The following is a 143,648-nucleotide window of genomic DNA, read 5'->3' as shown; positions in this document are numbered from 1 at the left end:
GCAGAAGAAGGACATTATAATGTCCAGCCTATCATTACCTGCTGATTGCTTTTTCTCCACAGAGAGGAAGATTTTTAAACTGTCAGCTTCAGGCTATCTCAGCAGGAATTAGGGACCGTAATTAGACACAGCCATGTGTTTTCAATTTAAAGAATTCAATATTTCAAAATGTAGGATCAGAAAATGACATAAAGGCAAGCATTTCTAAAAATGTAATGTCTTGCAGAGAAAGGAGGTCACAGCTGTTACCAAGTCCAGCCATGAAGCCCTGGAGAAGTAATGTTTTGTGGAAGCTGTGTGAGCAGGACCTGCTGAATACATAATTTCCACCGAGGTAATGCTGTTCTCTTGCGTTTTGCATTGTCATTTTCTGGGCCACAATTTTATTGCACTTGGAAATGGACCTTGGCTTTGGTGGAGGACACATCTCCTGAGGTGCAAGACCAACACATGGAGACCAGGGCAAGCAAAGACAACAGGAGCCACTCATCTTTGGCAGAAAGGAGGAGCAGGCACCAGGTAGAGGATTTGCCAATCAACAGAAAATAGGAAATAGAAATCAACAGAAAATAGGTATAGCTATTGCATCTCAGTCTCTTCCATATGGTGTTAGAAGGGCTACAGTCCTGACACATTTCTGTGGCTATTGGTAAAAGATTTAAATCAGTTTGTCATTTGTATTCCCTCATATGAAAAATGGGAAGAGCCCTGGTGGTGGAAGGATTTCAAAGGCATGTTAGGATTTTTTTTTCTTTCCTTTGTGTACCAATGCCCCTGCAGAGAAAAGTAGTATTAGGTGTTCAGTACAAGACAGAAAACCACCATCCAGGTGGGCTCACACAAATCTTGAAATGCTGGAGATTTCCAATGCACGTGGAGGGCAACCTGCAAAGAGAAAACTTGTCCTTGGTCTTGCTTGATATCTCCCTCATGGTGTCTCTTAAACTACAGCAAACAAAGCATTTATGTGACAGGGTGTAAATTTCTGTGTTCTTCAGCAGCTGGCGTTACTGTTCCCAGCACAAGTTTGGTTACTTCAGCATATTTCTCTGGGCAAACTATAACAACAAAATGAATGTACATGTATTTCTGCAAACAGACACACACATGCATGAATCTATTCATATTAGCCATTGAGTAGGAATGTCTTTCTCTCCATTAGCCTTTAACTATGCTGGGGATGAAGTGATGGATCTGACAGGAGTCCCCTGTGTGTGGTTTAGCTGTTCCTGTTGCTGTTCCTCAGCTTGTGGAATATCTCCAGAGCAAACATTGCCAGTGAAATTGTTCCTTTGCATCCTCCTGAGAAGAAAAGATGAGGAAAGGTGTTGGTTACTTGTTAAATATCAAGCAGACAAAAACAACTATTTTTTTCCTCCTCCTGTCTCTTCTTACTGAGGAGAGAAAAGCCTCCTTCACTGAGTGCTTCAGTCCTCTGTTTGCTAGATCATGTTGCATTGGATCATAGTGCATTAATCTCCAGGATTTAATGACAAGGTTTCCTTTCAGCATAGGTGGTAGCTCCTGCCCATTTGGATAATTCCTCATTTATTTCCATTTCACATTTTTTTCTTCCTGCATTACACAGCACACCTGTTTCTTTGTACCTGAAGGAAGGAGCTATTTCTCTCTCTGCTTTCACAGACAGAATGCTGCTGAGCATTAGAAATTGGGGAGGTTGGCTGGAGGTGCCACATCAACATGGGACATGGTCATAACTCAAAGTGACGAAGTTGAAGGCTGCTTTGCTTCACCTCGAGGAAGGAATGAAACAGTTTGGAGGCACAAGATTTGGGAAGACAAGGCATTCCTACACTGATGTTCCACAACTAGGTCTACTTTGTTCACAAAAGGCATTTTTCCTTAATGCCACTACAAAGTGAAGGGGCAGAGGAAAGATCCAACCCCTCAGATATTTAAAGCTCAGCATTTATTGCTCAGACACTCCTACTGCCTTCTGAGTCAGCCTTACACCCATTTTGCCATGCAGGACTGACCATTACGCAGAAATTACCAGGTTCTTCAGCCTCAGGAGACTGGGAACAATTTAGCTACATTAGCACGTTGTTTTCCCTTCTGTAATTAATTCTGCTGTGCTGACACTGAAGATTGTTCACTCGCCAAGGAAGAACAGTTCTCTAAAAATATTTGCAGGGAACTTGTTCCTCTGCTGCTCTGTAGTGAAGTTTGGTATTTTTTTTTTTTTTTTTTTGCGCTACTTTTCTTCTGAACACTTCCACCCTCAAGACAGAAGACAAGGAGAAATCATATCTCCTAATTACAGGCTTTCTGTGGAGCCTCAAAGCATCGTGTCATCCTTCCTGCTGGTACATACCGTGCTAAAACAAACAACATTATTTTGTTAGCAGAAGAATTTGAGCCATTAACCACCTCACTCTGTAATCTGGGAGGGGGGGGGGGTATAAATTTGCAAAGCAGGCTGAGGGCAGACTGAATTTGCAACGAGCTCTGATGGTGCCAGTGGAAAACCTGTTTCCCTAGAAATTAATTGTGAAAAATGCTGGCTTTCCATCCAATTGCCCATGCAGTACTGCCATCTCGTGGTCCCCTCTGCTGCAGCTCTGCTTTGACAGCAAAAAGCAGGTGGGGAGAGCCTGCTAATCCCAGCAAAAATAGTTGATGCTGTTGGACTGCTATCCTGCCAAATGCCTCCCTGGGTGCATGAGCAGTCTGTGCTTAGGTCATCTGCCAAAGCCTGTGGGCATCTGCCAAAGCCTGTGAGAAGAAGATTTAGGGCAAAAAAGAGTCCTCCAAACACATGGACTTAGGGAACTTCCAAAAGGAAGTTTACCCTGCAAAGGCAGCAGTCCAGCTGTATTTTCAAACAGAAAACGAACAACAGTGAATTACTATCTTCACCTTAAAAACAAGCAACATCCAAACACAAAATACAAAAGCAAAAATAAAGTGATAATTGAAGAGTGGTGGGATTAGGGAGGGGGTATAAAAGCAACTAAAAAACTGTTGGGGTAAGTGCTTTGTGAACAGTGTAACTTTCAGTTTAGCATTCTCCTCCTTCCCCAAAGGACCACAAGCTGTAAATGCTTGGTCCCCAAAGGTTTCACTGCTCAGAATTTCAAAAGCATAGAATACTCGCAGTGAGCTGATGGGGGTGCAATGGGGTTTGAACTGCGTGGGATCCTTCCCTGGCAAACACCAACAGAGTCAGACTACAGCTGTAATTCCACAGGTTTATGAATCACCTGTTGAAATCAATGGGACAACGAACCTGCTCAAGATCACACACGTGCTGACGTCTCTCCCTGAGTCAAGGCTGCATGGTGGAGAATAAATTACCCAGCCAGATGCAACTGACGTATCAAGGAAGATGTAAGCTTGAGATTAGGGCATCTTGATTGCCCTGAGATGCTGAAGGTGCTGTTGGGATAATACACAAATAATCCATTAAAAATCTTTTCATCTCCCAGGCTGGTCTGTGAGTTGTTGACATCGGAGTGTTGCTGCACAAATATTGTTTAAGGCTGAGACGTCATTCTGTTAACAGATTTCTGGGATAAACTTCTGCCCATACCTGACTGGTGACCCCAAATCATGTTCAAGTAGTGCTGGTGTTTTCATTTTGTATGGGCTGAATTTTGTTTGCTGTCATCAAAATATTTGGGAGTACATTTGCCATGCTTCCACCAAAGCTGACTTTTCAGTATGCATTCCTCTGAGCAAAAAACTTAGATGATTTTTATTAATGACCATTATTATTGGCAATATAAAACTTATAGTTTTGCAATTTGTGGACATTTTTAGGAAGAAAATCTTCCTCCAGCTCATGTTTCACTCTTCAGTTAGCTGAGAAGCCCTTGAAGTTTAATAGCTATGCAATGGCAAAAAAAAAAAGTGCATGATCTCTGGACTTGAAACAGTATTTTGACCTGAAGGATTGGATCTCCTTTTTGTTTGTTGGCCAAGTGACAGGCCATTCACTGCCTTCCATGTAGCAAAAGCTGTTTTCTGAACCACATAGCCATCACTGCACTGAACACTTATTTTGCTGCAGGTAGAAAGCCAAATGTAAGAACTTAATATCTTACAACAAGTGCTCTGTGGTCCCATGAAGAGGTTTGTTTTTTTTTTCAGTTTCTTAACATAATGTAATATTTCACTTGACAATTTGTAGATTAAGTACACATTTTCCTCTAGCTCTGGAGCAGAGAATATGCAGTGAAGAAAAGGAAAGTCTGTAATTTCACGTGGAAATGTCAAGCTACTCTGGAGCTAGGCATTTTTTCTTGTGTTCTGTTCTCACTTTATATCTTTTTTTTTTAAATTTTTTTCTAATTCATTTCACATTGGTCCTTCTTAAGAACTAGGTGAGTCCCCAGAAGTGTGTGTACTTTTTAGTTCAATTGCAGACAACTGGAGACACTTGAAACATCAAATGAACCCTCTCCTTCAACCAGAAGCCAAATGTCAGCTATAATAAATAAGAAATAGTAACCCTGGAGACCAGAAAAATACTGCATCATGTCTTTTTTAGGTTTAATTATTTCTTAGTTTTTTCTCAAAGAAAAAATCTTTGGGGTACAAACCAAGAAATTAGTTCAACATATGCTGAGCTCCAAAGTGCCATCAGAAAGTCTCAACCTCTGTCTCAAGAAGTCTGCCTGTGAAAGCAAAGGCTGGGGAAACAAAAAGTCTCCCCAGAAATGTAGAGAGATATTCTGTAGCTCATGGCTGCTTCATCATGACCAAATTGAGCTGATCCTGCAGAAACTTCAGCCCGAGTGACTCCTGTGCTCACGACATCCTTCAGAGGACAGCTTTTTTCCAGTAACAATTACCTAACACAGAAGCCAGGCATCTTCGGTTTTTAGGAGTGGCACTTCTCAGAGCATTCGCATTGATGCTTTTAAAAGCACTTTAGCACATCAAAATTGTACCAGGAGTGTTCCTCATGAGTGGAACCCTTGTGAAAGAGTGTCACATTTTCCTCTTGCTGTTAATCACAATGGTCCCTTCCCCTGGCAGGCAGGTGATGCCACATCATTTTACAGAGCTGTACAGCCTCAGATTGCAGAAGAGCTGATCCTATTAAAAAACAAACAAAACAAAACAAAACAAAACAAAACAAAAAAAACACACCCAGGGAGTGGCTGGGGAAGAGTTGAAATGAGTCACGGACCGCAGCGAGGTACTTCCTGCCATTCAAGCCTGATGGGTCAAATACAGGAGATAAAAAATTTGAGGAGGAAATGAAAACATATTGTCATAAGGAAAAAACACACTGATCATTATGATTTTATTCTAGTGATAATAACAGGTATTGGCATTTATGATGAAATAAATTTATAGTGACTACTGCATTTGGGTATACTTAAATAAAATTAATATCTACAATTTCTTTCCATGTCATGTGTTGAAAAGAGAGTGCTTTGTTATCACCTGATTTTTATATGTTCCACAGTTTTTGCCTTATGCTTTGTTGGAGGAGATGAAGAGATTGATTTACAAGACATAACTTGCCAAGATTTGCAGAGACAAAAGAAACTGAGCTAATTATAAGGGCTTTGAAGATAATTCAAATAATTCATCAAACCATATGCTGGGATATCAGGGAGTAATGGCAAGATGGAAATATCCAGCAAAATCCTGTGGCTGTTAGAAATGTGATACCACACTCTGAATTGTGCTAGTGGCCTCATTTGAAGGTAATTTTGAGCACCATTGAAACACTCCAGGTTTCACCACGTCCTTAGAGCCAGGATGGAAACCCAGCTTGTCACGTTTTTGAATCTGTCTGCAATCCAGCCTTTCATTCCTCTTTCAGCTCCAGCAAATATCATCATTGTGCAAGGGATTTATCTAATCAAACCTGTTCAGCACATGCTTTTGATGTATTTATGCAGGAGGGTGCCAAGTGATCTCACCAAGTTCTGCGCATGTTGGGGTGAACACCCCGACTCACATCTTATAAATTACATTTTTTTGTGCCTTCAGCTCACTGGGAGCACAACCTCCTGGGTAAGTTTAGCCAAAGTTTGTCAAGTGTGGCTACTGGAAGTGGAGCTGCCTTAGGAGAAGGGGTGTGATTTCAGAGAAAGTTACACAGCTCCTGATCACAGCACAGGTGGTAGGAGAAGCACTGGCTTGTTGCTTCTGGAAAAGAGTGAAATCACCATTCCAGGACCGATGAGAAAGGGCTGGTTTAGTTGGATAAAAGAGTTACGGGAAGGAAATCCACAGATTATGTGCCATTAGACAGACTGGTGTCTGTTGTGTGGAAATTCTGACTGTAAACTACTCTCATCATCAAGGAGAAAAATGCATAGGTTTTATTCACTTCTAAAACTTGGGAAGATATCCAGAAAATGACTGTTGCAAATTTCATCTTTTATAAAAGATTGTGTGTAAAATGTATACTGTTTAAATTAGAGGACTTTAAATCAATTTATATACTCTTTTCTCAAGCAGCAAGTAATAGGACAAGAGGAAATAACCCCAAACTGACTGGAAGGTTTGGATTAAACATCAGGAAAAGATTCTTCCCTGAAAGGATGGTCAAGTATTGGATCAGGCTGCCCAGGGAAGTGGTTTGGTCACTATTCCTGGAGGGATTTAAAAGATGTGTAGATGGGGAACTTGGGGACATGGGTTACTGGTGACCTTGGCAGTGCTGGGTTAATGATTGGACCTGATGATCCCAAGGGCTTTTTCCAACCTAAATAATTTTATGGCTCCATGATTCTAGACACAGGTTGATAGATACTTAAAAAGTTATAATTTTTTTTTACTGCATCTCTGAAACAGCAATTGTAAAATTATGAAATAACATAATATTTAGGTACAAAGTACCTAAACTTTAAAAGCTGATATGGATGTGATGAATTAATCTGTTCACTGTAAATAAATGAGTAGGCATGACAGTACTGTACCCAGCTTTAGAACATTACAAGAAGAAAATTGCTCAGAGAAATACATAAGGATATGTGTGATAAAAAAAAATAGAGATGAAGTGACTAATAAAAATAACTCCAGAAATTTCCTTGGATACTCTCTTTTTATCTTTATCAGAGAGGATATGAGGAAGCACAGCTTTAAGATGCTTAAAAGGCTTCTGAGGAAATCTTGGAATACAGAAGTTTAACTGAGACCATTCTTTCCTGGAAAAGAGTGTCTCATCAGAGAAGAGAGTATCCTGGGAAAAGCAGGTTTGGACCACCTGGTGAACCTAAATACACATAAGTCCATAGTACCCTGTAGTTGTCACTCCACTCTGTCCTATTTGCAAAGTTATGTCATCAAACAAAGAGACCAGTGGCTGGGGGAAAGGGAACATTACACTCATTTTTGTAAAAGAGTAGAAAGGACACAAAATTCTTGCCTGTGCTTTGGAGAGACACAGATTGGATAGACAGATGGATGGACAGATGGATGGACAATGGATGGATGATGGATGGATGGATGGATGGATGGATGGATGGATGGATGGATGGACAGATGGATGATGGATGGATGATGGATGGATGATGGATGGATGAGGAACTGGCTGGATGGCCACATCCTGACAGTGGCAGCTTGTGTGTCAATGTCCAAGTGGAGGCCAGCAATGAGTGGTGTTACTGAAGAACCCACACTGGGACCAACACTGTTCAGTATCTCCACTGAGGACCACAGAAGAGCCACCAAAATGATCGGAAGGCTGCAATCCTTCTCCAGTGAAGGCAGGCTGAGAGAATTGTTCATCCTGAGCACAAGAGGAGTTTGGGAAGAACATGCTCCAGCCTTTCAATATATAGAGGGAAAGAAAGAAATATTGAGAAATATTTTTTGCAGTGCATGTAGTGATAGGACAAGGTGATTTTAAAGTGAAAGAGGATAGATTTAGGCTGGATATAAGCCAGAAATTTTTTGAAGTGAGAGTGGTGAGGGCACTGGAAGATAGTGTCCAGGGAAATCTTGGGTTCACTACCACTGGAAATATTCAAGGCCAGTTTGGATGGGCCTTGAGCAACACAATCTAGGGAAAGACAGCCCTTCCCATGGCAGGGTGTTTGGGTTAGCTGATCTTTAAAGGTTTCTTCTAACCCAAACCAGGCTATGGTTCTATGATTCTGTGTGGCTTTTTCAGATAGCGTGTGTCTTTAATAGTATTCAAGCATTGTCTTAATGTTTATTACAAAATTGTAGTAGTGCTCTGTGGTCAGCCAGTCAACTACATTAAAAATATTTTCTCTATGTCTCCCAAGCTTAATAGATATTATATCCAGCAGATGCATGAATGCAAATAATTATATTAGCCAAAGAAGTATTTGTAAACTACATTGTTTTTTTTCAGTCTTTCTGAATTTCCTAGAGTGCTAAATGGACAGATTTTAAAAGCTTCATTATATTAGGTTCTGTGTAATTTAATGGCACTTCAATAGGGGTAAGGCAGAAATCACAAACAAATGAAGAATAGTGATTAAAACCTATTTATGTGTTGCATGTATGTATACACACACATGCATTTGTGAAGCATATTATATGGAAGTTTATACACTCATGCATATTCTTAAACTGCAACATTTTCTAAGAAAAATAGATCACTATGTGCTTCAATTTTCAGGAGAAGCTGGTTCTTTCTGCCTTTGAAAATTCCAATCATTCCAATCTGTTACTCAGATGTTCACTTTTTCTGGCATGTTTCTCAGGAGATGTACAGGGAAGACCTGAGGGTCTGCTGGCCTTCCCACAGCACATCTCTTCATTGGAATTCAATATTTCTGCTGGAAATTAAGGTGAGTAGAAGAAATGTATTGAGTGGAACAGTTTTTACTGCTTTTGCTACCTCTGGAGAATTCTGAATTTTCTTTTGCACCAGCATTTTTCAAGGGAGACCTCACGTGCCTTTCTTTGTTTACTTACAGTGGAATTATGGTTTACTTTCAGGTTTATGTGAGGAAGGAGCGAAACACTAAACTAATTACATTAGTCATATATTGAAATAAACACATTGCTCAATGATGCTGGAGGGATAAGGAAGAAGGAAGGAGGAATTTTGTAGAGCTGAGAAAGTCAGGAACCTGCTTTCAGTAAGGACTTCCTAGCAGCTCTGTACCTCTACTTTCTCCTTGATCACACCAGGAACCTCCTTCCTAAACCTGAGTTTTTATTTGGAAACTTGTGTTTTAAAACTCCAGCTCAACATGTATTTGAAATTATTTTCATCTATGATGAGACTCCAGGGTAGAGGACACTTTTCCTTTCATATAAGAAAGTGTTGACATAACAGCATGGATGTTTGGGAAGCTCTGACTCACTCTGCAGAGGATAATGGGTGGGACTTGGATTGAGACCAGAATCCTTTCATTGGAGAGGGTTTTCACTCAGTTTGCAGTCTTGGACAGCATGGTGAAAAGCTATTGATACCTCACTGTTCCAAAAGCCAATTTGCCTCTGGATGAAAGGCGACCTATCATATTAATGTATTCTCCCCATGTTCTCAAATGAGATCAAATCTAGCTTGGTCATAGGAGATATTTATTTCTAAATAATTTTTTGTATTTTGGATGTTTAGACCACTGTTGTCTTGAAAGTAGTGTGGTGTTTCTAAGCTGTCTTCACAAGGATTTTCTATTCCCTACATGCTGTTTCTAAGCTGTCTTCACAAGGATTTTCCATTCCCTACTCTCCCCCCACAGAAATCACTTCCTGATCTAAGTCCTCCTGTTGATAGTGTCCCTCCTTCATTTGCATTGACCTGGGGCAACAATTCTAGTGGTTTCATTACATGTGAGTAAGTGTGGCTGACAATTTGAATAAGCTCCCTGCACAGCAAACAGCCAGGGACACCAAAACCCTAGTTAAGGTTTTGTTAATTAAAAGTTTGGGCCTAAGGTTGGGTTCTGCTCCGAGCAGAATGATGGAGCAGATCCCATCTCTCTCTGTCTCTTTGGTCCATCACCAGTATCTACATTGCTGGAACCACTCAGAGTCAAGAAGTCTGACAGAAATGAGCTTCACCTGCTGTCAGGGTTGCAGCCAGTTGGCACAGCACTATCAGCTGCCCTTGGGTGAAAAACAACCAGCTCCAACCTGTTCTGGAAGGTTGCTCCCCCACTCCACTTCTGGCAGGTTGTTCTCTTCCTTTCTCTCTCTCTAAAAATGTCTTTTTCCTTTCAGTTACCTCTACTGATTTTAGGAGAACCTAGGCTTTTCACCTTTTCACAGCACATGTATTCTACAGAATAAGTAGCCTGACATCTCTAAATTCAGTTTTATCTCCATGCTGCTCTTGCAAGTTGCAGGTAAATTCAGCACAGGGATGCTGACAAGTGTTGCACTGATGAATGCTTATAACAGAAGAAGCAATAAATACTGGAGGAGGTACACAAGGAGTTGTATACCTTGCAGAAATTGTTTTACAAACATGAGCAGCCTCCATCTAACCACACAAAGAGAAGGACAAAACTGCCAGGAAAATTGTTTGTGTGCTAAACTGACTTCCACAAGCAACATATTCTAGGCAGGAGAACCTTGGTGAAACAATACATGAAGGAAGGGAAGTAAGCTGCAATTTATTCCATTAACAAAATGAGGGAGAAGTGGAGGTAGAAGATGCAAAAAGGTAATTTCAAGAGGAGAGTCTGCAAGGGAACTTAGTAAGGAAGGCTGTGAAAAGGGAACTTGGAAATAACTGATGAGATGCAAGTCCAACCTCCAGAGAAAAAAGGAAAGAGGTTTTGCTTATGGTCTTTGGAAATCAGGGCAGGTCAGAAGATTCTTTCAGGTGAAACAATAAATCTTGTGTGAATTAGGAGGATTGAAAACTGAAACTGGAAGGACTAATACATAGTAAAGTGTGATAGGGAAGGGAAAATGTGTTTGTACAATGAAGAAAAATTAAGAACAAATGGAAAGGACACAATATTTATTTAATATTTATACATAATATTTATTTGATTAATGCTCAATATTTATTCATTACTTTCTCACCTGACAAGCTGTAACAACTTCCCACCAGCTGGAAATCAAGAACTTAAATAAAAATGTAAAACAGTCTATGTAGAACTGTTTTTTCACACACAAAAACTCCAAAAACCTGTAATGGCATGGACCTTTAGATTTTTTTCTCTCTTTGGCACAAGTATCTCTTTGTAGCTGTGAACTAGTGAAAGATAAAAATAATATACTGCATAAAAAGCAACAGGTTCACTAAAATCACACCTAAGCTGCTGCAACTACTTTGGCTGGCAAACAGAATTCTCATTCAAATGGAAAAGCTATGATAGTTCCTTCTATTTAAAAATTAATTAGAAGTGTGCTTGGACAATCACAGCCTGTTGAGCTGGCATGTTTAATGAAATTGCAATACTTGATCTGTGTGCTACCACCTCTAAGCAGAAACAGAGTAAAAAGATTATTTATCTCCTGTGTGGATGTTTCACATGAAATAAATTTCTTCATACTGTGAAATCAGTAATATTTCAAACATTAGCTTTTGTTGTTCTGTCTGAAAAAAGAAAATCATTTTGGAGAATATTTCCCTAGAAAAATAGAGACAATTGGGAAGGAAAAACAAACAAATCAAGTCTGACACGTTATGCAATACAGATTCCCTTGGGTGTCAATAAACATGGCAAAGCCAGGGAGCTTTTTATGGATCAGAAGTCTAAAGAACAAAGTACAACACTGCACCTTGACAAAAAATGTCTCATAATGAAGAAACTAAATTAAATGTTTCCTCCAATGAGCCCCAGTAACCAAAGCAAACAAGGGAATAATAATGAGCCTTGGAAACATTACCCATGAAAGAAGATCATGTAGTTTCTTTGATGAAAATTGAAAATCACCCCAAATCAAACAAGCCTCTGCACATCGTCACACTGAGTTCTCACATTTTTGGCTGCAGGCACATTTCATATGTAACCTGGTTTGACAAGTTGTACTGGAAGAATGCCAGGGCTAGAAAATCTACCTCTTTCAAACTACACAACTGCTGTAAAGATTAACTTTTTTCTTTTTTCTTTTTTTTTTTTTTAAATACTGAATGTTGAGGTCCTTCCTTTCCTGGACCATGCTTGAACACCCATCTCCAAAACTCTTTGTCCCAGAGGTGAACAGAGAATGATGAATGCTAAACTGTACATAAAACAAAACTTGACCTGGGCATCAAACTCCAAAACTTACTTTGAAGACTGTGTTTTAGTTAAGGGCTGTCAGAATAAATTCTGCCTCTGCCATACTTTGTGCAGTCAGGTGAGTTCAGCAAAATTGTACAGGATGTATATAAGAGTTTGGTCTATTAGAGTTTTCTATTATCTAATCCCCTTCAGTTTTGGGTGTGATCAGTTTAGAGCAGATTAAATCCTGTGCCAGAAGATCCACAGAATCTCTGAATTCCTCAGGACAGGTTTTTTATTCCAGGTTACAAATATACCCTGTGCAGTAGGGAATAAACACCTGATTTCCTAGGAGAGGTTTTCCAAGAAGTTATAGTTCATGGAACATTTTGATTATTTGAATAATGATAATTATACAAATAAGCAATGCTGATGAGTGAGTGATGGACAGAGCAACACAGACTTTTAAACTACACTTAGTTTACTTTAACTGCCACCTCTGTTTTAATGAGTGTAATTTTGCTAAGGTTTGGCACATAGATAGTATTTCCCCCTTATTTTACTCTCAAGATTTTTATTTTGGGCTGCTTCTGATTACCCTTGAAATCACAGGACAAGGGGAAACGGCCTCAAGTTGTGCTAGAGTAGATGTAGTTTGGATATTAATAAAAATGTCTTCTCTGAAAGGGTGGTCAAGCATTGAAAGAGGCTGCTCAGGGAAGTAGATTATTGACCATACCTGAAGGGAGTTAGAAGATGTGGATGTGGCACCTGGGGCCATGGTTTAGTGCTGGGCTTCGTTAATGGTTGGATTCACTGATCTTAAAGGTCTTTTCCAATTTAACCAATGTTTTTATTCCATTTTCTGATAGCTGCTGAAGTTTGAAAGGAAGCAAGGAGATGTACACTAGAAAAGAGACCGTACTGAACTTGATTTTTCAGTGTTGTGGGGGACTTCAATAGAGACAAGAGGTGGCCAAAATTGAATAAAAAATTCTGTGTAAAATGTTGATGTCTGGGAATGGTAAAGTCTCAGACAGACCCCTAGTTTCCACAGTTGATGTCAGATTTTGGTTTTGCCCACGATTGTGTCTCCTCCTTTAGAAGCCATTACCCTTCCCAAACAGCTTATAGGAAGACTGGATACCTCACACAGTCCTCTGTACTCCTGTCATGAACCTGACACATTAGAGATCAGGTACTTTGACACCTAAATTTTGGATCATTAAACCTTTTAGCAAGAAATTTTTAAACTTTGTTCTCCAGTTGTGGGACTGGGGAGCAGAGCTGTTTCTCAAGTCTCTGTGTCTGCAAGTCAAAACCATGTGAAAAATGCTGTTTTACAGCACACTGCACTTGAGGAAATGAGCATGAACATTGTATTTTACTTACATGTTCAGAGGAAGCTCTTCAGAGGTCTATGACTCTATCATAGGTAATTTCACCAAAACATTTCAGATTTCTTCAAGTCCAGCAGAATGTCTTCTCAATGAATGTGGAAAATTTAAGTGGATTCTGCATAGATGGTCTAGTACCAGAAATCTTGAAGAAGAGAGATTTTATCTGCTGGAGGAGACTAAGCAAGCAAAATAGCCCAGAAGCGCTCAGGAAAATATAGTGCTTAGAGAAAATTGTTTTGAAAGGGAGCACAGAAAAAATGAGACTAGAAATCATTCTGCAATGTCAGCTCCATGACTTTTCTGTGCCTTCTGCTTAACAATGTTCACTTGTAGAGTAGTAGATGTAGGGTGAGAAAAATGGGTTTCTTTGGAGAAATAGACAATGGTAACTGAATTGCTACCAAAAAAAAAAAAAAAAAAAAAAATGAAAGGGGAAACAAGGAAGGAAAGAGAAGAGATTCTTTAGTGCCTGAGATTTGTGTAACATACACTTTTGTGAGGTTGGCAAGACTTGTGGGTGCCTGATTATAATTGCTAGGGGCCCTACAGGCACAAGCTCAAGCCAGGACTTACCCCTGTTAATCACAAAAGAGGTAAAAGGACAAACGTGGCACACAATTAAGGCAGGCTATTGGAGAAAATAAAACAGACAATAGGAAAATGCTCCTTTCCTCTTCATACCTCTTGGCAATGCATGGCACCACAGCAGGCAACAGTGAAAGATGTCCTAGAAAGGTTGCACCAGGTCAGCACGCACAAAAATGGGGCTGAGTTAAGAAATTATGGATGCGGGAGTCAAAAAATCCCATGCCAGAATGAGTATTAATCACAGGATTGAAGGTATTCAAACAGTTTTGGGAGATTGAAACAAGAGATTCATCTTCTAGGAATAGAGCTGACAGATGTGTCTGAAGGTTGGAGTACTCATAAAATCTAATAAATTATACGGGAAATGTAGGAAATCTGTCAGAACAAAACCCACAGAATAAGTAGGAATAGTGCAATATAAAAATGACTCAATGCAAATTCCCAATCACCCAGTGCAAAACAACAACTAAGCAAGTTTAGTGCATCACAACAAAGTGTCTCTCCTGAAATGCCATGGTAAGGTTTACAGAATTAGCTTTTCAGCACATTAACTTGCATTCAAAGAGGGCCTGAATTTAGAGTACCAAGAGCTGTGAATCCAACGAAAACTTCACCACTGACTTTAGGGATGGCAGTGAGAGTTTTTCTCAGAAAGAAGAAATGGATCATGTGTCTTCCTTTAAAGCTGTAATCATCCCATCTCTGAATCGGCTGGCTGGAATCTGCTTCCAGTAAAGTCAGCAATGGAAGCCAAAATATCTAAGGAAAGATGAAGTCACCTACAAGTGAACAAAAACAGTGTCCTTAAAAAATAGTGCAGGATGAAGGATTTTTATTTTTCTGGCCAAGATGCTCTTATTGACACAAAGGAAAAAGAATTTTAGCCAGGAAGATATAGGAGCTGTCCTGAAGTTATCAGAACCTAGAGTGCCCCATCTGGAGATGGGTGAGACCTTAGAAAGGTCCCCAGACTTGTAAATGGCATTAAAACTGGAGATCTAAACTCTCACAAGTGCTTGTAGGACTGTAAGCACTGTCAAAAGTGTACCCAAACCTTCAGTCTTCCAAACAAGCTAAATTGGTCTTGCAGATAAACATTACTGGTCAGCCTAAGTCTCAGGAAAGACAACTGGTTTTGTACATAAAATATATAAAAATAAAAGTACAGTGGTAAAATGGATCTGAAGCAGAGGAAAAACTTGAAAGGTTGCATCCAAAATCTAAGGCATTGCTCCTATTCCATCAACTCTGAAGAAAAGCTCAAATTACTAAATAGGATGCAACACTGGGAATTGGCTAGACCCAGATTCTACACACAAGTTTGCATAAACACAAGGAATTATGCTGAAATTTAGACTTCAGCATAAGTTTTTCTGAAAGAACTCTGGATTTGTGTAATAAGCCAGTTGTGTTCACAGAGGACATCTGGTATAATTTCATGTTTGGTATCTCAGTCTGTCTTTTCATATAAAAGTTCAATATTTATCATAGCTCATGCCACAATTTGTTTTTGAAGGAGAGGAAACTTCTCAATTCACTAGTGAGAAATAAAAAACTCGATTTCTAGGTGTAATAATTTAATTAGTGTGCAAGATTGGGAGAAAATCTAACATTTGCATGTTCTGATTTTGCAGTTCTGAAGCACCATGATCAAATTTTTTAAGAGATCAGTTCCAATGTTTTTTTTTCTGGGAAAAAAAACCAGCAATCGGTTCAAGAATTAATGACATTTCTATGGAGGAAACATTCAATGTTAGGGAGGTTTGGTTTAACGGTTCCTGAATAACTTGTGAAGGAAATGTTTATACAGGATTTTAGAAGAAAAGTAAAAGTGCAATGAAGGAAGATGGTTCACGGGAGAGAAGTGTTTGCCTATTAGAAGGCAAATCTGGAATAAATTCAGAGTCAAGAGAATCTGGCAGTGAGGACAGCAAGGAAACAAGGTATCTGCAAAGAGGAACTTTAATCTCTACAGGCTCTGGATCAAAATTAGCTGTAGCAATACATTTAGGAGTGGAAGACTTCACAGTGAGTTAATCCCAAAGTGTATAAAGTGTCTGTAAGACACAAAATAACACTAAAAGGATGAAAATATGAAGTGAGGAGAAGGTGACTCAAAAAGGGCAGGTCCCAATACTAAATAAATCATGGAAAGGTGCATGCAAAATGCAGATAAGCAGCAAGCCAGCAGGAATTTACCCCTTTTGAGAGGTGGATGAGCTATTTTGATAGCATTATCCCCAGAGAGGTTTCAAGTTTTAAAAGATCTGATTGCGGAGTCAGAACATTGTAAATAGAGTTTATTTAGATATCTTGGAGCATGATGTGTTTTCCTATGCCTGTTAGCACAATACAGAGGATTAGCCCAATTACATCTCCTCTCACCTTTTTGCCCACAGGCAAGGGCAAAGAGAGAACATATGAAAGATAACTTAATATGTAAAAAACCAGAGTGCCTTTTTGTCAGTTCCATCTGGGTCCATTGTACCTGTATCAAATTTATATACACAAGGTGATACCTTGAGCTTTATCTCTGCAAATTATTATAAAATTCACACATAAACCTACTATATTCTGGTGCTGTTCTTGCTTTGTGCTGACCCAAGACTGGTTCAGCTTGAAGACAAGTAGAATAAAAAAAAACACTTTCTGTGAGATTTTGATGAAATTTATAGCCAGAGAAAATTGTGTTACTAGGTAAAGAGATACAGTTCAAACTAAGAGTTGGGATTATGACACCACTAAAGGCAAAAATACAGAGGAAGAAAAACCATGGCAAACAGAGAAAATAGGAAAGATATATAAATAAACAATGCAGATGGTGCTGTGTCCTCCACAGAGGCAGAGAAGAGCTCATGAAATGGAGTGAGGCATCTGCCTATCTATGCATGGATGAAATAAATGGTCTGGAAAAGAAGTATCCAGACCAGATGTTAAATTCCTGAGAGAATAATTTGTCCATTGCTCCCTTCATGATGGGGAAAGGTTCTGTTTGGACTTGGGATTTTCATCACTGGTGTCTTCCACCTCTGTAGCAGTATCACCAGTGGTTTGCCAAGGACCAGGTTTTGGCAGTTTGTCGGGTTTGCTTTGAGGTATGATTTGGAAAGAAAGTGAAATTGTCACTCATGGCAAGTTCTACTAATGCCACACAAATGGTTTTCCTTTTTTGTCCCCTGGGCTTTTAGAGAAGGGAAAGTGAGGATGAGCACAATAAAATCAATTTGAACTCTGCCTTTAATTAAAGATTACAGATTAATGTTGACAAACCCATCCCTTGAATTATTTCAGAAGAGTTACCAGAGGTCAAAACAGTAATAGTCTCTGTATCACACCATGTCTTATCAGGGATTAATGTGCTCTCAAAGAAAAGTTCATAAAAGTCTCCTTTCATCCTGAGATTTGCTTCCTAATCAGTTTTAATCAGATGAACTTTCATAATTAGTGCCCTTAGCAGTTAGACATTTTCCCAAACAACATTGGGTCATTTGGCCTAATGTAGGATTTCCCTTGGTGCATGAAAAAAAGAAGCTTGCCACAGCAAAAATAGAATTTTACTTAGCAATTCAGAGGGAAGTTTTGTTCTGTAAAAGTAAAAACAGTGTCTGGGTAGTACCGGAAGATAATGTTGCATATTTAATATAAAAGTCATCTATTCGGTGCTCTCAGGACTCTTTCAGAATAGATTTTGAAAATTTATCTATGTCCTAGGTAGGTCTTAAGGAATGACCTGTAAACGTAGATGTGACTCCACAGGATAAATAAAAAACACCAAGAGTTTTTGCATAGCATTCAGCCCAGGATTCCTGTGACCCACAAATAGGCATGATTAAGGGAGAAACATACATACACTGTGACTCAGAACTCAAGGTGGATTTCAGGAGCCACATGTAGCCACATGGAGCAGGCAGAGCCCTTCCAGACTCTCTGTATGCCACAAAATGCACCTACAAGAGCATTGCTCTGGAAATTATGAAGAGGCACCAATTTTATGTGAATCCAGTGAAGGTAAGCCTTTGAGAACACAATTTAAAGAATGAAGGTGGCTAATCCAGACACAGAATGTGCAGTGTCCAGCCAGATGCCTCTGTACCAAGAGATGCATTGCCAACACCGTGGGGTTAAACTCCCTTTTCATCTGCTGTATAACAGACTGGTGTTAGGGAGAGGGGCAGGCAACTCCATGCCCTGGGGAGAGTAATTTCATCTCTTCCCATCTCTGACATGCTCCTCAGTGTTGCTCACATCTATTTTCACAGGAAGTGGTTGGACAAAGGATGTGTCATTCCAGATGCATTTGCACATGAGTAACTGAACCCTGTGACCTTGACTGGCATCCTTAGAATTACTACTAATAAATAAGCCTGCATGTATTGCAAGACACAGTTTTTTACCCAAGCAAGCACATTTTTTTTGAGAAGCATGGGCTTTTCAGCATCTACTCCACAGTCTATTGCATGAGCAGCAGTCAGATAATTGAAAAATATGTATTGCACTGTCATCAAAGTGCAAAATAACTTCCCTTTAATAGGTTTTAGAGTCTTTTGTAAAGTATTATCAACTCAAGGTAAGCCACAGTGACTGCAGCATGTGACTGACTCAAGTCTTTACAGCATGCCCTGTGTCTCATTCCACTTAACTCCTCTGATTCATTGCAATTTAGATCCTATTAGAACCAAAAAAAAAAAAAAAAAAAAACCAAAAAAAAAAACAGGCTCTGAGTCAGCCTGCCTGAACAGAACCATTTCCTCACTGCTGCTTCCCAAGAACTAGGAGGGTTTGATTCTAGAACAAAACCATAACCCAGTACCCAGAAAGGGAATGATCTTCACACTCAGCTTCCCCCAAAAAAAGTGGTTTTTAAGTGTGTATGTGCACACAGCACATATCCACATCCAAAAATGTACTCACAGATCAGAAATTAATCTGATATTAAAGCCAAAAGTAGTAGTTGCAATGTAAAAATGAGAGGTCCTTGAATGTTGCAAGTGTCCATGGTCATCTGCCATGCTTCATGCTGGGTTAATGGTCCCTTCCTTCCTTCCTTCCTTCCTTCCTTCCTTCCTTCCTTCCTTCCTTCCTTCCTTCCTTCCTTCCTTCCTTCCTTCCTTCCTTCCTTCCTTCCTTCCTTCCTTCCCTCCCTCTCCTCCCTCCCTCCCTCTCCTCCCAAAAATACTTATCCCCAAACAGAAAAAGATCGAATGCTGAGAAAGTGGTTTTGCTGTGCTGCACAGTCCACAGTACACAAGTTTCTGTGATGAGAAATGCTCATTTTAGTACTGCAGTGTGGCACATAGGGTCAGTAAGAAACATCTAGAATTTCCCAAATATATATATTTTTATATTGCTGTAATGATCCATGTTTTTAATAGCCCCCAAATGCTAATAGAAATGTCATTGCCTTACAACCCCTTCCAAAACTGTTATGAGATTGTATCTGATAGATTAATCCCCCCCTTCTAAGAATTTAAATAGAAATAAAACCTTTTCTTTTTATCTTTGTACCACCAAAGGGAACAGGACCACCAACATTTTTTTTGCCTTCTGGTCATCTGGAACCAGTGCAATTTGGTTTTTTTCCTTAATTTATTTCTCTTTCTCTTTTGTTGAAAACTGTTGGAGTATTACCACCAGCTTTTAAAAACTAATTTCACAATACAGGAAAGATAAAAATGCAAGATAAAAAATAATTTTAGAAAATTAACCCTACAAAACCCATAAAGTTCACAGCACAGGAACCCTCTTCATAATTACTTTCAGTGTATTTGAAAAAAATGTGTATTAAATTGTTTTAGTTTCTATCAAAATTTTGAAAACATCTATATAGTGACAGCAGCTCTTTGACCCAATAGTTAGGAATGTGCTGAAAGAGTCTTTAAAGGCAGCCAAATGGGAAAGTTTTCACAAAATGAGTTCCTAGTGAATTAACCAGGGAAGACCACATTTGCTTTAATAATCTGCAACACAGAGCTTGAAACCATCCTGCCAACAGAAAAAGGTCTTTGTGAAAAATATAAGTATGAATATATTATGAGAGAATACCTTAAAATTTTTAATTAATTTTTTTTAAACTATAAATGAATAGGAAATCTGGTGGCATGCTGACTTTAGGAACCCTAAAGATTTAAAACAGCAGAGAGCATCAATCTGGTTTTCTGTAGCTAGTAGTTTAAATATTGGTTGTCACTGCTGATTAACACATTATATTTTTAAAAATAGGTAAAAAATCCTACTGTGACCTGACTTGTACTCTCCACAAAATCAGTGGGTTTCGTGCTTTGAGATGTTATTGGTTGGAAAACACAAGTCTTCTGCAGTGCTTTGTGGTGTAACTATCCATCAAAAAAAAAAAAAAAAATCAAAAAAAAAAAAAAGAACAAAGAAAGCTGCATTTTCTTGTTTGTTAGTCCTATCCAAGGCACTTTTCTCACCTCTGTCCTATGCTGGAAATAATGACAGCTCATTCTGCCTTTGATGAGTGGAGAAAAGTGAATTGACACAGAGTGGTTTCACGGCTCTGATGAAACTTGTGTAACATGAGCAAATACCTGCAGCTTTTACAATGGAGTGCTGTGATTAAACCTATTGTTAGCAGTGGGTTTGTCTCCTCTGAGAAGCCAACCCTGCAGACTGTAACCCCTCGCTGGGTCTGGTGGCACACGGGCGTGCAGAGCCTTTGGTTATTGGCGCACTGATCCTGCGTTAACCAGGCCGGGAAATCCGCGTCACCCCAGGGCCATCACCTCCCAAGGGAGCACGGCTCCGGCCTCGCCAGCACCTGGAAATGAGGATCTGATGATTGGGAAGCTCCTCTGACCTAGGAGAGCACCTTCTCAGAGTGTCTGAACAGAGCGCGTTTGGATTTGTGGGGCACAATTTCACATGAAAACTTGAAGTTCTGGAAAGACTTTCTGTCAAATGCCCATTTCCTCTGTGGAGCACAGTGATTTTTGACATTGTTGATTCAGAAGGCTGTTTGCTATCACACTGGAAATCCAGGTTTTGTGTTTCTTCCCCTACCAAGGACATGTTATCTCTTTTCCTGATTCCTAGATTCATGATCCCTTTTTTTTCTTCCAAATGCCTGCTGTTTACAAGAGCTGAAGGGGAACGGAATGGCATCTAATCTTAACCCTGCATGTCCAATTTTCATTTATATTGTGGAAAAGGACTGTGACTTTGGCAAATGCAAACCATTGTCACAGGAACACAAAGCAGACATTGATTTCCAATGCCTGGTGTAAACCTGGAATAAGTTCACTCAAATGGAACGTTGTTAGGACAAGAACACTGGCACCTCAGTAAAAGTTTGCTGCAGGTTATACCCTAAAACACAGCCAGAAAAATGTTCTCATTACCTCTTGAGCTCTTAAGTAATCCAGAGGATACATAGGTAGAAATACTATTTAATTTATTTCCTATGCACACTGACAAATGCTGAGAACACCAAATTGTGTTTTTAAGCTTGGATCAATTTTTTTTGCAGTTTAAAACACTTTAGTCTATAAAATTAAACTTGAGACACTTTTCTGCAGGAAAATTTTCTTTCCTATAAAGTCTTTGTTTCTATACTCTCAAACTTAAAGAGGAGCAAGTGGATCAAAAGTTTTAAAAATCCAACTATAAGATGAATAATTTTGTTTCAGGTCAAGCAAACTGTATGGGTTAATCAGAAGCATTTTTCTCTTGTTGCCATTAAGAAAAACAATAAAGTTTAGAGATATCCTCTTGCTGAATTCTAATTCAATGAGAAGGAGAGTGCTTTTTCCATGAAGTGCCAGGATGGTTCATAAAATTCAAAGAGGCATCCAAAATTCTCTCAATCCTTCTCCCAGAAACGGTCAAGGGGCATCTAGGCTGAGAAAAACTGAAAAAAAAAAAAAAAAAAAGAAGAAGAAAGAAAAAAAATTGGTGAGAGGATCTTCAGAGGGGGAATACAATCTTTACCACGGCAGATTTGTGATTGTTGGGTGCTGTTGAAAGGGGTCACTTTGAAATCAGGCCAATGGGTGACTCAGACCCCCTTGGTGGGCATCACCATGGTAATTTAGTGGGTTTAGACACACTAATTATTCACTTTGAAAGGAATTTATTTGCAGGTTGGGACAGGACAGCTTCCAGTGTCAGTCCTGTTCTTAAAACCCAAAACAAAGCAATAACCAAGGTTTGCAAACAAGCTGTCTCTGGGGCTTTTTTCAACACGTACTTGTAAAAAGCAGCATTCCAAGGGCATCTCATTTTGACGTGGGGACCATGTTATATTTCTGAGTAAGGGGGGATGCCAAGGCTTTCTCAGAAGCTCTGGCAGGAGATAGAAGAAAAGCAGCATTTGTTATCTGTGCAGAAGGATTTCCACCACGTGGGAGGAACAAAGCTGCCATTGTCCTCCAGGCAGGAGGAGCATGCTGGACTGGCAGCAGAGTGTATCCAAAATGCAAGCCAACAGGAATGCCACCTTCCTTTGGCACCTGCCTCTGCAGGATGCTGCTGCTGCTGCCACATGGCCAAACACACACCTGTGTGTGTCCATCCAGCCTCCTCTGCTCTCCAGGCAGAGGGTGGGAAGGGAAACCTTGCGTGCCAGGCGGGTCGGAGCAGCCAGGCAGGCTGGCAGTGCCCCTCAGAGGGCTTCTCTCACCTGCCTGCCAGGCACCATAGCAACTTCCAGCCACAGCCTGCAAACAGCCACCCAGAACAGCCCTGTTTGTGCCCTGTTGCCATGGGCTGGGAGCTCCTGCGTGGTCGGAAGAGAGCGTGCGGCTGCACGCTGCCAGCCTCGGCTGCTGGGCACCACCGAGGGCACACACAGCCAGGGGCTGTCCCCACCCAGGGCATGGAGCCTGCACTGGAAAACCAACCCAGATCCTGAGGAAACCAACCAAATTTTGTTGCATTAGTCACCATAATGCAATTTATTATGCTAGCAAGTGAACAGTGTGCTTTTGGCTGTGTGAAATCTGGGTGTAAGAGGAGCACATTTAGGATTGGATTTTACCTTCAGAGCAGACCCACAGATGGTTTTGGCTGCAAGGTGCTCATGTGGGAGCAGTGATGCCTGCAAGATCCTGCTGCCTTCTCCACTCAGGCAAAACTTAAGAGTCATCTTTGCCTTTGTGTCTCATGAGGTCACTCACCTGTTGCTAACACCTGAGCACAATGCTGCCTTTTTAGGGACTAAGGGAACACACAGAGAGGTGTTACTAGCAGTCAGGTCAAGCATATCTGGTTCATCAGACTGAAGAGGAGAGAAAATATTTTTTAAGAATAAAATAAATCCATAAAAATAGCAGAGAGCATTTTAAAAACAGTGGCTCTAGTCTTTTGAGACAAGGTGTATGGGTCTGGGATTCTGGTTCTTCTCTGTGGTGCTCAGGCAAGTGGCAAAGATGAAAATGTAAAAAGCAACACATTTTGGTTTTAGGAACGAACCCTGGGAATGAATGTTACAGAAAGTTTTACTCCTCTTTACACTTCATAAGAAATCCCTGACCTAAGATTTCTGCATGTACTGACAATTACATCTTCAGTGAAAAGAACAGTTCATGAGGCTGTGATTAAATCCAGAACATCTTCCTGTCCATGCTGACATTTTAGGCCAGTACCAACTTGGAAGAAGGAGAACTTTCTGTTGAACCGCAATGGGTAAATGTAACCCATGTTTCTTTTTTTTTTTCTTTCTTTTTTAAATAAACCTGTGGTAAATGGGCAATGCTTTCCCTCAGGGAAATGTTCTCATCAGTTTGATTCATGGAAAGTTACTCATCTCTCTACCTCAAGGAAAGAATGTGTATTTAATTCCTGAGAATAGACTATTACATCACATGAGCAAAGATGGCTTAACAGGAGGCAAAGCTGTGAGAACTTCCAAAGGCACCAAAGTTTGCTATGCAATGAGATGCTCTTCAGATGAGTTTGTGTAACACCTATAGGAAACACTTCTCAATTAGTGTATTACAAACATTCTTGTCCCATGAGATGACCTAATACCACTGGCCTTTTCCACTTCATATCTTGCTTGAAGTGCAAGTTACAGCAGATATTCTTGTGTTACTTAATTGTCATCACTTGCTTGAGTCATTCTATTATATTATTTGTGGTGTCCCATGAAAGTCCTGTAAAATGTGCTTGCACATCATTATTATGGGGACTGATCCTAAACTGGGAAAATGCCATGAGGCAAATGCTTACTAAATCATTGACCTCTGAGAAAAGCATGTTACAAATAGGCTAAGTGTACTTGGAAATATAACACAGATGAAGAAGAGCCACCTGAGCTTGTGTGCTCTGGTTATTGACAGAAAAAAATAGTATGACAGTAACTTTTCTGAGGTACAGGACAAATTATTTTGGTGAACAAAATTCACTGTGACTGAAGCCTTTTGATGTGGCTGAACTTTGTATTCACCTGACACTGCCTGCCCTTGCCTGATCTCAAATATGGATCAGAAAATCTTGCTGAAGAGTTGCCTGTAGTAGCAAGATAATTTCAAAATAATATAGTTTAAACATAAAGTGCGGTTTAGTTGTCTTCAAAGTGCATGGTTCCCTTTCTGAAAAAGAAAAAAAAGCTTAAACTGGATTTGCAGAAACCATATTTTCCCCTGACTCTCTGCAGCTTAGGAAAACTAAAACTACAGCTGTAAAGGCTAAAAGAATAATTAAAGTGTGGGATTAAGACTAGGAAATTGTTTGCCTTCCATTTTGCCTTATGCAGGGCAGTTTCTTAGTCTGAAGAATGAGAATAAATCTCTGCTGTGGCAGCAGCTCTCCTCTGTGGCTTCTAGGAAGTCATTTAGACACAAGCAGATCCAATAATTTAGTCTGCTGCTCTTGGAGAAGGCAGGATGTTACTGGGAAGGTGGAGCCCTGTGGTAACAGGGTGCTGTGCTTGGCCTACGCAGCCTCGTGCTCACAGGCTGGGTTTGTGAGACTGAAAATAAAGTCATGGCAACACAGCCACTGGCACCTCTCCAACTCGCGGCTCACAGGAGCTCGAGTCTGTCCACACACGTCTGTGTTTTTTAGCAAGACCTTGCTTTTTCTGGACTGAGTGCTCATGGTGAACATCTGTGTTCCAGGTCCATAACTGACACATTTTAGTGCCATAAATCCAAATGTGATTTTCTTAAACTCCTTCTCCAGCTGTGGTCTCACCCTGGAGATGAGAGCCATAAAATCTCCTGGCTCCTAAAGATCTTCTTGGTGTGCTTCACACTTGAAAATACTGAGTTAAAAATTTCCTTTTCCATCCAAGTTGTAGAGCTGGACAAGTGGGTGCTCTCAGCACATTCCTACCCAAACAGCCCCTGCTCAGAGCAGTGCTTGTAACATCTTTTTCCTCCAGAGCTTCAATGGTTCATGGACTGGTTAGACAAACAGACTGCACACTTGATTAAAGACACAATGGTAACCAGAAAAGCAGCTTTCCTGTCCCTGTTTCATCTCATGGTTTGTCTTTTATAGCATTTATTGCAGTGGGGATGGATATGGAAAGGGGTTGATCAGGCAATGCAGAGGCAGCAGGAAGAGCATGGTATTGAACACGAGGTTTTCTTATCTTAGCTCAAAGTAAATAAAAAAAAAAAAGTGTCATAATATGATTTTTTAAAAAATAAAAATAATAAAAACAATTAAAAATATTTGACCTGAAGGGGAAAAAAAATATATGCTTAACTCAAAAAGCCCTTTAGATTCTCCACAGGAGGAGGGAAGACTTCCTCTGTAAAGCAGACTAATGGGGATTTAGTTGTGGCTGATGTGGATTCGGGAAACATCTCTTCTCTTCTCTTCTCTTCTCTTCTCTTCTCTTCTCTTCTCTTCTCTTCTCTTCTCTTCTCTTCTCTTCTCTTCTCTTCTCTTCTCTTCTCTTCTCTTCTCTTCTCTTCTCTTCTCTTCTCTTCTCTTCTCTTCTCTTCCCTCCCCTCCCCTCCCCTCCCCTCCCCTCCCCTCCCCTCCCCTCCCCTCCCCTCCCCTCCCCTCCCCTCCCCTCCCCTCCCCTCCCCTTCCCTTCCCTTCCCTTCCCTTCCCTTCCCTTCCCTTCCCTTCCCTTCCCTTCCCTTCCCTTCCCTTCCCTTCCCTTCCCTTCCCTTCCCTTCCCTTCCCTTCCCTTCCCTTCCCTTCCCTTCCCTTCCCTTCCCTTCCCTTCCCTTCCCTTCCCTTCCCTTCCCTTCCCTTCCCTTCCCTGTATACTTTTCACTCATCTTAAGAAATTTCCAGCACAGTTAATCACCTCCTACCAATCTGCACTGCAGTGGAAGAGTGGCCCTTATCTTGGAAGGCAAGACAATAAGTAGAGAAATATGTTCTGCCCTCTCATGTCAGAATTGCCCCTGGGGTTTTTCCCTCCCTGTCAGATGGCAATGACAGCACCACCTTATCACACAAGGGTATGGTAAGGAAAGATGCTTGTTCTGTTATCTCTGTTATTACTGAATTCATAAAGAAGGAAGGAAAACTGACACCACAGGAAAGGCAATTCTGGTTGCAGATTCTTACGACAGTTTGCAATTTCCTCAAGAAGAACCTATCAGGAAAGGTGGCCTAATATGTGCTACAGTCTGAATAAAGAAAATATTATTTGGAGTTTCTTTCCTTCCCTGTACTGTCCATCTAAACATTATATAGTTTAATACAGCAGTAGAATCTGAAAAATATACAGAATCTGTTTGAAGAATATAAATTTGTTATGTTTCTTGTATCATTATTCTGATACTACTATTGTTATTGCAAAAAAAAGAGATAGATTTTCTTTTCCTTTTGTAACTTGGCAGAATAGTGGATAAATATTTATTGCATAACAAAGAAACCAAAGTTTCCAAAGATCCTTAAAATGAATTATTGCTGATGGAGTGTATGCTGCTCTACTGATTTGCATGTCCAAAAAAAAATTTCATTAAATGGATTTCATTCGTTTTTATGTTAACTTTATGTTACAGCTAAATAAAAAATATTTTCAACAGAGCTTCAGATTTCTCATTTCTCTTCTTTTATTCTGATCACATCACATTCTGCACATGCCATTGCTCATCTAAGCACAAACACTCCTGGGATGGTCAGATTCAAGCTGATTCAATTCTTGGTGAAGGAAAAAGAAAATCCAAGCTGGAAAGCACTCAGTAATATAAAATTAAACAAATAATACATTGACATAGGAAAAATGAAATTCCTTCTTGACAAGATGTCATTGGGCTCTTGTTTTCCAACTAATATTAATGCTCTTAAATTACAATTTCTTGGTCCAAATATCAGACGAAGAATGCATTAGCTCCACATATGTGTGGATTCTGCTCTGAATACTAGGGACAGCTGGACTGACTTTGAGCTGGACTAATTGGATCTTGTGTGTGGTTTTATCTTTTCTCTTTCCAAATAATCATCTAAACCAAACCAGATCTGACTTTGGTAGGTGCATCCCCTGAACCATCTGCTGGTGGTAAAGATTTCTGAAAGGAGCCATGGGAATGAAACAAAGCCTGCCACCAGGAAGGAGCACTTAAAACTTGCAGAAAATCTTCATGTGTTGTCATTTATTATTAAGTCATAGCTATGGTAGTAGTTTTCCACCTCATTCCTTAAACTGCTAATAAATCACTGTAACTGTCTATCCCAGCAGTAAACTGCTTTCAGCAGTGGCCTAAGAAAGGATCTGTGACTCTTCTGGCACAAAAACAACAAACAAGTTATCCTGTTAGGAAAAAAAAAAGCGGAAAAAAAAAAGCAAAAAAAAAAAAAAAAAGCCCTTTGTCTGGCGACAGGGGAAGCCCTACCCAAAAAGGAACAATATAATTAGATCTCTTATTATGGAGTGCTTGCATAACTCCACAGGTGAGTAAAGTTTTGAACAGGAAGGAAGGTGGCCTTTGGCTGCAGAAATGCAGGTAATAGCAACTGGCAGCCACTAGATCTGAATATTTGATGTTTGCTCCCAAAGAGAGCAGCAATGGCCCAGGTGCAATAAATGAGAACAGCTGGGCAGCGCTCCACATGCTGTTCTGCTCTACTTGTGAAAACCTACTGGAATTCAGTAATTTTGCATTTGTACAGGGCTTGAAGTTAAGGACAGTCTTAATGGAGACACCTTCTAAGAGATTTTTATTTTCTACAAGATTGTTTTGTGCACAGCAGATTATTATTTTTTTTTTTTAATATACAGCAAAGCCCTGTATTAACCTGCACTTAAATGAGGGGGATTACTCAAAAAAGGGGTAAATTTATGCCAATGTGTCTTCCAGTTGGTGTAACTGTGAATCCTCAAAATAAAAGAATAATTATATAGGCTGTCTAATTCTTGGCTTGTTTGAATTAGTGCTGTTCGTTTGGGGTTCTAGGCTGACTTTTTTCATGTCCAAAAATTGAGCTTTGTGTGCTTGAGCCTGTGGATGAAAGAGAAACCATGCCTGTTACTTTCCAGAAATACTTCTAGATTTACAATGTCTGAAGAAGGAAATTGAAATAAACAAAAAAAGTGCCATATCAAGGTATTATTCCCTTTGAAAGTGTTCTTCAGGCTCTCAGTGGAGCAGGTCTGTGTTCCCTATTAGTGCTTTTGTCCCTAATTTTTTATGCCAGCTGTTTGTCCAGATGAATGCACTTAGCAAATCCCAATGGAGACAAAATTAGCCATCTGCTGCAAATTCTTGGTTTTCCTTGTGTTTTCACTGTGTGTGACAATTTAAAGGTCCTTCTAGAATCAAGGATTTTGATGTACATTTCCAGGATTGTCTCCTGTGATAAGATTCCAGGTAACTTATACATTAAAAAAAAACTCCAGGAAATGTAATGTTTCAGTGCTTTTTCATGCGGTAGCTATAATCCTAGAATAATTAAATGCTCCTTGAAGTTGGAAGCTTGCAAAAATGTTGCTATGCACCAGATGTAATTTCAGTTGTCTTCCTAGTCTCCATAGTTTGTCTTCTAAGGTGTAGTTTATTATGTTGTCTGCAATTTTTTTTTTTTTCCACAACTAGATCCAGCTTAATGTGCCTGTAATTAGAGTGTTTGCCATTTAAAGGCTGGAATTAATATCCTGTGAAGAACAGCTGTGGACTTCAGGTTTGTTTAGTTTGAAGAAAAGGAGGTTGAGGGACAACTTCATGCATTTTTCTGTCTATGCTTATGAAAAGCAAGCCCAAAGATAAATATAGGACAGAAAATGGCCAGAACATCTCTTCAGACTCCCACAAGTGCAAGGAGCTGAGGTTTGCTGTTAATTGACCTGACACACACAACCAGGGACACCCTGGTTGTATTTGCCTTTGAACCAAAGGTCACAGCACAGAAACACCTGAGCAGGTTGTACATAATCCAGTCCAGGCCAAGAAGCAGAATTGATGGGTTATTGCTGGTTTATCCCTGATTAATAAAACCTTACAAAACTATGTGCAAGATGGTAAGCATGGCTAAAATCACTTCACGTGGGCATTGAGGAGCTGTAGTGAAAGATCTTCAGATAACTCAGATAAATAAATCCTGCTACTTCCTCAGAAGGCATAATTGTCCTAATAGTGTGACCATTCAAAAGATAAAACATCAGGGACTGAAACACTGAGGAGAGATATGAAGGATGCCATGAGCTAAATCCCCCAATTAAAAAGAAACAAGGCATTGATGGTCAGAACATTTGTCTCTTGAGAACAACCTATATAGTTAAATCAGTAATTGACTCTATAAAGTTCTGCTGTATTTGCATATAGAGAGAAGAATTTCCTAATTTTCTCTTTCACTAATTTAACATCCTTAAATTCACTTCTAAAATAAATACATTTTAAAATTATATGCATAATCCAAAGATCCAAAGCATGGATTTTTTTCCCCAAAATATTTGGAATTCCTGACTGTCTGTATGAAAGCCAATGGGAACTGTCTGATGTTTATCACCTGACACACTAAGTTACGTGTCATTGACCTGTGGAAGAAAACAGAATATATGGTGCAGAGGCTTTTTAAATTTGAGAACTACATTGTCTAAGCTAAGATCTCCAGCTTAAAATAACAAAATGGGCACAATATGGGGTTCAAAATGTTAATAAACACAAATTTAGAGGAAAAGTAAAGGTCACTGGCAAGCGGGGATGGCTCTCACATTAAAGACATATTGAGAAGTGTGGACCATTTCTCAGAAAACACATCATCCCAAATCTGCTTCTGCCTCAAACTGGTGAACTTCAGCAGCACTGGACTATGTCTGCCACTCCCAGAATCCAGGCTGGTCACTTCCTCCCTGGAAAACTGGGGGATATGGTCAAAACCCAAAAACCAAACAATAACACTTAAATTCTGACACATCCCATCTGGAAGACCAAGAGGAGAGGCAGGGAAATAAAGACCAGCTCAAATTTGGCTCAAAAAGGAGGAGTTAATGTTTTGTTCCCGTTTGACTGGGATAAGAATTCCCTGGGCCTGAGTCGCCTGGTTTAGGACATGGAATACATTTTGTTTGGAAATAGCTGCATTTGCAGGAAATATCTTTTGAGAAGTTTCCAGCAGCCTTCCTACCCTGTAGAAAACACAGCTGTAAATCTTCTAAGCCCCATTTTAATTTCCTTCCACCAGTTTTGGGTGCCCATGCATGGCTGCGGCTTCTCTTTGGTGCTCACAAGGCCCTAAAAGTCAACCTTTCATTTCTTTGAGAAAATTAAACAGCAGCACGGCAATGAAATTTTACATTTGTATGCAAAATGGGGTTTTTTAAGAAAAAAAGACAGCCACAACTTCATTTTACAGATGCTTGCACTACATTACAGATTATTTTAGGAATGTTAGAATCTGGCTTGTTAGTAATCTTCATATAAGTTGTTTGGCCCTATCAATACCTGCCACGAATGATCAGTCTCCTCATTTCAACAAGGTGTCATGAGAAGGCCATTTTCTGCCAACATCATGAAAAATCTATTATTTTAAGCATGAAAGGAAAAGATCAGCAAAATGCAACAGCCTAGTTGCCTCTTATTCTTCATTGTCATGAGATCTAAGCCAACAGATGTCCTCTTTTCACAGTATATTTTAAAGGACAGATGCTGGGGGCCAGGTGAGTTTTTTGGTTTTTGTTTTCAACTACAGGAAAACCAGGTATATAGAAAGTTCAATGTTCAGGTGGAACAACAAACTGACAAAATGCTTTTATTTGCTTTAAAAAAGAGGGGTTTGAAATTCCAGATACATTTTTAAAAACCAACAATAACAAAAACAAACAAAAAAATTAAAATTAAAAAAGAAAACAAAAAAACAACAGCAAAAGAAGCATCCAAAGCTGAATATTGTTCATGTCAGTGAAATATGGGGAAAGTTGTGTGTAAATGTGCAATACAGACATGCACTGTGTGGATTCCCTAGGGGCTAAATCTGCACCCTACAGGCAATGAAAATCAGCAGCACCATAAACTTTTCCCTGCACTTCAGGTGCATTTGGATCACATCAATTGTGGTGTGGCTTTGGTTCAAAATAGTAGCAATAATGTCCTTAATTAATATTTAGCCCTGGAGGGGAAGCAAATAAGCTGTCCCCCATTACCAACATTGAAAGAATAACAATAATGACTCTACAAAGGTATTTGTGATTTTAGTGACTTTTTCTATAGCAAAAGATGAGTTAACAGAGTAAGAATTCAAGTTATACCTTAAAAATAAACACCTGGCAAATGACTGCCACATCTGGAGCACACCACAGTAATTAAATTACATTTGGCTCGTCACCCTGTGCTTCGCAGCTGTTATGGCACAGAGGAGGATAATTAAAAGCAGCAGATTACCATGGTATTTAATGGACTGCTGCTGAACTATTTGTGTGTTTGCGATCCAAATGAGAACTGTTGGGCAAGTTATGGCTTTGGAGCAGGAAGATGTTTATGAGTGACAGTGGGTTTATTGAGAGTGTTTATTTACCTTGTGAACTGGGGCAAGAAGCAGAGATTTCAGGACAATGAGAAGCTGTAGGGATCATAATGCAGTTATGTTAGGAATGTTCTTTAAGCAGAATAAATTGTGTCTTAGCTAAAAGGAAATCCAGAATACCTACTTTAACACGCCACAGTATGAGCTATACCAGCTAAGGCTCTGAATCACCAAATAAAGAGGTAAAAGAAAGCTGATTTCTGACCAAAAAAAAAAAAAAAAAAAAAAAAAATCATAGGAAGGAAAGAATGAAGGCAATGAGTTGTGGTAATTTGACTGCTTTTCTGGTGCGCTGAGCTCATCCCACAGCTCAGGTACAGGCAGGTTCATTTCAGGACTGCAAGTGACACATAGCAGAGATTCCCCTTCAGCCTCCTGTGATGTGCTTGCCACTTTCTATGTCTACACACAAAAGGTGAACAATCTCTTTTTTTTTTTTTTTATGTTGACAACCATCCCTCCCTCTTGCCTAGCAACTGTTTATGACCAAATTCCTGGAGAGAAGAGCAATCTTTTCAAATTTGATAAAGACCTATTGTGAGTTCCCAAGTGAATGCCAGGAGCTGCATAGAAATTCAAAGACTTTTATCACTTTCTAATGTAGTCCAAATAGATAGTGGTAAGTAATGTTTGGTTAATGTGTATAAACTGAAAAATAAGAACCCTTTGGAGTTTCCATTTTGCCTTCCCTTATTTTGCTCTTTATCTAAAAAACATTTTGTTTCAAGCTCATAAGCAACTCGTATTTCTTCTGTCCTAAAATCTGGGGTTAATTGGGAAAAATTTCAACCCCCCAGCGATTTCAACCCACTTGGCTGAAATCAGATATTGTGTATTAGGTTGGCTTTTTCCTGAAATACCTTGAAACAAGTATGATTTTGAAGTGTGGCTTGAAGTCTTTGTGTTTCCTTAACTTCTGAAGGCATAGAATGCAGTTGTGTTAAGTGTTCTTGCAGGGTTTTTTTTTATTGTTTTCCATAAAAATGTAAGTAAAAAACTTATTTTTGATACTTAAGATAAAACATCCCTTACTTAAAACATAAAACAATGGCTCTCACTTATTCACTTGTCTCCAGAGGCTGAAATTCAAAGAACAGTGGGTTAGAAGAAGTTTCAACCCTGTGACCTGAAAGCTCCAGAGCAGTAGAAAACCATGACAACATGAAAAGTGCCAACATTTGGCTGAAAAACTCTTGCAATAATGGCTAGTGAAGCAATTCCTTTGGAATTAGTCAGGAAGCACTAAACGAGTATGAGCTCTCTGCATTGTGAGTGGCAAAGATTTCTTCTTCACCATGAGCAAAACATGGTCACAATAGGGGAGGAAATTAAACAAAGGAGATGGGCAAGAGAGATTTATTCCTCAACTTTACTTTTCCTGGCAAAACTCAGGTAAACAGCTGCAGAGAAAGAAATGACCACAGAGATAGTTTCTTTTTCTCAAAGCAGCACAATTACATGTTGTTCCTCTCTCCAGGTACATCACAATCAACAGTCATCTACAGGATCATCCAGTCACCACAGCTGATGTTAAGAGAAAAAATAAGCAGTCAGGAAACCATGATAATATTTTTATTTGATTTTTCATGGTCTCACATTGCATATGTTTCATTTCAGTGGTGGGGGGGGGAGCAAGACACAGAGGTGGCTGGATCAGGAGATGGTAATTAATTATTTTTACATTAATCATAAAAAAGTTTTGTTTGGGATTGCACTAGACTGGTTTTGTGTTTCTTCTCTAGTCTTTTGTTAACTAATTGTTTGCTAACTCTGCAAAGAAATTTTAAGTCCTGAATTTTAACATAATGTAACCCTAAAGCATATTTTCACCTATGAATTTGCTCCTAAAGAAGTTTTTGGGGATGTTTGGCATAAAGATCCATTCAGAAACAGTATCTGCTTCCCCACCAACATAAAAATTCATATCACATGAAATATCAGTTATCTTCACTCAGAGTGTTTGCCAACTGAATTCATTCAAACTGTGAGAAAACTTGGGCCAAATTCCAAGATCCCACATTTAAAACCTTGGTGATGCAAACCATTGATCAGAAAAATCCTCTAACCATATGAATCTATTCTTTTGTTAGCAGATTTATTTTCACACACTTTTATTAGATGTTACTCATGGGAACTCCTAATGTCAAGAATAAATATTGAGAAAAGAATTACATTTAGCCTATAGAAATTAGTAATTATTGGAAGAGACAAAAACAACTGAGCTTGAATTCAGCACCTGCAAAATTCACATCTATAAGCTTTATTTTATGAGAGTTTCTTAATATTAAATAGGACACAACATAAAGAACTCTAGAAGTCAAATGGTATCAAACAGACCAAACAGAACAATAACCTAGCAAAAATATTTCTGTTCTGTGGGACTCCATGCTTGAATAAAGGGAAATGTGCAAAAAACACCAATTCACAGATGTGGGAACAAAGGGGAAAAGAGAGGTTATGGGTAGCAGAGGTTATGGATAGCAGATATTTAAATGGAAAACCACCTCTCCTTTCAATAAAAGAAGCAATCTAATATTTCTTTCCATGGCAATCGACCTTTGGCAATTAAATCTACCATCAAGTTTACATGGGGGAAATCCCTAATTATATCACAATAAGGCTTCACAATGCCATATTCAATGTGATTTATTTGATGGTGTTCATTGGCTGATCATTACATTTCAAGGTTGCGTGTTCATTTTTCAGTCAGGCCCTGGGGGAACAATAGTTTCTAACTTTAGATTATAACCAAATGCTCAGAAGTTTTGATCCCTCATGTCTTCATCTTGAGACCAGACCTCAGCAGCCAAGACAAGGATTAATAACCAAGGTGGCTCATAGGATTGGTGACCATTGATCTGAACAAAGGTGCTTTGGCTTCTCATTCCTGTCACAGACACACCATATGATCAGAGACCTGACATTTTCCTTCTGAATTTCTCTTCTTTCCTCCTGGTCATGTCTGTGTAGCCTGTTCAGTGTGTTCAGCTTTGAAGTGAAGCAGTGAATCATATGTGTGAGTGTTTATTGCCAGAACGAGCCAAGGGACCTGATGCTGTGCAAGATTTAAACTCCAAGATAAATACTTCTAAAATGCATGTATGCAGTTAATTAGCATTCACACAATACACCACTCTGAAGTGGGAGTTTATTTCTAAGAATTGGGGCATAAAATTTAAAGAGTCCTAAATTTTAACTTAATGTGACCCTAAAACATATTTTCACTTATGAATTTTCTCCTAAAGAAGTATTTCAGGTCATTTGGCATAAAGATCCATTCAGAAACAGTATCTACTTCCCCACCCACAGCAATACCAAAAATCTGTATCACATGAAATATCAGTTATCTTCACTCACAGTGTTTGCCAACTGATTTCACTCAAACTGTGAAAAACTTTGGGCCAGTTTCCAAGATCCCACATTTAAAACGGTGGTGGGGTTCTCTTAGGGGTTTCTTGTTTCAGTTTTGGGAGTCTATTTGTTTGTTTTTATAGGTGTCTTTCTTCAGATCTCCCACCTAGGGAATGGGGCTCAGGGTGGGAAGTTGTGTGAACATCTTTTATACAGCTGATACTGAAAAGCTTTAAAACATTTACTCTAAGTAATACATCAACTGATTCTGCTTTTCTACAGAGCCCAGGCTGAAGAGAAAAAATGCCAAACTCCTTTTTAAGCACAGCATAATTATCTGGGAATGACAGCCAGGAAAAGATTGGAACACATCTCTAGGTAGTGCCCAGAAAATCCCTAATAGGCAGCAAATGAACCAAGGTGAGTACTCGGAAATCTAAGGAAATCTAAACTTTTCTCTGACTGTGATTAACAAAAGCTTGAGTAGTCTCTTCACAAAAAGTCCTCAACGCTAATATTGCCAAACTTAACCGTGTTTTTCTCTGCTTAGAGTCTTTTCCCTTTTGCACAAATTCCTGTTATCAAATACATACATTCTGCTTGGGAAATGGAAGAAATGTAAAACCATTTAGTACTATGTGCCTGCTGGGAATCTCCCATAATCTGATTTAGATAATAGTTCTGGGGGAAGCCAAAATTTTAAGTCTATCTGCAAGTTTTCAAAGGATGATACTGAAGATCCTTAGAGCTAGCCCCTTATCACAAAGCTGAATACTCTCCTGCCTGACATGGTGAACAAATTTAAAAAAATGTTGTGTGAAAATAGCTTGATTTGTTTTCCACTGATAAACCTTTATTTGCAAATATTCTAGTGCTGCCAAGGGATTCAGTAGCATCATTCCCCTGTTATTGATCAGGGAAATTAAAGCACAATGACCCTTTCAGAGTTAACCCAGCAGGAGTATTTCTACTTAGCCTTTTGCACTTCTTTTTTCTTTAAGAAGCTGTGATATTTACACTTGTATTTTTCCAATTTTAACTCAATCTCCAAATTCCCTTTGAAGTCAACAGGCTGAGTTACTAATTAAAATTAATTGCTCTTCCTTGGCCTGCATTATTTTATGGGGATTATGGCAAAGCAGGCCATTGAAACCCTTTGAAAATGGAGGCCAAATGAAGATTCTGCTACTCACACACCAGAGCTCAGTTTGCTCTGCTGGGAAAAGTATTCCCACGGCCCACATGAATTGCAGGCAGCCTCCCCTCCACAGATGTGTGGATTTAATGGCTCTTGGGAGAAAACTGGCCTGTGACAAGCAGGGGTGAGGGTCCTGCGCTTCTGTGGGAAGCACAGGCAGCACCTGTGAAATCACTGACAATTAGCTCCAGCACTGCTCGTCATCAGCATGAAACAGCCAAGTTAATCTCTGCCAGCTCTTTAGTTGGTTTTGACAGCTTTTTGTTCCATTGTTTTTGTTTGTCTCTACCTTCAGAAACTGCTATTCTAATCAAATATCTTCTCTTTCTTCCAAGCTCTGGTCTCAAATCTATGCCTGCAGCCACTGATACTTTTTTTCCCTTTCAATTCCCATGTGTTGTGGAGCAGTACACACAGTCTGAAGAAAAAACCTAAAGCTCATTCATTTTATTGCCATTGTGTATTTGCAGAAAAGGTATTCCACCTCTCTTTTTTTTTTTTTTTTTTTCTCTCTAAAACACTCATATTTAGTAGTTTGCAATTGAGCAAAAAATAGTGATGTATTTTGAATACAGTGGAATTTCATGGACAGTCATAACATTCTTTGGATCTGACTGGTCATGAAATCAGAAGTTTGCAGATCAACTCTGTAAAATTTATTAGCACAACATCTTGTGCAATGGATTTCAAGGAATATGCAAAGAGACTGAAACCTGTATCTGATCTTTTTGAGTACATCTGTGATGACTTTAAGATCATAAACTAGTAGGGCTGTATATGGCAGTGCATGTTTTCTGAGTGCCTCACCACACTTCCTCAAGAGCATTTCCTCACAAAGTGATAGAAAAGAAAGGAGAAGGATCCATGATTTTCCCCATCTCCATGAGGTCTGTGAAGATGTACCCTTTTCTCACAGAGGACATGGTCTCTACCAGAGATTCAGTGCAAGCCCCATTCACCCCACACCCCAGAGGTTCACTTTGCCTTTCAGATATCAGGTTTGCATGCAAATATTAATTTCCACTTGAGTCCAAGCACATTTAGAGATTGATTTTCACCCAAGAACTTCCTCCTCAACTCAGGGAACATTACATATGTTCCTTTCTTTGGCTGTGGCACTCATTTCCTGATGTTGACTGGTAGTTTACCTGATTTACATGGTTATGTGAAAGCATCTTATCATCAGAGGCCATCTCTCCTGGCAGTGCCTCTTAAAATACATTTTGACAGCCAGACTGTACTCCAGACTGAAGAAGAACAGAGTTAGTTTCGCACCACAAAACAGAGTAATCTAGATTGAAAAAAATGTGAGGGAATTTACACTTACCCATGTTACTTTGTTCTGAGATTGATAAAATCAGTTCCATTTAAATAAGACTCCCATGATTCCTATTAAGAAGAAAAGAAAAATCCTAAAAAAGGTTAACAGCCACAAAACCTGTTTTCATTCTTCTCCAAACCCACAGCACATATCACCTCCATCAAGTGAGAGACTCAGCAACTCCTGTTTTTCCCTGTGGGTAGAAAAAGCTTCTGCAAGCTCTCCCCACCACAGGGCTGACCCACACACTGGGAGAAGGGTTTCCCAAGCACTTGGGGTAGGAATTTTGAGATACAAGGATTTCCTAAGAGGCTTAGGATCTTAGGTCGGTTGATCAGTAGAGCATGCCTGATAGCTGCTTTTGAAAACTTCCTCCTGAGATAGTTCCTGTGACGTCTGTTCTGAGCCTGCCATGGTGAAGCTGGGATTGCAGTGCAATCCACAGCCTGGACATTAAAGCAGACATTGTTTGGTGTGTCAGAGCAGATAGCCTTATCTCTGCACAGAACTAACTCAGATAAAACTGAGATGGGTGATGGATACAGACATCTTCACTTCTAAAGCATTAAAAAGCCTTTTTTTCCCCAGAGGCAGATCTCAGCAATCTCCTTTTCTTACCAGGGATATGTGTTCACTCTCCCTCTGTGTGTGCAATCCCTTTTCCAAGGCTTAATCAGGAACCACAGGGACACAGTTCAAATCCTAAGTGGGTCATTGACAAAGTGACTGCCTTGAGAATGCATTTCCCCTTTCTTGGGAAATCCTGAACTACCTTGATGTTCAGGGAGGTATTTTCTCCACTTGGGGAAAGAAAACAAAAAAGACAAAGAAAAAGGGAGACAAAATGAGAAAGAAAAAGGTGAAAAGAGGAAAGGGAAGAAGTGGGAAAGGTGAAAATAGGAAGATGAAAAGGGAAAAGGGGAAAGGAAGGAAATTTTGAAAAGGAGAAAAGATGAAAAGGGGAAAGGAAGGAAATTTTGAAAAGGAGAAAAGATGAAAAGGGGGAAAGGGAAAGGGAAAGGGAAAGGGAAAGGGAAAGGGAAAGGGAAAGGGAAAGGGAAAGGGAAAGGGAAAGGGAAAGGGAAAGGGAAAGGGAAAGGGAAAGGGAAAGGGAAAGGAAGGACCCAAGGGAAATTGTCAAAATTTTGTTAAAATGCTTTCTTAAAGGGAAAGCAAGCCTAACAACAAGTTGGAGTAATATCTGGTACCCAATAGCTGAAACACCAGTAACAATTTTACAGTGGTCTTTTTTCCCCCTGATCCCGAGATACCTGCATGGTCAGATGGATTTTTCTTCCCTCCCAGAACAGGACTTACTAACAGGGGAATATAATCTGCCTCTGGGGCAATGTCAGCAGTCCTGCAGGGCAATAAACATCAAGGCAGTGTTGCCCCCATGGTGTGAGCTACATCCCCTCTGTGCCCTTCCCAGGGTACTGCCCAGAACAGCTCTTACAGGTCTTGGTGTTATGGGAACTCCCCTCTCAGATCACATGAGACATTAAAAAAAATATAATATTTTCAGACATGTGGAAGTCACTCTAAAGTAGACTTCCATGTCTCCATCCACTGGTAAAGCTGAATTTTAAAACAGACTTTTCCTTCCACTAATAGGAGACCTGCAAGGAAAGGCTTTCTCCCTCTTGGCTGCACTTTTTTGAACACAAGGTGGAAGCTGTTCCCTGAGATATGATGGGAACAGGTCCACTTATAGTCTTGGATCTGTGAGCTAGACTTCTGTGTTCCATTACTACTGCAAGTCATTACCACTTTTCAACTTTGAGGAATGCCCCTTCCTTTTATTTTTAACAGAAGCACCTCCCAAACACAATAAAACAACATATGCAAACTCTTCAGTCCTGCCTGTTGCCCCTTCCTATTTACTTCTTCTTTTTACTGGATACCTACAGAATGCTTTGCTTCTATCTGTAAATGTTTGGGAATTTGTTTTCTCTGTTTGCATTTTCTTTTGAGGAGATGTTTTGTATTTTAGATGCTGGACACCATATTTTTATGTGAAAAGAAGCTATTTCTTTTGAAATACATAGATGAGGCCTTAACAAAGATGTTTCCCATCCTCCTACCCCCCTTCTGCACTTGAAGCTCAGAGCTCAAGACCAGAAAAGCAGTGTGATAAAGAAAAGGAGCAAAGGAAATTTAGAGCAGCACCTGTAAATCTGAGCAAGAATTCTTCTGGATAATTTTGCTAAGGTGGGCTGTCACCTTTATCTGATGTCAAAATACCTGTCCTTGGAAGGAAAAATATATTATAAAAAACAATTGGTAAACAAGATGAAGGACCTACAGCCGTTTATCAGGCACTGGTAATAATTGATGGCAGATGGTTTAAATGAGGCTTTACTATCCAGAATTATGATAGGGTTTACTATGAGGCTTTACTGTCTAGGATTATGATAGTGCCTCTAGGTTTGATGTTAGGAAGCCACAATGAAGTGTTAAAAAAGACATTGGAAGGCTCCATATTTTCCACATCAAGAAATCAGGAGGAGTATGTTGTATTCCAAATACGCAATATTCCACTTTGACAAAAGAATAATTTCTCTAGATTCACCACACTGGCTCTTTTCCTTTCCTCTTCACTGAAAGAAACATTTAATTAGCCATTTGATTCATAATTGCAAGGATTTCTCAGGTTTCTCTAGCTTGTTTCAGTGAGGAGGTTGCTGACTCTAGGCCTTGCAGCTGAGCAGGGGAAGAAGGAGAGATAAGAATCCATGTGGGAAGGGGGAAGACCTGCTTGTCCTGCAATGGATTTGTGTGCTGGATTTTTCTTTGTAATTTGGTCACAGCAGCCTCTGGAGGTTTTGAGGATCCTTGCAACTGTTTAGGGAATAGCAGTTTGCTGTGGAAGCACTTGTGTTAGAGCTATCAACATCAACTCCCAGCTGGAAAGTGTACTTCAATGCAAAACTACTTTCCAGGCTTGGAAAATGACCCCTTTCTCTCCCCTCATGCCTAACTTTAATACAAAATACAAATATCTTCCCCAAACTATAATTTTTATTTCCTTTTTGTGCTTTTGTGCTGGGGATATGCTTCAGGTAATGTCTTGTTCAGGACACAGTAAAAACAAGGGGCTGCAATTGAAACTGAGGGCACATCTGGCCCCTGCTTTGAAGGCTGTGCCAACCAAAAAGGCACGTGCAAAAAAAGTGTCATTACCCCAATTTTATAGATAAGAAACCAAGATGCAGAAATATTGTTTTCCAATATTAGCAAGGAACATTGGGAGTGGGGATGCACTTCATGATCTATGGGGGGAAAAAGAAAAAAAATATATATACCAGACCCAGTCTTCTATTTCAGTTTTTTTTTTTTTTAATCCAATCTTACACCTCGAAAAGGAAGTGAAAAAACCTGATTATGAGCAGAAAGGTGTTGGGAAAACCCGTCCAACTATTTCCTGCTGCATTCTGCATTTTTAAAAAATATTATATGCATGTTTCAGGCTCTGTAATTCCGAGGGGTGGTGAAGGGGAGACAGGACCGTGCTGCAAGAGTTGCGTGCTCTGAGAAAAAAAACCACGGTGCATGAGCTCTCCCTAGTGGGATCACAAATCCCTGCACCAAAAAAACTCGCTGCTCCCTTACTTTCCTCCACCCTGTACTCACAGGAGTCCTTTCCTGACAAGTAATTATATGCTAGGAGAATTAGTGATTCAAGGAAGGAAATTAATTTTGACAGTTTTTCTGTGACCCTCTTGGACAAAATCGTAGGGTTTTTCTGGGGGAGCTGGGTTTGGTTTTGGTGGTTTTGTGGGGTTTTGTTGTTTTGATTTGGTTTGTTCTGTTTTGGGTGGTTTTGCCTTTTTTTTTTTTTTTTTTTTTGGTTGGTTTTTGTTGTTGGTTGGTTTGCTTGGTTTTTTGTTTATTTGTTGATTTGTTTTTTTGGTTTTTTTTTTGTTGGTTTGTTTGAGAGGTTTTGGGTTTTTATTTTATTTTCATATTTTTTTCCCTTCTGTTCAGTAGGAAATTCAAATTCTTGTGTTCTTGCACTCTATCAGCATTACTTGTTTTTAATCACAAAATTTTTGTTCACATGAAACAAACGCCTTGTGAAGCAGAGACCTCCTCGCTCCAGTACACAATATAAATAATATAGCAATAATAGAATATAGCAATAATAATAACTTAGCAATATTAGGGGAATTAAATAATAATAAATAATATAGCAATAATAGGGGAATAAAAGCTCTTTTCCAGCATGCTGAATCCTAGAGTTGAGAAAGACAATGTCTGGACCTGACCATGATTTTAGCTGCAGGATCAGCCACATAAAGTAATGCAGAGACAAATGAACAAATCCCTTGCCACTCCTTAAAAACCTTCCTGGGTTTTGGAACTGTGATTTATTGGTGGTTCTGCAGAGAGCATGGCCACATGCATTTTGGGGTTCCTTCCAGAGGATGAAAACCGAGAGCTGCCAATTTAAGGCGCGCACACACATTAAAATTAAAAATAAGAGACATGTTTTAAGCACAGCAGAGGATTAATCAGAGGATGAACTGATGATGAAATGGGCATGTTCTCCATCTCCTGGAGGCATCCAGGAAAATCAGGATGCTGTCCCAGAGGAAGGCTTAAGGACACAGCATGTGCTGTTGGACTCTGTGTAATAGGAGCTGCACAGAATTCCCTAGGCTTTATTCTGGATGAGTTAATGCTCTCTCTGGCTTTAAATCCCTGAATGTGTGGATTACAAAACTGTAAAAAAAATTGGGCAAGGTTTATTCTTAGAAGTTATTTATGGCACCAGTGTGCTGAAACAGCACAACATTTGCTTTCCCAAAATTAAAAAGAAATTAGTTTTAGTAACCACATCACAGGGTGGAGGGGGGGGGTAGGGTTTGGTTTATTTTCTCTGTAGTTGGATTAAATTGTATTTTTTGAGATCAAGCCTGGACTCTTTGTGGACAAACTTTCAAAAGAATGAAGACATGTGTTTTCTACAAAGTACTGAAATCAGATGGTTAAGATAACAAAAAAGACCTATGACCATCTGTTTCTTAATTAACCATCACTTTACATGGTAGCATTGTATTTACCATAAACCTTCAATTTTAATAATTTATCTGCTACTGCATTAACTTAGTTGAAGAAAAGTTTGAATTTTATTGAATGAGTATCTGCAAATTTCTCCTTTTTATCCCCAATGAAATTTATTCAGTAATTTAAAAATAGTATATGCACACAAAGTAATTTTTTTAAGAAGTTTATCTATCTCCAAATCTATCCCCTTATAATGTCAAATTTTATCTCCTTATAATGTCAAATTCTACAGCAGCTTGGTGAAAATCAAGATCCAGTGAAGCACTTTATCCTGTGGTCAGGGGAAACTGTGCAACTGACTTGAAAGAATTTTGAAGGAAGCACTGGGTTTAAATTAAATTATTATCTTCTTTAATATCACTGTGGCCTAGAGAAGAATCTCTAGGAATTTTCTTTGAGAGTGAGTTAATATTTTCCAAGGCCTGAAAAACTGCATGTGACATAATGTTCAACTCAATACCTTATCACATATTTCACTGTCCTCCTAGGTGGGGTGCTGATTTAGAAATAAATCCTCACTTAACCTTCAACATCTTCTCTACATTTCTTCTTTCTTTTACATGCAAGAACAGTGGTAAAAGCCTGAGAGGGGACAGCACTCCTTTCCAGGACACTCCAGAGGTCTTAAAACTGAAAGGCAGAAAAGAAACAAGAAAGCATGTTTAAACAGCACCAAAATTTGCTATATCTACTGTATATAACAACTCAGACTGTGAACTGGGTTTTGTGACAGGTCATAAAAAGTACTGACACCGAAAATTCAAAAGGACTTTTGTGCATAGTTACAGAGACAGAAGATTCTCTTTGGGGAAGAAACAACTCCTGTTTTTTGAGGGGAAGAGGGTTTTTTCCTTCTTTAGTTAATATATAGCATATAATCCGTTTGGCAGAGAGTACAGAATTTATTATTAGGTATTTTAACTTCTGTGGGCATGGAAGAGGGAGGGAAAGATGGAGAAAGCCTTTGGACATTCTGACTTTGCTGTGTGTTTCTTTTCAATGCCTTCCTATCAGCTAAAAAGTCACAACTGATAAAAAACCTTACACCTTCAAGTATCCTAACCAGCTGTTGTGTAAAGAGCACAGAAATTTGGCAGAAAATAATTCTCCTTGCTTTCCAGCTGGTCCTCAGAGATCAGAGGGGCTGGGTATTGCTAGGCTTAATTTCTGATTATAAACAACTTGACACAGAGAGTCTGGTCATATCCACTGAGAGCTTTCCAAGCAGAAATTCACAAATATAGTGGTTTACCAATTAAATCTTGTAGATCTGGCTGAGTTCAACCAGTATTTTCATGATTCAGATCCACGAACAGCGAAGGCTATTGAAGTGACAGCGAAACAGCTACAGGATAAATGCACTTACTACAGAGTGTTGCTATGCATCATGACAAAAAAATACAGTAATAGGGATCTGTTTGTGACATGTGGACAGACAGAAATATCATATAATAACATAAATGGATATTCCTGAGAGTTCCCCAAGGGAGCTGGAGGTGCCAAAATCACCTAAATGTGAGCTTTTGTGGCCTGGTATAAAAAGACAAAAACATTTGCAACAGTATTCAAATGTGAAGATTTCTACATTTCTACATCTCACTATTTCATTAAAATGGTTAAGATTTCTACAGTTTTTGTAGGTGTAACAAATTATTAGAAGAGAAGTTGGTTAGGTAACTTTTCCCAAAAAAACTGCCCCATTGGAATTTGTCCAAAGCTTCTTTGCCCCAGTTCTTATTATGTATCCTTGTAGGTGGTCTACTTGAAAATAAGGTTAAGCAGTATTTCAGGAACATGTTAGAAAGTCACCTTATGACTCTAAAATCTAAGGGAAAGGATAGGAAAAAATACCAGGAGCCACATAACCATGTATTGAAGATCTACAAAGCTACAAATATACCAAAAAAACCCCATAAAAACCCAAAAATCTTTAGGCATCACCTTCAAGAGAAGAGAGACACAGTCCATTGACTGATTCCAAGCAGGCAGCGGTTCCTACTGTCACCTCTTTGCAAAACCCTGTTTAAAAATATCAAGTTTCAAAGGAAATGGAGTCAACTTTTTTTCTCTTGTATTGCCATAAGTGAAGTACAACCACACAGAGGGGTTGAAATGTGAGTTCCACTCTCTGAAGGCCTGCACTGAAACAAAATAAAAACAAAACAGCAGAAAAACGATCTAGAATCTGCACAGCAGAACAAATTGCCTGCACATTTGAAATGGAAGTAACATATGTAAAAGCGATTTTTCAGCTGGAAGAGTCTGGCAGGTGACAGGGCATCATTTCTGATGCACAACATAATGGAAAAGAACAGCTCAGATGCTGGACCAGGACAATCCAGTCCAGGGAAAGCTGGTGGGACAGGCATCCCTGCCTCTGTGTGTGTGCACACACTCCAAATGTGCACACCTGCACATACATAGGCTGATTTTCATTACATAAGACAGAAAATAAGCTTGCCTTTCCTGATATTTTTTGACTATGTGTTGTCTTTCATAGGACTGAAACAGCAAAAGAAATGTTGATGTATAACCATGAATAAAAAGAATGCCTGAAAAAGAAAAACTGGCTATCATGATTCATGGGGGAAAGTGTTATTAAAGAATGCTATGCTAGGAGAAATAAAATTGGATATTAAATGTAGAGAGGAAACATGTTTTTGGTAGAAATCTGTTTTCCTTCTCTTCAGTCCCCCCTTTCTTTCCTTTTTTCAGCACCTCAGTTTTAATTTTCACGCTTTGTGTAGCCCCCAAATCAGCTGAAATGGAATAATACATTTTGTTTTCTGTCCTCCTTCCCATTCATTAAGAAATGTCATCCATCACCTTTTTTTTATGGAGTACTGCTTTGATACTTTCCAATTAATTATATGTAAGACTCTAGTAAAGGTCAAAATTTGATTGAGGGCTAAAAATTTATAATTAGCAATTTTATTGGACTATCCTTCCAGTGTCTGGCTCCTTTGCCCTATCAGGAAGTGGAAACAGCATCCAGGTACCCTCAGGAAACATGGGACAGCAATGATGGGAAGTCCCAGCCCTAATGAAATCCATGGAACCAGAACTGGGTTCTCCCTGTTTCTTTTGCACCAAGCATTTCTACCCTTCTCTTACCTATGATTAAAAAAAAAAAAAAAAAAAAAAATTATTAGGTGTCTCACACTGAAAGAGACTCATACCTAACTGTCCCAGATCACTGTTTTGGGTGAAATACTAGATTTCTAAGTGGTGGTGGTGGCTTCTTCTCCCGTTGTTTGCATCCATTAACTCAGAAAGGATGACACAGAGTGCTCAGCACCCCTGCAAATGCCTTTTTCTGCACACCTCTCTCTTGAGAAAGATGAGACAGGGAGGGATGGAGGCTTGGCCCTCCACAGCACTCATTCCTTTCTGTACCTGCCTGACTGCAAGAAGGGGCATTCTTTTCTCTCCTTTATAACCCTGACATCCCCTAGACACAGAGGATTCCTCCAAATTCTTCCATTTTCAGACCTTGTGTGCACACCCAAACCTGTCCCAAGGTCTGATCCCAAGCCCAGGTTTTGGTGCGTTGGTGTCCCAGTGTGTTTCTTCCTCGGTTTAATTCCCACCTGCCAGGAGGGGCTGGGAGAGGCTGCCCCTCCTGTCTGTGCTTGCTCTCCTCATTCCCCCAGAGCCTGGCAGATGTTCCCCAGGTGTTCTCCTGATCCCCCTCTGGGGTGGCTGTACCTGCAACCCCAGGCTGAGCACACCAGCACAGAGCCACCTCCAGGCTGTTTTCCAAAGAAACAACCATCCCTGTAATCCACTGGCGTCTCCTGTTGTGATATTTTGGGCTGTTTCCCCCTTTTCACCACCCCCTGACAGGGTAATATCTTGCAAGGAAGTGAATAGTTGGACATTGTGCAGAAAAATCACTTCTCCACCAGGGTTTATGTGAACTTCACTCGTACCATCCAGAGGCTGAGACCAAAACAATTAAAATCATTGTTTAGAGTAGCTTTTTGAAGGGGCCTACACTAAAAGTTAGGCTTGTGGGGGAAAAATTACGTTTTTCTGCAGTAGCTTGGGGCCTGTCCTGAGCTGCCTGAAGCCCAGCATGTCATGTGCTCCTCATGCCATGGTGGACACATGTGATCACATCCTGTCCTTGTCACCATGCCAGAGAGGTTAAGCCAGGCAGGAATGTCTTTCAGACCATCTGAATTTTAAAAATATAAATAATAAAAGTAGTATTCTGCAGAGGCTTCACATTCTGCCCATCCTCTCTGATTTGGTTATTTTGGTTTTGGTTTTTTTTTTAACCTCTTAAACTCTGCAGTAATTGGGCATGTCAGACAGAGCAGAAAATTTAGCATAACAAATTACAGGCTTTAAAATGACAGAGTGGCAAGGAGACATGGGGATAGCTTCTCTTCAAGTCATTTTTTCTCAATTAGGCCAGTTTTGAGACAGGGGGTTGCCTGGGTGGTACAGGAGAGACAGCTTGAATAGACAGGATCCCTCTCAGCTCTAATGATGCAACGTAACTTAAATTTTGCTCTGTTGGCTTTGTGATGTTTGTTTGTACATTTAGGAGAAGAAATGCCTGCTTAGATTATATCCTTGTCAAACATCTGCCTGTCAGTGCTAACTTTCTCCACTGAAAATATCCTATAATTAGGACAAACTGTAAGTGGCTCACTCTCCACTTTGTTTTAGTTTTAGGTTACATTCTGCAGGCCTGAAAACTGACATTATCTTTTTTAAATATACTTCTTAATAAGGAAACAAGTTCAAGACCCTGCCAAGAAGATATTAAAGCAATTTTGGTATTTCCCCTGTCCTGTCCATACCCCAGCTGATAGTTAGACAGATATCCATCTCTCTGAGATTAATTAGAAGTTAAATAGCTGAACAGCCTCAGGATGATGTCCTCTGTTGTGCAACAAAGCAATCAGGAATTATTGTCCTTGTTTGCACCCTGTTGAAGCCTGTTTGTCTTGAGGTGGCAAATCCAGTATTTTGCACCCTGGTAAATTGCCGTTTTTCTTCTTTTCCTACATGGGTTGTACAGATTGAAAAGGTTTTTTCTAATGAAGATATTTTAACCTTTATTATCACTTGTTCGTGCTGTTCAAACCTGATAAAGTGGCTATGAAAACCAGGATGATCAGAAGAGCAGAATAAATATTTCCTCTACATATTTTTTCCTAAGAAGCCTGTGAAGCTAATACTGAGTTTTTGAAACACAAGTTCAGATGTGTTATAACTCCAGAAGGGAGGAAAAAAACAATATTTTTTTTATGACTGAGTCTAGAATAATTCATTATCAAAGGAAAATAGAGGGTCTGAAGCTGGAGTTCAGAGAACTATTTATTTTCACTTTTATAAATGTGCTTCACTTGAAACCCTGAACTGAAGAGGAGCATAGTTTTGGGGTTTTTGTTTGTTTGTTTGTTTGTTTTTGCTTGTTTGTTTGTTTGTTTGGGGTTTTTTTTGTTTTGTTTTTTTGTTTGATTATTGTCACATTTGAAAATACTCACTGTGTGGGAGTGAGTCACAGCTGAAAGGCAGGCATGTATTTAAATATATACTGAAATATGTGAGAGGAACCTTAAATATATTGAATTTGCACATAGAAGTCCTTTTTGAGGCCCCCTGTCACATGCTGGTTGTCATGCAGCTTTAGCAGGCTTGCTGGTAAGGGTGGAGTCCTGCCAAAATCTGAATTATCATTGCAGATTAACTGGTTGAGTGTCGGGATTTCACTCTTAACAGAGACTTTATATTTTTTGGTAACAAGTTATTTATAAATTGCATCTTCTCACAATGTAAAGACAGCTGATTGCTTTCAAGACAATCTAATTCTACATGGAAAGGGTTGTGCCAGCACCAATATGCCATCAGCAGGAGCTGTGGTCAGGCTGGCTTCTTTCACTAACTATGGATGTTCTCCATAAATGTGAAAGACTTTATTCTCACGAGCTCTCTTGTTCTTTCCATGCTGATCTCTCTTGGTCTTTTAAAATTATCTGTGGATTTTGGACAAGGGTGCCCAAAAAGCCAGAGAAAGGAGGTGTGAGGGGGAAAGGCATGCCAGGACCTCTTTGAAATGGTGACAGCAGGTCGATCTTGCAACCTAAGGGTGGCCTCCCACTGTTTGCAAAACCTTCTGCTGTGACACAACCCAAGGAGGGCAGAAGGGCAACCCAAAATGTCCCAGCTACTCCCAGTGTCATCCCAGGGCCACCACCAGCCAGTGAAAGGCCCACAGGACATCCCTCAGGAACCCAGGGGCAGAATGGCAGGCAGGAACTCAAACCAGTCAGGTGGGACTGACCCACCTTGTTGTGGCCCTGCCAGGACCTTCCCAGGACAGCCCCAGCCCAGCATGAAATCCACCAGCAGCAGTCAAGGGTGGAGATGACCCAGGGAGTACAAAGAGTGAGCAAAAGGAGGGGTAAGGGGGCAAAAAGAGCTGGAAGCTGTTGGCTGGTGGGCACACCTGTGAGCCATGTCCTGCATCCAGCCAGCTGAGTCCTGCTCACCTGAGTCCTTCCCCTGTCACCGGCAGCTCTGAGTGTGTCCCCATCCACGGGCTCTGGCTGCATCTGGCGTGGAGCTGCAGCCTCCAGGGCTGTGTGGCTCTGTGCCAGCACAGCAGGGCTCCTCACCCTTGAAATGTGGACAAACAACTCAAACAACACCCTGTTTTGCAAGCAGTCAGTGGTGGGCATTGTGTGCTGCTTTTGGTGTTGAGTTGTGACAAAAACCACTCGGGCTCACCAGCCCTGAATGAACACCTGGATAGTGAGGCAAAGATTTGGTAGATGAGGGTCCAAGCTGGCTGTGAGACATGTGACTTGCAGTTATATCACTTTACACTGTAAAATCCAAGCTCACTTTCATTCATCAGACATTTTCCTCCATGGAGTGTGTGTGAGGAATTCCTTCCCTTGGGAAGGGGACACTAGTCCAAGGATCCTCCTTGGGGTCAAGAGAAAGAGACTTCCCCACAAGTGTTCATCTGATAAGTTACATCAATCTCTACTTAACATCTGTTTATTTTTGACACCTTTAATATGATGGCTTTAATATAATTGCTTTGACCTGGTGCACTATACAACACAACACACTGCTAGCAATTTTAGCTTATATACTGCATAGTTAACAATTCCAATTAAAACTTTTAGTCCAATCACTTTGTCATGATAAATCATTCATTTTATGTAAATACATCTTATTTGCCATCTCTAAATCCTGCAGGACAAAATTCCTCAACCTGCTGGCAAAGTCTGGGGCTGAGTTTGGATCCAGCCACCCCCAGGCTCCTCTCTGGAAAGGATTACAAGGGGGTCCTTGTGGCAGGACTTCTCTAATATCCCTCTTGGATCTATCTGGATATATTTTCTCCTTAATGTTTCCAGCTGAATCATATTTTGTTTTCCTCTCTGGAACTGGAATGTCACACACACAGGCAGAAGGGAAGTAACAACATCCTTGGAGAAACATTATTTGCACCAAAATATGGATTCAAATAGAAGGATGTGACACAGCATTAATTTTCACATCACTTTTGCAAGATGTGTTTTCTCTAGTAAAAGGAAAAAACCTATGCCTTTCTTAACTACACCATAAATGATTCCAGATATGTGCATTTTGGAGTAAATTATGGTTTTAAATTCTATTTTTTAATATTGTAAGTATAGAAAATTATTTATACACTTTTATTTTTCTGGAAGATTGTTACCGATGTCTTGCCATCATCATCATTTTGTAAAAGGTAGATACTCATGTTTCTTCCTCAGCCGAGACATTATCGCCCTCTTCTGTTAAGCAGAAGGTTTGGTCCTTTGCTTCACATTACAAAGGCCAGTCTAACAAGTATTTTAGCAATAGATATTCTTTACTGAATGGGGTTTGAGCAGCAGTTTTATTAGCAAAGGTGTACTCTGTCTCCTTTTACTGTGTCTTCCAGGCTTGCTGCTCAGTCTAAAACATAAATCCATGACAACAAATACCTTACACTTTCACTTTTGTCACATTACCAAACTGGCTGTACAGCAGATTTTTGATGTTTGATGGAAATTTCTCCAGGCAAAGCTCACCTTTTCCTATCTTTGCACAAAATTCTTCTCAGCATGTGCCTAAGGTGTCCCAGACAAGGTGTTAATTTAGGTGTACATCAAAATTTAGGTATTCATCAGAATTTAGGCTTTCATCAAAAGTGTTAATGAGAATCTGCTTTGTGGGTAACTCCTTCCATGCAATAACTGTACAGATTAATTTGATGCAGAAACAGCCCAAGTTGTCTGATTAAAAAAAAAAAAAAACTCATTAAAGCTGTAAGGCTGATACAAATAGTCCTTTCTTCCACTGAATTAGGTGCCTTTACTGAACCTCTGCTTGCTTCTGAGGGTTGTTAAGGCTCACTGAAATCTTATACCTTCACATGGATGCAAAGCTGCTGCACCTAAACCTGCCTGGGTATCTGGAACTTACAAAAGGGCTGCTCTGAACTCTGCATTCACCAATGGATTCACCACTAAACCACCCAGACAACTTGGTAGCTGGCCCTGGCATGGCAGTCACCACTCTCTCATCCTGGACTTTTTTGTGGTGCTCCTTAATTTAGTGAATGACTTGACATGACACCACCTTAGGGCAGTGATTTTTGCAAGCTGTGCACATCATTTCTGTTTTTTGCACCCATTTCAGAGAAGGGTCGTGGTCTCCTCCACACATCAATCCGTCAGGTTTGTCCACTACCTCTGAAAAGACTGGACTATAATCATAAGGGCTTCCCATGTCCAAATCTTCTGCCAGATTTTGGTTTTTCTTTCAACTGTTCAGTGCTCCCATCCCGCTGCCACTCACTGCTGCTTGCAGCAGCCTGATATCACCCTCTGGCAAACATTGGGAAGTTTCTGGTGTTTTATTTGATCTTACAAGTGTTGCTTCTGAGTTGTGTTGTCATGGAATTTCTGACAATATAGGCAAAAAGTTGTTTCAGAAGTAACCAGGGATTTCCACACTGGGCTCACAAAATACAGCACCTGCCCTTTGTCAAGAGGAGCTGTTTATTTCTCAAGGTGTTGGAGGTCTGTGTAGCTCAGGTAGTGGTCATTAATAAAATTCAAAGGTTCTGTTTTGGGTTTATGTCCTCCCTATGACATGAATGCTCCATGGTAATGTGTTAAATTACTCTGAAGTTAATGCTTGAAACTGTGAAATAGAGATTTTAGTTACCTAGATAGGGGCTTCAGTATAAAATTTAATATCTGCACTGTCCTCTATGATTATAAGTCTTCTTTCTAGAATTTTAAAGCAAAATGTCTTAATTCAATGATAATATCTGGGATACTGAACACCACACTTTATCTCATAGGAAAAATAACCCATAATTTTACAATTTTATTTTGGTTCATTTGATCTTTCCCAAGCAAAATATCAAAACCAGACTTAATGAATAATCAAAGCAAGATTTAAAAAAGTTCCTTAAGTGAGGAATAAAAATGTCATTATTTAACCAACTAATCAGTGACTTTTTTCCTACATGTCTACAAACATGGATAGAAATGTAAACAGAGTGTGTATCCTCAGGAGAGACTGCTAATGGATTTTTCTTAATATCTGGAGGTTTTAATGCTGTATTTAACCAAAACTCCTCAAAGAACAGTGGAACTTCAATCTACTCTGGAATATTCTCTGCACTGGAAAATTATTAATTTCCAAACCAGACAATTAATTACTTCTTGAATGGCAAGTTTTCTGTGGGACTTGGTGAGGCAATGTGCCCATGCGTATTTTTATGTTTACATACACACAAGTATCTATGCATGTATTTTCAACTTTTGGTAAGAATTCCTTTCATGTCTTTTATACATAGGCAACAGATGTTCCAGATTAACTCAAGCTCCTGGAATTCAGATGCACTTTACAGGAATTGGACTCCTCACCAAGTGAGCAACCACAATTCTGTGTCTGGAAATAATTTCACATCTACTACTTATATGTGCAACAGCATGACTCAAACAGAGCTTCTGAAATTGGTCTCACAGCCTAAATTAGTTCAGATCTCTTTTTTCCCCATTTGCAAGTCAGCCTTATTCCATTTAATAAGAAATGGTTACACTCACATTCAGTCATGCAGCAAAAGCAGTGACAAGACCCGACACAGACACTTTTTTCTCCACTTTAGCTAAGGAAGTGCAGCTATATAGCTAGCCTGAAAAAAAAATATTTTGCATTTCTACTTGTGGATTGGGACACATCTGCTTTCTGATGGGATCTTCAGGAGCATAGGTAAGCAGAATTGCTTTTTCCTTCCCCCCAAAATGAAAGCAGTGACATTTTTCTCTTTGGAAGTTTCTATGCAGCCCTTCAAAACCAGCTACAAAACCTGGACCTTTATAAATAAATGATTTGCCATTTGAAGAAACACACAATTCTGAATCTCTGTATTGTTAATTTGCTACTCTCTACCAAAAAAAAAAAAATCATTTTATTGAGTTTCTTATCTTATCTTAAAGATTGTTGAATGTTGATCTGAGTGTTGTTCATGTGAATTCATGCAATCCATGAAAAGTCTTCTTCCCCTGACAAGTGAGATATTTTCCTACTTCCACATTTTCAGCTTTACAATCTCAATAGTTTAAAAGTGCATTATTTTGAAGGCTCTCCTTTTCTTTCTCACTCCCTCTCTTCTAACTGCATCACCTGTCATGGACAGGCACTAAAGCCAAAGAAATAAAACAGAAAAGGGAAAAAAATAAAAAAGGAAGATAAATCCTCCCACTGCTTTGACTTCCATCAATAATTCAGGGTGCTAAAATGATTCTTTCTAGACCTTGTGTATTTGTTAGGTAAGCCTTGTAAGCCTGATCTCAAGCCTTTGTCTTGCTGCCTGACAGCTTATTACCCTCAACAAGAAATATGGGATTGCTCCCCAGGCAAGGGAAGGGAAGATTAATAATTACTTACATTGAAAGTATTATTTTTCTGCCATTCCTCTTTTCCCCTACTCAATTTTCATATTAAAAGTGAAAAACAAAGACAAGGGCAGAGGACTTTTAAATATTTTTTTCTCTGCAGTCTCTGTGGATGGCTAGACATTTCTTAGAGGAAAATTCCTCTGGCATCGAAAACATTTGATCCTCCATTTTTACCCTGAATAACCTTCCACATCAAGAGAAAAAATAAAAGGCTTCATACCATTATCTGCATGTAAATTACAAAATCCTACCAGGACACAATTTAATAAATCAGAGACTTTGGTGCGGAAATCCTGTGCCAATGGGCTCACAGTTTACATGCTCCTAACACGGTAATAAAACCAAGACAATTCATTCATAATTCTCTGCTTTTTTAAATGGATTAATATACCAGTATATTTACAATCAGTAAGTAATACATTGGTTTTATTAGGTTAACAGCTAGGCTTTTAAAGTATGTGTTTAACTCCTCTCACCACTAAATTAATCAGTCTTAATTGCTTTTCTGCATTAGCATGTGAGAAATGTCATTGTGTATTTTAATTGTACTTTTAAGAGTAAAAATTTGCGGCTCAGTTCTTGTTATAAATCCATTTTAAGTCCCGTAAGAAAGATTTTTTTTAAATTAAGCCATACATTTACTACAATGCAAACTAAAAAATAGATTATGCCATAAATATAAGTAAACAGCTTTGGAGGTACTAATATTTGGAAAAACAGTAGTATCAAACATTTAAATGGTGTTTATCTAATAACAGTACCAAGCAAATAGTTTTTAATACCATTATTTTTTAGTAAAGATTTTATATTGGTAGCACTTCTAAATGAGATAAAAAATGTTATCTCTGTGAAGTGGTGGCTGAAATAAAATAAGGAAGAAGCATTAAGCATTACCCAGGTAGAAAACTCTTTTATATTATAATATTAATAAAAATTGGTCATTTGGAGACATGGGGGGACAGTTCAGTGAAGAAAAGCTCTTGAAATGAATGTAACGAAGATCTGAATGCAAATTACAAAGAAATTTTGTTATTCTCTCTCTCAAGAGGATGCGTACTCCAAGATTGTTTGATGAATAAATAGAAGGAGAAGCTTCTCAAACTGTTACTTTAAAGAGAAATTTACTCTGATTGAATTGTGTCACCTCTGTCAGACACACAAGACAAGCAGAAACAATGGGACCTACTGTGCAGAAGAAAGTGTTAAACATTTTTTCTCCTTTCACTAGAATTGATTTAATCTCATGAGTGGTGGCGGGGGGAGAATTTTATTATTGGTTTCTGTAGAAAAAGTAATATATTGATATGTAAAATAGATTCTAAAACTTCAACTGCAATGGACCACGAGATGTGAAAAGTGCCAGAAATTTAGCTTTGAAACTGCAGCTTGGAGGGTGGTGTTTCACCACTTGATGTCACTGTAGCATTTGGATGTTTGTAATTCCTTGCCCATTTCTAGTAGCTGCTGCTGACTCTGGTTTTTTATTATTATTATTATTTTTAATCGTGGTCATCGCTGCTGTTTTTAATAAAAAATGAAAGTTAGCCCCTAGTAGCCCTCAAATCTAACAATTAATCTTGTTGACTATTAAACAAACAGCATAAAGCCTTGGGCACCAAACTGTAATGAGATGGTTCAGGGGTGGATAGACCTTGTACAGCTCAAGGTTTGGAAGAGGGAGGGAGGGAGGGAGAAAGGAAGGGAGAAAGGAAGGAAGGAAGGAAGGAAGGAAGGAAGGAAGGAAGGGAGAAAGGAAGGGAGGAAGGAAGGAAGGAAGGAAGGAAGGAAGGAAGGAAGGAAGGAAGGAAGGAAGGAAGGAAGGAAGGAAGGAAGGAAGGAAGGAAGGAAGGAAGGAAGGAAGGAAGGAAGGAAGGAAGGAAGGAAGGAAGGAAGGAAGGAAGGAAGGAAGGAAGGGAGGAAGGAAGTGAGACAGGAAGGGAGGGAGGGAGGAAGGAAGGGAGGAAGGAAGGGAGACAGGAAGGGAGGGAGGGAGGGAGGGAGGGAGGGAGGAAGAGAGGAAGGGAGGAAGGGAGGAAGGGAGGAAGGGAGGAAGGAAGGAAGGAAGGAAGGAAGGAAGGAAGGAAGGAAGGAAGGAAGGAAGGAAGGAAGGAAGGAAGGAAGGAAGGAAGGAAGGAAGGAAGGAAGGAAGGAAGGAAGGAAGGAAGGAAGGAAGGAAGGAAGGAAGGAAGGAAGGAAGGAAGGAAGGAAGGAAGGGAGGAAGGAAGTGAGACAGGAAGGGAGGGAGGGAGGAAGGAAGGGAGGAAGGAAGGGAGACAGGAAGGGAGGGAGGGAGGGAGGGAGGGAGGGAGGGAGGGAGGGAGGGAGGGAGGAAGAGAGGAAGGGAGGAAGGGAGGAAGGGAGGAAGGGAGGAAGGGAGGAAGGGAGGAAGGAAGGAAGGAAGGAAGGAAGGAAGGAAGGAAGGAAGGAAGGAAGGAAGGAAGGAAGGAAGGAAGGAAGGAAGGAAGGAAGGAAGGAAGGAAGGAAGGAAGGAAGGAAGGAAGGAAGGAAGGAAGGAAGGAAGGGAGGAAGGAAGTGAGACAGGAAGGGAGGGAGGGAGGAAGGAAGGGAGGAAGGAAGGGAGACAGGAAGGGAGGGAGGGAGGGAGGGAGGGAGGGAGGGAGGGAGGGAGGGAGGGAGGGAGGGAGGGAGGGAGGGAGGGAGGGAGGAAAGAAGGGAGGAAGGAAGGGAGGAAGGGAGGAAGGGAGGAAGGGAGGAAGGAAGGAAGGGAGACAGGAAGGGAGGGAGGGAGGGAGGGAGGGAGGGAGGGAGGGAGGGAGGGAGGGAGGGAGGGAGGGAGGGAGGGAGGGAGGGAGGGAGGGAGGAAAGAAGGGAGGAAGGAAGGGAGACAGGAAGGGAGGGAGGGAGGAAGGAAGGGAGGAAGGAAGGGAGACAGGAAGGGAGGGAGGGAGGGAGGGAGGGAGGGAGGGAGGAAGGGAGGAAGGAAGGGAGACAGGAAGGGAGGGAGGGAGGAAGGAAGGGAGGAAGGAAGGGAGACAGGAAGGGAGGGAGGGAGGGAGGGAGGGAGGGAGGGAGGGGGGAAGAGAGGAAGGGAGGAAGGGAGGAAGGGAGGAAGGGAGGAAGGGAGGAAGGGAGGAAGGGAGGGAGGAAGGGAGGAAGGGAGGAAGGGAGGAAGGAAGGAAGGAAGGAAGGAAGGAAGGAAGGAAGGAAGGAAGGAAGGAAGGAAGGAAGGAAGGAAGGAAGGAAGGAAGGAAGGAAGGAAGGAAGGAAGGAAGGAAGGAAGGAAGGAAGGAAGGAAGGAAGGAAGGAAGGAAGGAAGGAAGGAAGGAAGGAAGGAAGGAAGGAAGGAAGGAAGGAAGGAAGGAATGTCTCAGAATGATTCTTTAAAAGATCTGTCTCTACTCCTTTCCTGGCTTCTTTTCCAGGGCTGCTGTGGTGGAGTGACCTTGGCCAGCTGCCAGGGGCTCAGCAAACCACCCTCTCACTCCCCCTCCTCCTTCTGCAAGTCAGCTGGGGGAAATAAGATTAGAAACTCACAGGTCAAGGTAAGGACAAGGAGATTACTCACGAGTTATTATCATGGGCAACATATGCAGAAGAGTAATTTACATTTTTTTGCCAGTTAATAGCAGAGGAGGATAAAACACCTTTACTAATACCACCAAGAACTGCTCCAGTTCAGCACCTCATCCTTTCCATTAGGTGCCATTCCTTCAGGAGCTCCACTGTGGCTTTCCATGGACCAGAACCCCTCCAAGGACAGTAATTTCTTTCAGGACACATTTCCCTGCTCCCCCGGGAGCTGCAGGGGCATCTCTGTTCCCGTTCCCTTCGTGGGCTGCAGGGGCTCAGGGGGCTGAGCTGAGCTGCCCCAGGGGACTCAGCTCCAGCACCCGCAGCAGCTCCTGCCCCTCCTGTGCTGCCCTGGCTGTCTGGTTTTCCCACATTTGTCCCACTCCAGTCTCTCACAGCTGCTGTGCAGTGTTTTTTGTTGTCACAGAGCTCAGCTTTTCCCCACAGCTGCTCCATTCTGGAGCTGTCTGGCACAGGGGAATCTCCCTCATCTCAAAGGAGCCACCCCTGCAGCCCACTCACTACCAAAACTATCTGTCTTCTTGGCCTCCAGTGCTTGCTGAACACACACAGCTTTGTACTTGGTCCCCAGTGATCTCCAAGTAAAACAGGAGGCGCAAGCTAAAATTTTTGTTACCCAGATTGTGTGAGCAAAGTTTGCTTACATATGGTTTTCCTCTTTTCAGTTTTCCTTAACAGTGCTCTGTTAAATTCTGACATTTACCCCTGTGCAAGGGAGGCTGAAGGGAGGCAGGCCTGAAGGCCAGCAAGATGGCTAGTGTTCAATTCTAGTGCTCAGTTTAGTCCAGCTTCTAAATAAGTGAGTCAATGCAGCACTGGCCAAGATAAAGTCTCTATGAAACTGGTCAAATAGGTCACAAACTGAAACAATTAATGCTCGTAATTACCTTACAATGCTGTATTGAGACAATTAACATATATCCATGTTATATATAATTAATTAATATATATAATTATAATATATATATATATTAATATAAAGCCATGTTAAGGGATTTTACCTTTACTAAGGAATTTTATCTCTTTCAATTAATCTGTCAAACTACTTCAGGGTTTTAAATTAAATACAAAATCCAGCCCCTTACCTCTATTTTAACGTGTTCAGGATAATTTTTTTTTACTTTTACTCTTAAACTTGTGTATTACCTGAGGCCACAATATCTTTGGTGAAAGTGAGTGGGGGAATGAAAATGCTGATGGGGAAATGCATCCTTATTTTAACAGTATCAGATAAAGGAAATGGATCAAGACTCTAAACCACGTCAGGCATTCTTGACTCACAGACCAGAGTTTATGAGAATAATGTGTGCAGCTGTGACTTCTGAAAGCACCTCCTGAATCCTGCAGGGAGCTACAGTGCTGATGAAGTATTTCTCTGAGAAAATGCAAGTTTGGCTAAGCTTCTTCTGGGTTTCTAACTCTCTGTTGTAAATTACTTTCATGCAGAACCCAAAATGCAGTGTTGAACCCAGGAACTTCTTTTTTTTTTTTGCCAAGACCTCTTCAAGACAGACTTTTCTGTTTATTATGCACAAATTATTATTTTATTATGTGGAGCTTTTCCTTGCGAGAGGCCTCCCTGCTCTGTGACAAATGTGTGCTAGTTCAGCTGCAGGTAATACCTCACCACCCTCAGCAGCGTGCAGGCTATGTATTTCACCCTCATTTCACCAGACCAAGTTTTTTTCTGACCACTTCTGGCAGGCTGCCAGTTTTCAATGCAGTTCTGAGGTTAAAAACCTGGCCATTATGCTCTCTGGTACAATTAGACTTCAAGTTATCTGTCATAAAAACTGACTTTCTTTTTTTTTTTTTAATCCTGTCTTTTGTGAAAAATTTGGGTAGATTAGGTCTTCTGGGAGCTGCGACTGATACTAACTGGAGAACAAGGAGGAAGATTTTGTGAGATCTCTTATTTCAGGATATGTTGTTTTTTCCTTTTTGAGTCTCTATAGGCCAGGAGTGGGTGATAATTCAGGCTCATACAGGTGCTCATTCTGGAAGCAGCTGACCTAAAAAACTGTCAGGAGAGTTTTGCAAAAATCTATTTGTGCGTGCAATCAGTGCTTCTGACAATGGTGTGGAAGTCTGCAACAATAAATAAATAAATAAATAACTTTAGTCAGATTTTTTTTCTCCTCACAGAATATTTATATTCTGATAATCAAGCTCTGGCTGGCTCTGCAGTTCATGTGAGGACATTACCCTGCTTGACACTGAAATGTTCTTATTTCTCACTCATACCTTTGAGGAAATCATACTGCTGTACCTGTAGAAATGGCTGCTCATTTATCAGAGCTCTTGATGTTCTCATTTCAAGGCCAACTCCAAGCAACATCTGCTCCTGTGCTCACAGGAGCTCTCATTAATGCTTGAGAGATCCAAGACCCTGACATGAACAACATGAACAAAGCTGCTTTTTTTTTTTTTTTTTTTTCCTTTTTACACCTCTGGAACATGGCATTCTGTACAGCAGGCCTTACACAGGAACAGCCCTTCACACCCATGTGCCAGGGAGATCAGAGGAGCAGAACAGCAACTGCAGATATGATTTCCTCAAAATGTTTTTCCCTTGTAACTCATGCCAGGCTAGGATGAAAACAGGTGGAGGAGGAAAAAAAAGTATAATGGACATTAACTTATTTACTTATTTGTTTGTATGCATTGTAAAATCACTTTTTGCTGTTGTTTCCATTTACATCAGAGCATCAGTGAGAGAACAATTAGCCCCTGCTGGTTTACAAAAAAAGTCTGCATGGAGATCCCAATAATGGGAATAATGGTTTAATAAAAAGAATAAAACTTTCACTTCTGAATAGCTCTGACCAACCAGGCTGGTTTTGTTAGTGAATATACAATAAATTTATTTGATTGTCTATGGCTAGCATGGAGAAAAAACTTCTGTTTGGGTCAGTATATTGTAGTTAGAACTAATCTCAATTTAATAGAATAAAAATTTGTAGTCATATACTATTATTATCATCATAATTTTCATTTTCATTCTTATTTAAATAAGAATAATAATAATTACTATTATTTTCATTGTTATTCCTTATCATTATTATCAGAAGAAGTATTCCAGTATAAAGTAAGATGTATAACTGGAAAAGCAATAAAAACTTCCTTTCCCCCCTGCCCCTTTCACTTAGAATGCCTTCTTTGGGGTGAAGAAAGAATAAAGCAGAAGAAGAAAAAAAAAGTTGTCAAAAGACAAGTCTACAAACTCTTCATTATCCCTAAAATCCTTATTTCAAAATCTTACAATTTACAGCATTGAGATGCTGCTCTGTCTTCCCAGTTAGGTTTTTTGTAAATGCACAGTAATATGAGATGTGGAAATATTATTTCTCAGTGACAAAATCTCAGCAGACCATTTATTTTCATAAAAATACATTTCACTGATAAAATTTGAACACACATTCACTCTTTAATCACATTGGAATAGAAAATAAGGGAGATTACCATTTTCTTTCAAGGGATTTAATATTTTACCTTCGTGATTCATTTTTCTGTTCCAGAGGGAGACCAAAGTCAACTACAAGTTCTTCTCAGAGACTCACCTCACCACAGAATAACTGGATGTGGCTGTATGTATGAAAATGCATTTTCACAACTGCAAATCCCTGAAGCAGCTCTGCTACCTCTCTGAATGTTACAGCCCAGTGTCAGCTTCTAACTGAGATCAAATTTTGTGGCTTGGACAGTCTGAAATACTCCTAAATATGAAGCACCAGAAATCCAAGTCAGTATTTATTTTGGGAGCGATCGACACAAAACATAACAAAAATCTCCAAAATTTTCAGGTTCCTTTAATTGTCTTACAGTTACTGGAATGCACTGGGAAAAAAATGTAAATATTTTGGCACTTTACAATCTGTTTCCTGTTGGACCTCTTTTATCTAAATGTGGTACTTTGTGCTATTGATAAATAACTCAGCCTTAGTGAGCATTGTTACAAGTTCTGTTTAATGAGTTAATAATTGTCCATTTCCAAGTGCAAAGGTTTAATCCATTTTTAAACTTGCTACAATGATTGTATTAATGCCTGTGTGTGGAAAAATGACGGGAGACAAGTCCATTCTATAATGTCAACAAGTCTCAGTTTATTCCAAGCACGCATGTACAGTTATACCCATTATAATGAAGCTCATGCATATTGCAAAACTTAGGCTCATCATTGGTGTATCAAAAACAGGTCAACCCCACCTCTGGGGCTTTCTATGCTTGCTTTGTTTTCCCTTACACTTATCCTTTTGCTGACCATTCTACTGTTGGGAACCAGCTTACCCAAGGACGTATGATATTGTTGCTACATCTGCTATTGCTGCACTGTGCAATTTTCAGCTACTGTTTCACTAACTGCACGTAGTCATGTCCTTTCTCACGAAGCCATTCATCCACAAAACTCTCCATACTTCCCCTGTTTAGTTGTCCACATCTTTTGAATCATGCATTCTACCAACATCTGAAGACAGCTAAACAGGCAGGGCAAGATCAGCAAGAGTAGTAAAACAACAATCAATATTCCCACTGCATACATAATAAAAGTTCTTAGCCAAGGACTGATCCCTAAGCTTTTAAGCCATTCTTCTATCCCCAGACCATCTTCCTCTTTTAATTGATAAAGGCCCTGTTGTAGTTCTTTAATCTTAGCATGTATTGATACAGAATGATCAGAGAGATTCATGCAACACATTTCTTCAAATTCCTCACATCCATGTCCCTGGACTAACAACAAAAAATCAATGGCTGCTCTGTTCTGCAGTACAGCATGATTTACACTTTGTACATCCATAGCAAGCATAGATAAAACCTCTGATGTTTTGTTAAGTTCATCTTTAGTCCAGCATCCCAATTGTTCAGCTAACACCATAGCCTTTCTGGCAGCTCCTCCCGGTAACAGGGTTGCCACTATTACCTGTTTCAAAGTACTCCAAAATTGAGGTTGTCCAACCTGATCACATTGTAAGTCATGTACATCACGCCTCTTCCTTGTCTTCCCTAGCCTGTCCCATTGCATTAGCAAGGATATATTAGGATGGAACAGTGCTAGTTTTCCTAGGTAACAGGGTCCCCCTTGTGGTTTTACTGGTATTCCATTCCAAGCTCTATCTCCACAGATCAAAAACACACCCTTTGGCAACCTTAAGGGTTTGGTTATCTTGGAAGCATCACAGTTAGAATATAACTGTGATGCTACCCTGCCTGAGTCCAGTGAAGAGTCTAGAGAAGCCCATTTGTCTCTTGGGTTATTTAAATTCTGCAAATTCAATGGAACAAAGCTAAACCTTCCTCCCTAAACTAGCATTAGCACTTCCAAAGAGATCTAATTCTTCTGGTGGAGATTGTAATGTTTATTTAAGTGACAGTACCAACAAACATTGCTTATAGCCATCTTGTTGAGCTTCTGTGTAATCAATATTCTTGTCTGGCCCTTTCACCTTTGCAAAATTCTTGCAAAGCATTTGATCCTTTATCAACCCGCAAAATTCCTCTGGTCTCCAGACAGGAACACCTGTTAGGCAGGTACAAAATGGATTTGTCACTCCTCCCAAGCTAAGACATAACAAACTTTGATTAGTCATGTTAGCCAAGGTTACCGAAATATTTTCTCTGGGCTGATTAAATTGCATTAGTCCACAACAAGGATTAGTCAAAAGAACAAGATAGATTATCCACCTTATCACCCTCATGATTTCTTCCGCTTGGATTTTAATTTCAATGCCTGCACATTTTTAATAAGCTTATCTAATCTTCTGTCTGGATTTCCTACTACTGGTTTTCCTAAATAAGATCTTATAGATACCTTCACTTGCTTTTGGCACCTTGTTGATAAGATTTTTGAATTTGCCTGCCTAATTAACCTATCACAAGTGTGTTCTGCTTCCCACCTATAAAAAGCTAATAACTTTTGTTCTGGTGCTTCAAATAACCACAAAGCTATAGCAACTCCTAAGCCTGTGTCTCATATTAAATCTCTCTGCCAAGAATCTCCTCGTTTTTGAAAGTCACAATGTTTACACCAAAAATGTCGTTTTAAAAATACTTGATCTTCCCAGTACGTTTTTCCACAACTCCCACAAACAAAAGCAATCCAACTGTTACAATTAAAACTCCCACAACTAAGACACTCAGGATTCTTTGGTCCTGGAATATGAACAGTCTGTAAAGCTTCAATAGCTGTAACAATTGCTGTAAAAGTTGACTCTGAAGGCAGAAGTTGATCAATCACTAGGGAAAGTCCTCTTATCTCTTGAAGAAGAGGTCCCACTGTGCGAATCAGCTTCTCTTAAATTCTCCTCTGGTCCTGATCCGTCAGGCGAGCTAAGAGACGACTCATCCAGAGCTGGTTTGGTCCACTTTGCTGGTACCCAGAGTGAACCTGTAGGGGTGGAAACACAAAGATATCCCCTTCCCCAATATAGGACCTTTGCTGGGTTCTGCCAAATACCTGTTTTAGGGTCCCTATACCTGACCCATACTTCTTTGCCCTTTTTGCTCATTTCTTTTTGTCCATAATGTACCATCACAGGTAGTGCCTCTGAATCCCCAAATATACACAAATGATTAAGAACAAAGAGCACCTTCATTAGCCTTTCCTGAACATGTCCAATCTCCCTATGTTTTTCCAAGTATCTCTTCAAAGTTCCGTTTGCTCTTTTTACAATTGCTTGTCCAGTGGGAGAATGTGCTATTCCTGTAATGTGCTTAATCCCCCATGATTTTAAAAATCTATTTACCCTGCCAGGACCATTGTCTGTCTTGATCTGCTTTGGCACTCCATTACTGCAAAACAACTACACAAATGCCTTATAACATGTAATGCTTTTTCCCCCGCTTGAGCCATTGTCCAGAGATATTTACTATATGTATCTATAGTAACATGAACATATTTCAGGCGACCAAAACTATTTACATGAGTAACATCCATTTGCCAAAGTTCATTAGATGAAAGACCTCGTGGGTTAACTCCCCATCCCATGCCATGACCCCCATTATGATGACTACAGATGGGACAAGCTCTAACTATAGCAGTGGCATTTGCATGGGATATTCCAAACTCCCATTGTAACCCTTTTGCATTCTGGTGAAACATAGAATGTGTCTCCCTAGCAAGCATTTGCCCTGATAAAGGAGAAGTTTGAGTCACTGCGATGAGTTTATCTGCCCCAGCATTGCCCTCTCCTAAGCCAGTCTCCCATTTGTGGCTTCTTATATGGATGATAGCATAAGGATGTTCTCGGATTTTTACTGCTTTTTGAAGTTGTATGAACAGTTCAAATAGTCTCTGATTCCGTACTTCTTTGATAGCAGCATCCTCTATTCTTTCCACAACACCAACTACATACAAGGAGTCTGTAACAATATTCAAAGGCCCCTTCAGGACTGTCAGAGCCCATACCACAGCTGCTAACTCCAAGGTCTGAAGGGTATCTGAGTCATTTGCAGTAAGAATTTCATGATTCCAGACTTCCTGCTCCTGCCATGTAATTGCTGCTGTTCTTGACCTTTTCCCTGCATCTGTGTATGCCATTATTGCACCAGGAATCTGCTCCTTTTCTCGCTGTGGCCGTACCATCCAGCTCAATTTTCCAATCCACTGTAATGGAGGATTTTTAATACTTTCAGTTATGACAGCACCTCCTACTCCTAGCAGAGCTTCCTGCAGTTCTTCACTATTGACCAAACACCATTGTAAAGAGTCCTTTTTCATAGGAAGCTGTATTAGTTCAGGCTCTCACCCATCAACCTGCAAAATTCTCTCACGACCCCGCTTTAACAAAGCTGCTAATAGTTCAGTTTTTTGAATTAAAGTCTTTGTTTGCTGAAGTGGAGGGGATAGCCATTCTAACACCCTTATCTCCCTCGTTTTTGTTTCTAGCTGGGTTAAAGCCCCTAGCAAATGTTTTTCACCACACCATATAGTGAGATTAAGAGGAATTCCCAGTATTCGTCGATGTACACGACCCTGAACTACACAATCTGTAATTTGCTGAAGAGTTCTTTTCTGCTGAGGACTAAGGGTCACCGGTGTCATTGGGTCTGTGCCCTTCAACAAGGGTCTAAGAGAATCCAACAGTTCATTTGGAAGTCCCACTATAGGTTTAAGCCATTGTAAATCACCTAGTAATTTCTGAGCATCATTTAAAGTAACAATCTGTGTTTTCAGTTCTAATTTTTGAGGTGTTACCAAGCTTTGAGACAATGTCCATCCCAGGTATTTCCAAGGAGGAGTTAACTGTATTTTCTCTGGGGCTACAACAAGCCTAAAACATCCCAGCAAATTTTGTACATGTTTAACCTGTTGACTCGTAAATGACTTAGGTTGAGCAATTAAAATATGATCCATATAGTGGTAAATAATAGCCTGTGGCCACTGTTGCCTCAATGGTTCTAATGCAGAATCTACGTAAAGTTGACACAAAGTAGGGCTGTTAGGCATGCCCTGAGGCAAAACCGTCCATTCAAATCGTTGATCTGGACCTTCTCTGTTCAGAGCTGGCAAGGTAAATGCAAAGTGCTTTGTATCCCTGTCATGCAAAGCTATTGTAAAAAAGCAATCTTTGAGATCTATTATCAATAGAGGCCATCCTTCAGGTAACATTGCTGGGTTAGGCAGTCCTGGCTGTAGTGCACCCATTGGCTCCATCTGTTTATTAACCTCCCACAAGTCATGTAGCAAACAGTATTTCCCTGACTTTATCACAAAGATAGGGGTATTCCAAGGACTCATAGACAATTTCAGATGCCCTTGTTGATATTGTTCAGTGACCAGGGCATGAGCATGTTGCAGACTTTCCCTTTTCAAAGGCCATTGCTTTACCCATATAGGCTCATCACTTTTCCAAATTATGGGAATCGGGAAAGTCCAAGCAATGGCTATTATCCCAAAGGATAACCCCTAGTTGTGCCAAAATGTCTTGCCCAATTAGGCATTGCACCGTGGGTGGTAACTGAACAATAGAAAATATTGCCTTTATGACTTTACCATCTATCGATGCGATAAGAGCTGGTGAGCGGCTTGCAAGAGTTAAGCCTCCAACCCCTGTTACTGCTGTAGCAGCTGGCTGTAAAGGCCAATGTGCAGGCCAACACGGTGGTGTAATAATACTTGAATCCGCCCCCGTAATCAACAAACCTGTAAGCATGCACTTTTGTCCCTTATACTCCAACAAACCTCTTTTCTTAGCCTGTCATTCAGATCCAAAGTTAATAGAGTCAGACCTCCTGTAGATCCAAATCCATCTCCCCCACGCCTCACAGCCTTCCATGAGGATACAGCCTTAGTAACTTGCTCCAGAGGAACCAATTGAGCAATCCTTTGTCCTTTATTAATCCGAATAGGAGGAAATGGAGTATGAACCATAATCATGATTTCACCAATATAGTCTGCATCAATGACACCAGGAAGCACAAACAATCCAAGCATAGAGGCTGATGATCTTCCCAATAACAAAGCTCCCATTGTCCTGCCCTCTATTATAATAGGTCCATTAACTCCAGTGGGGACCTTCTGCGGCTGTGGTGTCATTAAAGTCACTTCTACTGCGGCTGCCAAGTCCATCCCGAGGCTCCCTCTTGTGGCTGGATGCAAGGTGTCCTGTTGGAAAGGCTGGAGCAGCTATTTGTGTCGGAGCACGGCTGCTCTTGTTCGTGCTGTTTCGGGCGTTTCCTGGTCTCCTCTTACAAGCAGCAATGTTATGAGTATCCGATTTGCACTTAGGATACCATACTCCAGCAGCAGAGCATTCTCACCGAACATGTCCTGTCCCTCCACATCGGAAACATCTCATACAGCCGCCGTGAGGACTTCCCTGGGTTGCTACCGATGCTTGGAGGGTTGCAAGGGCAGCTAACACCTGTGTCTGTGAAGCTTTTGCCTGCTCTTTTAACCCCTCCCCCAGATCTTTAATAGCCTCAAATAAAAATGCCTGCTGCCCTGTTGGTATAGTAGCCATCCTCTCTAATGCATCTTCTATAGTCCAATTAGCTCCGAATGTATTTAGCACACTTCTTGTAGAAGCATTACAATTTTGCAAAGCACACTGCTTCAACAATGATCCACGCATAAACTCAGGCACTCCAGCTCTTTCAATTGCTGCCGCTGCCTTATCAATAAATGCTCCAAAAGTCTCATCCCTTCCTTGTTTAATTCCCATATATGCTGGCAAACCTCCCAGGTCTTTCACCTTATCTATAGCTCTTCAAGCTAGTCGCATTGCTTCTCGACACTTCTCAGGTCCTAGCATAGCTTGTGCCTCAGTGCAAAAATATGGTCCTAAGCCCATCAATTCATCTACAGTTACTCCGTGAAGAGGATCTCCAGGCTGCCTTTGCATAGCTACATCTTCATTGACCTCTGCCTGCCAGTGTGCACCAAACAAAAGCCTCTGATGCGGTGAGAAAATAAGCTTAGCAAGACTTCTACAATCTCCTGGCAGCAATATATTAGTACTCCAAACATAATCCAATATGTGCCTAGCTGGTTCACTAGTAACTCCAAATTGAATCACTGTAGCTCGCAACTGTGACAACAATTTCCAATCTAACAGTGTAATCTGAGCTGTTAACCCCCCGCCTGCCTGCTGCTGAAAAATTACAGGACAAGCCAGTTCTGCTGCTAGTTCCAAAGCCTGCCCATCTCCTTTGTCCAGCTCCTCTCTTGCCAGAGTCGCCCAAACTTCTCTTCGCTCCCTGGCCAGAGCCTCTGTTAGGTCAGACTCTGCCCTAGGGGTCGGCTTACTGACAGACAAACTTTGACAAACTGTCGATTTCTGTTCTGAGGGGGCTGGAGGAGCCGTGGGCTCACAACGCGACTCTGTTTCCGTATCCTCAGACACAGGTCGCAAGGGAGGTAACTCCACTGTAGACACAGCAGGTGGCATGGAAACACAAGGCAACCAATCCTCCCTGCTATAACCTCTATTCTTCTCTAGTGCAGAAGTTCCCTGTGCAGCAGCTTTCTTTTCTGCCTGATGCTGTAATAACTTCCACAACTTTCCCAGCTCTTTGGCTGTCTTATCATCATCTAAAATATCCTCCCACAGTTTATCCACAAACTTATGCCACTCAGACAACTCATGTACTGTATGAGGATTTACAAAGAACCCCTTAGCATAGCCATATGCTAACAACCCTGGCAGGTCCTTCTGCAAATCAATGCCTTTAATCTGCCTTCTCTGCAAGAATGCAGTAAATAAATCATATGCTGCTTGCCTCTCCATACCTCCATATTGTCAGCGCTGTTGCAGCCTTCCGAGGTCGTCGGCAGCACGTATCGGCCAGGCTTGCCTCTGCAGTCACCTGGGGCACGGTGCACTCTGTTTCAATTCAGCACTTTTGCCGTCCTGGCTGCATCAGGACCCGAACCCTTTTTCATCACTCCACCGTGGCGCCTATCACATCGATCGGGTCACCATTTTTGTGGAAAAATGACAGGAGACAAGTCCATTCTATAATGTCAACAATCTCAGTTTATTCCAAGCACGCATGTAGTTATACCCGTTATAATGAAGCTCATGCATATTGCAAAATTTAGGCTCATCATTGGTGTATCAAAAACAGGTCAACCCCACCTCTGGGGCTTTCTATGCTTGCTTTGTTTTCCCTTACACTTATCCTTTTGCTGACCATTCTACTGTTGGGAACCAGCTTACCCAAGGACATAAGATGTTGTTGCTACATCTGCTATTGCTGCACTGTGCAATTTTCAGCTACTGCTTCACTAACTGCATGTAGTCATGTCCTTTCTCATGAAGCCATTCATCCACAAAACTCTCCACACCTGTGAAACTCTTTGACAGAGTGACGAGGTTCATTTTGCCTTCCTGCTCACATATTTCTATCAGTTAGCAATTAACCTTTACTAACTCTTTACTGAAACCAAACACTTATTTGTGAGAGTACATTTGAAGTGAAAACGTTTTTCCAGAACGTCTTTCTATTTCGCAAAACTTTTCAATTAAACTATTTTTTTTATGCAGCCTTTGGGTCACAAAGGACAGCAATGCTGTGAACAATAATAAAATATGTCCTTTTATTATAATTAGGAAAATAATATTGAATGCAAATAGAAAAACTGCCAATTGCTGATTAAGTAAGAGTTCTACGTGAAATTACGACTGAGACTAATTTCTGTGGTGGGCTGACTTTTGCTGGCCCCCAGGTGCTCTATCACTTCCGCAGGAAGGACCACTGAGGAAAAAAGAAAAAAATTAAGATGAAGACAGAGAGATTACTTATCTAATTTACAGGCAAAATAGGCTTGACCTGGTAGAATTAATTAAATTTGCTGCAAATTAATTGTAACAGAGTAGGATAGTCAGAAACAAAAAAAATAATAATTAAAAAAAAACCTAACCAAACAAAAACCTATAAACATCAACAGCAACAAGAGCAACAACAAAACACCCCCTCTCCCCCAAAAAAATTTAAGAGTTCCCCACACACACCAAAAAGCCACTCTACATTAAAACACCTCTACCCCTGTGTACCTAAGAACCTGAAAACTCTCCTTATGAAGACACAGAAGATGGCTTCACATTAACTTCTTGTGCCTGTGTGCATATTTATCTCCTTCAGTTTATGACCATTTTAAAGGATTTAATTTTCACTCCAATTTCACAACTGCATATAACAAATGCATTAGAAGGGTTTAATTTTTACTAAGTGGCATTGTAGAAGTCTTCTCTTAATACAGGTATTTGTTACTCACATTTGTAGGTTTGTGTATTTCTTTTTTTTTTTTTAAGTGCTTTGATTAGCTTCATAAACCAAGAAGTATTTAATTTAAAAAATCTTATTGCAAAAGAAAGCACTGAGAACAGTTTTGCTGCTTTGTTTCAAAGCCACACTGAGTATGTTAACACCCTGGCACACCGCCTACATCTCAGGAATTCATGGCTTTTACAAACAGATATTTGCAGTGCTGGAGTCAGAGTGGGAGGATGAACACTTATGACACAGAACTGTGATTATCTGAAAATGTTCTGCATTTTTTTTCAGGTAAACTAACCCTATCTTTCATCCAGTGGAAAGCAGATGAAAAGCATCAGGTTGCTGCACCCATCCTCGAGGTTTAGCTCCATCCTAAGGAGCAGAAGTGTTCCTGGAACAATGCCCTTTCCAAGTGAACACTCTGTTAGGCTTGGGATATACTGTGCTGCTGAATAGATTGTTTAGTTTTATCACTATGAACTGGATCCTTTAAAAAAAACCAAAAAACACAAAACGAAAAAACAAACCAAAAAAAATCCTGGAGGAGTTCAGAGTCTGTTGAGCACTCAGATGGCACCAAAGCAAAGGAAGCTGATAGTAAAAGGGTTTTAAAATCATGGGGATTTAGGGTTAAAAGGAAAATTAAGCTTAGTAGGCCCTGAGAAAAAAATAAATACCCTAGGTATATGAAGGCCTTGTACCTTGCTAGAACTGCACCTGTGTAGCTAGTACATGATAAATTATATAATTGTTAGACGTGATGATTGTTTAGTAATTAAATATAGTTACTGTTTAATTGTAAGAATAATCATGAGAAACTGTGGTCAGGGGCCTAAGAAAGATCACAAGAAACTCATGGTTGAATAAAGTCAATGTATACAATAGAATAATATAAGTTTAATAATTAATATGTAAGTTATGTAACGATAGAACATAAAATATGTTCAGCTCGAAAGCCATGTCGGAATCAGATTTGGGTCTGTACCCCTGATTCCCAGAGCTCTCGATAAAAGCACCTGCATATAATCATATCCCGTGATTATGTGTGCTCCTGAATGCTAATAAAGCCATACCAAGAAAATGGCCCAAAGCATTGCACAGGACAGAAAGAGAAGGCACTGTTGGCATAATAGCTAAAACAATTCCTAACGAATCTCCCACATATTTGCACGTTTATTGGATATTCCCAGGGCTCCTGAGGATGTACATCTCTGACTTTATTCCCCTTTGGAAGCAGTCAAACAGGCAGCGTCTGACTGCCAGCAGGAGCTGCTCTGAGCTGGGAACACGCCTGGTGGTGCTGATTTCCAGAGGCTTCTGTGTCCCAGGAGAAGATAAGGAAGGAGCAGATTGAAAGGTGCTGGCGCTGCTGCTGCTCTGTGCCAGAGAGCCCCGGCTGGGCAGGGCACGGCGCTGCAGGCTCTTTCTCCTGCCAGAGCTGGGCACACCTGGGAACAAGGCATGGCAACTTGTGGGGACACCAAGGGCTTCGTGGGGGCTGCATTGCTCAGCACACACCCAGGCCTCAGCAGTGCCATGCCTGAAGGACGCTGCCCTGTGCTCCAGCCTGCCGAGCAGCCCGGCTCCCTGCCCCGGTGCCCAGGGTGCTGCACACACTGCTGACCTTTGCCAGGAGTCGCAGGGCAGCGGCACAAGAGTGGGAATGCTGAGCCAGGCCAGCGGGCCTCGGCTGCCCTTGGCCTTTCTCTCCTCGGGCAGACTCCAGAGGGCCAATGCCTCCGGGCTGGGCTGTGCCCAGCAGGGCTCCGCTTGCCCTCGGGAGCAGCCGGCTGCGCTTGGGCTCTGAGAGCGGAGGATGCGCCCGCTGCCAGCAAGAGGCACGCAGGGCCGGGCTGTGCCTCCTGCAGCTACCAGGGCCTCCTTGCAGCCTGGCCCTGCCGAGGCTCAGGCTGCTCCGGGCTCTGCCAGGGCTCTGCTGCGGCTCCACACCGGGCAGGGCCGGGCCCGCTCTCAGCTCACACTCGCTGACAGCTCTGCACCGCAGGAGACCTTTCAGAGCACCTCTCTGATCTTTCTGCTTTCTCCGCTGAGCGAGGCTCTCCTCCAGTGTCCAAGACTGAAGCACCAAGATGTTTCCTATTACCACCTGAGTGGGAGTGGCCTCTGGGCAGTTTTCCTTATCTCCTGTTAATAGGCCCATCAATGTCTTGCCACATGACTAAGAGAAAACTGTCGTAGTTTGACATGGAAAAAGAATTTTCTCGGCGGGAAGAGGTCAATTTGGATATTGACCAATTGAAGGTGGACACACCTCTGAGAACACAGAGGGGTTAAAAGCAGAATTCCCAGGAGAACTGGCTCTCTTTGGTTCCGGTCAGCGTGCAGTGCAGAACTCTGCCCTGCCCGGCCGTGGCTGGGTGGGGAGGGGAAGGTCCATGGCCTGGCTGAGGTGGGCCCAAGGGTGGAGGGACTGGAACTGGGCTGGCCCCTGCAGATGGAAGGGTGGAGAAATCTGGGATGTCTCCATTCCACCCGCAAAGTTTCTCTCTCAAGAGGGAGAGAAAAAGAGACAGCAACAGTTTTTGTCAGCAGTTCGCCACGGGGAAGGAGGAATGGGGGGTCACAAGGTGCCCAGTCGCGTGGGAGCCGCCGGAGTCTGGGCATCGAGCCATCTTGGGAGTCCAGACTTTTAACCTTTCCTTGAGAAATAAAAGCTTTGTGAATTTTTCTTTCCCCTCCTCAGTTTGAAAGAGAGGAAGAGGGACACCTTAGACCCTGGGATGTTAAAAGCAGGAATTCTAGATGGGAGGGGGACAAAGAGTGGCTTTTAGCTAGACTTTTCCATGTTAGCCACAAACTGAACCAATCTTCTCCTTCAAGAGAGACTGTATTTTAGGAAGATGCCAGAGCAAAGTCAAGAGACCTGCTTCAGCTAGGAAAAGACAGAAGTGGAGTGAACAGAGAAAAAGTTAAGGAGTTTGTAGTGGTGCCCCCTGTTCTCAAAAGAAAGAGAAGAAAAGAAGATCTCTGTTCTTAGACCCTTGGCCCCAGGGGAAAATGGGAAAATGGGGGGGGACTGTGGTCCCCCCAAAAAAAAGAAAAAACTAAACTGTTGTTTTCTCCCCTCTTGGCAGGGCATCCTTAAAAGAAAAAATCCTAAAAGCAGTCTGTCCATCCATATATTAGTAGTGAGAACACTGTGCATAGAAAAGAAAGAGTCACTTATAGCAAACTTTTTTCTCCAGGCAGTGCCATGTGTGACATAGAAACACAGGATGTAGCAGCTGTGTTTTCTGAGGCGGTCTGTGGCACAAGAGAAACTCCTGTCTCCCTCAATAAACTAAATATCGATTGTTCAGAGGGTGGAAACCTGATTGGCGTCCAGATTGTGTCTCACTGTAGTTTGTTAGAGTTAGGTGGTGGGAAGAGGAATGTTTTGCAAGGTTTTCATCTTAATCTTTATATGCTTTTCTTTTCTTTTTCCTTTCTTTCTTTCTTTCGTAATAGTAGCTTAATAAAGTTTTTTTCTGTTATTAAGCTTAGGCCTGCTTTGCTCTGTTCTCAATTCCATTTCACAGCATTCAATCAAGAGATTATATTTTCATAGGGTCACTGGCATTGTGACAGTGTCAAACCATGACAATAACACTCTCCAGGAGCCAATTCTATTTAACAGGTGATAAAAGACACGCCTCGTGATTCAGAATAACATCAGCCCCTTGTGAGATGTTCCGCCCAGGAGGAGGAGCTAGGCATTCCCACCTGGATAAATCCAGGGATTTCTAGACAGAGAGGCAGCCTTTGCACAGGTTTCCAAGAAGACACAGAAACCACATCTGCCATTCCAAGAGGACTGCAGCCACTCCAATTTGACTGCTACCAGCACATAGGCCAAAAGGATGTCAGGTTGTATTCTGACTTTGTCAGTGGTCTTCTTTTCTATCATTGCATGTATTTTTGTCTTTTTTCCCTTTTCCCAATAAATTGTATTTCTGACTTGGAGTCTCTCACGGGTTTTGCTTTCAAACCAGAACATCCAGCCAAAGACATTGCCCTTTGTGATACAAATCCAAGTGGCAGGCACCCAAATGCTCTCGAGTCACAGCTGAAGGCCTGCATCTGCACAGGATATTTTGGCTGCCCCACTCCCCCTTTGCTATTTCCTGCAAATGCCATTGCCCATTCTGCCTCAACTGGAAGTGCCACAGATGTGCCAAACAGGGCCCGTGGGCCGTATGCCAAAGGCAGTGTGGTCTGGAGAGGATGAATGAAGAAGAGCCTTCTCCACTTACAAACCATACCAAAGGAGCCATAAGGATGTCTTAGCACCAATAAAAGACAACTGGCAATTCAGAAGGAAATGTTTTGTGAAGGGGCCAGAAGGAGGGGAATCTTCCAAATGACTTGATGTTTTGAAAATTTATTTAATTATAATCCTATCTATAAACCTATACTACAAAACTACTTAACAATCCTACTCTAGAGTCCTACTCTACATTCCTACTCTAACTTGGTGGTAATATCTTAGTTGTTAGATTCTTGTCTTCTTTGTCTTCTTCTTCTTCACTGAGCTGATGAGTGGTGCCAGGGTGGATGCTGGCTTGGCTGCTGTTACAAATGGATGCTAATCCACAGGAAAAAAAAACAACAAAGAACAGTGAACCATGAGTTTCCAAACTCAGTGCATCACAGACTCAATCAGGATTCCTCTAACTCCTAGAAAGACCCAGAAAGTAAACCAACGGGACCATCTGCTCCCTAGTCGTCATGTGCAGGACCTTGCCATCACAGGCAAACTGGCCCAGAATCCCACTCATCCATTTACTCTGGTTTCTCCATCTTGCCGGGATTTTTGCCCTAGTACTCTAGAAATGGTGCTTTCTGTCCCTGGGGTTTCATCCTTTCAAGAAGCTCCAATGACTCCTGTAGGTCCCTTGGAAAGACAGGCACTGCTCCAGCAGCGAGCTGCTCTTTCAGGTGCACAGCATCATTTTGGTAGCACACTCAATGCTGCTCCTTAGTGCCCAAGCATCAGAAACATTCATTTTTCCTCCAGCATTCTATTTGTTCTTATTTGCTGTCCTCAAAGTGACAGACCTGGGGAAACATTTATATCTTACACTGCTCCCGCAATTATTCACCAAGAGTTTGGGAGACTCGCTGCTGGACACAAAAACACACACACACAATCACTTCATGAGCATGTTATTGGATTTCCTGGCTGTGGAGCTATTTTAAAATGCTGCTGTGTTTGCCACTTTGGGATCAAACTCATATAATTTAATGGGTTTCACTGAGACACCAACAGGCCCTCAAGGCAGATACCGATTTCCCACAACAAATAGCTGATCTTGAAATAATTTAATGGGATCAAGAAGAAGTGACTTTGAGCTGCAGGTGCTGGGATGCTTATGGATATGAGCTTGCTGGGATGTCATGAAAAATGATGCCCAAAAGCAAGGCAGCCCCTGATCCAGCATTCCCAGGGGAGCACGAAGATGGGCAGTGAAGCGAGTGCCTTTCTTCCATAACTTCCCTTCCGTCCCATAAAGCAAGAGCTGTAAAAAGGCACCTTCATCCACTGGTTGTCACCCTCGTGGAAGTGTCCCACCAGCAGCCTGTGCAGCACTAGAGGCTGCACATCCACAGCATTGCCAATTTCCACAGGCACACAGAGCAGTGTCTGCCTTTCCATGCCCTGCCCCTCCTGTGCTGGATGGCACCTTCCTTCCCAGCAGGGCCAGCCGAGTGGTGCTGGGTCCTGCAGTTCCCTCTCTGCCACACAACCTGGCAGTCAGCCTGGGCCAGTTCCTCTCTGCCTGAGTGTGCCAGGCAGCAGATGGGGCTGGGACAAGTCCCTCTCAGCTGTCCTTGTTTGTGTGCCAGAAACCTCTAAGGGTGGGGTGGGGGCCCCTCAGAGGCTCACAGTGAGTCCCTCACAGCCCCTCCTGCCCACAGCCAAATCTCTCCAGAGTGCTCTGCCAGGACTGGCAGCCTTGGCTTCCTCCAACACCATTTCATGTCTCTCTAGCCTGCATTACTGTACTTCAGTTCTTTTGCCATTAGATAAAACTGAACACCCCACCAAATCAGGGCAAGAGAAACAGCCAGAAAACAGAGCACCTTTCCTCTCAGGAAATGCTCAGAGAGGTGGAGTTATTCAGTTTTGTGAAGAACAGGCCCCAGGGAGACTTTATTGCTGCTTTCCAAGATTTCAGAGTGGCTCTGAAGAAAGTGGGGACACCTTTTTTAACAGGGCCAGTTACAAGAGAGTGTGGTTGAATAGTTTTAAACATGGGGATCTAATCGGAGTAGGTCTAAGGAAGAACTTGTTTACTCAGAGCATGGTGTCTCCCTGGCACAGGCTGTCCCAAGAGCTTGTAGGTGCCTCCATCCCTGGAATCATTCCACTTCAGGTGGTAGAGGGCTCTGAGCAACCTGATCTCTTTAGAGATGTCCCTGCTCATTTCAGGACAGTTGGACCAAAGGACTTTGCAGAGCCCTGCCAGCCCAGCCCAGTCTAGCACTCCTCACTGTTTTCATTTGAACATCACCAAGATTGGAGGTGAGGAGGAAGGGGGCTCATCTGATGCCTCGGACCTCAGTGGAGGAGGAGCCCATCCCTCGGACACTGTTTCACCTCAGCCCCTTGGCATTTTACCTGCAGGAGCCTCTTGGCAGACCAGCGCTGCTCTTGGTCTGTCTGCAGGCAGCAGCTCAGGAAGTCACGCAGGTGAGACGAGAATCGGTTGGGCTTCCGCAGCTGTGGTCTCTCTCCTCTGGCTATCAGGAGTTCAGCCTGCAGGAAAAGGAAACACAAGGCTCCACCTGCTTCTTTCCCATCTGTAACTGCTCTCCCTGAGCCCAGTGTTTAAGCTCCACTCTGCAGAGCAGGTTCTGGTAAGATGCAGATGGTAAAGGAAAGATGACTTTCCTTTACCAACAAAAAGCCACGGCTTTTCCAACATCCCGCTGATTGTGCCTTGGCACTCAATTTCATTGACTGACCTAGTTAGTGGGAACTACATCAGCAAAGCATGTTTCCTTCTTGCAGGATTCACACCACCCTGACAGGCTTTTTGGAAGATGGACTCTGCTACACTAACTAACTCTACTATTTCCAAGGATTAGTACAGGAAAGGCATCTCTGCAGTTCTTGTTGGTCCCTTAAGCACAGTGGTCATAAACCAAAACTCATTGAGCTTCTTGTCCTCTTCTAGAAAACAGTGGTACATGGGAGGCAAGAAAAGAAATCCACCAGGTATTCCTCAAAGTAAGGAAACAAACATTTGGAATCTCATATTCAACACAGACCCTTTAAGATGCCTGCACAAATGTATTGGGATGAAAATGCCTGCTTGAGCACACAGGAGCCACCTGCAGCTCTGTCTCTTCAGCTGCAAGTTTCAGCCTCTTTATGTGGCAAAAGGAAACCTTTTCAAGGTCAAATCTGAAGAAGAAGTCAATGCATTAATGGCGTCCCCATCGCAAACAGTGTAGGTAAGAAGTGGGAAGTTTTGACAGGCTCTCCATGACACCAGACTGCACCCTGGTCTCTATAAAAATGCCCATCACAATAGTAACAGATCTGTGCTGGTGGCACTGAAATACATGGTGACCAAAAAGATTTTGTTATTATCCTCTTCAACTCAGAGGAAAATTTCCAAGCCTAAAACAGCAAGCACACTGCCCTGGAGTATAAATAATTATGGCAGCTTTCTTTCCTTTTCCCACACCCCCAGAGGTCACAAAGGGGGTTTTATCCCATCTCTCTGCAACTGAGCTCAGCCACTGGACATGGTGGGGAGCTGGAGTCCTCACTGTCCTCAGAACTGTGCAAGCCAGGGATGTCCCTGCTCCTGTGGTAAAGGAACACAGCACCGGCATCAACCGCCCACGTTGGGTCCCAGCCCCAGGCACCGGGCTGCAAGCTCATCAACTTGTTGAAGTACCCAGAAACAGCCAAGGGTTTAGTGTTACTGCAGTCAGAGAAAAACACATCCTCAACTTATCCAGGCCACCCACACACATGACTGAACACTGTACAGATGATTTGAAAGCCTGGAATTTTTGAAGACCCACAGGTCTTGGAAAAGATGCTACAGTATGGAGGAAAATCAATGTGCTGTGGTTAAAAAAAGAAAAAGAAAGCAAAACTTTTGGGGAATATGAATCGGGAAAACCTTACAAATAAATATGCCTGGCAAAAGATTTTGAGAATATGGAAACTGTAAGCGAGATTGAAATGAAAGTAAGCTTTGAGATAGTTACTAGCCTTACTTACTGAACAACTGGAAAACAATGGTAAGGCCATTGAAGGTAATCCCCTTTTGATTAAACTATACCCTCTGCTGGCAGACAGGTCCAAGGGTCAGAGCAGACCATACTAACTTGGCAGAAGGGGTCCAAAGACTAGTTTTTAGGGTTTAAAATGTAACACAGTATGGTAAAGTAAATGATTCTTATAGGCTGTAGATAAATGCTCTAGTGTTTGTATCTTGCTCTAGATTGGTTAGTGAAAATTTGAATATTCAGCACTGAAGATTTATTGTATTGTAACAGGAACTTCCTCACTCTTTCAGGTCTCTCTTTTGGGCTCCTCTTTCGGGCTTGCTCTGAGCTGTGGCTGGCAGCTCCAAGCAGGGCCCTGCACCCACGCCCTTTGCAATAAACTGAAAGTTCCAAGACCTGGCTTCAAAGATGTCTCGTCTCCCTCCATCCGGACAATCCTACCCACTGTAACTCCTACACAAAATTACTTGGGAATTCCTTTGGTGGTTGTTTATTTTTTCTTTTTCTTTTTCATTTTTTTTTTTCTTTTCTGATAAAATTGAATCTGGGAAGGTCTGACCTCAGTTTCTCAGGATATTTATCACATGTCTAACCTCTCCACTGAAAAATTCTTGACCTTCAGAGACAGAGCACCAACGGAGTTCAAAAAGCAAATGAGAAATGTCAGGCAGGCTGGAGGCCAAAATGGCAGGTTTCTGAACTGCCACTTCACTTCTGATGCAACCAAATGTACAGCAGATGCTGATGTGCTGCAGGGACATGTTTAGAAGGGGACCTTGGTGGAAGTGGTGCCAGCAGATGGCAATGGGATTTGTCCAATGGCACACAGGACATGGGACAGGTGAGAAAGACAGGTGGGATCAGAGAGTATTTGCACCTTACCGAAACAGGAGTTTCATTCCTGTGAGGAACTTCTCGTTCCACCATTTCGATGCCCACGATTCCAAAAGACCATATGTCCACTTTGGGGCCATACGGTTGACCTGTCAGGACTTCAGGCGCCATCCAGCCAGAAGTGCCAGCCACTGAGCTCCGTCTACGCTGCTCAGCGGTGAGCTGAGCAAAGAGGCCAAAGTCAGCTGTGGAGAAATAAACATACCATGAAAGCCAGCTCAAGTTAGGAAACCAAGCAAAAGAATTCCCCACTCTCAGTCTATGTGTTGTTGAATCTCCTGGAGAACTGTCCATGCTTGGTTTCCTTGGGGCTTTAGCCAAGGACATATGAAATTGGCCGCTTCCAAAAAAATCCCAGTTTTTTTAACGCTGCTCACAGCAGTGGCCTTTATTCCCCTGAAGCTTTAGTTTGTGGCTCCCTCCCTCTGGAAGGGACACACACCAACCAACACCACTCTTGACTTCTCGTGGTTCCTTATACCTCTGTGCACATTACAACTGTGCCCTCAGCTCACAGCGGTGGGGCCCTGCACTGCCACCAGCACCATTTCTGGGGAGCTGGCAGCCACTCAAAGCAGCCCCTCACCCCACATCCCTGAACGCTACACCTGACCAGGAATATACTGACCCAGCTTGACAGAGCCATTGGTTCTGAGAAGAATGTTGTCACTCTTCACATCTCGGTAGATCACGTGGTTCAAGTGAAGAAAATCCAGTCCTTGCAGGCACTGAGAGGGAAAACAGAAACAGGAGAGCAAAAATTAGTGATGTGATTTCATCACACCAGAAAGGAAACAGCTCTAAAAGATTCCCTCTGCATGGGAATGACGAGTAATGGCAGAACACAGTGACATTAAGAGGAAGAGTTGCTGTTCCAACACTTGCAGAGCACGACCTTTCTAAGGAAAGGCATGTCAGCTTTTGAAAGAGCAACAGCACCTGCTGTTGTAGACTGTCCCCTGCAAACCTGCCAGGATGACTGCTGCTGCAGTGGATGTGCTTTCTCCATGCAGAGGGCAAAGGAGGGGTTTGGCCAAGAAAGAAAAAGTCCCTCTCTCTGGTGTGAAGTGGATCACTTTTGGGTGGGAGGCTGCATGATAAAGGTTTTGTTGCTGGCCTCAGCACTGATGTAAAGTATAACATCAGTCAACTTCCTGAAGCAAAGAGCATTTTGGCTGCACTACTGTTCTTTTCAGTTGAGGACTGTGAGAACTGAGTCTCTCTTTGTTTCTCAGCTGATCATTTCAAATCCTGCTACCAGCACTTTTGCTTTTACAGGCAAGGAATTCAGTGCAGACAGGCTCGAGATAAAAGTTTAGAGAGGCAAGGTGGAGAAGAGCAAATACAAATACAGTAGGCAGAGCGAGAATACAACAGCAGGAGAGAAGAGTACAAGAACTGAGTACAGTGAGTGCAGGGGCACTGGCAGGCAGTTCCCTTGAGACGCTTTTATGTACCTATTGCTCACCAATTATATAGAAAGAAAGCCTGGCACATGAAATCACTCCAGTTCCGAACCCCTGTTTCCCAGACAATCCTGCCCAAGCCCTCTGAAGCACAGGTGGGTTCCCTGACCTCCCGACTGATGGCTGCTATCTCCTCTTCAGACAGGTAGGTCTTGCTGATGACATCGCTCAGAGTGCCTCCATCCATGAACTCCATAACCAGCCAGAATTGATTATCCACAAGGTAGCTGAAAGAAGGAAGCAAGAGCATGGAGGTAAACATGCATGGTTAGTTTGTTTTCTTGATTCTTATTTCCAAGTCCCTTTGTGACAAGGACAGAATAAAGGGAATAGACATTCCCTCTAGGCTGTGCATTTTTTGCAACCTGTCTCAAGAAGAAAGGCACAGCTTTGAAAAAGGAGAGGCCTTAAATAGCCAGCAAGTAAAAACTGCAGTTTAGGAACAGATAAAAAAGCCTGTCCCACTGCATGTTTCTGGAAATAACCACCTAGTCTTCCTGGCATGCAAAGCAATGGAAAAGAGGGGACACAATCCAAGGAAAATCCATGTTAGTTTACCCGGATGTAAGAGGACTGTTGAAAAAATCAAGCCCCAAAATAATGTGGTGGCTGTGAACTTACAGCCTATTAATTTAGTTAGATATGACTGATGCAGGTTTTTGAATAATTTTCAAACTATGTGTGCCAGGGAATACTCCTGCAGACAAGACGCATTCTCTTCCCATCCACTGGACATGAGTAGAGCAGTAATAATTCACCAATAATTACAGCTCTATTTTCTGCCAGTGAACAACCTTGCATGTTTGCAATATGTAAAAAACATTTACAACAACTCACCTGTCAAAATAGTTGACGATGTTGGGATTCTTATTTATCTTCATGACCATGAGTTCATTGACTTTTAGTTCCTTCTTCCTCAGTCCCTGGAGATTTATTTTCTTTATGGCCACCTAAAATGACATTGAAAACCAGTAACTTGAGAAGTTGGTGGCACAAGACCACCTGGAGCGAGTAATTTTGCAATGACACAGCGATCTGTGCCAAACTGCCTTGTGATCAGGCATTGCAGTAATTAGGAACTGACATTGCAATAGCCCATTGCTCCGCTCCCTTGGGGGCCAGTAACAGGACATGTGGCCACTAAGGTTTTGCCGTGAACACTTGGTGACAGTGGTGTCTAAACTATCACCCACAAATCTCTGAGCCCACTCCCTGCTGCTTTGTATGGGATTCAGAAGAAGTAATCCATGCCTGAATACTCTGTGGCTACATCCTGGGCTATGGGCAGGGCTTTCGGCTTCTAGGGATGCCTTGCAGATCTCTCCCTTTGTGCAGTTCCCAAGTGCAGCACTGCAGGTGGCTAAAGAGCTACCAGTAACTTTCAGATGTATTTGCTGGCAGCCAGAAGTGAGAATTCAGGACTCTGAAGCTGTAGCCCCAAAGAGCAGTGAGATGCTCTAAGGCACCTCCTTTGTTTTAGCAATTGAGAGCGAGTGAGCACATCCTTCTCTGAAATGGAGTGCTGCCCTGCATGACTTCCTTCTGGCAGCTGAGAAGGACAAAGACTGTCCCCAATGTATTTTGCAGCCTGGTACCAGTCTGTGTTTCTTGTGCCTCTTCAGCACAGCTCTACCCAAAGCTCTGGCCACAGCTGCCCACACCAGAGGGGAAAGCCCTTGAGTGCAGCAGAGTCTGTGGGGGATGTTGACATTTACCTCTATTCCTGTGGCTTTGTTGAGTGCTCTAACCACAAATCCAAAAGTCCTAGAAACAAAAAAGCAGCAAAGAAAGGAGAAGCCATTGAGATCTCACAGTGAAAGCCAGCCCACACAGGAGATCTCTGCTGTAAATGCTTAAGACCTGCAGGATGCAGGAGGGCTCTGCCAGAAGGCAGATGATGCATTTTCCTCTCAAGTGCATGGGCACTGGGCCTGTCCCTGAAGTGTTGGGGTTTACTGCCTCAGCTCCTAAAGAGAGCTCCTTCTTTCATCTCAGGTTTCAGGTTCTAAACTGTGCAGTTTTCATAGTTTCCATCCTGACCATGGAGAATTTCCTTCAGCAAACTCTTGGAAAAAAATGTTCCTGAGAACTGTTATCTGACAGCTATCAGGGAGTAGGTTGCTCTTTCAGGCAAGCAAGTTTCTTGCCCTTTTATTAGTGTGGCTGTATGATTTGGAGAGATACAGAAATGCTAAGGAAATTAACAGAGAACTGTCCCACACTTGAGAGACAAGGAGATCTTCCAGGTTCTGTTCCTTGCTGAAGGCAAGAGACCTTGGCAGCACGGATGTGTCTCTGACAACACCTTCAGGGCACACTCACAAATTCTGAGCAGCACTGAGAGATGGGACAATCTATCCCCAGTGTGTGAACATGGCCATAGATGTCTGTTTGCAGCTGGCCTGACTTCACACTGCATAGATATTCCACCAGAAAAACACCTGGCCCATGGTTATGGAGAAGTAACTGTGGTTGGACTCACCCACTGCCAATATATTCCAGTTCAGAATATTTCCCCACAGGATTTTCCATGTTCACTATTTTCCCTGAGGGAAACAAAATGCAAGATGCTCACTTTAAAGCAAAGACCCCAGCTTCCAGGAAATGCAAAAGGCAGCCCCAGAGCTTGGAGCTTTGAACTTCTTGTGGTTTCCTGGGTAACAACATCAACCAGGCAGATGGCTCTGCAGCGCAAGTGGCCAGCACAGAGACTGATTTTCTACAGCAGTTCCCATGGGGAAATGTCTCTAAATGTCCCTGGGACACCAAACTCAGGAAAACCATTTGGTACAGCTATGCTGAAACATGCACACAATACACTGTCCCTCAGAGAAGAAATACAGCCGACGTACTCAGTTGCTCCAGGGAGTCATCCTTGTTCTCCTGTTGCTGAGCAGCGCTGGAGATGAGCAAATGGCCCCGGTTCCACTTCTCAGGTTGGGGAGCAAAGGCTCCTTTAGACAATGCTGCTCCTGCAGCAGGTTTGACAAAGCCCTTGTAGATCTGGGACAAGAAATGAGTTCATGTAAGAAAGGTGCCTGGCAGAGATTAACCTGAGATCCCACTTCAAATGCAAGCCCTTAGGAAGGTGCCACATGCAGAGCTCTTAAATGGGTTTTTTCTGATGTCCACTTCTCAAACTGGATGGGTCAAAACCAAAGGCTAGCTCTACTCAAGTTCATGGCCAGATTCATGTTCCATTTTCATGGATTTTCTGAAGGATCACTGCCACAATGGCCATTCTGCTTCCTCTCAAGGATTCCTTTCCCCCTCCAAGGGATTCAGACACACGTGCAGCTCCTTGTTCAAATGTTCTGCCTCCTCCCACTGTGTCCTCTTTTCCTGCACCATCTTCAGGTCATGCTCAACCTGTAGCAGCTTTGGTGGGGACAGTTCCTGTACCTCATGCCAAGCCTGGGGCTCTTCATTGCCACCCATTTGCTGCAAGTATTTGTAGGCTGCCCGGTGAGATGTCAACACTTTCACCTCAAGTTAAACAGAAGAAAGCAGTCAGAGACTACGGCTTATCTCTGTCAGTCAAGAGTCATTGACTGTGAGGAAAGGGAAAGAACAGATTTACAAGGGGTACAGACAGCTTCTTTCAATCCTCCCTCTGGGTCACCATGCTCCCCTGTAAAAACACCTTAAGAAACAAGGAGAGCAGGAACAGGCCACCAGGAATCAATTTGGATGACTGCTGGCCAAAAGGCCAAAGGACAAGTCGCACTCTCCAGGGGAGCAGTTGAGATTCAGCACACCAGGAAATCCTTCAGAGTGAGTGTGATACACACTACAGCAGGATGGCACTCAGAGGCATCACCTCACTCCCTGCAGCTCTGCACTGGAAAGGCAAGAAGGGCAGAAACCACCAGTTTGGTGACTGCAGTGGCTATCCCTTTTTAACTCACTTGCTCTTGCAGATCCTGAGAGAGAGAATTAAGCTTTTCTCTGATGATTTTAATTTCTTCCTCCTGCCTCTTCTCCTTTGCTTTCATCTTACTGTGAACATTCTGAAACTCCGTGTCCAGCTGTTCCTTAAAGTTCTGTAAAATACAAGAGAGAGGATCTTTCACGAGTGGAGTGGCTGCCACTCTTTCCCTCACCTGGTTTTGTTGATTGCCCCTCTGCTGATGGAGATTCATGTCCTCTTGAATTCTTCTCGTGTCTTCCTTGTTCCCCTTCTTCATGTCCACGATGGCACTCTGAGCTCCGGGCAGCTCTGCTTGTGACTCTGCCTTGATGTTCTGTACATACAAATGCAGGGCAAGTGACTGGGAGCTGCCATCAGGCTCAGCTTTTTCCTCTTGCAGCCTCAAAATCACATTTATTCAGCCACTTCTTTCTGCTGCCCTACCCACCTCTGCTTCCAGTGTAACCCTCCCGTCCCAGTGCTGACTTTGGCAGATTCCAAGGCTCTGTGCTTTCAGTGCCTCCGTTTTATGCCCCTCTTCCTGCCCTTCCCTCTGACACCTGGCGAGTCAGGCTTACCTGGCCTTTCTCCTGTGGCTCTTTCACCTGCTGCCTGAGCTGCTCTTCCTGCTCTCGGGCTGGGAGCAGCTCTCCCCGAGTCTGCCATGGCATCTCTGGCAAAGCAGGCTGCTCCTGCTCTTTCTCTGGAAGGACCTGCACAGAAAGCCAGAGAAGATGGGTTTCAACTTTCCATATGACATTTGTGGGCCAAGGCTCAAGGACTGATGGGCTCACACGTTCCCAAAGCACTGCAGTGCTGCAGCTCTCCTGCGTCATTCTCTCCCTGTGGAGAGGCACAGATGCCAAAGTGACCCTGGCACTGCAATCAGGGGCTGAAGGTCCAACAGCCTCTGAGGCAGCTGACAGGGAAGCTGTGGCATTTCTCAAGGGTCTGCTGAGGACCTCCCTCTGCTTCTTCCATGCTCTGTTTGTCTTTCAGTAGTGACTGACACCCCACCCTGTCCCACAGCTCCATCCTGGCTCTGCAGGTGGCTTCCTGGGTGAGCTCAGCCCTTGTGAGAGACACTTCTGGAGTTCATGTTCTCTTCACCACCTAAAATATGGAATTCTTCCACCTCTCTGGGACAGGCAGAACATTAAAGCATTAACTGGGGGCTTCAGGAAGAAGAGGCTGGAGAAGGAAACCATGTCTGAGGGGAAAAAAACACCACATCTGGAGGAGGAAACAGCTCTGCCTGCTCAGAATTGGTCAATGTCTTTAATCCTGTCCTGAAAGAGATGCTTTAGGTGAACTTTGCACCTCCAACTGCTTTAGACCAGAGCCAAGAAGATTCAATTATGCAAATGTTACATAGATAGATAGATAGATAGATAGATAGATAGATAGATAGATAGATAAATAGAAGATAGAGAGAGATAGAGAGACAGATAGATCTCACTCTTATAATCTCTCTTTACTATAATTTCCATTCCTATACACATCAACACTTGGTAGCCATTGCCCCAGCCAGCAGCAATCCCGAGAGTGCTCTCCTGTTCCTTCAATAAACCACACTCTCAGGGAATTTAGAGCATTTAGATCCTTATGGAATACAATCAGATCCAGAGCATTGCACTGGGAACTGCACTCTTGCAGCATCTGTGCTTGGCCAAGTGCTTCTCTTGGACTCGACCACACTGACAATGCTAAAGGGGCTGTAAGCAGAAATAAAGCCCAGCCCCTCCCAGCTCCTCTGATCTCTGGGGACCAGCTGGAATGCAAGGGCATTGATTTCCTGCTCAATTCCCAAACACCACACCTACTGGTTCCCTGGGTTGCAAAAAGACACAGGGACTGTTAATAAGACAGCAAAGAGCAAGGGCCTGTTGACTGGCCTGGCACCAGAACAGCTCCCTGTCCCAAACAATGTGTCATGCAAAAATACTGCATCCTCCAGAAGGGCCCCCTTACACAAGAAAAAGCAAGGAGAATCTTTACAAGTGCAGGAAAAGGACAGAAAATATGGAGGAAAATCAACTTACATAGCTAAAAGACAAGAAAATGAAGAAGACTTCTCTTCCTACCAAAGGAACAAAGACAGGAGAGCCACAGATGCCAGAGGAAAATACACTTGGATAAAGTGAGGGGATATTTGCTGAGGAAACAGCCCTGGTGGTGAGCACTGTCACATATGGAACCATGGAAGTGTGCCTGAAGGTCCCTCACGAGGCTCTCGTTGTCCAGGCTGAAACTCCCTCAGCACCTCCTCCTTGGCCTTGCGCTCCACACCCTTCCCCAGCTCCCGTGTCCTTCTCTGCACACGCTCCAGCCCCTCAAGGACTTTCTGCTTCACAGGGGCCCACAAGTGGACACAGCACTCCCAGCTCTGGCCGCAGCGCTGCCCAGCCCGGGGGGACGGTCACTGCCCTGCTCCTGCTGCCCCACTGCTGCTGACACAGGCCAGGATGCCCTCGGCCTTCTTGGCTACCTGGCCAGGCGCTGGCCCACCTTCAGCTGCTCTTGACTGCCCGAGCCACAAAGTTGCTCACAGGACTAAAAACACAGCATCCGCCATTTCAAGACGTCCTTCCTCTTCTGAGCACACTAGACTGCAGTCAAGCACTTGCAGCTTCACCCTGCCTCCAGGCTCCAATGCACTTTCCAAACCTCAGACTATACCAAAAACTGCAACAACAGAACCTTGCTCCTTGTGCTTTTTTCCTCACAACAGGGCTCCACAACTACACACTTTGTTTCTGTGGCCACAGGTCTTGTCCCCCACAGATTCATGGACAACACACTCGTCTCCTTCCATCTTATCAAAAGTCACAAGACAGCTGGGCCACACACTTCTTAGAACTGAATAAATACTCAAGAAAGCTGAAGAGCAATTTCACCAGCCAAACACATGTTTCCACTAAGAGAAAGCAAACAAAGCAAACAAACAAAGCTCCAGCACTGCCATGTGTGGCCTTGGCCACGCCCTGCAGAAGCCAAGAGACAGAGCTCAGCGCTTCACTGTGCCGAGCAGCCAGATGCTCACCCTGAGGCAACAGGCTTTGGTGCCTCAACCTGACAGGTCCAAGGCCAGTTTCCAGCTGGAGCTCACTGCCTGCAGGAAATCGCTGGCTCCTGGCAGGACTCCAATATTCAGCATCCCCAGCCAGCAACAGCAAGAGCTGGCTGGTCAGGAACTTGCAGCTCTGCCTTGCACTAAAGACAGCACCACCCACAACTGGTACTTACTGTCTCCGAAGATTCAGGCTCTGCTGTGACCATTGATGGAGACTCGCGGTCATACTGTTCAATTTGCTCCTCTTTGGCTTCTTCTCCAGTAGCAGAGGGAGCCAAGGCAGACACTGCTGTTGCCTCCGTCATCTGGGGCAAGAGAAAATCATAAGGATCAAGCCATTACCTATCATTTATAACCTCCTTTCTTCTCACATCTAACACCACATCTTCCAAGGCGAAATCATAAAATTTTAGAGCGATGGGATTCTAAGGCACATCAATCAGATTTAAATGTGCCAATTCAACAGAACTGCATATAGATGTGTAGTTGATATTCCTCCCTGTCTGCCATCAGCAAGCAGGGTAGTCTCAGGAATGCAGAGCTTTTAGCTTTTGAAAGCTCTGAAATGGAAAAGAAAGAAAGAGACAGCTACACCTTTGCTATTCCTGCTGCAGACATGGAAACCTACAACTGGATCAGAATATCATTCAGTGCTGGAAAAGGGCAGGAAAGATGGAGGAAAATCGAAGCATCTTTGCTTGTTGGAAAATGAGAAAATCAACAGGGCTATTCCTCTATAAAGCCAGCAAAACAAAAATGCAACCAACAAGCAGCAGGGAGTGTCATTGATGCCAGTGTCAAAAGCATTCGGATGTAGTGAGGACATGTTTGGCAGGGAAACAGCCCTGGTGGTGAGCACTGTCACGTATGGAACCATGCAAGTGTGCCTGAAGGTCCCTCACGAGGCTCCTGTTGTCCAGGATGAAACTCCCTCAGCACCTCCTCCTTGGCCTTGCGCTCCACAGCCTTCCCCAGCTCCCGTGTCCTTCTCTGCACACGCTCCAGCCCCTCAAGGACTTTCTGCTTCACAGGGGCCCACAAGTGGACACAGCACTCCCAGCTCTGGCCGCAGCGCTGCCCAGCCCAGGGGGACGGTCACTGCCCTGCTCCTGCTGCCCCACTGCTGCTGACACAGGCCAGGATGCCCTCGGACTTCTTGGCTACCTGGCCAGGCGCTGGCCACCTTCAGCTGCTCTTGACCGGCACCCCTGCATCCTTTTGGCCCATAAAGGAGCCCCACCACAAAGTTGCCTGTTTGACTTCAAATACAGCATCCCCAGGTCAAAAACGTCCTGCCTCTTCTCAGCCAAACAAGACAGTAATCAAGGACTTGCAGCTTCACCCCCACCCTAGGCCCTAATGCCAGTTCCAAAGCTGTGGCTTCATGGCAAAAGGCGTCCACAGAAACTTGCCACTTCTGCTTTTTGCCATACAAGGATCCTTCCCAATGAGGCACTTGGTTTCTTTGGCCACACCCAACAAGAATGGCACCCCACAGATTCATGGACAGCACAATCATCTCCTTGCAGCTTAGAATAGAGAATGTACAAGTGAAGAACTACTCCAGAACACTGCAGAACACTTCCACAAGCCAAACACACATTTCCACAAAGGGAAAACAAACAAACCAAGCCTTGCCACCGGCAGCACTGCCACGTGCGCCCTTGGCCATGTCACTGCAGAATCCCAGAGACAGAACTTCACTGAGCCAAGCAGCCAGAATTTCAGCCAGAATCCCCAGCTCTTCAGTGCCTCAAGGTGACAGGTCCAAGGCCAATTTGTAGCTGGAGGTCACTGCCTGCAGGAAATCGCTGGCTCCTGGCAGGACTCCAGCACTCAGCATCCTCAGGCAGCAACAGCAAGGGGTGGCTGGTCTTAAAATTGCAGCTCTGCCTTGCACTAAAGACAGCACCACCCACAACTGGCACTGCACTTACTGGTTCAGAAGATTCAGGCTCTGCTGTGACCACTGACGGAGACTTGCAGTCATGCTGCTCAATTTGCTCCTCTTTGGCTTCTTCTCCAGAAGCAGAGAGAGAAAGGGCAGACACTGCTATTGCCTCTGTCAGCTGAAGCAAGAGAGAAGCATGAGCAACAGGCCGTTATCTATGTCTTAGAACCTCCTATCTTCTCACTTCTACCACCTTGTCTTCCAAGGAGAAAACATAAAATTTCAGAGCAAAATAATTCTAAGCCACACCATTCAAATTAAAACGGGCCAAATCAACAGAACTGCATATGGATATGTAGCTGATATTCCTCCCTGGCTGCCATCAGCAAGCAGCCTTGTCTCTGCAATGCAGAGCTTTTGTCTTTTGAAAGGTCTGAAATGGAAAAGTAGGAAACAGACAGTTACGCCTTTGCTATTTCCACTGTAGACATGGAAGCCTCCAACTGGATCAGAATCGCATCCAGTGCTGCAAAAGAGCAGGAAACATTGGGCAGAAGCTTCTTTGCTTGTTGGAAAATGAGAAAATCAACCGGGCTTTTCCTATACTAAACCAGCAAAACAAAAATGCAACCAACAACCGGCAGGGAGTGTCACTGATATCAGCATCTAAAGCACTGGGATGCAGTGAGGGAGTGTTTGGTTGGGGAAAAGCCCTTGTAGTGAGCTGAGGGCCAAGTTCTAGCTGTCACTGCCTACAGGAAATGGCTACGTCCTGCAGGACTGCAAGCAACAGCAAGAGCTGGCTGCTCAGAAACTTGCAGCTCTGCCTTGCACTAAAGACAGCACCACCCACAACTGGCACTTACTGGCTCCAAAGATTCAGGCTCTGCTGTGACACCTGATGGAGCCTTGTGGTCATACTCCTCAATTTCCTCCTCTTTGGCTTCAATTCCTTGAGCACATGGAGCCAGGGCAGACACTGCTCTTGCCTCTGTCATCTGTGGCAAGAGAGAAGCATGAGGGACAGGCCATTACCTATCTTTTTCATATCTACCACCAAATCTTCCAATGAAATTGGGAAACTTTGATAGCAATGTGATTTAAGGCGTTCTCATGGTATTAAAATTGACTAATCCATCTGTAATGCAAATTGCTCCCAATTTTATACTGCACCCTGCCTACTATCAGGTAGCAATGTTCTATTTCTGTAATTGACTTTTTAATTGTTGAAAGCTCTGAAATGGAAAAGTTTATGAATTAGCCAGTGATGCTTTTGTTATTGCTGCTGCAAGCATTAACATGCATTTTTTCTTTGGCCTACACAACTGGCTCTCTACATTTTACTGCTACTGGTCATGCTCTCAGCTTGCTCTATAATTTTTAAACACCAGAATCTTGAAATGTTCCTTTTTCACTCACCTCATGATCTGTACTTCTGAATAAATGGATCACTTGGCCTGTAGTGGGCAAGGAAAAATAATTCAAATGCTGTCAGAAAACTACCTGGGATGGTGAATCCCCCAGAACATGTCAAGCCAAACTGAGATTATTTTCCTTTCACAGCATCCCTTCAGGTAACACATTTAATTCACACAACCAGCAAGAGATCAGGACAATATTGTTGATTGTGCCTACACTTTGGCCTGTTTGGCCAGTAAATGAATAGAAATATGATGAAGAAAATGCAAATTGTTCTTTAACATTAGGTGCTCCTCTTCTGCCAAACATATAAAGCAGCTTCTTTTATCCTCTCTTTCAGATCCTTTTCTTTTTTTAACTCAGCTGCAGGCACTACGTCTCATTAACTTTCTGGAAGGTTCCCAGAAAAACTTCCCCAAACACCCCTTGACCTGTGGCAATTCTGTCGTGACACAGCACAGCAGCAGCTCCAGGGTCCAGGAGCAGACACTCCCTGCTTTGGAGTTTGCTCTTCCTTGCAAAGGGAATCACTATTTAACACTCAGTCAAGGGTCAAGTTAGACAGTCAAATCCTTTCATGACAAAATGTAGAAAGAAAGAAGCTTTCCCTGAATTCTGGGAAATACTGCACAGTTGTTAGAAGGTCTTCCAAGAAGGTCTCCAGTTTACATTTTCAAAGCTGTCTTGCTTGTCCCAGCAAACTGAGGAAATGACAGACTCCGCTGCCTCAGACTCTCCCATGGAGGAAACAGAACCCCTGCAGGTCCCCTTGCAAATGCTGCCCCTGTGGCTGCAGAAATCCCCTTGTAGCTGAACGCCTTGACAGGAGCTTTACCAAACCAGTGGCACACTGGTGCTCTTTCTGTTTCAAAATAACTCAGGCACTAAGAAAGAGTAGGAAGACATACAAAATCCAGGTTCGGGTACACCCAGGGAAAACCTCTACTTACATGTGAGGTTGGTCAGGTAGTAGCCAGAATAACAAACTCCGTAAGCTGTGAAAGCTGCATGAGTGAGTTCTTCAATCACTGTAGCACTGGTGAAAGCCTGAAAGGCTATGCTGCAACACTAGAAAAAACAAGGCTTTTGTCATTGGGCAGCTCCCACTGACAAACGCCTCAAGAAGGAAGATGCTCCTGCCCTGAGCAAGCCCTTGGGTTGCTCTGACACTGAGGCCTTCCGTGCACCAAGACAACCTTCTGCTGTCACCATGACCACATGGCAGCCATGCTCTGACAGCACCATGCCAGCACTCTATATTGGTCTGTGAATTTAGGCAGAGCAATAACCAACCTCCTGTACAGCAAGTGCGAAAAAGATGAAGAAGTTTTTCTCTGTCACAAAAGACAATGAATTCCCCTTGATATGCTCCTCTTCAGCTTCTTCTCCAGTAGCAGAGGCAGCCAGGGCAGAGACCACTGTTTCTTCTGCCATCTGTGGCAAGAGAGAAGCATGAGGGACAGCCATTACCTCTCATTTATAACCTCATTTCCCCTCAGATCCACAAACACGGCTTCTAAATTGAAATCATTGACTTTGTTAGCAATGGGATTCTAGGTCACTTTGACCAGATTAAAATGGGCTAAATCAACAGAACTCTATTTGAGGCACTCTATGTATTTGATAGTTCTTTCCTGACTGCCATCAGCAAGTACCGTTGCCTCAGCACAAAGGAGCATTGGGCTCTTGAGAGCTCTGGAATGGAGAAGTAGGAAATAGCCAGCAAGGCCTTTGCTATTGCTGCAGCAGACATGAAAAAATCAAACTGGATCAGAATCCCAACCAGTGCAAGGAAAGGGCAGGAAGGGTTGCACAGAAGCAACCTTGCTGGAAAAGGAGAAAACAGGCAGGGCTTCTTCTCCTAGTAAACCAACAAACCACTAGTCAAAAGTGTCCCCTCTTCAGGTGACTAAAAAACAGGAAGGCAGTGAGGGCATGTTTGGCAGGGAAACAGCCTGGGTGGTGAGCACTGTCACATATGGAACTCTGGAAGTGTGCCTGAAGGTCCCTCACAAGGCTCCTGTTGTCCAGGCTGAAACTCCCTCAGCACCTCCTCCTTGGCCTTGCGCTCCACAGCCTTCCCCAGCTCCCGTGTCCTTCCCTGCACACGCTCCAGCCCCTCAAGGACTTTCTGCTTCACAGGGGCCCACAAGTGGACACAGCACTCCCAGCTCTGGCCGCAGCGCTGCCCAGCCCAGGGGGACGGTCACTGCCCTGCTCCTGCTGCCCCACTGCTGCTGACACAGGCCACGATGCCCTCGGCCTTCTTGGCTACCTGGCCAGGCGCTGGCCCACCTTCAGCTGCTCTTGACCGGCACCCCGGGGTCCTTTTGGCCCACGCAGGTGCCCAGCCACAGAACTGCCCATTGGACTAAAAATTCAGCATCCCCAGTTCCAAGATGTCCTGCCTCTTCTCAGCAGCACAAGACAGTAATCAAGGACTTGCAGCTTCACCCCCACCTCCAGGCTCCAATGCACTTTCCAAACCTCAGACTATACCAAAAACTGCAACAACAGAACCTTGCTCCTTGTGCTTTTTGCCTCACAACAGGGCTCCACAACTACACACTTTGTTTCTGTGGCCACAGGTCTTGTCCCCCACAGATTCATGGACAGCACACTCGTCTCCTTCCATCTTATCAAAATAAGACAGCTGGGCCACACACTTTTTAGAACTAAATAAATACTCAAGAAAGCTGAAGAGCAATTTCACCAGCCAAACACATTTCTACTAAGAGAAAGCAAACAAAGCAAACAAACCAAGCTCCAGCACTGCCACCTGTGCCCTTGGCAACAGGACTTCAGAAACCAAGAGGCAGAGCTCAGCGCTTCACTGAGCCGAGCAGCCAGATGCTCACCCTGAGGCAACAGGCTTTGGTGCCTCAACCTGACAGGTCCAAGGCCAATTTCTGCCTGGTGGTCACTGCCTGCAGGAAATCGCTGGCTCCTGGCAGGACTCCAGCACTCAGCATCCTCAGGCAGCAACAGCAAGAGCTGGCTGCTCAGAAACTTGCAGCTCTGCCTTGCACTAAAGACAGCACCACCCACAACTGGCACTTACTGGCTCTGAAGTGTCAGGCTCTGCTGTGACCCCTGATGGAGCCTCGTGGTCACAGTCCTCAATTGGCTCCTCTCTGGCTTCTTCTCCAGGAGGAGAGGGAGCCAGAGCAGACACTGCTGCTGTCTCTGTCATCTGTGGCGAGAAGCATGCGGGGCAGGCCGTTACCTAACATTTATAACCTTCTATATTCTCACATCTACCATCATTTCTTCCAAGGAAAATTGGGAAATTTTAATTGCAATGGGATTCCAATGCACTCTCATCGTTTTAAGATTGGCTAATCCACCTATAATGCAAATTACTCTGAATTAGGTATTCCACCCTGCCTACTATCAGGTAGCAATGATCTAATTCTGTAACTGACTTACTAATTCTTGAAACTCTGAAATACAAAAGGAAAATTTGCTGCTCTGTCTTGCACTATAGACAGCACCACCCAGAACTGGCACTCACAGAAGTGTCAGGCTCTGCTGTGACTACTGCTGGAGCCTCATGGTCATGCTGCTCATTTTGCTCCTCTTTGGCTTCTTCTCCAGGAGCAGAGGGAGCCGGGGCAGACACTACTGTTGCCTCTGTCAGCTGTAGCAAGAGAGAACGATGAGGGACAAGCCATTACCTCTCATTTATAAGAACCTTTCTTCTCTCATATAACACTAAATCTTCCAAGGAATATTCAGAAACTTCGATTGCAATGGGATTCTATGGTGGTCTCATGGTATTAAAATTGGGGGATCCATCTGTAATGCAAATTGCTCTGATTTAAATATTCCACCCTTCCTACTATCAGGTAGCAATGATCTACTTGTGTAACTGATCTTTTAAATCTTGAAAGCTCTGAAATGCAAAAGCGAAACTTGCAGCTCTCCCTTGCACTAAAGACAGCACCACCCAAAACTGGCACTTACTGGCTCAGAAGATTCAGGCTCTGGTGTGACCACTGATGAAGCCTCGTGGTCATACTGCTCAATTTGCTCTTCTTCATCTTCTCCAGGAGCAGAGGGAGCTGGGGCAGACACTGATGCTGCTTGTGTGGTCTGGGGCAAGAGAGAAGCATGTGGGACAAGCCATTACCTATCATTTATAACCTCCTTTCTTCTCACATCTAACACCACATCTTCCAAGGCGAAATCATAAAATTTTAGAGCGATGGGATTCTAAGGCACATCAATCAGATTTAAATGTGCCAATTCAACAGAACTGCATATAGATGTGTAGTTGATATTCCTCCCTGTCTGCCATCAGCAAGCAGGGTAGTCTCAGGAATGCAGAGCTTTTAGCTTTTGAAAGCTCTGAAATGGAAAAGAAAGAAAGAGACAGCTACACCTTTGCTATTCCTGCTGCAGACATGGAAACCTACAAATGGATCTGAATCTCATCCAGTGCTGGAAAAGGGCATGAAACATGCTGCAGAAGCATCTTTGCTTGTTGGAAAATGAGAAAATCAACAAGAATTTTCCTCTACTAAACCAGCAAAAAAAAAAATGCAACCAACAACAAGCAGGGAGTGTTACTGACACCGCCTCTAAAGTACTGGGATGCAGTGAAAGCATGTGTGGCAGGGGAACAGCCCTGGTGGTGAGCACGGTCATGTATGGAACCATGGAAATGTGCCTGAAGGTCCCTCAGGAGGTTCCCGTTGTCCAGGCTGAAACTCCCTCAGCACCTCCTCCTTGGCCTTGTGCTCCACACCCTTCCCCAGCTCCCGTGTCCTTCTCTGCACACCCTCCAGCCCCTCCCAGGCTTTCTGCTTCAGATGGGCCCACAAGTGTTTACGCATATAAAAAGGTAAAAATCTTTCTAAAGTGTAAGATGTCTTTAGAATGTAGACATAATTTTGGGAAATGTTGGGAAATTTTAAAATAATAAGCAAAATCAGGATCATAAAATCAGGATCTAAATCATTAAGGAAAATTTAAACACTTATAAAACTGAGACTGTGAGTTGCTATAGTAACAAACTACTAAGGAACCAAGCTGAGACTTCTTTCAGTGGAAAGCCCAGAACAGTGTCTAGAAACCAAGACAGATTTCTCACAGAACTCAGTTGCTACAAAAATAATCTGCCTAGTTCAGAACATGATGTAGCAACATCTGATTAGAAAAAAATAGGGTTGCATCTTTTGTAAAAAAGAAGATTTTAAATTTTTAAATGAACAAATTTTAGCAATGCCAGTCGCTTATGGGAGGGATAATAGTAGGCCTATGTATTAATCACTCTCACATTATAACTGTTGTTGTTTGACATGGAAAAAGAATTTTCTCGGCAGGAAGAGGTCAATTTGGATATTGACCAATTGAAGGTGGACACACCTCTGAGAACACAGAGGGGTTAAAAGCAGAATTCCCAGGAGAACTGGCTCTCTTTGGTTCCGGTCAGCGTGCAGTGCAGGACTCTGCCCTGCCCGGCCGTGGCTGGGTGGGGAGGGGAAGGCCCATGGCCTGGCTGAGGTGGGCCCAAGGGTGGAGGGACTGGAACTGGGCTGGCCCCTGCAGATGGAAGGGTGGAGAAATCTGGGATGTCTCCATTCCCCCCAGAGTCGAAAGAGAGAGAGAGAGAGAGAGAGAAAGAGACAGCGGTGGTTTTATCAGCATCAGCAGTACGCCGCAGGGAAGGAGAAGAGCAAGGGGGCCGCAAGGTGCCCAGCTGCCTGTGGGAGCCGGAGCCTGGGCATCGAGCCAGCCCTGGGAGTCGGGACTTTTAACCCTTCCTTGAGAAATGAAAGCTTGGTGAAATTTCACTCCTCCTCGGTTTGAAAGAGAGCAAGAGAGACAGCTTGGACCCTGGGATGTTAGAAGGAGAAATCTGAGGTGGGAGGAGATGAGGAGTGTTTTTTTTGTCTGGACTTTTCCTTGTTGGCCATAGACTGAACCGATTTTTCTCTTCCAAGAGAGACTGTATTTTAGGAGGATGCCAGTGAGCCAAGAGACCGGCTTCAGCTGGGAAAAGACAGAAGTGGAGCGAACAGAGAAGAGTTAGGGGGTTTGTGGTGGTGTCCCCTGTCCTCAAAGAAGGAGAAGAGAAGAAGATCTCTGTTCTTGGACCCTCGGCCCCAGGGGAAAATGGGGGGGGACTGTGGTCCCAAAAAATGAAAAACTGAACTGTTGTTTTTCCCCCTCCTGGCAGGCATCCTTGAAAGGAAAAATCCTAAAAGCAGTCTGTCCATCTATGCATTGGTGGTGAGAGCACTGTGCATGGAAAGGAGAAGGGTCACCATGGCAAACTTCTTCTCCGGGCGGTGCCTTGTGTGACACAGGAAACACAGGATGTGGCAGTGTGTTTCTTGGGGGGTCTGCGGCACAGAGGAGACTCCTGTCCCTCTTGATGGACTGAGTATCGATTGTCTGCAGGGTTGAAACCTGATTGGGGTCCAGATTGTGTCTCACCGTGGTTTGCTGGAGTTGGGTGGTGGGAGGAAGAATACTTTGCAAGGTTTTCATTTTGATCTTTGGGTGGTTTTTTTTTCTTCTCTTTTTTTTCCCTTTTATAGTAGTAGCTTAATAAAGTTTTTTCCTTGTTATTAAGCTTTGGCCTGCTTTGCTCTGTTCTTGATTGCATTACAGCATTCAATTGAGAGATTGAATTTCATGGGGGCACTGGCATTGTGCCAGCGTCAAACCATGATAATAACATTAATGAGTGAAATCAAACTTTGAAAGAAAGCAGAATTAATTCTCCTTATTTTAATTATGTGTTAAAAAGTATTTTTTTACTCTTATGAACTCATGCCAACTGATTATCGCATTGTGGCAAGAGTGATTTTAACTAATTCACAATTTATGTTATGAGAACTCCAGCAGAAGATACTTATTAAGGTTTTAAGGGAAAAATATGTCAGTAGTACATATGAAAAATTTTCAGAAGCTAAATTGTCCAGCAAACTGCCATATGATAAACGAGAAACAGAAACTTTTTTCCTAGGTCAGTGCTGAGAGAAATTAAACAAGCTGCAAGAAAAACTTTCATTTCTGTCAAATCAACAGGTACTCCTCTTAAAGCATATTCGACCATGACACAAAGAACAAATGAATCATATGGTACATTTTTAGATAAGTTAACACAAGCTGTTGAAAGACAACACCCTGATAAAGCAGCTCTTATATTCTTATAGTCTCCAAAACCTAGCATTTGTAAATGCAAATGATTGCAAAAAAATTATTTCTACATTACCCAAACAGCCTCCAACTCTCACTCAAATGCTTTCAACTTACAGTAAAATTAGCACTCCACAGTATCTTCCTACAGTACAAGCTAATGCCTTTAGAGAGCAAATTACTAAATCTCATGATTCACTAAAGAACAAAGTTTAAAAAGCAATTGAAGAACAAATAAGACTTTTTTTAAAAACTCTTGCTACTGTTCAATGAAATTCTACTACAAAGTCGTGCTTCAGATGTGAGAAGCCTAGTCATGTGATAAAGACTTACCCTGATCCAATAATAAAATCTGAAGAATACATTCTGCTAGTCCTCAATATCAAAAAGGGAAACATTATGCAAGAAATTGTCATTCTAAATTTGATATAGATAGTAATCGCCTACCGTTAAACTCCAAGCAAAGCGCGACCCACCACGCGGTGAAACAAGCAATAGCAACCCAGAATCCAAGGAATTTTGCCCCCTTAGCCTTAACTAGGAGACCTCAAAGCCAAACACAAGATCTACCTTTACCACCAGTACCACAAGATGTTCCTTCTTATTACCTCCAAGGACAAAACTGGAGTTAGCAAACACAAAATTAATATGGTTTTAAAAAAAATTCTGTTATGAATGTATACCTAGAGGTCTGATTAAAAAATCACAACAAAGACAAGAATTTTTAATTATTATAGGTTAAGACAACATACAAGTCTTGTACTATTAATTTTTCCAGTTATCATTTCAGTAAACTACAATGAAGAACTAATAGTTTTAGCTCTTCCCCTCAAAGCCCCAACAGTAATTCAACCTAAGACACCTCTTGCTTTTACAATTGCTTTACCTATAGACATATTCAAACAAAATGTATCTTAACAAAAGGCATTGTTAACCAATCAAACGATGTACCAATGTATTCCAGATGTGATTTCTACTCCAATGCTAGATGTCTTCTAAGTAGAACATACTTAGAAGTATGTTCTAAACCAACCAGAACTGACTTGTGGCCTAACTCATCGTGGTAGACCAATTTATGTTACAGGCATACCAGATACGGTGCAAATGACTCTGTAATTTCTCTCCTGTTTTAGCCCAGTAGCTAACACTTAATATCACCTATGAGAACACTCACAAGGATCAGAAGAACTACTGTTTCTTTACAAAGTGAATCCATGATTACTATTACAAGTCCTGAAAGGAAGATAGCTGCTGTACGTGCCTTTCTATCAAGAATTCCTAGAAACTGGCCTCTCGTCATCATCGCTAGAAAAGACTGTTTCTTCAACATGCCTCTTCATCCTGAAGATGCCCCAAGATTTGCCTTCTCAGTTCCAGTCATCAATCAAAGAAAGCCAATGCAAAGACATCACTAGAAATCTTTACCACAAGGGATGAAGACTTCTCTAACAATTTAACAATATTTTGTCACACAAGTACTGTGCCCAACTTGACAGAAGCATCCACAATCCACGATTCTACACTACATAGATGATCTACTCATTGCAGCACCAACACAGACAAAGATGAAACAAACTCGTGACAGTGCTGTCACTGAAATCCAAAAGACTGAACTAGAATTTCTACATCTAAGATACAAGAAATCCCACTCTAAAAATATCTAAGATAGAAGATAACAAAACAATTTCACCACAAAAGATATAAATTCAAGTCAACGTCAACACTTTGCAAGATTCACAGCAACTTTTAAGAGAAATTAACTAGATGAAACCTATTTTGAAAATTACCAACGACGAACTTGCTCCACTTTTTGATCTACTGAGAGAAAACTGTGACATTAAATCTCCCAAGATTTTAACACCTGAAGCTCAACTCACCATAAAAAGTCACAAAAACTTCCAAAAGATACAAGCTCATCATTATGCTCCCAAGAAACCTTTCTACTTGACTGCTTTGAGACAGAAGCTACAACTTTATAGCCTCATTTTTCAATGAGCTCCATCTGAGAAAGATCCATTATTAATAGTAGAATAAGTTTTTCTTCCCTACAAGTCTCCAAAGACAATTTCTACAACCCTAGAGATAATAGCACAAATTGTAATTAAGGCCAAAGCAAGAATATTAACCTTAACTGGCAAAGATTTTACAGTTCTATATTTACCTTTAAAGAAAGATTATTTAGATTAGGCATTACAAAATTCAGATGATTTACAAAATGCATTCTTAAATTTTTCAAGTGTTTGTGCTATTCATTATCCAAGTCACAAATTATTACAAACAAAATTGAGTTTCAAAAAATAGCCCTTGCTAAGTGAAGGGCCTTTAAGTAATACAATGCTCTTCGTCAAGAAAAACACATAAATCAGTAATTTAAATCAAACAACAAAAAATTAGAAATCAAATATTCAAATAGTCAAAAGTTCTCCTCAAGTAGTTAAACTAGCTGCTGTTGTTAAAACTTTTCAGCTATTTTCAAAGCCCCTCAATTTAATTACAGATTCTACCTCTGTTACTAATGTAGGTAAAAATATAGTTTTAAAAAATACTAGTAATAATAATTTATATTGCTAGCTTTCATATCTTCATAAAAATTTACAACACAGAATTAACCTATATTTTATTTCTCATATTAAAACTCATTCATCTTTACCAAGATGTTTAGCAAAAAGAAATACAAGAACAAAAAAACTGACCATAGTTATCTCAAACACATTAGCAAACATTTTTGAGCACGCAAAATTGAGTCATACCTTTTCCATCAATATACACAAGCACTTGTACAGACGTTTCGTATCTCTAAATCCCAAGCTAAAGCTATCATTAACAGTTACCCTGATTGTCAGCTTGTGCAAACCCCTGTTTCTACAAGAACTGTTCATCCACAAAGTTTATAAAGTCTACAATTATAACAAACATCACTAAATACCCTTCTTTGGAGAGATTTAAAAATATTCATGTTTCAGTAGATTCACTATCAAGTACAGTTTTTGCCTCTATCCACACAAGAGAACAAGTAATCGTACCTATCAACATTTTTTACAAACATTTACTTCATTAAGTGTACCACAATAGCCCCACATATCTATCTCAAAAAGTAACAACATTCCTAATAAATTAAAATGTTCATCATTCCTTCAGTATTCCCCACTCCCCCACAAATCAAACAACTGTTAAAAAGACACATCACACATTAAAACACATTTAGATCAACAGAAGAGGGGAGCAGAAGTAATACCACAGATAAAATTGAATAAAGCTTTATATGTTTATAATTTTTTAAACAGTTCTTTTGCAGAACCAGATTCACCAATTCTTAAGCGTTTTACAAATAACACACAAACAAAACTAAAAAAAAATTCCTCCTGTTTTAATTAAGACCATAAACAAGACAAATTAAAAGTCCTTTCCAATTAATAACTTAAAGCAAAGAGTATACTTGTATTTCTACAAGCACTAGAAAAGCAAAGTGAATTCCAATAAAGAACGTCAAACCATACAACACACCAAAACACACTAACAAACCCAAATACAAAAGAAAAATTACAAATAATTCACAAAACCTCACCAAAAACAATTAGTCAGTCACAAATTTAACCTTTAAATTGAGACCTTAAAAAAGTCACAATTTATCAGAACCTAATACAGATACTAAACCTAACTTTACCCAACATTAAGAATGGTTTAACTTAAAATTATAGAGCTTAAAACAAACAAAAACAAAAGTACCTTCATATAAAAAGTTTGTAACTTTTTTGCTACATGAATAAATATATGCAGTAGTAAAGCTATGTAACACAAAGTAATAAATAAGTGACGAGTCAAAAATAGTTTATTTAAAAAGAGAGGGGGAATTGTAGGAATATATAAAAGGTAAAAAACTTTAGAAAGTGCAAAAAGGCCCCAGAAAGTAGACATAAAGCTGAAAAAGGCTGGGAAATTTCAAAACCTTCTCATGGGAAGCTAGGAAAATACATTTATATTTATCATAAGGAGCAAGAAAGAACAAGATAGTGACTTAGTGATAGTTTGAGATGCAAAAATAGAAAAAGTTTCAAACTTATATAATGAATTACTGTATATCGTTTGAGGTTCATAGAAGTCCTTCTGTTAAAGTTAAACCCACATGGGTCCTGTTCTTATTGGTTAGGATATAATGACTCTACACCTTTTATGCTATTGGTTCAAAGAATATGTAGAAAAAGGCTTTGCATAAACTGCCATCTTGCCTTTGATCTAGATTTGCATGGATGTTCGTTTCTCTGTGTCTCTGGCTATTTGCTTGTATGATACAGACATAATAAATGCCAAGTCTGCAACCAGTCCGGGTCCCATCCTGTTTTGTGAGACGCAGAGCGACCGGGCAGAAAGTGGACACAGCACTCCCAGCTCTGGCCGCAGCACTGCCCAGCACAGGGGGACCGTCACTGCCCTGCTCCTGCTGCCCCACTGCTGCTGACACAGGCCACGATGCCCTCGGCCTTCTTGGCTACCTAGCCAGGTGCTGGCCCACCTTCAGCTGCTCTTGACTGGCACCCCTGGGTAATTTTGGCCCACACAGCTGCCCAGCCACAAAATTGCCCATTTGGCTGCAAATACCGCATTAAATTGTCCTTCTAATTCTACAACCACATCTTCTAAGGAAGTATCATGAAGTTTGATAGGGATAGGAATCTAAGTTGCTTTGACTTCATTAAAATGGGCTTATTCAACTCTGCAGGAAGTTGATCTCTCTTAAGTATTCATCCCTGTCTGGTGTCATCAAGCAATGTTCTCTCTGCAAAACTGAGTTTGTAGGTCTTCAAGGCTCTGAGTTGGAAATTAGGAAATATCCAGCTATGCGTTTGTATTTGTTGTGGAATGCCTGAAAACGGATTTTGTTTCAGCCTGCGTGGCTGGCCCTCTACAGCCTACTGGTTCTGGCTAAGCACACAGCTTACTCTACAATTGCTAAACAGCACAAACATGAAATGTTCCTTTCTCACTCACCTTAGGAACAGCACCGCTGAATGCATGCTTCAGGTGACCTATAGTGGGCAAGGGAAAATGAACCAGACGCTGTGAGAAAATTGCCTGGGCTGGTGAAACCCACAGAACAAGCACCACGAACAGAGAGTATTTTCCATTTCACAACATCCCTCCATCAGACACATTTCATTCACACAACCAACAAGAGATCCAGATAATATTCTTGGGCGTGCCTACCCTTTGGCCTGTTCAGCCATTAAATGAATACAAACATGATGAAGAAAATGCAAATTGTTCTCTAACACTCAATGCTCCTGTTCTACCAAACACATAACACCTCTTTTTAAAATCCTCTCCTTCCGGTACCTTTTTTTTTTTTTTAATCAGATGCATGCACAACTTCCCATTAACTTGCTGGAAACAGTTGCCCAGAAAAGCTTCCCCAAAATTCCACTATGATGTGGCAGCTGTATTGTGACACAACAAAGCAGCAGCTCCAGGGTCCAGGAGCAGACACTCCCTGCTTTGGAGTTTGCTCTTCCTTGCAAAGGAAATCACTATTTAACACTCAGTCAAGGGTCAAGTTAGACAGTCAAATCCTTTCATGACAAAATATAGAAAGAAAGAAAGAAGCTTTCCCTGAATTCTGGGAACAACTGCAGAGTTGTTAGAAGGCCTTCCAAGAAGGTCTCCAGTTTACATTTTCAAAGCTGTCTTGCTTGTCCCAGCAAACAGAAAATGACAGACTCTGCTGCCTCAGACTCTCCCGTGGAGGAAACAGAACCCCTGCAGGTCCCCTTGCAAATGCTGCCCCTGTGGCTGCAGAAATCCCCTTGTAGCTGAACTCCTTGACAGGAGCTTTACCAAACCAGTGGCACACTGGTGCTCTTTCTGTTTCAAAACAACTCAGGCACTAAGAAAGAGCAGGAAGACATACAAAATCCAGGTTTGGGCACACGCAGGGAAAACCTCTACTTACGTGCCAGGTTAGTGAGGTAATAGCCAGAATAACAAACGCCATAAACTGCAATAGCTGCAGCAGCAACTTTCTCAATCATTGTAAAATCAAGGCTCTTGCCAGTGGGCAGCTCCCACTGACAAAAGCCTCAAACAGGAGGATGTGCCTGCCCTGAGCGAGCCCTAGGGCTACTCTGACACTGAGGCCTTCCGTGCACCAAGACAACCTTCTGCTGTCACCATGACCACATGGCAACCATGCCCTGACATCACAATGCAAGCACTCTATATTGGTCTGTGAATTTAGGCAGAGCAATAACCAACATTCCGTACAGCAAAAGCAAAATAGCTGGGGAAGTTCTCCTCTGTCAGAAAGCAGCACAAATTCCCCTCGTGGGCCAAACCCTGTTGTTCAAGGGATCCAAGAGTAACTCCAGGAGTGCACCAAGCACCTACAGCCTGTGCCCCAACTGAGCACTCAGATGGGAACCAAGCTAAGGAAACCAGACCAAGAAAATGGCCCAAACCATTGCACTTCTGAGAAACAACCCTCACTTTTAAAAATTTAAATGTTTATTAAATCTGAACAAAGGACTGAATAAGGAAAACTTGCAGCACTGGGACTCTCTATGACCATTACATAGAACAGCTCAGTTATAAAATGGATGCTCTGCCTTTTATACGCTTGATCCCACCAAAGTTTTGTCAAAGTTTTGCCATCCACTGCTGGAGATTCCTTTCTTACATCTTGACTGGAGGTCAGGTGTTGTTATGCCACACCTCCTGGTCACAAGACGGCCCTCCCCAAAAGCCCTGACTACCAAGGCCATTGCAAGGGGGAGGGGAAATAGGACTATGGGAGGATATATTACAATAACATCACTATACATTTTTACATCCCCATAATATCTACCTCCTAATTGTGAGAGCCAACTGTTACATGACTCATCTATAACACACAGAACCAGGAGAGAAGGCACTGTTGGCATAACAGCTGAAACAATTCCTAACAAATCTCCCACATATTTGCATGTTTATTGGATATGCCCAGGGCTCCTGATGATGTACATCTCTGACTTTATTCCTCTTTGCATGCAGTCAAACTGGCAGTGTCTGCCCACCAACAGCAGCTGCTCCGAGCTGGGAACACGCCTGGTGGTGCTGATTTCCAGAGGCTTCTGTGTCCCAGGAGAAGATAAGGAAGGAGCAGATTGAAAGGTGCTGGCACTGCTGCTGCTCTGTGCCAGAGAGCCCTGGCTGGGCAGGGCATGGCGCTGCAGGCTCTTTCTCCTGCCAGAGCTGGGCACACCTGGGAACAAGGCATGGCAACTTGTGGGGACACCAAGGGCTTTGTGGGGGCTGCATTGCTCAGCACACACCCAGGCCACCTGTGGCACAGAGTTCTGGTGCATAAAAAGATAAAGCAGAGGGAAATAGCTGGGAAAGGTTTCATTTTGACCTTTCTAACCTGCTCAGCAGAAGTGGCCAAAATGAAAGTTACAGAGCAGGGCCTGATCCCTTCTCCTGCAGGAGGGGCCCTGTACTTTGTAGTATATTGCTGTGGGCTAGATCATAAGATTTTGCCACTGATCCTGACACAGCATTTAGTGTTAAAAGTTGGAAAAAAGTCAGGGACAAGCTGTAGGAAGTCATCTGAGCAGGAGATAAAACTATTGTCAATCTAGTTGTTACTTGGAGATCGCCTTTTGAGGCATTAAAGGAATGGAAAACAGCGGGAACAAGCAGAGTACAACGTGGATGAAGATTTGGGGTTGATAAAGGAGTCTGATGGGAGGGATGAGTCAGATGGAGCTTTTGATGGGGGATTTGTTGAATACATCCTTGAAGAAGGTGCAGGTGCCCATGGAAGTTACCAGGCAGGCTACCAAAGCTTCCAGGAAAGTTGCCAGAGTTTCTGCGCTGGATGCTGAAGCTTTTGGGAAAGCTGCTAAGGCTTCCAGGCAGACTGCCAAAGTATCTCCTTCTCAGACTCCTAAGCCTCTGTATCTCACACCTGCACAGCAGCTTTCAGCGCTGCCTCTATACACTGCACCACTGCGCCAGTTAGCTGAAATGTCTTTAGCAGAGAGACAAACCCAGCTGTCTGCCCCCTGCTCCCCTCTGACGCTGTTGAGGCAGGATGGGAATGAATAGACTTTGTTCAGAAGGCTGAGACTATAACTGATTTATTTCAAAATACATCGCTCTTTTATGCAGAGCTCTGTGCAGTTTGTTCTTCTTCCAGGTACTCTCCTTCTGACCTAATGATGTTTCCGAAGCAGCAGCCTTCAGTACCGAGGCCTGTGTCAGGCCCAAGTGGATTTGGTTAAGTTTCTAGCTCGTGTCTTCAGCGTGGAGTCCAAGGACAGCAGGAAAAGCAGGGCAAGCAACACTTTACCGAGTGAGGAGGCTGAGGGCCGAGATGACCCTCGCCACAGCTCCGTTTCACGCCATGCCATGAAAGCAGGTAATTCATGACGGGACAGGGAGCAGGGCCGCGTTCTGCCCGCAGCCACACGCGCAGCGCGCTCCTCGGGCAGCCGTGCCCCCCGAGCGGCGGGAACAGCGCCAATTTCCTCCCGCCGGGGCCGGCTCGGCTGCGGGCGGCTCCAGCCGGCCCCGCCCCGCCCCGGCGGCGCCCTCGGGCCGAGCGGCTGCGGCCCCGGGTCCGGGCGGTGTCGGGGCCGTGCGGGGCCGCGCGGGGCCGTGTCGGGGCCATGTCGCGACACGGGCGGGTCCCGCGGCGGCAGCCCGGCGGGGCTGCGGGGGACGGGGCTGCCGCCGCCGCGGTGCGCGCCCGGGCCGAGCCCCTCGGGGCCGCCGGCGTGGACGAGGTGGTGGCAATAGCGGCGCAGCTGGCCCTGGAGCGGTTCCGGAGCGGGGACGAGGCGGGTGCGCGGCACGGCCCGGCCCGGGGGCAGCTGCGGGTGTGGGGAGGGCGCTGGCAGCGGGTCAGGGAGGGGATCCTGCCCCTCTGCCCGGCCCTGGTGAGGCACGGCTGGGGTGCTGTGTCCATCTCTGGGCTCCCCAGCACGGAGACAGGGAGCTGATAGAGCGGGTCCGGCAGAGACCACTGAGATGGAGGTCTCTCATCAGGAGAGCTGTGGGAGTTGGTCCTGTTTGGCCCAGAGGAGACTGAGAGGGGATCTCACTAATGCATATGAATATCTCCGAGATGAGTCCCAGGAAGGCGGTGCAGGCTTTTTGGTGACAGGACAAGGAGCAATGGCCATAAATTAAAAGAGAAGAAGTTCCACCTGAACTTGAGGGACAACTTCTTTCCTTTGAGAGTGGCAGAGCACTGAAACTGCTGCCCAGGGAAAGCGTTGAATTTCCCCCTCTGGACACATCCCAAACCCTAGATGTGTTCCTCTGTCACCTGCTCCAGGTGACCCTGCAGGGGGGTTGCACTGGGTGGTCTCCCTTCCAATCCTAACAATTCTGTGTTCTGTAACATTGAGATGTCAAGATTACTGCCTGTTGCATTGTTACTGTCTTTTCATTCTTATTTATCATTCTAGAGATGGCATTTCCTTCTAGTTTCACTAGTACTGAAAGAACATTTGTTCACCGGCTCTGTCAGTCTCTTGGACTGGTATCTAAAAGCAAAGGGTGAGTCGGGGTACAGTTTTCAGTTCTTTGGTGCAGACGGATAGAATTTCAAGACTAATGATAACCTAATTGATGTTTTCAACATACCCAACTGTGTTGCAAGGAAGAGTATTAGAGAAAAAAGTGTAAAAGTAGCTACAGAAATGAGCATCGTTGTTCATTGCTGTATGCATGCTTGGAAAAGCTTGTGACATGCATTTTGGGACAGCTTGATTTTATACTTTGTGGATTTAATGGCTCCATTAAAAAAGGTTCTCACTGTGATTTCTGTTTTTTTTTCTAAAGATTTTGCTTAGCATCTCATACCCTGACAGATAAAAGTTAAGCTAGAGTAGGTTCCTTTTTCCTAAAATAAGTTTTCCCTCCCCCCTGACAGAAAAGGAGCCAATCGATACCTGACTGTAAGGAAGAAGGATGTGTCAGAGGCACACGCAGTCATGACTTGTGACTTGGCTCTCTGTACGAAACACGCCGTCCGGAGCCTAATTCAGCGCTTTCCCGTCACAAATAAGGAACGCGCGGAGCTCCTGCCAAGGACAGAGCGAGGAAGTGCCTGTGCTGTTGAATCTGGTACGTTCAGCATGTGTTCTGATTTGGACTTGTCCATCGACACCACTCGAAACCACCTGCAACCCAGTGACAAAACAAACCTCTCTGTCCCCTCTGGTGTCCTAACAGACACCTTCAAACAAATGCATTAATTTTCCTTACTTTTAAGGTCTTTTATAACTGGTGCTGTGAGGAACTTGGGAAGTCATATCATGCACATTGAGATGTCCACCTTGTGTTGTGTTAATTTAGAATCTTTGAGCCAGTTCCAGCCAAATCTTTTTGGAAGCACATTTTGAAATGTGGCTTCACAGAAGTAACTATGAGGTGGGGTTGAAGAGTCAGTGTTACTGTGATGCCATAAGAACGCCTATATGAGAAAATGAGGTTGTCTGTTCTGCTTATAGAAATTAATGTCCTTGATAAATCAAGAATTTCAGTTTTTATTTCTTCATCTCTACAAAATAGATTTGGTGCTTAAGAGACTACTGTCCAGACTTGATTTCTTGAATATGGAAGAGTTCACTGAGAGACAAACTTCTGTCGAAATCTTGTTTGTTTGTTTTTTTTTAAAGCAAGGTTTTCATCTAGATTTTTGCTTTAGCAGCTACAAGTGGCAGAATTGCACTGTGTTTCTGTGTGCAGAGATGGGTGTAGTGAACAGAAAACATTTGTATCAGTATGCCTTGTTTAATTGCATGTTTTTGATACGTGGTGTCTCTTCTTGATGTGCTTTCTTTGCTGTTAATTCCAATTGTTTTTGTTGTTTAATAGGATTGTTATATGAACAGAGGGAAGCTGTAATAAAAGTACTGAAATGCAATGTCTTAGGAGTGTAAGGGATAAGTTAATGAACAGTCTAATATTTGCCTTTCTCTGCATCTCAAGAATGTATTTTTAGTTCTCCTGATCTCTTAGTCTGTTTTTCTTGGTACAACAGAGCTTGAAATTTAGTATATGAATCTGTTAATGGCATTACATATGTATAACTGAGTTTACAGCAAGCTTTTCATTCTGCCAGAGAATAATTCTCAAGGAATTATAGAGTAGCACTTGCAATGATGGATGTGAAGTAGCTCCCTCAGAAGATGTGCCCGTTTTTTGGCTACTTAGGCACTGCTTTCTAACACATCGCACTGCTGTGTGGGGGCCAGGGCTCTTGATACAGCATGCTTGCATTGGTATGATTTCAGGCAAACGTGTGGAATAGCTTAAAGGTTTAATTCTGTCAGCGTGTATTTCTAGAGGGAACTGCAGGTGTGAAATGTGGGCGCAGATACAAAGGCCACCAAAATACACCAGGCTGGTATTCTCTGGTTTAGTTTGTTTCTCCTTTTGCTCTTTGTAGGCTTTTTTGACTTGGAGCAATGCTCTGGAAGAGTCTGGTTTTCTTCAAAATACCCATGAAAGTAATAACTGTTTTGAAAAAATATCTATTCCAAGCACTGCAGGACATGCTATAAATATGATGTCTAAATGTGTGATGGGTTTGTCACTTTACCCACAGGGATGCATAAAAAGCCAGCAATGTTAATTTTTAAGTACAATTTTTGAGCAGTGTTTTTGTGACCTTCCTCTGTGTCTGCATAAATAAACTTTTAACTTGTCTTCACAGAAAAGAAAGAAGTAAACAAGACAAGTGGTCGACTTAATGATGGTATCCCCCAGGTCCCAGGGAAAAGAGGGGAATCAGAGTTTGATTCCTTCAGGCAGTCACTACCAGTTCTTGAAAAAGAGGAAGAAATTGTCCAAACCATAAAGGACAATAAAATTGTTTTGATTATAGGAGAGACTGGATCGGGAAAAACGACGCAGGTATGTTGCTTCAATGAAATAAAAACTGTAACAGTATTTATTCTAAACTAATGCCAATTGTGTAACATTTGTGATATGGGGTACTTTGATGCTATTTTAAGGCTTTCCTTTTCCTATGTGATTGAAAATGTTGTTCCAGTTAATTTTCTTGCTTTTGAAACACTAAGCCTCTAGATAGGTACTAGAAGCATAAATGATTCCTTACAATTTTCTGGTAGATACCATTTTTTCATTAAAATAATACAAAATATTGAAGGGAAAGTAGCTGTGATGTTTGTAGAACCCTTTTTCTTCTAAGGCTAGTTCTGTTCTTAGTATCCAGAGTAATCTGTTTTTTTGTGTTAAAATGTGAGATTATCTACAGGGCTTTGGTTTTTTTTTAGATTTCTCTGAAGCAGGAGGGAGGCACTGTAAGGTTTTTCTTTTAAAAAAACCTAAATAGGTTATACTTAGAAATTTATTTTCTGCTGATTCAGATATGCTTGCTTTGATAATTGTAATGAAAAGTCTTTTGCAGTGTCCAATATTGATGTGCAGTTAATGGTTTCCCTGTGCTAACAAAGCTGTGACTTTCTCAAAAAGCAAATTTGAACCACTTCTTTACAGATCCCTCAATTTATCCTTGATGACTGCTACAAGAATGGAACTCCCTGTCGTGTGTTTTGTACTCAGCCAAGACGTTTAGCAGCTGTTGCAGTGGCTGAAAGAGTGGCAGCAGAAAGAAGAGAGAAGATTGGCCAGACAATTGGTTACCAGATCCGGTTAGAGAGCAGGTACCAATGGTACTTCTAAGTGTCGGTTGATCTTGTGTTGGTCTTGTGAATCTTGTGTACATTGAAACCGCAGTATGTTTGTGTTGCAGCCTCACAGGTGGGATACGTTACTGCAGGTAAGGAATACGTAAGAGTGAAAAGGATGGCTTTCTTCCTGTGTTTTGCAGTTTCATGTAGAAGGTTGTCTTACAGAACTGAATCTCGGGTATTTTCTGTTGATTTCTTCTGCGGAGCGTATGCATGGAAATCCTTGTCTGATTTTCAGATCAAGTCTACACTTTCTTCTTTTTTTTCCCCCCCTCTCTGCTTTTAACATGTGTGGATCCAAAAGGTCTGCAAGCTTTGAAGGTAGGTGTGAAAACCAGCATGCTGTAACTAATGTTAAGTAGTGAGAGTTGATAGGAGCCATAAAAGGGAAAACAAAAAAATTGGAATGTGACTGATGAAGCTGAGCATTATTTATCAGTCTAGTCTGGATTAAATGTACTCTTCTTCAGCTTCTTTGTTTAAAACATGAAGTGATGCAAAAGTAAGAGATTTCAGTATCACTTGATGAGTTTGTCTGTAAAGCAGAGCATTAATGGATTGGTTGGGGTTTTTACATCTTTGCACCATGTAGCGAAATGACATTTCAGGGAAGGGCCAGCAGTTGAGATATGAGTGACCAGAAGATGGCCAAAGGTTGTGTTGCTTGAGTGAACAAAGATAACACATAGCTGGTGAAAATGAAAGCACTTGAACAATGAAGCCACAATAAGAATTCAAATATGTGTATGAAAGCTCACAAGGATATTAAGAGATTAGAAGAGCTGGTGAAAATGTGTCACAAATAAGCTGGATGATTAATAAATGGAAGTACTATGCTGGCAGAAGAAGAGCAAAGTCAGGTGAAAATGGCAGAATTACTGGAAGCAGTGCAGAAAATCCAGCTTGAGAAAAATCAATACAATTACTCCAGGGAAACACTGTAAGGGAGAGATAACAATATTTTGAGCTGTGGACAAAAGAAATTTGGAGTGGAGATGTTTAGAGGTTTGCTTAACTGTCTTCCAGAGAAAAGCGGTAGAGTACAGTACAGAGGAACTTTTCAGCTCTTTTAGGATGGCAGTAGCAGAGGGAGTAGTGAGAATTGCTGTTTTTATTGGGACAGCTAACTGTGCCCCAGGTATAGAATTGTAACATTTCAGTATTTTCACCTCCTGAAAAACCAGAGGATCAAGCAGATGACCCTGTGATTTAGTCAGCTGTAATGAGTTGTGTCTTCAAGGCAAGGCTTTGGGAGCTGTGGGGAGGCTTCTGTGAGGAGGTGCCAGAAGCCTCTCCCGTGTGTGACAGAGCCGGTGCCAGCCAAGACAGACCTGCCTCTGGCCAAGGCTGAGCCTATCTGCGATGGTGATAGTGCCTCTGGGACAGTGGGGAAATGGGGAGGAAAACCTGCACAACAGAGGCAGCGGTTCAGGAAGAGCGGTGAAAGCATGTGAGAGAAGCAGCTCTGCACACAGGAAGGTCAGTGCAGGAGGGGAGGAGATCCTCCAGCTGCCAGGGCAGCCCATGGTGCAGCCCATGGTGAGGCAGCTGTGGCCCAGCAGGCCGTGGAGGTCCGCGGTGCAGCAGGGATCCTCCTGTGAAGGATTCTGTGTTGGAGCAGGTAGATGCTTGAAGGAGGCTGTGATCCTCTGGGAAGTCTGTGCTGAAACAGGTTCCTGGCAGAAGCTGTGGCCCCGAGGAGGGAGCCACACAGAAGCAGGTTTGCTGTCAGGATTGTGACCCTGTGGGGTCCCACACTGGAGCAAGCTGTTCCTGAAGCACTGCACCCTGTGAAAAAGGACCTGTGCTGCAGCAGTTCCTGGAGAACTGCAGCCCATGGGAAGGACCCATATTGGAGAAGCTCGTGGAGGACCCACTTTCCCATGGGAGAGACCCACGTTCTCCTTGTCTTTCTCTGGAGCCTGGGAGTCTTTTTGTTGTGTTTCCTCTCCCCTGCCCATGGAGAGGACAGATAGAGTGGCTTGGGTAGGCACCTGGTGTCCAGACAGGCTCATCCCACCACATGTTGACAAGTACAAAGGCTATATCCAAGCACAGGCTGAGGAATTGGAACCTGGTTTTCCACATGGAATTTTCTAGTAAAATGAATGACGTGCAGGGTTTCTTCACAGTTTACTTTTACTTCCTTATTTATTAAAATGGAATCTTATTCTTCCAATTAATCTATTGTCCAGAGTTTTGGGGCGCAAGCACTACAAATTGTTAGGAAATGTCTGGGAAAAGGCACAGTTTAAAAACAAGTGGTGTGCATGAATCTTTTGAGGAGAGAACCGTAATATCTCTTCTGGTCAGCAGCTGCTTTAATTTTTGATCCATGGAAAGCTTTAAATGGTGCAAACCCCTGAGTTGTCTCTGTGATGTGATCCATAGGGTTTCTCCAAAGACGCTGGTAACATTCTGCACTAATGACATGCTCCTTGGCACGCTGATGGCAGGAGACAGCACTCTCTCCACCGTGACCCATGTTATTGTGGTGAGCATCCTGTGGTCTTTCATGTGGGGTGGAGCAATATGTATTGCTTTGGAAAATGAGGTCCTCATTTGTTTTACTTAAATTTGCTGAGCACTTCAGGTGTTTTTGTTTGGTAGAATCTGAGTCAACTTTAAAGACTTCAAAGAGTAGAATGCATGTTTTGTGCAGTTTGGTGTTTTTCTGTGTGTTTGCGTTTTTCCTGTAAAAATATCTTATTTTCATGCCAATGATTAAGTGTGGAATCAGGAGGAGTGGAGAAGGACAGAAATGTAAATTTTTCTGAACTTCTGTGGTCAGCAGAAAATCCATAGGGAGGCTTACCTTGATGTGGTTCAATGTGATTGTGTCAGAATTTCTCTTCCCATTTGTTTTAGCAATACAGGTTTTCAGTCCATTTGTTTGCCCAGAGTTTTCTAGATAATGTGGAGTCTAATTGCTAGCAAATTATTCAGATTGTTCATTTGTGATTATGTCAGTATTCCTGTGATGGAATTGAATAAGTAAAGGGAACTAGAATGTTTTTGGCAAGATTTAAGTACTGAAGATGAAAAGGTAAGTTTAGGTGCCTGCCTGTTTATCAAAGTTAAAAAAGCATGAGAATGATCTATACATTCTTGATGTCAGCCTACAAACTTTGTATTTTGAGTCCTTGTTTCCTTCATTCATAATATAAATCAAAACAGAAGAATGAAAAAGATGATTAATCAGTTATGTGCCTTAACCTACAGGCTTTGTGTATGACTTGTCTAATCAATTTGTCTGTTTTTCTGATTCTGTGGTGTCATACATTTCTTTAAATGCTTATCAGTGGTGAAGTGAGAATTTATTAAAATAAGATTTGTAGTTTGTGGTGTTTTCTTGAAATTCGGCTTCAAATACAAAATCAGAGAGGTTTCAGATACACACTTTAGCCTCTAAAGTTAAGGTGTTTACAGCTTCAGTGTTGGAAGGCACTCAGTGTGGATAAAATCTTTTTGAGGCATTTTTGTTTCTTTATGGATAGTTTTTTTAAAAAAACCTATTACTTAAACTGGACTCACACATTTTAAGGCCTCTGTAATGTGCCACCAAAACATGTATTTTTTTTTTAGAGAAGTTTGTTTTTGTCAGAAGTTGTGATCCTGAATCTGTGATGGTTTTTCATCTCTTTTTTTTCCCCTTTTGTTACAGGATGAAGTACATGAGAGGGATAGGTTCAGCGACTTCTTGCTAATAAAACTGAGAGACGTGCTGCAAAACCAGAATAATTTAAAACTAATTCTCTCTAGTGCTGCTCTAGACACAAATCTCTTTATTAGGTATTTTGGAAGCTGCCCAGTAATACATAGTAAGTCTTGATCTTAACTCTTAAGTCTGAGTATACCTGCCCTGAGACTCACAGATCTTACTAAACTGTAGCAAATTATTCTGAGGAAAGGCACATGATTAATACACTGAGAATTACAGGAATCCTTGTTCTTTCTGTATGCAGGTTTCTTATTTCTTGACTGTTTGCACCTCATTCAAAGTGAAGTGTTCTAGTCCCTGGGAGTTCTGTAAATGCAGGTACATCCTGCCCCCCCTCCACTCTTAATTGAAGAAGTAGGAAGAGGTTATTGAAGTTCTGTCTTCATGCTGATACAGGACTTAGGAGCTACATGAGTGTGATATATATTAGTGCATTCCAGTAGGATCTTACTCTTCAGGCTTTGTGAAGGTTGTTACTGGTTACTGGATAAAACACAGATAACTGTACAAGTTCAGTTCAGAAATACAGGCTTAGGCAGATTGGGTTTCACATGAAAAAAGAATTACATGATTCTCTGATTTAAGGAAAATTAGTAGTTGTTCATCTAGGTAAATATTCAGAAAAGACATCCAGTTTCACTTTGTTTGCAGACTCGGTTACCTGCAGTTAGACTACATTCAAATGCAAAGAAAAGTTACCATTATTTGCTGGTTTAATTTCATTTGACTGATCTTTAGTAAAGGCAAAATGTAAATGCGTGGGAGATGGGGGGTTTTTGTGGGTTTGCGGTTTTTGCCCCACCCTCCTTGTTTGCAGGTTTTCTGCATGGGTGACCTCCTCTGGCACCTTGCAATCCTCTTACTTTTTCAACAGTAATGTCCAACTTTAATGTGTTTTGAAAAGTAGCTTTTAAGAGAAATGCTTTATCTGACAATCATGTAGACTCTCTGCATGTCAGCCTTTTTTAAAAAAATCTCAACGGTTTTAGGAAATGGGATTGCTTACTGGTTTATTTTAGCAAATGTTTGTGAGGAGGAAACCTTTTTTTCCTTCCTTTTTTTGCAGATGGAAGTGTTTAGTTCTCAGTTTTGAATTTCTGCCCAGTTGAATAAGGTTTGCAGCTTGTTGGAGACAGGAATCTGGAAATTACACGTGATTTCATGTGCTCTGAATTTTTTTTGCAAGGGAGTGCCTCAGTTGTGATTGTTGTATGACTTTCCAGTTTAGTCTTTTTGCAGTTTCCTGTTCTTTCAGATCGGTCAATTTGTGTTGGAAAATCTGCTGACAATCTCTCCCAATCTCTCCAGTTTACCACAGTGTTCGTGCTGGTTATGTAACAGGCCAATAACAATTCAAAAGATGGTTTTTTCCCGTTTTTTTGGTTTTTTTTTTTTTTTTGGTTAATTTAAGAATTAAAAGAAGTGGCTTTGTCTGTTAATGTAATATACAAGGTTTGAGTCTCCTTCAGCAATACAAAATCCTGACCACAGAAACCACATTTTGTAGCTGTGGATCGCTGTAGTACACAGAGTTTGTGATCAGTGTTGGAAGGCTTCCTCTGTGACAGCTTCTAAAAGTATGTGAATTGTGGATTGTTCTTTCTGAAGGAAAATCCTGAGTGTTCCCGAGTCAGGTTAAGGAAGAAGAAATGAAACTGTAGAGATTTTAATCTTCATGCAGCAAGCATCCTGCAATGTCGACAGATAAGGTCTAGAAAACAGTCCTGTTGAAAAAGAAATCGGGATAAATTATCAGAAGATAAAGGCCGCTGGGATGTCTCATCTGTCAAGAAGTATTCAGTAAAGAAAGCTCAGCTTTGCTGAATTAGTTGAGGACATGGAGATAAGGCTGCCTTCTCACATGATTCTCATGAAAAGAAAGTAGTTCAGTACAAAGATGTACTGTCTCTGTGTGGAACCTTGCAAAAAGCTGTATTAATTGCTTATTAATTAATTACATTTTTAATCCAGATGGCAGACTTACATGGCAAGTTCTTGTTTGTAAGCCTAAACAAAAACGGCTGTTTTCTTTTTCTCATTTTCAAAAAATTGTAGTTAATAACTGTCAATCTTATGAACATCTCCTGCTGGAACACTTCATAAAATTGAAGAGGTTGAGGAGAAGCAAGGTGGCATTTGATTTTGGAAATGTTTTATTTTGTACAGTTTTGAGAAAAATAAACTCCAGTGAAGGTAGTTTTTTTAAAAAATTAATTCTGTAAGTGAAGCTGGTGAATATATGATCTTTTACAGATTTTTTCTATTTTAGTCCAAGGGAGACCTTTTGAAGTTAAAGAGATGTTTCTGGAGGACATTTTACGAAGCACTGGGTATACAAACAAAGAGATGGTGAAGTACAAAGAAAAGAAGCAGCAAGGTCAGTGGACTTGTTAATTCTAAGGGTTGGCAATGAGAATCATTGATTGAACAAACAATTAACAGAATTATTTTCTGTTGAAATTCCAGAGTCAGGAGATTAAATGAGTGTGATTAGATGACAACAAGTATCTTTAAGCTCTCAATATTTACATTATGGAAATAGTTTATGCAATTAAAGAAAAAAAATCACTTTGATTCAGTGGTTGCATTCTGTTTTCACTCAGTTGATAAATGTCATCTTTTTCTAATTATTATGCTGTAGAGTTATATATAACTGGGGGCTCTGCCCACATGAATACTAAAGAAGCATAGGATACTCTGTACCTTTGGGTGCAAATTAAAGTGCAGCTATTAAAGCAGGCATGATTTTGTACATCTTGCACTAAATGGACAAGGTATTTCCTTCACTAACATTTTTCACTGCTTTCTTCAGGCATGGATGTATTTTTTTAAGTGTTAACAGTCTTGAGCTATACATCATTGGTTTGAAGTTGATTAAGTAGATACTGCTTCAGAAGTTTTCCTGGCAACTGAAAGTAATGATCCCAGTGATTATTTAAAGAAAAAGTAAAAAATGCAAACCCCAAAGCTATAACATTCAATATCCAGTCCTAACTGGGTATTGATCACAGTGCTCATCTCTGATCACTGGGGTCAGAAAAGTTCAGTTAGGACACTGGTGTTTTCTGATGTTTCTTCCACTGGTGTAGAAAAGTCAGTTGTTACATGCAGGGACTGTATCACTTGTCTTCAGAATTCCATTTGTGGAAAAAGATCTGGTCTGAGATTGTGTAGAAGGTGATTACTTAAGGGAGATACTTTCAATGCAGTAGTTTGGAATAATGGAGGTTTGGGGGGTTAAACACCAAAGTGTTGGGTTTTACCTTGTTTTTATAGCCCTTGTTTGCAGTGGTGCTCTTTGGGTACCCTTAAACATGTCATTTACGTTGGACTGGTAGTAGCATTCTAGACTAAATAAAAGAGGTTGAATAGGTAAAACTTGGTAAAACCTGCTGTAACTAACTTTTTTAGTAGAAAACAATGGATAATAAATATGACTCTAAAACTTTCTTGGGGAATACTTTGCATTCTAGAAGAGAAACAGAAGAACACTCTTGATGAGTGGTGTTCAGCTCAAGATAACACTAACAAAGGGACATCTCAGAGACAAAAATCGGTTCCAAGGACAAATGAGGAGTACAAACGGTTGGATGATGGCAGTGACACAGTATTTAATCAACTGGTAAGTTTTTTATTTTGTCAGAAGAGATGTTATAGGTGTTTATATTTGTGTTGTATTACTAGCCATTTAAAATCTGTTTTCTAAAGTTCTGTCGAGTCTTTCAGGACATTAACGTATTTTAAAGATTACTTGATGAGGATGAACGGCTCTAGCTGAAGTGTGCTCTTCAGTTCGGGTGGTTGCACACAGCTGTTCCTCAGATCAAATGGCTCGACTGCCATTGTGTTCCTACTTGCGTATGACAAAATCAATGCATGAACCGATGCCTGAGTGCTGGGTTTCTGTTGCTGCTGGGAAAAATAACCATTGCAATTCTTTGTGGGTAATGTATGAGAATAAAGACAACTCTTGGAAAAGATTAAGCTTTCAATATTGTTTTTTGTCTTCAGACTGAAAAAGATGTGAATTGCCTTGAACCGTGGATAGTAAAAGAAATGGATTCCTGTCTTTCTGACATCTGGTTGCATAAAGATACTGATTCGTTTGCTCAGCTGTTAAATCTTATTTTAACTGAAAATGTCAGTGGTAAGTTTCATGTGTTATTACATAAGAAAAAAGCAACCTCAGATGTACTTAGATTTTTATGGCTACTTTTATCTCCAGTTTCAAATGGTGTTACCTTTGCATTCTGATGCCGACTGAAAAAAATGATAGGGCTAGCAAAAATAATGAGTTGTTCAGTTAGTTGTTGTTTTGAAGTATTGACAGAAGTGTGTTTCTAAAACAGTGTAGAATTCATATGAACTAACTTCAGAGATAAAGTGAGGAAACAAATTTTCTTTGGGCTGGAATTTGAAAGCAGTATTTGTACTATATTTAGATGAAAAAATAACATTTCTACTGGGTTTGCTGGATTTTTTTTTTTTTTTTTTTTTACTTCTCAGTTGATTATAGGCACAGTGAAACTGGTGCGACTGCTCTGATGATTTCTTCAGGGAGAGGCTTTTTGAGTCAAGTAGAACAGTTGATCAGCATGGGAGCAAGTATCCACTGCAAATCATCTAATGGCTGGTAAAAAGAGAGAAACCAAAAGATGGATTTATTTGTCAATATAGGAGAGAGAAAGAAAATTCTTTAACATCTAAATTAATTTGCTAACTTATCACACTGCTGTAAGAACTATAGATTTTGACAGCCTCAACAATTTCTAACTCCTCATAATCACATTGTTTTCTGTAAATTCTAAATTGAATTCTTAATTACATGGTCTTGATTATGAGCTATAAACTTTATTTCAGTAGGTATAAGATACTGGTTAGTAGAACAACTGTAATCTACTGAATTGGACCAAAATATTTGGCAATTCTAGTTTCATGGAGCTACACATATCAGAAGATCTTTCTGTTATGTTTCTAAATATATTGTAGCATGTAAAAATATTTGTGAATCTGTAGAAACTCAGGTTTTGTGGTCATGGAGTATGTCTTCATATAAACAGGGAAGTACAGTAAATAATTGTAGTATGGAATGATAAGAATTAGGATTCCAGGGGTCTGATATTTGGTACTAACATTTGAATAACTTGGGGAAGAAATGCAGTTTAAAGATAAAACAGTGAACTGCATAGTGAGGAGGACAGCTTCTGAAAGACATGAAATAGCCAGATGTTATGCCTGGGGTGTGACTTCTTGAGATGACTTCAAGGATACTGCAGACAGGCAGGTCTGATCTCTGCACCATTTTTAAAGGAATGGCACCTTCTTCCTCCTCACTTCCTTGTGTATGTTTGCTCCTGTGTAAAACTGACATTCTGTTGTGGTAAAGAACTGTAGTCACCTAAAAGTCAGCTGTTAACACCTATTCAAGCACTTTCAAATGGGAAGTTGCAGATCCAGCAATAACAGTACTGATGTCAATACAGAAATGGGTACAAAAGTCTGATGTCAATTGCCTCTCCTGATGTGCTCTTCATATGCATCTTTTGAAGTGAAAAGTCTAATAAAAACACTTGTGCAACTATTTCAGGATGGCTGTGGACTGGGCTAGGCACTTTGGACAGACAGAGGTTGTTCATCTGTTGGAATCCTACAGGTAAGCTGTAACTGTTTTGCAGAATGAGTTGTATATGATATACAAAGAGTTGTGATGGGAAATTTGAGATTTGTGTTCTAATCAGACCAGGTTTTAGCTTTTCATGCTCTAAAATCTGGACTTAATAGCAATACCTGTTTTTAAGAATAGGAATATTTTAAAAAATAAACAGCAAAAGAGTTTGTACTCAATAGCATATTGTTTATGTTTACACAACTTGCTAATTCTATACTATGTACCATTTTCTTTTCACATGCTTATTTTGGAAACAAATCTCTAATGTGTTTTTATCTATATTTTTTATATGCAATAGCATATTAAAGAAAATTTACAGAAGAAATGTGTACACTAGGCCATTCAAGAATGATTTTCTGATTAACTTACAGTTATCATACTGGAAGGTAGTGTTTTGTAAAGATTACTATAATTTCTCTTAGTGTAGTTTCTGCTGGTGGGAAATTTTTGGAGAAGACGTATCTCTTAAATATTTTTACTTGAAGAGATAAACGAGAAATATCTTTATACTTTCCTTTGCTTATGGTTGTGTTTCAATGAAGTTGAAGAAAACTCAAGTTAACACTAATAAATAAAGTGGCATCCTTCATTGGGTTAACATTGGAATCAGTAAACAGTAATAGTATGGTGATTCCCTTCTGGTACACTTAAACATCAGAATTCAAGACCAACAGTCATGTTGGTCTCGATCTAAGTTTGAGTTGATGGCTCAATGCAAACCCTAAGGGGCAGCCTTGATTCTGGTGTATTTTCCTGTTACAGCGCTTCATTCGGATTTGGAAACATGGATGAAAATTCCCTGGTCCAAAAGAGTGCTAGTGACCTTAGTGCAGAGGACAGAGAGCTACTGACAGCTTACCATCACAGTTTTGATGATGAAAAAGTGGATCTGGATCTGATAATGCACTTACTTCACAGCATCTGTCATAGTTCTGATGCAGGTAGGTAAATACCTAACCAGTGGTTGTGGATTTGACTTCTGATAATCATGCTCTTTTTTCAGCAATCCACAAACGTTAAAACCTTCTGAGTGCTATTTGACATGTATTTGAATTTTCTGTTTAACTTTGCAAACCCACTTCCTTTTTTAGGAGCAATTTTAATATTTCTTCCTGGGTATGATGAGATAGTGAGCCTGAGGGACCGCATTGTTTTGGATGACAAGAGATTTGCTGATAATGCTCACAGGTAAAACCTTTAGTTACTGTGGCTTTTCATTGCTTCTTTTAAGGATCCTTAAAATGTCCCTTTTGTCTTGCATTAGATACCAAGTTTTCATGCTTCATTCAAGTATGCAGACTTTGGACCAGAAGAAAGTGCTTGAAAGTCCACCTTTTGGCATCCGCAAAATTGCAAGTATTAGAGGATTTTTTCCAATGCCACAATGACCTATTTTGCCATTGCTTTTACAGTTATTATAGTTTTGGTGGTTTTGGGTTTTTTTCTTTGCAGATTCTTTCTACTAATATTGCAGAAACCAGCATAACAGTCAATGATGTGGTGTTTGTCATTGACTCAGGCAAGGTGAAAGAGGTAGGACTGCCTTAAATTTTCCTAGTGTGATTCTAAAACACACAAAACACACAGTGCATAAATTTTGGAGAACTTTTTTTTTTTTTATTACTTTACAGTAAAGTGAAAAAAAGCTTTTACTAGCTAAGAGCTAGTGCCTGTCAGGCAACAGTCCTTTCTGAAAAGTTTCAACATGCATTTGTTTTAAGACAAATTCTGTAAGCTATCTGTCTAAAAAACTTTCAAAATCTTGAATTTCAAAAATTGTGGAGCATTAAGATACTAGAAAGGAGATACCCTCATTAATTCACTTGAAATTGAGAAGGTACCTTTGTGTCAGAAGCTGCTGTATATCTTACTCTTTCATACTTTTTAGAAAACTTCTGTTGGTAATCTAAATAACTAGTAACTTGTATTTCATGTACCCTATTGAGTTTTCAGTTTGTATTCCTGTCTTTGTTTTTCTAGAAGTCTTTTGATGCACTGAGTTGTGCTACAGTGCTAAAAATGGGGTGGATTTCAAAAGCCAGTGCTATCCAGAGAAAAGGCAGGTAATAAGTGCCTCATAGCAGTTTCCATTTTGCAGATATCCACAGTTCTTTATGTTTAGAATAAACCACACAACATAGTAATTGTTCCTGGCCTATTCCGGTGTTGTGTTGCATAGAGGCTAACACTGGTTCTCTGCAGACGAGTAGGCGTCAGCATGTATTTCCTTGGAATAATCTCCCAAGTTGTAGAAAAGTGATGCTCAGGCATTTCCCAAAGGTCTGGGTTGTTTTCCCCCCATTAATTTGTTCTCCTTCCTCTTTCTCCCACGTAGCACCTGCAGTCACTATGTCCAGTGGGGTGTTTTCACATCATGTCTATGGGCAGAGGACTGCCTATTTCACTTTCTCCAAGCTATCCATGACTTAACAGGCCATGATTATATTCTTCCCAGCACTGTGGGTGAGGGCTCAGAAGTTTATATAGCAACAAATGCCTGTTTAATCAATCATATTGGCATTAAGCTGCACGTATGCACATAGATGTATATGACTGAGAGAATTTGCTGTCCCTCATTCACTCACAAGTTACTTCATCTTTATTCTACCTTTTATTCCAAGCATCACTTCTTTTTAGGGGATGTGAGGGGAAGCAAGAAAGTTTGCAACTGGTTCCTTACAACCAAGGATGATTGAGATTTGGACTGGTCTTAGGTTAGCAAAAAACCCACAGCACTTTACATTAGAAAAGCCTTGTTTTTCTTTCTCCAGATTTCTCAGTGTTGGGTTAAAATTACAGTAAAAATTTGCCACACTCTTAAAAATAATTCATGATTAGAAAACTTTCACTTTGCGTGTGACTTAACAACACTTTCTTCATGGTAGTGTCTCTTCTTTTTCATTCTGAGTTTCTGTGTCTGTTTGTTGGCTTTTGGTTTTGTTTTTAGAAAGAAATCCTCATTTTCACAACTTCCCATATTTTATTTTCAAGGGCTGGGCGCTGTCAGCCTGGGGTCTGCTTTCGTCTCTTCAGCAGGCTCCGATTTCAGAATATGTTGGAATTTCAATCTCCAGAACTTCTAAGACTGCCGCTTCAGGTGCGTGTTCAGTTAGAAACTATAATTTTAAAAAAATACAATGTCCTCAAACCATACCGTTAATTGCAACAAATCATGTGTTTGGCGGCTGCTTCCAAATCTTGGTAATCTTTTTTTGTTCTGCCTTTTACCTTGCAGGAGATCTGTTTGTACACGAAAATTCTTGCTCCAATTAATTGTCCAGTTGTAGACTTTCTTATGAAAGCTCCTGATCCTCCGCCTGCTGTAACTGTGAGAAATGCTGTGCATATGCTTAAGGTCAGAAAAGGAATAGGTTTAGATGGTAATTGTGTTTGATCCCAAACTTGTGGTGTAGCAGTTTACTGACATCAGTTTGTACTGAAGCTGTTTTTAATTACTTAAGGATGTTTTGAAGTTTTGTTTATTGTCTGTTTTCATATTGTGTGTGGGGATGTGTTTTTCCATGTCAAGGGAAGAGAGTGCTTCAAAGTCTTGTCTCTGTTAATAGTTTGACTTGCTTCTTCAGTGTTTGGAAACAAGTCTAGTTAATGTCCATTATTCACATCCTTTTTGCTTTCACTGTAAATTGATTTTGTCCACTGTACCCATCCCCCTCTCCTTTATTTGTTTGTTTGTTTGTTTATGAACAGACCATAGATGCCATGGACCCTTGGGAAGATCTCACTGAGCTTGGTTATCAGCTCACTGAATTACCTGTAGAGCCACACCTCGGTAAAATGGTGTTGTATGCTGTAGTTCTGAAGTGCCTGGATCCAGTTCTGACCATTGCCTGTGCTCTTGCCTGCCAAGACCCTTTTGTGCTGCCCACGCTGGCCTCCCAAAAGCGTGCAGCCGTGCTGTGCAGGAAGCGTTTTGCTGCCGGGACGTTCAGTGACCACATGGCCCTGCTCAGGGTTTTCCAGGTAGTCTTTCATTTCAGAGAGTACTAATCACAGCACATCACCCAAGCAAAATGCAGATGTACCAGTTGGATGTAGAGTGGCAGACTGTTTCTTTTTGCCTAGTGCCTTTCCTGTGTATTGGACTCATAAATTTGTGAGGGAACCCTTTTTGTAGTATGTTTTGTTTCAAACCTTAGAAAATTTGGAATGTTTCAACAATGTGCCTCTTTGCATCCTACTACACTGAACTTTGAATCATGATCTTAATGTAATGATCTTTATTTATTGTTTTAACTTGACATAATCATCACTGGAGTGAGCACATAAAGAGAATCTAATTGTTGAACAGAAAAAATAATCTGGCTTGATACATTAACTTTTAGAGTGGGTTTTGCATTCATTTTATTGACATAAATGTAATCTTTAAAGAAAATGAAGTTTTTAGTTTAAGTCCTTCAAATTAATAGGCAAATGTGAAAACATTTTCAGGCATGGCAGAAGGCACGCAGTGACGGATGGGAGAGAGCCTTCTGTGAAAAGAACTTCCTATCCCAAGCCACAATGGAAATCATTGCAGGAATGAGAACACAGGTGCTTGGCCAGCTTAGAGCCTCAGGTAGAGAAGTTGGAAACAATTTTAATATTGTTTTAAAGTCAAGCATATAGAAATTGTAACAAAAATCGTGTTCACTGGTGTAATTTTCCTTAATTTGAAATACACCGTCATGCACACATTCATGCAGGGTATGGTGCAGATGAGGAATTGTGGCTGATCTAACTGAAAGCACCCTCATCTCCACATGCCACTGCATTTCATGTTTTAATGAATTATTCCCATAGGAAATGTCTTTATATTGTAGAAAATAGTGGTATTCTGTGTCAGTATGAAACCCCTTATCAGGAAGGATTTCAGTGTAATGGTTTCTTCTTGGTGCTGTTAAGGTTGGCAGTGGTGAAAAATGCAACAAAAAAGTCATTTATTTCACCTTTAGTTTCTGACTCCTTTTGAGAGGCAAACACAAGGTAACATGGCACTGTTTTGTCTCTTTCATTTGTCAGGTTTCGTGAGAGCCAGAGGAGGAGCTGATATTAGAGATGTTAATACTAACTCTGAGAACTGGGCTGTAATTAAAGGTGCCTTAGTGGCCGGGATGTATCCCAATCTTGTGCATGTAGACAGAGACAGCCTGGTGTTGACGGAACCAAAGGAGAAGAAAGTGCGATTTCATCCTACCTCTGTTCTTGGTCAGTCTCAGTATAAAAAGGTAAAGACACTTTGAATTCATAGTTCAAAAAAAAGGGCACTAAAATCTGTCACCTGTTTTAGAAATGTCTTTTCCTATTTGTCAGTACTTCAAAAGCAGTATAGGCATTTAACACTACAGCTTTAGAAAATACTGTTCTACCCAGCTGATAGAACTGGAGTTGATTCATTTTTTCATCCTTTCAATTAGTCCTTTCTCTAGATGGAACAAGGCAAAAAGGCAAAAAAACTGCCCTGCTATAAAATTGTTTTAAAGATACAATGATCCCTATTCTTAAAAGCAAGTTTTTCTCTGATACTTTTTTTTAACATTTCTTTTTAAAGCAGCATATTTTGTTTTATCATGGTAGGATAATTGATGAATCTGATTGAATTCTCTCACACTTTTTTAAGTGCATGTATATTTTTATATGTATATAATTGTAGATGTATTTAATTCTCAAAATACAGAATCAGAGAATGGTTTGGGTTGGAAGGGACCTTAAAGCTTATCTCATTCCAACCCTGGCCACGGGCAGGGACGCCTTCCACTAGTCCAGGTTGCTCAGAGCCCCACCCAGCCTGGCCTTGGGCACTGCCAGGTTGAGGCATCCACAGTGTCTCTGGATAAAATGAAAAATACATTCAAATTTACATTAATTACAGTTACCTGCTCTTGCACAGATTGCCCCAGCAAATGGACAAGCTGCAGCCATCCAGGCCCTCCCCACAGACTGGCTTATATATGATGAAATGACAAGAGCTCACAAGACAGCAAACATCAGGTGCTGCTCTGTTGTGACACCTGTCACCGTGGCCCTCTTCTGTGGACCAGCCAGACTACCAAGTAATGCCTTGCAGGCATCTTCATCCTTTCGAGGTACACTGGAGTCTGGATTTGGGATGTTCCCATTGGTATACATCAGCGTGTGACATGCAGAGCTTATTTTCCAGTAATATTTAATACATGTATTGTCTGATTCTGGAAACAGCGCCTGTTATAATTCCTGTAGCTATTCAGGAAGAGTTTGTTGGTTCTGTAACAAATCTCTCCATTTTGGGATTCCTTACCTATTCAAGTCCATAAATTACACAGTTGTAGGGTCTCAGAAACTGCAGTGTAGTTTGTAAGGAAAGAACGCAGCCACAATGTCTAATGAGAACTGTAGTACTGGTACTGAGAAGTGTAGTATGCATGTTCTTTTTCTACAGACTACTTTATTTGATACATTGAACCAGATTATTCAAACAGAATAATTTAGAAACAGTCAGTATGGCAAACAAGTCATGTTGCTTCTAGCTAACACATACATTTTCAAGATATGTTCTACTGATAATTTTTAATTTCAGTTAACTGTACTATTAACTGTAAGTAATAGCGAATATATATACATTTCCTTCTTACTTCTCATTTAAATTGAGTCCTGTTGGAATGGGAGCAAAAATAACTGCTTCTAGTTGTCATAGTTTGAATCAGACTAAAAGTCCAACTTATTTCTAAAGCTTTCCTGTCTTGCTTTTAAACTGTGAACCTTAGAGTAGTGCTCATGCTGACTGAATTGCACTTAAGAAAAATAAAGAATCCTAATTAATAGCCATATATATTTTTTTTTTTTCTTACTAGGTCTTTAACTCTGCTGTTTTACTAGGAAATAGAGGCACGTGTGATTTTGCAAACAGCTTTAGGCAAAAGTTGTATAGTGGCCTGTGAATACTGGTGAAGGTACATGAGTTGGGTCACATCATATCAATCCAGGTTTTTACATAGTAGGACCTTCAGCAGGTCTGGCTACTTGATTGCTGCTATCTGGAGCAAAGACTTTGCAGTGTATTTGCAGAAAAGAAGAGGTAGTTTTACAAATGTTTACATTGAAAGTCAATTTTAGAAGGAAAAATATTGCTGGTAATACAGTAGTATGTGGGTTTTTGTATAGAAATAATAGTAGAAAAAAATGGAAATTCTAATGAACCTTTTGTCTTTAATTCAGGGGGAGGGGTATCTAATGATAGCAGTGACAGTGAGAATGAGGACAGGACATCTGCTGATCTGGCACTGCTGAAGCTGGATGAATGGCTCCATCTCAAACTGGACCCTGAAGTAAGTAAGAAATTACTCCTGCGTTTGCTTCATGTAGAGGAATTGTAAAAAGATGTGAAAAGGTTTTTGTAACATTTGAGTAGCCAAGAATTTTCTCCAAGAATGTCATGGTCCATTTGGGTCTCTCGAACTAGGTACTCTGTGATTTAACCTTTACTTCACAAGCTTATTAAGAATTAAACGGCTTCAATCCCCTTTGGCACAGAGTTGTCTGTTGCATGAATTTGTGTATTCAAAATCCAAGTTGCAGTGTTTGATCACCTATCACCCATACCTTTCTCTTCTTTTACCTGTCAGCAGAAAGAAAGAGAATAGTCACCTAAGTCAACAGTGAGAGTGCTCATCCCTCTTCCTCCATATTGGTGTGGGTGTCCTGTCTCTCACAAAAGGAAAGCCTCAGCAATCCAGATGCTGTTGGGTCTGTTTCAAAAACTTTCTGGGCAATATGATGTTTTATATCTGAGCTTGGCAGTTTTGTCCCTTTCCACAAGTCAGCAGATTCTGAAGAGACTGGCAGACAAAAAATGATGGGTGCAAGGGACAGCAAGCTGCCGGTGACAGTGACAGCATAAGGGCCCTTCTGCTCCTTCTGGCCTCCTGTCCTGCCTGCATGGTGCTCCATCAGGCCATAGCACAAGCTGGGATAAGCCAAAATCTGAACCGGAGCTGAGAGAACAGTCACATTGGCATATTGTGTTCTTCTTTCTCTGAGAGGATAACCAAAATCAGATCAAAAAAGGAGCACTTGAAGCTGAAGTTGCTGAGAGAAAGTTGCTGTCAGATTTTGGAAGGATAAATTTCAAATCCTCTTTGAAATAGAAGTCTTTATGTCATTGAGGAGCTGTGGCTGTGGTAGGAGGTAGTTTATGGGTCATGAAACACACAACTTTACCAACTCTAATAATAATACTCTCTCTCCTAGTCATGTCCAGAAGAGTGATTTTTTAAAATTTATTGTAATGGAAGCATTTCTGGTAGCAGAATTAGACAATAGTCTTCTGAATTTAGTCATTACATTTGACCAGGTGTCTATGTAAGAAAAATATCACTTAGAGCTCTTTTCCATCAACTATGACTGAAGAGTGCATGAGTAGAGACTGACTTGCAAGGAAGGGCATAAAGCATGAAAAAACTGGGTTTTCTTGAAAGAAAAGAAGGGAAAAAAGAGTCTGTGGAATTACAATACAAAGCTAAGTTTAGTACAGAGCTAAATGAAATGTTTCCAAAATGACCTTGTACCCAAGGAAAAGAAAGCAAATTAACATCTTAGTTTAAATATGGATTATTCCCCTTCCCCAAGACCTTAGTCTTGCCTTTAATTGTGGGCCCTGTTTATATTAGAATGCCAGGTGCTGCCTGATAGGGAAAAGACAGGGTTCTCTTGCCTGTGTGATCTAATTTTCATCAGTATTTAACAGGATTGGAATTTATTACAGGCTGCTGGTATGCTGCTGCAACTCAGGCAGAAGTGGCACAGCTTGTTTCTGCGTCGTATGCGAGCTCCTTCTAAGCTGCAGTCTCAGGTTGATGAAACAACTGTAAGAGCAATTACAGCTGTTCTGAGTGCTGAAGAACAGTCTGCAGGTCTGCAGCAGCCTTCAGGAATTGGCCAGAGACCAAGGCCTGTGACTTCTGAAGAATTTCCTTTGGCATCTACATGGAAGTCAACCAGCAGCAGAAAAAGCTCAACAGAAACAGAATTGTCTGACTCCTCTCATGCTGAAAAGTAAGATGCTGAGGTCTTCTCCTCACTGTAGGTTGCAGTTTATGTATACAAGTATCACTAAAGTTTCTGCTAGTAATAGGAGGTGGAAACAGCGGAAGTACAGCTGGAAGGTGTTATACTGTTGTATGCTGCATTGTAATCCCAAAGAGAAATATTTCATACCTGGGGCTGCTGTTTGAGAGAGCAGTCAGGAATATTGTCCATGAATTGTGATGTTTGAGAAGTAGCAGAAGAAGTTTAACAGTAGCATTAAACAGCAATGAATGGTCAGTATGAGTTTAGTTAGGCTTTAATAGATTTTGTAGTTGCTGTAATACATGTGGTCATGCAGTAGGCTGACAGGTCGATGTAAGTTGTTCAGTGACTGCTTGTGAAACTCAAGGTATGTCCTTTGTAGGGTTTCAGTGAAATCTACTTCTCCTGCACTTCACCAGCCAAAGAAGTACAAAGAAAATGACATTTTGCTCTCCAGCCAATCCTCAGATGACAGATCAGCTCAGTCCTCAGTGAAGCCTGCAGACAGCAGTAGCTATTCCAGCCCCTGTGCTACTCCTTCTCCAGTGTCTGGAAAGGTAGAGTTCTCTAACATACCACCCTGCTCTTCCAAAGTAATAGAATTTCTTGCTGATACCATTCTGCAGTTAGGTATTTTACTGATAAATTAGGAACCTAACGTAGCTTTTCATTTGTAACACTGCATAATACTTCCTTCTGGAATTTAAAAATCTAGACTAAATATCCTTGTTTCACTAGTTTAATACAGCAAAAATAATTCGTGGACTGCTGAGGTAAAGCTATCCAAAGTAGAAAAAATTAGATTTAAAAAAAACCCCAAACTTGTTCTAATAAACATGTATAAGTTTTTTTCAACTAAATGAGTATATTATATACACACTTCTGAAGTTTTTGGATTCTGCCTTTCTCTGCATCCATAATAGATTTTCAATATCAATACTGATTCTGTCTTACCTGCCTTACTATGACTGATTTTTGTGATGGTTATTTTAACAAGGCACACATTTTTAATGAGATTACTGTGACAGTTGTCCCTGTGTACTTGAATAGTAGACTGCAGTAACACTAAGGAGATCATTCAGAGGAAACTTCATGGACTCATTGGAGGATGTAGTAATTCCTCTTGAATCTTTCAGCTTTTAAATTAAGACAGCGTAAAAGGAAGAAAACATGTTTCCTGAATATAGAAATGCGAGTAGTGTGATGTAGGCTACACTCTAGGATGATTAATTTTGGTGTCATCATCTGTCAGACTTTAACCAATTCTAATTAATCACTAGGCTTTTTAATCCTATTCTGCTCTACTTGTTTCCTGCCCCTCATGGATGAATTACTGTGGAAGGGGCTAACAGCAGGCCTGTTAGCTGAAGGAGCGAAAAGAAGCTGAGAGGCAAGAAGAAGCTGATCAAGAGCTCTCTCCAAGGCTGCTACCAAGGAGGCTGAGAGAAGAGAAGAACTGGAGAAAGATAAGGAGAGAACTGCAGCCGGATAAAGCATTTTTAGAAAGTTAACTAAAGTCATGTTACTGTTCACCAGTGGTGTTATGTTGATTTTTTGTGGCCAATAGTTGGGGTAGAAGAAGTATAAACAACTAGAAAGTTTATAAAAGGTCAGCCATGTTCGGTAATAAAGAGTTGCCATCTGAGACCGCCTGTGGTCTGTGCTTTGTGTGGCGACCGCCTCACGATGCAGTGTATATACCAGTGACAGCTGGTGCCCACCGCGTGGAGCAGCAGCCTGAGCAGCGTGGTCGGTCTGGAGCCACGCGGGGTCCCAGCGACTGGCAGCCCTGACCCGCTGGGGAGTAGCGGGGGAGGCGGCGCTGGTGCAGCTGAGAGTGGCGGGTGGAAGCCACAGGCAAGTCCAGACCTGATTTTCTCCTATCAAGGCACCTGGAAGCAGGTGGGGCACCAACTAGTAATAATGGGAAATAAATCTAAATAGGAAGAGACTCTTTTGGCTACATAGAAAGCTTTGTTAAGAAATAAAGGAATTACTACTTCAGACTATGCCCTTTGTAGTATATTGCTGTGGGCTAGATCATAGGATTTTGCCACTGATCCTGACACAGCATTTAGTGTTAAAAGCTGGAAAAAAGTCAGGGACAAGCTGTGGGAAGTCATCTGAGCGGGAGATAAAACTATTGTCAATCTAGTTGTTACTTGGAGATCGCCTTTTGAGGCATTAAAGGAATGGAAAACAGCGGGAACAAGCAGAGTACAACCTGGATGAAGATTTGGGGTTGATAAAGGAGTCTGATGGGAGGGATGAGTCAGATGGGGCCTTTGATGGGGAACTTGTTGAATACATCCTTGAAGAAGGTGCAGGTGCCCATGGAAGTTACCAGGCAGGCTAGCAAAGCTTCCAGGAAAGTTGCCACAGCTTCTGGGCTGGATGCTGAAGCTTTTGGGAAAGCTGCTAAGGCTTCCAGGCAGGCTGCCAAAGTATCTCCTTCTCAGACTCCTAAGCCTCTTTATCTCACACCTGCACAGCAGCTTTCAGCGCTGCCTCTATACACTGCACCACTGCGCCAGTTAGCTGAAATGTCTTTAGCAGAGAGACAAACCCAGCTGTCTGCCCCCTGCTCCCCTCTGACGCTGTTGAGGCAGGATGGGAATGAATAGACTTTGTTCAGAAGGCTGAGACTATAACTGATTTATTTCAAAATACATCTCTCTTTTATACAGAGCTTTCTGCAGACCAGCTCTATTGGTCCTGAAGTGAAAACATCTCACCTATTGGTGTGCAGTGGATGACGTATAGTAGTAAAACCTAATTATAAACAATGTGAACAACAAGAGAGATAAAGAACTTACTTACATTCTTTCTCAACACTTTCTCAAGCTTCTACCAGGTTAGAAATTTATGTTTTTTCTTTGAATCTAAGACCTACACCCCTCCACTCTAGCCCAGCCATTTGCCCCCCGCCCCCCTCTGAGCTTCATGAACAGTTTGCAAGGTCGTATCCTCCACTGCTGGACAGTGACAGCAAATCAAGTGAAGAGTCACCCGCAGTAACACCTGAGTTGGGGCAGGGAACTGTTGACAGTTCAGCTTCTAAGAGATCTAGCCCTACTGCCCCATGGACTTTGCCTCCGTGTCAAGTAACTGTGCTTCCATGACAGCCTCAGAAGTTTTGGGAATTTGTTAGGGAGAAAGCAGCTGAAGAAAAAAATTGGGACCTAATAGAAAGATTCGGTGCCCCAAAAGTAGCTCAGGAGTAGAGTGTTAAGGCAAATGTTGCCTGTGATAATCCTATGGCTTTTCCAGTTTTTAAAGCAGTTCCTGGAACAGGGCAGGATGACAGTCATCATGTCTTTGCCTGGAAGGTTGTGCAAGATCTCCAATTGAAAGTGGCTCAGTTTGGTATTAATTCCTCAGAGGTAATGCAATTAATACATGTAATTAATGAGTATGCTTGTACCTTATGACATCATGCATCTTGCTACAGTTTTATTCCAATCAGTACAGTATGGTGTGTTTCAAGAAACTTGGAGGTGAGTGGCTGAGCACACAGCTTTAACAAATATGCAGCTGCTTCAACACGACTCATGCTGTGGGTGTTGATGCCTTATTGGGCACTGGGCCTTTTGCTAACCCAGATTTGCAGGCAAGGTGAGATCCTTCAATTTTGACACAAGCTCAGCAAATAGGCATGAGTGCTTTAATTAAAACAATGGAAATGGCAGCTCCAAAACAGAGATATGTTACTATACAACAATGGATGAGAGAACCATTTTTGCAGTTTGTGGAACAGCTTGCTGCAGCTATTGAAAAACAGGTAGATAATGAACCTTTGTGACATAGATTGTGTATACAATTGGTGAAAGAATGTGCAAACCCAGACTGCAGAACAATTATTGACACCTTACCTGGGGAGCCCACATTGTCTGAAATGGTTACTGCTTGCTCAAAAGTTGGTTCAGTAGAGCATAAAATGGCAGCTCTTGCTGCAGTTCTAAGACCACCACCGAAATGCTGTAATTGTGGACAGCAAGGGCATGTAAAGGCACAGTGGAATACCCAGAAAATAACATCTAAGTCAAATGCAAGCAGCAATGTGCAATCATTGTACTAAATTTGGGCGCTGTGTAAGAGTAAGTATCATGCAAATGGTCAGCTGTTGCAGGGAAATGGGAAGAAGAACACAAAGGGGTGTGTGGGGACACAAATAACCTGACGACCATTAACAGCAATTATGGGCCTTCCCGGCACTGCAAAGCTACCCATTTGCAAACAGTATTCAGGAGCAACAAGTGGGTCCACAGGGATTGATGTACCCACCACCGACACAGTAACTATTTTGACAAAAGAAATCTGCAAATTGCCCCATGACACCTATGGCCCAATAGGACGTGGATTGAGTGCATTTCTGATAGGGATATCAAGTACTACACTTAAATGTATTCATGTGCATTTAGGACTTATTGATGTTGATTATTTAGGACAGAGTCATGCTATGATATGAATTGATGACTGCCCTATTACTATTCAGAAAGGAACTTGCATCACTCAGCTTGTAGCCTTTGTGAGTTTTGTTCCCAATACGGTAAGTACCTCAAGTGTTCCGGACTGAGAAAGTAACGGAGAACCATCCAGAAAAGACATGCATCCTCACAGACAGTGGATATCATCCAGGGACCATATCGGTAACAGGTTTGATTGACACTGGAGCAGATGTTACAATACTCTCGTGACTGTGTTGGCCTCAATCGTGGCCTCTCACTCGTGCAAGTTTTGGACTTACGGGGTTGGGTGGTTCTACAACAGGTGGCTTGTCAGCCATTGTAATTAATGTGGAACATCCCGATGGCCAACAAGCTAACATCAGACCCTCAGAATTACTGTGATTTTTAATTACTATTATTACAGAATTACTATGGATTTTTAATAGGAGCCACTGTGATGCAGGGTGGTGAATGTCCAGTTGTAGCCTTGACATGGTTAACAGATAAACCTGTCTGGGTTGATCCGTGGCCCCTTACTACTGAAACGCTTACTGCCCTGCAAGAATTAGTCACAGAACAATTGCAAGTGGGTCATATTAAAGAATCATTCAGCCCCTGGAATACCCCTATTTTGGTAATAAAAAAGAAATCAGGAAAATGGAGACTTTTACATGATTTACAGCACATAAATGCTGTAATGGCAACAATGGGAGCTTTACAACCAGGCTTTCCTACACCGACAAAACCTGGCTAAAAGATGCATTGAATCAGATATATATCACTAATACTTTCTGAAAGATTAAATGTGGCCTGCAATAATTCTAAAGTTCATCAGCTGCTTACATTATTCTTAAAATGTGAAATTGTACTGCTCTCAAAAGTAAGAACCTTCCTCAAAATCCTAAGTAAAAGATTGTCAGAAACATATTATTTCAAACAAGAAGTGTTTCTCAAATATTTTACAAAACCTAGTGAAAATATTCTCTTCTTGCAAAATTTCACATTCCTGTACAGACCCAAGCCAATTGTGCTTAAGCAATCATAATTACTCACACTATTACTGTGCTCTTCTAGACTACAAAGTACATATTATTTAATGTCAGTAACTTCATTTTATAAGCTAAATTAATATTTTAAGACCTTCCATTAGGAATCAAAGTGTATCTGACAGTATTTCGGAGATTAAAATGTGTGAAAATACCACAAATACATAAAATTGCGGTCCTATACAGCATGTAAACATAGTAAAATACAGTGATCATGACAGTTACATTTTTCCACTCTAATCTTTTTCTGAAGCTTTGCATGTGTACCAGGTAACTGGACTGGGTTTGGTGCATCCCTGTAGAGCCCCAGGAGCTCTGCTCCCAGTCAGCTGAATGTTAGCACATGGGCACCGGCCCTGGGCAGGAGCCAGTACAGGGCCCCTCCTGCAGGAGAAGGGATCAGGCCCTGCTCTGTAACTTTCATTTTGGCCACTTCTGCTGAGCAGGTAAGAAAGGTCAAAATGAAACCTTTCCCAGCTATTTCCCTCTGCTTTATCTTTTTATGCACCAGAACTCTGTGCCACTGTCCTGGGTTGTAAAATAAGCTTGTATTCTATTTGCCATCTGTTGAAGGCAAACCTGTCGGACAGGTTTTGTTATCTCTCTCAGAGACAATGGTTTGCCCCGTAGAGGCAATGGTTTGTTTATACACTATTGACTGACTCCCTGCCGGGCTGGTAAGTGAGGGGGGTCCCACCCAGAGGGGGAAGCCAAGCACTCTATTATGGTATAAAGGGGTAGCTTTTAGGGAGAGAAGCAGCTCGCTTTTTTCTCTCTTCGCGGGATTCCCAGAGAAGCAGCTCTCTTCGGCGGCACTCGCAGCGAAGCAGCCGGAGCGCGCTGAGGCGACGGCGGCGGAGCTCAGAGGCAACCCCGGCGCAGAGGAAGACTGGCCCCACTGCCACCAGATCTTCAGAGGAAAACTATACCCTTCAAAAGATCACCACTGCAGCTACAATTCATCAACCATTGCAAGGGAAGCAATTGTCCCAGCAGAACTGATACTGGCACCCCTCAGGTTCTGGACTTTTTCTTTCACTGGTTTTGTTTGTGCCGATTGCATTTGCCTTTTTAAATTGTTGTCTAGTTTTCTCCTAGTAAAGAATTGTTACTCCCACTCCCATATCTTTGCCTGAGAGCCTTTTAATTTAAAGATCCTGGTAATTCAGAGGGAGGGGGGTTTGCCGTTCTCCATTGCACAGGAGGCTTTGCCCTCTTTCACAGACTCCTGTCTTGTCGAACCAAGACAGCCACAGATGGCCTGGGTGTGTGCCGAGCAATGCAGCCCCCACAAAGCCCTTGGTGTCCCCACAAGTTGCCATGCCTTGTTCCCAGGTGTGCCCAGCTCTGGCAGGAGAAAGAGCCTGCAGCGCCGTGCCCTGCCCAGCCAGGGCTCTCTGGCACAGAGCAGCAGCAGCGCCAGCACCTTTCAGTCTGCTCCTTCCTTATCTTCTCCTGGACACAGAAGCCTCTGGAAATCAGCACCACCAGGCGTGTTCCCAGCTTGAAGCAGCTGCTGCTGGTGGGCAGACACTGCCAGTTTGACTGCATGCAAAGAGGAATAAAGTCAGAGATGTACATCCTCAGGAGCCCTGGGCATATCCAATAAATGTGCAGATATGTGGGAGATTTGTTAGGAATTGTTTCAGCTGTTATGCCAACAGTGCCTTCTCTCCTGGTTCTGTGTGTTATAGATGAGTCATGTAACAGTTGGCTCTCACAGTTAAGAGGTAGATGTTATGTGGATGTAAAAATGTATAGTGATGTTATTGTAATATATCCTCCCATTGTCCTATTTCCCCTCCTCCTTGCAATGGCCTTGGTAGTCAGGGCTTTTGGGGAAGCTCCGGCGGAGCTCGGAGGCAACCCCGGCACAGAGGAAGACCGGCCCCGCTGCCACCAGATCTTCAGAGGAAAACTATACCCTTCTAAAGATCACCACTACAGCTGCAATTCATCAGCCACTGCAAGAGGAGCAGCTATCATTTCCACCAGACTACTACCAACACCCCGACTCCTCAGGTTCTGGACATTATCACTAGTTTTTGTTTGTACCAATTGCATTTGCCTTTTTGTTATCTAGTTTTCTCCTAGTAAAGAATTGTTACTCCCATTCCCATATCTTTGCCTGAGAGCCTTTTGATTTAAAGATCCTGGGAATTCGGAGGGAGGGGGGTTTGCCTTCTCCTTGCACAGGAGGCTTTGCCCTCCTTCACAAACTCCTGTCTTGTCAAACCAAGACAGATTTTGGCACCCAACATGGGGCCCAAGGGCATTGAGAGGGAAAAAGGATTAACAGTTCTTAAGTAATTTGGTTTTGTTTTTTGTTGTTGTTGTGTGTAGAAACATCTTAAGCATCACCATGTGGTCTAGTTTACCTTGGTTTGGGTGGCCTGTGATCGTAGCTATACTTTTCCCATTTGCAGACCCTTATCTAAAAATGGGTCCTATAACTAAGGCTACGGTGTCTGTTATCAAGTTTGGCTTCTGGGTTAATTGGGTGAGGAATTCATGGATCTTTAATTTCCTCTGGAAGGCAGGTACATGGATTCATAGCTATCACACACTAACTGTATGTTTTTGGGGTTACTTTAATAACGGTACCTACTGTGAGGAAATAGCAGCTGTGGAAACTTTCTCCCAACCTTTTAACCATCTTTTTGGGTCTGCTTCACCAGTTCTCAAAGGGTTAAGATCCTTTCTAAGTGCTAATGATATCATACAATGGGTGGTGTTGCTGATAGTCCTGTTATATTTAGCACTCAGAGATAAGGGAAGATTAACCTGGATAACTACCCTCACACCTACACCACAGACTCGAGATGCTGCTGCTCCAGAGCCTGACCCTGCCCCACAGCCGACCTCAGAAATGAACCGCCCAGACTGGGTGAGGGTTCTGGTTAAGGAGATACGAGAGATACTGAAGGAGTGCATTTCCCCAGCTGGTGAGAAACCGGCCCTTTGCCTTGAGGAGGGACAGTCTAATAGTACAGGTGTGGAACCCACAGATGTTACAACTGCCCAGTTTCCAGCTGAACCACAAAGGCAGTCACGGTTAGCAGCAGTTGCCCCGGTAGAAACAAGGAAGTCTAAGGTGAAAGCAGAGCACCCTGCAGATAGGGACAGGAATGGAGGAACCTCACAACCCACAGGGGAGCCAGAGATTGCTATCATCACTGAGTCCCTGACGTACGAAAGTCTTCGTAATCTGCATAAAGACATTGTGCGACGAGAGCGTGAGGCTTATGCTTCTTAGTTACTCCGGGTTTGGGATCTTCTGGGTACAGGCGTGCAGCTGGACGGTGGTGATGCAACAACTTGGTACCCTTGACCCAGGACTCAGGTATAAATCAGGTTTTTGTAAGGGAGCCAGGGTCCCTTTCTCTCTGGGAGTGGCTCTTAATGAGTGTCAGGGAGAGGTTTGTCCACAGAGAGAGAATGCAGGAGCACCATCATAGAATGCGCTGGAAGACCCTCGAGGAAGGGATTCAACAGCTGAGGGAAGTGGCAGTATTGGAGGTACTCTTTGGGAGGGATGGACGACACAATAATGACCCCGACAAGGTCAGGTCTACAGGACAAATGCTGTGGAGTCTAGCAAATCTTGGGCCATCTCAATACACCACCTTCATTGCAACAATCAATGCTGACGCCCACCAGGAGACAGTGGGTTCTGTTGCCAACAAACTTAGGAATTATGAGAGTATGATTAATGGCCCAATGCAGGCTCAAATCTCAGCTGTGATTAAGGAGTTTAAAGAGGAGATGAGGGAGGAGATAAGGAAGGTTAATGCAGCACCCGTGAGAGTCACAGGCTCCAGAATCAGCGCCCAACAATCCCCAGCTAGAGAGAGAGGGTACACCCCAAGGGCTAATCTGTGGTTCTTCCTGCGTGACCATGGGGAAGACATGGGGAGGTGGGATGGGAAACCCACTTCTGTCCTGGCAGCACGGGTCCGTCAACTCAAGGAGGGAAACTCTAAGCGGGGGAGTTCCACCAAAGTGAAGGTAGCCTCAACCTCCCGTGACCAAGCTTGTGGGTATGATCTGTCAGACCCCCTTGAAGGGACCTCTAGTATGTATGCCCAGGAAAGGAATGATAACCAGTGTTAGAGGGGCCCTGTCTCTAGCCAGGGAGAGGCATGGGAAAACTGGATCTTCTGGACAGTGTGGATCCGATGGCCTGGCACATCAGAGCCACAAAAATATGATGCTTTAGTTGATACTGGTGCACAGTGTACTCTGATACCATCGGGACATGTGGGGGCAGAGCCTGTTTCCATTGCTGGTGTGACAGGGGGATCACAACAATTGACTCTGGTGGAAGCCGAGGTGAGACTGACTGGGAAGGAGTGGAAGAAACATCCTATAGTGACTGGCCAGATGCTCCGTGTATCCTAGGCATAGACTTCCTCCGGAACGGATATTACACAGACCCAAAGGGACTCAGGTGGGCTTTTGGAATAGCCGCTGTAGAGGCAGAAGACATTAAGCAATTGAACACCTTGCCTGGACTGTCAGAAAACCCCTCTGCAGTAGGACTCCTAAGGGTGGAAGAACAACGCGTGCCAATTGCGACCTCGACAGTGCACCGCCGGCAGTATCGGATGGATCGAGATGCCGTGATCCCCATCCACAAAATGATTCGGGAGCTGGAGAGCCAAGGGGTGGTCAGCAAAACCCACTCACCCTTCAACAGCCCCATCTGGCCTGTGCGCAAATCTGACAAAGAATGGAGATTGACTGTGGACTATCGTGGCTTAAATGAAGTGACTCCACCGCTGAGCGCTGCTGTACCGGATATGCTGGAACTCCAGTACGAGCTGGAGTCCAAGGCAGCAAAGTGGTATGCCACCATTGATATTGCTAATGCGTTTTTCTCCATTCCTCTGGCAGCAGAATGCAGGCCTCAGTTCGCTTTCACCTGAAGGGGCGTGCAGTACACCTGGAACCGACTGCCCCAGGGGTGGAAACACAGCCCCACCATCTGCCATGGGCTGATCCAGACTGCACTAGAAAAGGGTGAGGCTCCAGAACACCTGCAATACATTGATGACATCATTGTGTGGGGGAGCACAGCGGCAGAAGTGTTTGAGAAAGGTGAGAGGATCATCCAGATACTACTAGAAGCTGGCTTCGCCATCAAGAAGGGCAAAGTCAAGGGACCTGCCCGAGACATCCAGTTCCTGGGAGTGAAATGGCAAGATGGACGGCGCCAGATTCCCACTGAGGTCATCAACAAGATCACAGCTATGTCCCCACCAACCAGCAAAAAGGAAACACAAGCTCTCCTAGGTGCCATAGGTTTCTGGAGAATGCACATTCCCGAGTATAGCCAGATTGTGAGCCCTCTTTATCTGATTACCCGAAAGAAGAATGATTTTCACTGGGGCCTTGAGCACCAACAAGCCTTCACCCAGATCAAGCAGGAGATCGCTCATGCTGTAGCCCTTGGCCCAGTCAAGACGGGACCAGAGGTCAAGAATGTGCTCTACTCTGCAGCCGGGAACCATGGGTTGTCCTGGAGCCTTTGGCAGAAAGTGCCTGGGGAGACTCGAGGCCAACCACTGGGATTCTGGAGCCGAAGTTACAGAGGGTCTGAAGCCAACTACACTCCCACAGAGAAGGAAATCTTGGCTGCCTTTGAAGGAGTTCAAGCCGCCTCGGAGGTAATTGGCACAGAAACACAACTTCTCCTGGTACCCCGACTACCGGTGCTGGGGTGGATGTTTAAAGGAAAGGTTCCCTCTACCCACCATGCCACTGACGCCACATGGAGCAAATGGATTGCCCTCATCACTCAACGCGCCTGTATTGGAAAACTGAATCACCCTGGGATTTTGGAGATAATTACGAACTGGCCAGAAGGTGAAAACTTTGGTCTCACTGATGATGAGGAGCAGGCACAAGTGACAAGGGCTGAAGAGGCTCCACCATACAACCAACTACCAGCAGAGGAGACCTGCTACGCTCTTTTCACTGATGGCTCCTGTCGCATTGTAGGGATGAACCGGAAGTGGAAAGCAGCCGTATGGATCCCCACATGCCAAGTTGCACAAGCTACCGAAGGAGAAGGTGGATCGAGCCAACTCGCTGAACTCAAGGCCGTTCAGCTGGCTCTGGACATTGCTGAAAGGGAGAAGTGGCCAAAGCTCTACCTTTATACTGATTCGTGGATGGTAGCCAATGCTCTGTGGGGCTGGCTGGGAAGGTGGAGGAAGGCCAACTGGCAACGTAGAGGAAAGCCAATCTGGGCTGCTGATATATGGAAAGACATTGCATCTCGAGTGGAAAAGCTAACGGTGAAAGTCCGTCATGTAGATGCCCATGTCCCCAAAAGTCGGGCTAATGAGGAGCACCGAAACAACGAGCAGGTAGATCAGGCAGCAAAAATAGAGGTGTCAAAGATAGACTGAGATTGGCACCATAAGGGGGAGTTGTTCCTGGCTCGATGGGCTCATGATGCCTCAGGTCATCAGGGCAGAGATGCCACCTACAAGTGGGCACGAGACCGAGGGGTGGATCTAACCATGGACAGTGTTTCCCAGGTTATCCATGACTGTGAGACGTGTGCTGCCATCAAACAGGCCAAGAGAGTGAAGCCCCTATGGTATGGTGGGCGGTGGTCCAAGTACAAGTATGGGGAGGCCTGGCAGATTGACTACATCACACTGCCCCAGACACGCCAAGGCAAGCGCTATGTGCTGACCATGGTGGAAGCCACCACTGGATGGCTGGAGACTTTCCCTGTACCTCATGCCACTGCCCGGAACACCATCTTAGGCTTGGAAAAGCAAAGTCCTGTGGAGACACGGCACCCCTGAGAGAATTGAGTCTGACAACGGCACCCATTTCAAGAACAGCCTTATCAATACCTGGGCCAGAGAACATGGTCTCGAATGGATCTATCATATTCCCTATCATGCTCCAGCTGCCGGCAAAGTAGAACGGTGCAACGGACTCCTTAAGATTACCCTAAAGGCACTTGTTGGGGGAACATTTAGAAACTGGGAAATTAACCTGGCAAAAGCAACCTGGATGGTCAACACCCGAGGGTCTGTCAATCGAGCTGGCCCTGCCCAGTCAGAACCCTTACACACAGTAGATGGAGATAAGGTCCCTATAGTATATATGAAAGGTATTTTAGGGAAAACTGTTTGGATTAATCCCACCTCAGGCAAGACCAACCCATTTGTGGGATTGTCTTTGCTCAAGGACCTGGTTACACTTGGTGGGTAATGCAGAAAGATGGGGAGACCTGCTGTGTACCACAGGGAAACTTGGTCTTAAGTGAGAACTGGGTGTAAGATTTCATGGTGTGCAGATGGAAATAGAATAAGGGGTGGATAATGTCCTGGGTTGTAAGATAAACTTGTATTCTATTTGCCATCTGTTGGAGGTTGGGCAGGTTTGTTATCTCTTCCAAGAGCAATGGTTTGCTCCGAAGAGGTAATGGTTTGTTAATGGGACATTGACTGATTCACTGCAGGGCTGGTAAACGTAACATCATCCCATTGTGAGATGCTCCACCCAGAGGAGGAGGCCAAGCACTCATTTATGGTATAAGGGGTACCTTTTGGGGGACAGAGCAGCTCTCTTTGCGGGATTTCCCGGAGAAGCAGCTCCTTTCGGCGGGATTCCCAGAGAAGCAGCTCCTTTGGCGGGATTCCAAGGGAAGCGGCCGGAGCGCGGTGAGGCAGCGGCGGCAGAGCTCAGAGGCAGCCCCGGCGCAGGGGAAGACCGGCCCAACTGCCACCAGATCTTCAGAGAAAACTATACCCTTCTAAAGATCACCACTTCAGCTGCAATTCATCAGCCACTGCAAGAGGAGCAGCTATCATTTCAATCGGACTGATACCAACACCCCGAATCCTCAGGTTGCGGACTTTATCACTAGTTTTGTTTATACCGATTGCATTTGCCTTTTTAAATTGTTATCTAGTTTTCAACTAGTAAAGAATTGTTACTCCCATTCCCATATCTTTGCCTGAGAGCATTTTAATTTAAAGATCCTAGTAATTCAGAGGGAGGGGGGATACATTCTCCATTGCACAGGAGGCCTTTGCCCTCCTTCACAAACTACTGTCTTGTCAAACCAAGACACCTGCGGTCACTTTCCCCATTTTCTCTGTCTGGGAGCTTGGCTTTTCTCTCTCCTGTCTGCAAGTTCAGCCGCACGTGTAACCCTGCAGGAACAGCCTGAAATACCAAGAAGTGGTAGAGCATACTTTGTCAGGAACAAACTGCAGTGACAGGACAAGGGGGAATGGGATCAAACTGCAAGAGTTGGAAGAGATTTGATGATGGGAAGAAGTTCTTTACTGTGAGGGTGCCTCTCCCTGTCACAGGGACCAGCGCAGAGAAGCTGTACATGCCCCATCCCCAGGAACATCCAAGGCCAGGCTGGACAGGCTCCAGAGCAACCTGGTGTGGTGGCAGGTTGCTCAGGTTGAAACCAGATAATCCTTAGGGGCCCTTGCAAGCCAAACCATTCAAGGATTTGATCATTCCATGGTCCCCATCTCCCCATGTGGAATGGCCCTGAAACTTCTGTGACATCACAGCTCCCAGAGTGTCCCAGGTGGAAGGTCCAGGACCTGGAACACAGCACAGCAGAGGCTTCACCTGCTGCCAGCGGTCAGCGCCCACTCCCTCTTCGCTCTGCCCATCATTGCTGAGCTCTGGCTGCCGCCTGGCCTTTTCCTGCCGCCTGCGCTGAAGCCAATCCCAGCAGGATGTGCACTGCTGCCCCAGTGCAGGTACACTGCCAGGCCAGGGACGGGCACCCTGCTTGGGCAGGCTGCAGCCATGTGGGAATGGATGGTGTGGGACAGGAACCCCACCAAGAG

General features: G+C 42.2%; 3 protein-coding genes, 1 long non-coding RNA gene and 1 pseudogene across 4 annotated transcripts; 3 read left to right on the top strand and 2 right to left on the bottom strand.

Moving 5' to 3' along the window:
- Nucleotides 1–46,504: 46,504 nt before the first annotated feature.
- LOC110472369 (uncharacterized) lies at nucleotides 46,505–71,673 on the top strand. The gene is made up of 3 exons (XR_014951542.1): nucleotides 46,505–53,160; nucleotides 57,233–57,352; nucleotides 60,920–71,673. It is a non-coding gene; the product is annotated as an uncharacterized LOC110472369 (long non-coding RNA).
- Nucleotides 71,674–78,421: 6,748 nt separating this feature from the next.
- Nucleotides 78,422–81,661, bottom strand: LOC146763586 (serine/threonine-protein kinase PAK 3-like). The gene is made up of 4 exons (XM_085567552.1): nucleotides 81,569–81,661; nucleotides 80,841–80,958; nucleotides 79,894–79,993; nucleotides 78,422–79,450 (listed from the first exon to the last, which is right to left on the bottom strand). The coding sequence occupies exons 1-4, from the start codon at nucleotides 81,616–81,618 to the stop codon at nucleotides 79,080–79,082; spliced, it is 639 nt and encodes a 212-aa protein (XP_085423678.1). The 5' UTR covers nucleotides 81,619–81,661; the 3' UTR covers nucleotides 78,422–79,079.
- A 15-nt stretch (nucleotides 81,662–81,676) lies between these two features.
- Nucleotides 81,677–87,806, bottom strand: LOC146763585 (uncharacterized). Its single transcript, XM_085567551.1, has 3 exons — nucleotides 85,220–87,806; nucleotides 84,640–84,975; nucleotides 81,677–84,217 (listed from the first exon to the last, which is right to left on the bottom strand). The coding sequence occupies exons 1-3, from the start codon at nucleotides 85,475–85,477 to the stop codon at nucleotides 83,984–83,986; spliced, it is 828 nt and encodes a 275-aa protein (XP_085423677.1). The 5' UTR covers nucleotides 85,478–87,806; the 3' UTR covers nucleotides 81,677–83,983.
- Nucleotides 87,807–106,772: 18,966 nt separating this feature from the next.
- On the top strand, nucleotides 106,773–130,950 carry LOC144248361 (3'-5' RNA helicase YTHDC2-like). The gene is made up of 26 exons (XM_077790448.2): nucleotides 106,773–106,990; nucleotides 107,620–107,710; nucleotides 108,087–108,280; nucleotides 109,875–110,074; nucleotides 110,681–110,847; nucleotides 113,266–113,368; nucleotides 114,539–114,695; nucleotides 116,865–116,972; nucleotides 118,069–118,217; nucleotides 118,607–118,742; nucleotides 119,102–119,228; nucleotides 120,183–120,248; nucleotides 121,026–121,204; nucleotides 121,355–121,451; nucleotides 121,528–121,615; nucleotides 121,716–121,796; nucleotides 122,244–122,326; nucleotides 123,255–123,360; nucleotides 123,499–123,618; nucleotides 123,972–124,244; nucleotides 124,713–124,839; nucleotides 125,283–125,488; nucleotides 126,151–126,346; nucleotides 127,455–127,564; nucleotides 129,001–129,290; nucleotides 129,688–130,950. The coding sequence occupies exons 1-26, from the start codon at nucleotides 106,816–106,818 to the stop codon at nucleotides 129,953–129,955; spliced, it is 3,897 nt and encodes a 1,298-aa protein (XP_077646574.2). The 5' UTR covers nucleotides 106,773–106,815; the 3' UTR covers nucleotides 129,956–130,950.
- On the top strand, nucleotides 130,922–136,223 carry LOC146763584 (uncharacterized; annotated as a pseudogene).
- Nucleotides 136,224–143,648: the final 7,425 nt, after the last annotated feature.

The sequence above is a fragment of the Lonchura striata genome, chromosome Z, assembly GCF_050655825.1.
Source record: "Lonchura striata isolate lonStrDom1 chromosome Z, ASM5065582v1, whole genome shotgun sequence".
Taxonomy (NCBI): domain Eukaryota; kingdom Metazoa; phylum Chordata; class Aves; order Passeriformes; family Estrildidae; genus Lonchura; species Lonchura striata.
Note: the sequence above shows the minus strand (reverse complement) of the source record. Positions and strands in the feature narration are given on the sequence as shown.

What these genes read in the sequence shown, in the direction of transcription:
- LOC146763586 (XM_085567552.1), bottom strand. Translation starts at nt 81,618, where the DNA reads ATGGTCATGAAGATAAATAAGAATCCCAACATCGTCAACTATTTTGAC. An exon ending in TAGCAGCCATCAGTCGGGAG is followed by an intron (nt 79,994 to 80,840) that starts GTCAGGGAACCC and finishes TTTCCCTCTCAG; the next exon opens with TGCCTGCAAGGACTGGATTT. An exon ending in CAATGGCTCTGTCAAGCTGG is followed by an intron (nt 79,451 to 79,893) that starts GTCAGTATATTC and finishes ATTTCTCCACAG; the next exon opens with CTGACTTTGGCCTCTTTGCT.
- LOC146763585 (XM_085567551.1), bottom strand. Translation starts at nt 85,477, where the DNA reads ATGACGCAGGAGAGCTGCAGCACTGCAGTGCTTTGGGAACGTGTGAGC. An exon ending in AGCCACAGGAGAAAGGCCAG is followed by an intron (nt 84,976 to 85,219) that starts GTAAGCCTGACT and finishes TTGTATGTACAG; the next exon opens with AACATCAAGGCAGAGTCACA. An exon ending in CTCAGGATCTGCAAGAGCAA is followed by an intron (nt 84,218 to 84,639) that starts GTGAGTTAAAAA and finishes GTTTAACTTGAG; the next exon opens with GTGAAAGTGTTGACATCTCA.
- LOC144248361 (XM_077790448.2), top strand. Translation starts at nt 106,816, where the DNA reads ATGTCGCGACACGGGCGGGTCCCGCGGCGGCAGCCCGGCGGGGCTGCG. An exon ending in CCGTGACCCATGTTATTGTG is followed by an intron (nt 113,369 to 114,538) that starts GTGAGCATCCTG and finishes CTTTTGTTACAG; the next exon opens with GATGAAGTACATGAGAGGGA. An exon ending in CATCTGTTGGAATCCTACAG is followed by an intron (nt 120,249 to 121,025) that starts GTAAGCTGTAAC and finishes TTCCTGTTACAG; the next exon opens with CGCTTCATTCGGATTTGGAA.